Below are 140,370 nucleotides of genomic sequence, written 5' to 3'. Positions count from 1 at the left end.
GGCAACCACAGTCGCAAAACGTGAGGGCACCATTCCATGCTGTTTGAAGCCAAAACCCCATCTAAATTAAGTCTAAATCCTAAATTACTCAACATAGATTGGGGGGGGGCAGGGGGAGGTAAACACTGAACAAACAAAGCCTAGGAAAATTCTTGATTCCCAATCATCTGGCGTCATCTTACACCACTTTCCCACCATTGCAGCGCTCTTTCCTTCAAAAAGTGTCAGTGGGATTCCTGGCCGCCAAAAGGATGTTCTACCCGCTCTTGCTCCACGGTGAGAGAAAGTAGTGGGACCTTTGTGGGATTCCACTGAGCACCCACTGATGGTACGGTTTCTGGCCCCAGACTCATCTGACCTCAAAGACCTCCAGCATAGGTGGTCTTTGCAACGTCAGCCTCCTAAACCAAGGCTTGGATCCTCTGTGGTCCTGGGCAGAGCACCCAGGATGCAAACAGCAGGAGGTCCGTTCTAAGAACAGGGAGCACGTTCTTGCTTCCAGAAGAGACTTATGGGTACCGTTGGCATGGAGAACGATGATGGTGTTGAGTGAGTGCTCAGAATACCAGTCCTGGATCGCTGCTGTTATATGGAGTAGACCGTTCTGGGTTAGATGGTCCAATGGTTTGATTTAGGATGAAGTTGGTGAGAGGAGAGGGGTAAAGAAAGACATTGTGGGAAGCATCTGTGACGCAGAGACGTTCCATTTGAGATCGTAGACCAGGTTGTTCACCTGGAGCCCAGGACTTCAAATGACGGGGGTGTGGCCCTTTCAAAGTTTTGACAAGCTCAGACGGGGAAATTCTTATCCGCAAAGGAAGGAATTGGGTTAACTGATGTGTGTGTTTAACAGGTCTGTGTTTTGTTTTATGGATTTCAATTCTGTAAGCCACCCGGAGTCACTGTGTGTATGTTGGGCGGGTGTACACATTTGTTTGATAATAATGGTAATAATATAACTGCCTTTATTTTGCTGTTCCACTTCGATTCAATTAACTCATATTTTTGTCATGGCCCTGCCCCTTTCTTGTCCTGTCCACTTCTTTGCTCTCCTGGTCTACCTGTTTGTGGCAATACTTTGCCTGGCTGGAAATGAGTTCCCAGGTTTGAAAAAAGTTGTACCTTTCCATGTTAGGTGTGTGTGTGTGTGTGTGTGTTGATGTGTCTTCTACAGTCTCCTATAGTGCTTTGTAGAGCTAAACTTCTATCGTAGAACAACCAAGGCTTAGACCCTCTCTTGTCTAAGAGGGCCTAAAATCTTCCTTTTCCAGCATTGCCATCTTACAGTGCTAACATTTGTTGGCTTCTGGTATTAATCCGCCTTCGTGTCCCGGCCTGTAGCAAGGGAAGCATCTTTCCTAACTTTATCCATAAAGTTTTATGCAGGCAAGGCACGGAGAACAGTTCGTACCAAGGGAAAAAGATGCACACGATAAAGACTGTTTTGGGGCCAGTAAAACCAAATGTATTTCTGGGTGGGTTAGTTAGTTAGTTAGTTAGTTAGTTAGTTATATTTCAAATTTCTGTCACCACCCATCTCCCCCAAGGGGGATCAGTGGCCTTCAGACCAGGAGCCACACTTCCTTGGTGGAATTATTACAGACATTCATTTAGAAAACTTGAATGGTTCGTGTTTCAGTTGTCCCTGTGTTGGGATTGTGTTTTGTTTTATTATAGAACCCAGGGTGGTTTGTGCCTTCAGGCCAATGCATTGAAGGATTTACAGCCTGATTAAGCAAAATGTTCAGTGGCGGTCTCTGTGCATCATGGGTTTGATGGTAGTAAAACTGGCTTAATCTTAGACATTTTTGTGGTGGAAGGTTTTACTTTCTATGATTAGGTAAAGTGGTGGTGGTTGGCCTGGCAGGAGACAGTTAAAATACTGTGACCTGGCAGGAAGTTTGATCCCAAAACGCTGCAAAACAAAAAAAAATGAAAACATGAGACTGCCTGTTCCGTCTTGATGTTTGTGCCACACTGCTGAAAAATCTCTTGGCCTGGTCTAATTATGTTGAACAGCTTTGCAAAAATCAGATTTTCCTCTGGTGTAGAGGCAGGAAATTGGTTGTGATCGTCCAAGCGATTGTGGTGGAAATCTTGTCTGCTGTTGCTCGTCTTGGTGAGGATCAGTTTTCGAGACATTTCAAAGCCCTGAAACAGAAGTTTTAAAAAGATTATCCTGAACAGTCCTGGACTGGCCTAAGATACTTGGTTACCCGAGGGAAGGGCGAATGGTACCTTTTCCCCAATTTTGAGTAACAGCAGCTGAACTTTTGTCCCAGACTGGCCGCAGGGCAACAGTTTCCGCCATAGCTGCGGGCCGTGACCTCCAGACCTCACAGCCATTGTCCTTGTGTTTGCTTCCTTTTTTCAAAGTTCGGGTAGAGTGATTTTTTGAAAAACAAAAATTGGCATCCTCCGACAAAGGGATGAATCATTCTCTCCTGCTGGAGTTCGACTGTAACCTGCAGAATGGGTGACCCTCCTCTCTCTTCCTTTTCTTTCATTACTTCTGCAGAGGTTCCTCAGAGGAGACTCCTTTCAGAATCCAGATATCCACCTCCCAAGAATTAAGGTGGAGAGGCCTGAATGGTGAAGACTGCAAGTCCCAGCAAGCAGTGTGTGGTCTTGAGTTCAGAAGGATCTGGTGCCTCCTGAGACTTGTAGTCTTCACCATTTGGAGCCTCCCCGTGAAGGTCATGAGGGTCTTTGGGTAGTTCTGAGCTGAGAAGGTGCTAAAAGACACTTTCTGGGGGTGTTGAAAGCCACTCTGCCAGACGCAGAGGTCCCTCTGGCCCTGCCTGCTTTGCTAAATGGTGGCCTTCTGCACCATTTGCAGGTGAATCACCCCCATGAGATCCACAGGCTCAGAAGATGCTCTCCAAAGATTTGGAGATCTGAGAATGCTCTTGAGAAAGAGTCATGCTCTCCTTCTGTCTCTTCTGAAATTCACATCTCTGCACAGCAAACCGCAATTGGGAAAGGTCCACAGTGAGACTGCGGGAGCAGAGAGGCTTTCTCTCTTTTTTTAATAATTAAAAGGAGGGGAGGGGTTATTGTCCCTTTGAGATGAGCAAAGAACGTCTGAAATCAACGCCATGAAATGGCAATGAAGAAAGACTTCTTTTCCTTCCTCTCCCTCCCCCCCCAGCAAAATTAATTGAATAATTTTTTGTCTTTTATGCCAGACAGCTGGAGGGGCTCAAGGGGCAGGAGAAGAGTGGGCCATCCATTGTTCTCCAGGTGCTGTTCTCCAGAGACAGGAGTGAGCTGCTTTCTCAGGGGTCTTTCAATTAAAGACAAATCCAGGGCTCTGCTCCGATTCGGTTGTAGGGTTAGGGTTAAGCATCAAGCACCTGGAGCAGGGTGGGTGGTAAGGTGGGCTGGCTGCTTGGGATCACAGCCGAACATTTTACCCAACTGGTTTTCTGAGACCCCCTTGAAGTCCAACCCATTCAGAGCATAACCAGGCCGGAGAAGCATGTCATGGATCTGCCACCGTTTTATTGTCTTTGGGTTTCTAGAATGTGCTGAAGGGGGGAGCTAATTTTCAGTACCGAGGGAAAACAGAAGAGTGACTTGCTTCCTCAGCCACAGCAAACGGCTGCCGTGGAAACATCCCCCCAAATCTGGGCGTGGGTGTCCCCTTCTCAACTCCCAGTTCCTTCACGCTGTTCTTGCTGGTGATAGAGTGGTCTGAAAGCTTCTCTGGGGACTTGAGGAGCCTACCCTTGCACCTGTCCTCACTGGTATTTGGAGGTCTTAAGAACTGTAAATGTCAGTGGTTTCTATCCCCTCAACTTGGATGAAAGGAAGGCAATCCAGAGAAACAGTGATGTATTTTAGGGTAGTTGCAAATCAGTAGAAGAGTCTGCCTTGGGTCCAGGTCAACCCCTGATGACTTCATGGACACACGCCAGTCGTTTTCTTGGTCAGAAGTGGTTTTTCTACTGTCGTCTTCTCGGTAGAGTCAACAATCTTTATATGCATCAGAGGCACAGTTTCAATTAGAAGCACATCTCTGTAGCTCAGGGTTGAACTGTGGAGTCCTTGATGTTCTCTGAGCTTGGTGGTTTTCTTGCCGACGTTTTGTTAAACGTCGGCAAGAAAACCACCAAGCTCAGAGAACCCCCAGGACTCTGGAGCTTCAATTGCACCATTGTGGACACCATCTTGGCTTTTTCTGGCGGGCCTCCCTGAGAGGGCTGCAAGCAGGTTGCCCACCTCCAGTCTGGCTGGAGGCCTTTTTCAGTGTGTTCGGTTATTTGAGTTTTTCCAAGCTGAAGACCTCAAGGATTGGACGGACTCCACCTCTGATCCTTCTTCCACAAAGCCACGCGTTCTCTCTGAGCCCTGCAGATCTCTGAGCCCTGCAGTTCCTTCCCAAGCCGTGGAGGAGTGGGAGAAATGCAGGGGGGGGCTTTCTGGAGCGTAGAAAGGGGGTCTGCCTTTACCCCCTGCCTGGGATTCCAGCATCAAGTGTTTCTTTTGACGGTGAACAGCAGATCAGAAGCGAAGAGGGGAGGTATTTAGAGGGTGGGCGGTGCCAGAAGCACTACATCCTCTGAGTAGCTGGTGGGAAGAGGAGGAGGGGAACGAGCCCCCCTGGGCTCAGAGATGGAGATTAAGATCAGGACAGAGAGAAGGAGAGAAGAAGGGGGAAGGAAGGCGGGAGGGAGGGAGGGAGGGAGGGAAAAGTGACAGGGAGGAGGAGTTGGAAGCCACCAACGCACATTTCACATTCCGCGCCTTTGCCATCTCCCCGGCTCCAGAGTCCAAGATCCATAAGCTGTCCACCTCTGGCCAGCTCCAGGCCCTTATCTTGCAGGCACAGAACCAACTGGCCTGCAGTAGGAATCGGAGGGGAGGGGAGGGGGAAGCCATCTCTTTGACTGACAAACAAACAAACAAAATCACCCCTGCCTTTTTCTTTCCCCTGCGTGTGCACAAAATAAATAAATAAATAAATAAATCAGAAGGCGGCAGCTGGCTGGCTGGCACTTTCCCGTTGATGCCTCCCTCCCCTTTGCCGCTGGTGGCGTTTCTGGCGTGCCACGGCTCCTGACGCCAGTGAGAAGTTTGGAGGGCAGAAAATGCTGGTGACAAAGCTGTTTTCTCTGGCTCTGCAGCGAGCCCCAAGTCACCCTTCAAAGCCATCGGACGAGTAACTCTGCATTTTGGATGAGTTTGGTGGGCAAAGACCCTCTTTCTCTCCCTTCTGGTCCTCGTTGGAGCTCTGGATGCGTTCCATCCTCCCCTTCCGATTCAGATGGTTGCACTGTTTTGGCAGATTGGAGGAGGACGCACACCATGGCTGACTGCGCACTGCCGGTTCCCTTGCACAGTCCAAATAAACGTTTGGCCGGCGGGCAGCCCAAGTGGGAAGACGGTCTTTATTTTGCTTCACCCCAAGCTGCTGGATTACAGTCCCCACAAATCGTCCTCCTTCTGAGAAGCCCCAGTTCTTCTTACGGATCAGGAGGAGCCAGCGTCACGCCCTGGCAAAGTGAGCTGAATTTCTTTCCCCATTCCAACCTCACCCTTTTCACGCACTTTCCATTTATCATCCTTCTTTCATTTGGATTGTAGTACGGACCTTCCTCCCCAATTTTGGCAAGCTGTCTGAGATCATAGTTTTAAACTTGCAAATGCAAAAAGTTTTTCAGGCTGTAGAAAGCGGCATATAAACTAGTAACAAATGAGTAATAACGTGATGCCTTAATGCTCAGAAGGGTGGCATGACATCCTACAACAGCTGGATTTTGCCAGCTCAGAACATCTAGTCCTAGCTTGCAGTTTTGGACGCCGGGCGCTATTCTTGGCACCTACCACCTATAGAATCTAGCCTATACAGGTAGTCCTCGACTTATGACCACAGTTGGGACCGGAATTTCCATTGTAAGTAGTTGCAGTCATAAGTCGAGTCACCACGTGACCAGACCCAATCGCATTTTTGCAGCAGTCCTTAAGCGAATCCAGCTTCCCCAATGGGTGTTTTTTGCTGGAAAATGGCAAAAAACCTTGCAAAATGTGATCATGTGACCGCGGGATGCTGCAACTGGTCGTAAATATGGGCCGGCTGCCAACCACCTGAAATGCAATCATGTGATGGGGGTGGCCGGACATTTTGCTATGCTTGGAAGTGCTTTACAGGCTGTAAAGCACCCATTTCGAAGCTGTCTCAACTTCAGACCGTCGTTAAACGAACCATCATAAGTTGGGAACTACCTGTACATACCCCAAGGTATCAGGAAGCAGGGACCATAAGCTAAGCAAATGGCTAGCTTCACAAAACATGCTAATCTACACTCACAAGCCCCCCCAGACACCCGCACACACCTCCCTGCTCAAAGTTTCACGCCTGCCAGGCTTATCATGTTTAACCAGGGCCAGTTAAACAAACTGGGTGAACAGAGCCAATGCATTCTCTCTGAACCAAATAACGAAAAAGGCCAGAAAATAGCCCAGGAGGGTGATTTTAAAAAATGGGGGGAAAGCGGTGGGAAAAGAAGGCTTTGGATGAAAGGCATCGCCTCTGGATCCCCCTCTGATGAGTTGGGGAAGGGCACTTGGAAACCTCCTGGCAAGGGAAACGACAAGGCCCAGATGGCCATGAGTCGCTTGAGGTTCAGCATCCCACGTTTGGAGCTGGCAGGATTTTCCAAGCTGGCATCTTTCCTTTCTCTCCCCAGAGTTTTAATTCCTGGGATCAAAGCCCATGGAGGGGAAGGCTGGAACAGAATCCCTGTGGTTGGCTGACCTTTGGCCATTCTCCCCTCCCTCGGGTGGGCAGGTCGCGTGGTGGGGCTTAGCAAAGCCAACCACCGAGGGCCACGGCTCGGCCCTTCGTCCTCTGTGGGGCACAGTGGTGGGGGTTCCCATCCGGCGGAGAAGCTTGCTGCTGGTGGCATAAGGAGGGCACGTTCAAAGCTACTTTGCCCAGAACGGGCAACCCCTGCCAGTTCGGAACAGCCACGATTCGGTCTCTTGGAGACAGTTGGCCTCGACCGCTCCAAGGCGGTGGCTTCGGATTGAACCGAAGACCCCCACTCCACCCTTCTGGCAGGGTTGGAGCCTCAGAGGAATGCGGTGCCAGCACCTGCTCGGTGGTTTGAAACAGGGCCTTGCTTGAGCAGTTCTCTCCATCTTGGGAGGTTCAGAGGCAAACCAGCTTAAACGAGAACAAGCCACTGCATTTTGTGTTCCTCCAAACAGCTTGGTGTAGGTGGGTCTTCTTTTACGAGAGGAGTGAAACTGAGCTGTTCCTGTTTAAACTGGCCAGAGATCCGAATGCTGGAGATGGTCCTTGGAAGTCCCTCCCTTCTTAAATTTTTTTCAAGCTGGTGCCGATGTGTGAAAAGCCCCGACACTGGGTGCAACCTGGAAATAAGTTTGTCTTTTGTTGTCGTTGTTGTTGTTTACGGACAGTCTACCCAACGGATTTGGTGCTTTTGGCTATTGGATCTGGAACAGGTAAAGGCAGGCCCACAACTGGGCTCTGTGTCACCTGGGGCAAACATGGATTCCGCGCCCATTTTGGCACCCCCCCAGCACTCATTTTGGCGCGCCCCCCCTGTGCGGAGCCCGGGGCACATGCCCCGCTTGCCCCCCACCCCCAGTTGTGGCCCTGGGGAAAGGTGCTGTTAGATTCACAGTCTAAGACTGGTGGAAACTTGGTAATAACTCAAGTCCTAACCAAGGACCTAAGGATTATGAAGGTAGCGTTTAAGAATATAGGCAGTTCCAAGCAGGGTGGTTGTTTGTAAAATTAGGGTGTTCAGGTTCAATAAATTCAGTATTTCCAGATATTAAGATAATCCTTTAGGTATTGCTCCGAGGGCTGCAGTCACAACTGGTAGAACAACGGATTTCTTTTTCCATAAGTGTTCAACTTCGATCTGCAAGTCCTGGTATTTTGTAATTTTTTTCCAAATGTCTTTTCCTCAATCTTAGCATCACCTATCATTGTTATTCATCATCATCGCTTTGATTGACATGGCTTCCCCCTTTGCTCATAGCATACAGGATTTTGGAGGCTGTGAACCCTGGTGGCTTTAAGGGAAATCCGTCACGTTTTCGGGGGGAAGACGTGGCAGAGTTCTGAACTGCAGCAGGCAGAAGAAGTTTTCCTACCCTTGTTGGTGGGAAGCTAACCATCTAGATAACCATTTTTGGAAAAAGGGGTTTGGGCTGGACTGGAGGGTCCCCTTGATCTGACCCGACAAAAGAGGACAAATCCACTCTGTGGTTGTTTGCAGTGCATATATTTAAACAGGCATATGGGTCTTGCCCGGAGTTCATTTTAGGGAGTTTCTCAGAGATGTCACTGAAGAAACAAGATTAAAAAAATTTTTTTCCTGCCAGGCTCCTCCCACTTCTCAAAGCCACCCCCCCCCAGCCTCCCGATCCACAGCTGAGGCTGCAAGTCTTTTATTTTTTCTCCAAAGCCTTCCCTGCCTCCCCCCGCCCCCCCGCCTGCCAGCAGAAGCTCAAAAGCCGGTCCTCAAAATGAGTCACGCATGAGCGTGTAAACAAAGCTTTTCTGTGGCAAGCGAGCGATTGTGCCCAACGTTTCAGCCTCCCATCAACAGCTTGATGCATCTTGTTTGCCCAGTTCCTTCTTGGAGCTGATCTGCTGCCAGCATTCTTGGCTGCGGCTCAGGCACCTCCAGATAGGCCCATGCAGGCAGCTTCTGGGGCCTTGGCACAGACCCTGGCAATCGGGCGGGCTGGGAAAGGAGGGGGCACAGAGGGCAGGGAAGCAGCGGGCATCCTGGCCAAGCCAGCAGGGCATCTGTTGGCTGACCTGCAACATGGGCGGCCAGCCAGGTTTGCACCTGGCCACTGGCGAAACCTGCTTGATCTTTCCCTTCTCTTCCTTTGGCAGTGGGGAGGCTGCAGAGCAGGAAGGTGCATGTGGGCATCCTGGCACCCAGCAGCGTTTCATTTCAACATCTGGCACCTCCTGTTGGGGCAGTGCGCTTTCCTCAGCTCCTGGCTTGCCCTCGTTCATTCCCATTTTCTTGAGAGACCCCCTTCAAAAAGGCCCTCCCTGCCCCGGTTCTGCACCACCCCACCTTCCCCCACTCTATAACATAAACTCAGAGAGGCCCTTTGGCAGCGTCGGAGGCAATGGGCCCCATTAGCATTCCTGCTAAGGTGCCGCACAGGTGTGCATGGTGCCCCCTTCTTCCCTGCCCCCCCACCAAGCAAGCTGACCTCCCTCACCATCGGAAAGGTGTGGCGAGGGTGCCTTAAATGCCGAGCTGCGGCAGGCGGTTAATCATCTCCCTTAACAGGTTTATTTGCTCGTTAAACATTTAAGACTTGTTTCGCTTTATCAATTGCAGGGAGGCCCCGGTGCAAAGATTGATGTGGCGCGCCATCGGAGGGGGTGGGTGTTCTGGCTGCCTTGGTTCTGACTTCCCTGCAAACTGGCCAGCAACGTGGGGGGGGTTGCTTTTCTCTCCCCCGCTCCCCGCCCCTGTTCAGCTCCTCCACGTCAAGGAAGCGGTACGTTCAAAGCCTTCATCTGGCTCATAGGATTGGCAAGCATCTGCCGCCCTCCTGTTTCCAAACAACTCCTCTTCCTGCAGGTGTGAGGAAGCCCCCCCAATGCAGGCTGGGGGTGGGCAGAGGTCTCTGGGCAAGACAAGCTTCTTCGATACTGGTCTGCCAGAGCAAGAAGAACAAGCCGCAGCCTGCAACTGGGATCCAAAAGCCGGCCTCTCTTGTTCAAACCAGCCAGCGGCAGAGTGCCAGCTTGGCACCAGGCGAGCTCCCAACCTGCTCCCTGCGGATGGGTGGCATTTGAGTCCTGCTGAAGCTGCCAAACTGGGCTTCTTGATGGGCCAAGCTTCAGGGTTGGTTCTTCTAACGGCGGGCAAGACAGGAAGAACGTTGGAAGGGCTCTGAAGCTGGATTTGGCCGAGTCGGGGCAGAACATCTCTCCAGACCATTGGGAAAGGCTGGCGGTCCTTGCTGGAAAGAGAGGAGGGGCCAGAAGGAGGGAAAGTGGGCTAGCAGAGAAAAAGGGGGTGTTTCTTCCCCCTTGCTGCTCTGACCCTAACCACAACTTGCTCTCAAGCCTCCCTTCATCATCCCCCAATGTAGTGATCCTGGGGGAATGTGGCCCTTAACAGAAGAAAGTTTGCCCAGCCTGCATTTCATTTCCAATTGTAGCCAACCAGTGCTGACCAGCAGAACAGGGACTGCATCCCTAAAGTGGTAGCAGATTATAGCATCGTCTCTCAGGAACAACAACAGCTTTTCACAGCATGTGAGAATCCCTGATACCCAACTCTCGCATGAAAGAGGATTCCCCTATGGAAGGATTCCTACTTACAAAAGACAGAGAAAGTTTGTTCCCCCTTGTTGGCCTTCTGAGGAGGTAAGGACAACGCGGAGCCACCCCCGGACCTGTGCTTTGGAAGAACCAGGCCTTGGATGACGCTGGCTGACCGGAGTCCCCAGGAGCCTTGTTTTTCATAAATGTGCCCCTGCCGTGGGTGGAAGAATAAAAAGGGCGTGTTCTGCTTTCTGAACTGAATTTGGGGCCTGCAAAGTTCTGAATCCGTTCCAGAAATACAGTGCAATCCAAGGGCTGGGGGGACAACAAAAAACCCCAGCTTCTTTGGTTAAGCCTTGTTTTGTATCCCTAATGCAGGAGAAAGCCCAGGGTGCCACTGGTTTTGCATCACACCGTAGGCCTCTCTTGGCAAGCCAAGGCTGGCATGCCTTGAAGGCCTTTGGAGCACAGATCTGTCCTTCGCTCCACCCAAACGTGTCTGGATCTGGAGGGAGCTGGGCTGCTCTTCCAGAACCCCCCCCCCCCGGTTGAAAGACAGACAGCTACTGACAGGCTGGACAATGGCTCATCCCCAGAGCAGCTCAGCCGCCTTGCCTGAAGGTCCATATTTCCTTCTGAGATCCGCTCCTCCTTTCGGTGTCCTTGATGTTCTCCTGGCTGTGCATTCCATTCCCCGTTGTTTATGCGTCTCCAGGGCCTTGACTCACGGCACTCGAGCGGGACTGAAGCAAGCTGTGATGTGGCGCGCTGGCAACCTCGTGATTGGCCAGGCGCGCTATCGATATTCGGTGGCCGGCCATCTGTTTCTCTCCTGGCCAGCTGCACGCCTTGTGTGGCGGTAGGGCTGCTGCGCGTGCTCTGCGCCGCACCACCAACTTCAGCTGTTTGGCTTGGTCTGAGCCCGTCCTCCAATGGCAAGATTTGCGCTTGCTCGCCCAGTGGTGGCTTGGCATCGCTGGTGAAATGGTCTTTTGGAGACCTCTGCTCTGAGGACGCAGCCCGAGCCTCAGTGGGCCAGCGGTGAGACATCAGCAAAAAATTGAGCACGCCCCCCCCAGATGCCCTCCATTTTCAGGCACAGCGGTACCTGACCCTGCCTTGGATTTCCCCTAGGACAGACCCTGCCAAGGGTTCGTGCCAGTCCTGCAAACGCTGGGCCTTCTCTGGCCCCAGCAAGGTGAATTCAGCCACGGCTCCCTCTCCTCCTTTTCAGCAAAGCGAGTCAGCTGAAAGAGAAAGCGTTCATTTCAGCATGCACCAGGAGAGCTGGCTGCTTCCTCTCCAATCGCAGCCAGAAATGACAAAGAACCCTAGCTGCTGCCAGCAATAGGGGGAGGAAGAGAGCCGAGCCCCCCCCCCCCCCCGCAAGCGCTGTAGCAAAGTCGCTGTTCTGGGGGTAGCGGTGCCACGGAGGAAATGCTGCCTTCCAAGAACCCACGTAATGGCAACAAGGAGTCATTGATTGCCTCCGTAGCCCACTCTCCACCTCTCTTTCTTTCTTTCGCAAGCAATTTCTTTTTCCCAAGGCTGTATCTCATCTGCCCCCCCCCGCCCGCCTTCCTCCCTCTCCTCCGCTGCCCGTCCTTCCCCCTTCGTTTGCCATTGAAACGGCTTACAATAAAACCCGAGTGCCTGAACGTGTGTCGGCAGTACAATAGGCAAAGACCTGCAAAAATGCTACAAGCTGCTCTCCCCGGCCTTTGAAAAAATAAATAATAATGCAAAAAAAAAAAAAAAGGATGGCCAAGAAAAAAAGCCGTCCCTTCCTCCCTGAGCTGCTGCCTTTTTTTTTTTCTTTTTCTGCCCACCCCTGCTGCTGTCCTGGCTAATTAGAATTGCAAAAAAGAAAGAAAGAAATAGCCAAACTGAGAAGGGCAGGCTGGCGCAGGGCATTTGATGGAGGATCGGTGCTTCGCCTCTCATTTTCTGAGCACGCTGGTGAGAAGGGGTTGGCCGGTCTCCTGCGGTGCTGCTGTTTAAAAAAACAAAGGGGGGGGGGGACAGAAAGAAACAATCCTGGTGCTGGAACTGGAAGGAATTGCTCGCCATTTTGTCGACGCCCCCCAAGGACTCCGTGCTCATTTCCAGCACCGTGGCTCCGTTCAGACATTGTCTCTGGGGAAATGAATGCCCTCGGCCTGTGCCTCCTGCTTCACGCGTTGGCTTCCCTGGCTGATACGGATCTTTCGTGTGAACTTCTGCCCAAGTGCGGTTCTCCGTTGCACCCGGAGGGGCTGTTGTTACGGCTGCCTGGGCCGGTTTCCTGAGGTGAAGGAAACGGGAGGGCGAGGGTGAGTCCCGCTGGCCCGGGGCCGGGCTGATCGTGGCGGACGACTGGGGAGAGTCCGCTCTCCGATCCGTCCTCTTCTCTTGACCAGAACAGTGATGGGGGAGGCTTTCCAAAGGAGAACCCTCTGGAAAGATTTACGCCTCAGTTTTTCAGTCAAGGGCCTCTCTCTGTCGGAATGCACCTGTTCTGGACCTGGGACGCCTTTGCCGTGAGATGAGGCCAGCTCAACGGAAAGAACTGGGACCACTGGAATGAAATCAACCTGCGCCTTCCTCTACCACCACCCTTGGTTGATGGGCTGAAGAACCGAATGGCCATCTGGGTCCTCTGCAATGGCCAACGGGGGACTTCGCTTTTGGACCTCCCAAGACTTGGGTGCCTCTTCCCATCCGTGCGTCGCTTTGACTGTCCTTCACTGTCATTGACCCGCGACAGAGCCAGGCCGTTGGAGAGAGTGTTGGCTTGCGGAGGGGGGGGGGAGTTGGGCAGAGGGACACGGCCGCTTCACAAGACGGCCGCCACAGAGAAGATGCTGTGAGCATCAGCCGTTCCCTTTCGTCTCTTGGCTGTCCTAGCTCAGAACATCCTGTGGCGGAATGGGCACAGATGTTGGGCACAACTGATTGGTTAAGCATCCGATCAGTTATCCTAGTTACCTTCACACAGAGTCGTCTAGAAACCCCAGTCCTCGGATCTGGGTAGGGGAAGGCAAAGGTGGCATTGGTCGTTCTGGGGGGTGGGGGGTGTCGCAGGATGGATGCTCAAGACCCGCTGGAAGGGGCGGGGGCAGGGGGGCAGTCGGGCTCTGCGCCTGGTTGCCTTGCCTGCGCCTTTCCCTCTCTCCTACGGGGTTTCCCCTGCATCGAAGTGTCTTCCCAGTTCTTATGCTAATGAGGTGCATTAATGCTTAATGACTGCGAACAGGGCTGTTTAATTGCACCTATCTGTGCAGGAGGCACGTTGACGTGTAAGAGGGAACGACCGCGCGAAACAGCTGCGTGCCCTCCCGGACAGTCTTAATTACACGGAAAACGAATGAGATCTAAACCGCCAGGACAGCGATTAGCTGAAAGAGGCAGGTGGTGCGCCCTGCCGAAAGTGCCGAAAACTCAGGAGCTAACTGGAGGGCGGGGGAGGGGGGGGGCTGGCGGGGCAGCGGGAGGGGGCCAGATTCCCCAGCTCGCCACCGGAAAGGCGAACGTGGCGAGCCCCGCTTACGCGCGGCTTTTGCATCGGGTGGGGACGGGCCCCGCGCAGCAGATTAATTTAATTAATTTATTGCAGTTAGTTTGGCAAAGGCATTATCTGTCGTCTGGAGCGGAATACTGAGCAGGGCCTATTAATGCGCTGCCAGTAAATCTTAAGGCAGGAAGAAGCGAGACGCGAGGAGGCTCCCCCGTTGCTGCGGCGTTATCTCACCGGTGCCCTGGACACCGCTAGCCGTGTCTGAGTTACAAAGGGCTTTTCCTTCCCACCCCCTGTTCCTGCGGGGGGCGGGGGGCTTCGTGCCGACGCAAAAGAGCTTTCCTCCTCTTTGTTACCAGCTTTGCATGTGACCCCCGCCCCCAGAGGCCGAGGGGAATGTGGTTCAGATGCCGTCGCTGTTCCTCTGGTGGAAGCTCCAGAAGGAAGCTGGTTTGTCACAGAGGTAGTGAGCTACCTGTCGCGGTCCACCATCTGCTGCTAATTAATGACGCTCGCTCGCTTGCAATTACGTCTGGGGTCTGGCGGGGCTGGGAAGGGAATATCGCTGCCCGGTCAGAAAGGGAGAGGGCGGGCGATTTTTGTGCGTGGAATTGATCCATCCCGGTACCTAATTGCTACCACATTTGGAATCATGGGGGTGCACGGTAGGGGGAAAAAATGCAGGGGAACGGGAAAGGCATCGCTCTCCCGGATTAAAGCAGGATAAGAGGGCTGCTAAATTCCGATTCCTGCCTTAGTCTTGCACCCAGGCCTTGTGCTCCAGACTTGATTATCCCTCCTGAGAAGCAAGCGTGCAAGGATGAGAGTCGGGAGGGGCAGGATCCAGGGAAGAGAACAGGAGGGGAAATGGGGTTTCCAACTAAGGTGCAAACTCTGATGCTGAGGCTTTATGCCAGTGTTTCTCAACCTTGGCAACTTTAAGGTGTGTGGACTTCAACTCCCAGGACTCCCCACACCTTAAAATCCACACACCTTAAAGTTGCCAAGGTTGAGAAACACTGCCTTATTTATTTTACAGTCAGGAGGGCTGGGATCAGCTGATAGGATGATATCCTGCAGGTCTGGCCTTGAACACCTCAATTCCACCCTTGGAGAGCAGGGAGCCCCATCTATTGGGTTGTAGTTCTCTTGGTGGGAAATGGGGTGCTGAAATTCTGCCCTGAAACACCCCCCACTTGCCCAGCTGGGCAATGCAACTCTGCTCCAGTGCAGAAAGGGACCAAGGACCCCCTGCCCCCGGGGCGCTGATTCTCCAGGGCCACCGAAGCAGTCGAAGGCCGTGTTTGCACAGTTCCTTCATGCCTGTGTGATGGTTCCTCCCTAAGTTTTTAAACAGCACTGAATTGGCGCAAGCAGGGTGGCAGAAGATTGCTTTGTGGGTACCCAGCTGCCAACCGGAAGGATCGGATTTGGCTTGCCACCTGGAGAGGCCACCTGGCTTGTCCTTTGCCCATGGCTACACGGGCTGGCATCTTTCTTCCTCCTGATCTGCCCCTTTTCTGAGCTTCTCTCGCCTGGAGCATCTGCTCCGCTCCAGACGCAGCCAGCTTCTTCTTTTCCCCAGGTGCCTGCCTAAAATGTGATCATGGTAGGAAAGGCTCTACCACTGGGTATTTGCGGTGCCGGCTAATCAAGGTCTGCAGCAGTCAATCTGGATGCCCAAGCTGTGCCGAGACAGCCAATAACAATCAATTACAGATGTATTGATCAGCTGTCAAGGTTAACAGCCAGAGGGCTGAAAACCCGCTTGAAATCTTTTGAGGTGGAGCCAAGGCGAAGCGGCTTGGTTAGAGCTGTGCTTGCCCAGGCTTCGGCGGGGTGACCTTAATGCGTCCCCTCCCCCCCTTGGCGGGCAAGGAGGGGTGCAGCCACAAAAATAGCTCCGCGGTTCTGTAGACCTCCTTGAGGCAGCATCTGGGATGCTTCAAGGAAAGTTTGAGAGGCAGCATCTGTTGCTGCTGGACACAGCGCCGGCCGGCCACCCACGTAGCAGCCCGAACCATTTGTGGCTAGGACTTTGCTTTCAAACAAAAGGTGGGGGGGATTCCCCAGAAGTCCAACCTAGAAAGTACAAGTGACTCTCCAGTCGAGGCTCTTTCTCCACGCTAACCCTCAAGATCCCACCACACCCCAAGGAGCCCAAGAGGCAGAAGTCAGGACTCTGCAGAAGAAAGGGGGATGTGCCAGAGGTCTGGTTATTTCTCCAGAGCTGGGGATCCCAGTGGCCAAACAGGCCCCCAGGCCATTGTAATTTCTTAAAAATATTCCGTCCAAGTGGATATTGCTCATGGGGCAGGCCAATCACAAGGCCAAATCCTGGCGTTGGCTGATGAAAGCTCCAACGTCATGGATCCACTTTTGGCTTATTACTCTGTGTGGTTCCCCAGGTTGCGGCTTGTGAATCATGTTTGCCAGCTGACTGATGCCTGTGAACCAAGCCACCATGCTTTGGTCAATAAATCATAGGTGAACTATGGCTGTTGGGTGGCTTGACACTCCCTGAGCACAATCTTGAGGTCTACAGTGGAGTTGAGCTCCTCAAAGTGTTTGCAACATGTGATGGTAGCCTTTGGGCAACACGACTGACCAAAGTCATCCTTTCCCTGGACAATTGCTCATTTCCAAGTATTACCAAGGCAACAGTCACTCAGCCCAAAGCTAATCCTCTGGGTTTACTGATTCCATCTGGGTTAATGATGGGGCTAATGCACTTGGTTAGGGTGTCCGCACAACATATTGCCCATCTTGACCTAGTGAACTGTGTCATGTCAGAAGTACATAACACCCTGAAACAAAGTTAAGCTTGCCTGTTCTTGGCTTGGTGTGTGGCATGTGAATTCAGCCCCTGAGTTCATTTTTATAAACCAAACCTGATTTGTAACCTAAGGGGATATGTGATCAATCTTAATGCTACACCCAATCTTAATACAATGTGTGAACCAGGTTAGCCTTCTCCCCCCTAATAACAATTGGTATTTTTCTAGTACATATCAAAGCTAATTCTAAATGCTCTGTCACATTTTAGCACAATCAAGAATGAAAATCTTGGTTGGGGCGATGTAGTAAATTGCATTTTTCCTTAGTCCTTTCCATATTTTGTTTGTTCTTTCTTGTTAGCTGCTTCAAGCTGCGTTTTGCTTTGATGGAAACACAGGACGTAAATTGAATAAATCATCATATAGTTATGGAATCCAAAGGGGTGGGGTTGTCCCCTCTTTTGCTAGGGGTACTATAAGGACGATACTGATTTTGACAGACGAGCAAAGGAAATCTTCTGGGGCAAGGGCTTCACTTGAGGCCAGAATGTCCACCGAGAGCAGAAGGCATTGTTTTTATGCTTCTTTTAATCAGAAATGTACGCGCCCCATTCTTGAAACGGCAGGGTTCATATTTCATGGTTGAAAGCTGGGTGTGTGTGTGTGTGTGTGTGTGTGTATCAGCTTGGGTAAGGAAAAAGTCAGTGCCTCCAGTGGTAGCTCTGAAGCAGTGCAGGACACCCAACTGATCCATTCAAGACTTGGCAAATTCCAGATCGAGGTAAGAAAGGGTGCGGTGGGCTTCAGTGGCCCTCCCGAAACTCAATAGAAAGCGTGTCCAAAGAATGCTTTTTCACTCACAGAACACGAGAATTCCCTTTAAAAGGCAGAGCGAGCAAGTGGGAGAAGGAAATCGGTGGACTCATTTCCAGACCAAAGTGAGTGTAGGAGATCGACGGTTGCCACAGTGGCAGGAGATGTTGGCTTGAGAAGCAACCCCCCCAGCCAGATCTTCACAACCGTAACCCCTTAAACCCATGGGGGCACCCCAACTGTCCTTCCCCATGCCAACCCTCCATTTTTACTCTAGTAAAGATTTGCTGGGGCTCATGCCCAGTGGAGCCCAAGGCTCTTCTCTCCCTCTGTCTAACGGTGTTCAGTGTTTTAGCCAAAACACCGGCTAATTCAGCATTCGGAGGATTTGAAGAAGCTTGGAGCCCTTATACAGAATTCCCGTGAAGCTGTCAGTAAATAGGTGGATTGCTTTAAAAGTCGGGAAACTGGGGGAGGGAGGAGGGGAAATATCTGCTCATACATGAAAAGTCTTCCGTCCTTTCCTTGTTTGTTGGCTTCAAGAGAAAACGCCGCTAATAACCTTCATTTTCTTTGCGTGCTGTTCTCTGCAGCTTTGCCAAATCCCCAAACCACACGGAGGGAGAGGCCGGCTCTAAAGACTTTTTAAAATTAAATTAATTTTCTTCCCTTCCCCATCCCTCCCTCATCCATCCATCCACTCTCTTCCCTTCATCTTCATCCTCTCTCTCTCCCCCCGTGTCCCCAGCTAATGACTTCTAAGCACTCTGACATTTCCACACGGGCAGCCTCTAACAGTGCGCATTACATGCTGGTACATAAATTGGCCAGACGGCTCACGGATCCCTATAGAAACCTTCCCTCCCAGGTGAGCCTCCTGTGATTCCTTGAGAGGTGTGCTAATGGGGCGCGCATTCATTAAAGCTCTGCTGAGGTCGTTCCTTTTCTTCTGTGCTGGTTAGGCGGAGATCTTGTTACCTGCTCAGTTGCAGCTCCAATCCACGGTTCTCGGCCAGGAGGTGGTGCAGCACAGAGGCCCACTGGTGCATCCTCCCCTTGCTGCAGCTTTGCTTGGAGGCCTGAGTAATCAATGGCACATGTAGGCAGCGTTCCTGGTAGAAACAGGAACCACCTGGCACGGCAGATCTCGATTCCAGGACTGCTCCCTGCCTGGTCCGGGGTTGAGTCACCTACCTTGAAGCAGCAGGGCCGGGCGCCTTCCACGAAGCTGTGAGGGGGACCTCCAGAAATGTTGGCCAGCTTGCGACATTTCATGGGGCAAAGGGGAGGACCCTCGAGGTATGCCTGGAGAGTAACCATACTTTTTGTCAAATGTAAAGATAATGAAATTAAACTTCTCCTCGGTGCACCCCGCCAAGCCAAGTGTAATTCCTAGCTAGGAAAAGGGGCAGAGCCCCCATTGTTGTACTCATTCTCATGATGGCCCCCCCTTTTACCAACTGTTCAGCCATGAGAACCAGTCAGCTGCCAGAAGCAAAGCCCCCTCCTTATTTGCCCCCCCCAAATCCATGGAACATAAGAGAGGCCTCCTAAATAGGCGGCGTTCCTGTGTAAGACCCCAGATCTGACCCAAATGAAGGGTGCCAGGAACATGAGCAATCGAGAAGGAAGAAACAATTCACTTGGAGTCCTCGGTGTTGCAATTTTACTCCACGTCTCTGGAGAAGGAGCAGTCTAGGCTGAAACATAGTGGGCTCTAGGATAAAGGCCAATTTTGGTCGCAAGTGATTCCCCCCACCCCCTTCAACTCAACCCAACTTATCTCCAGTTGAAAAGTTTAGGGAGTTGGTGAAGAGAAACAGTTTTCTCTGTCGGAAGACTCGACAAGAACAGCTGAGACTCAGAGCAGGCAATCTTGCGCTGGTGGAACTTGGGAGACAGGCTGGCCTGTGTTCGTAGAGATTTCAACACAAGCTCTTATGTTCATTATTTAGGCCTGTAAAATAAAAATAAACTCTGAAAGCTGGTTCTTCATCATAGATACGCATGACTTGGTGGCTTGGAGTTTGGAGAACATGGAAAGGTCTGCTTTCCCAAAGGTGTTGATTGTTATTCGATTTATTGGTGAGATTCCCTTTAGGTCTGTGGGGATGATGTGGTCTTTTATCACCCAGAATTAGAAACCCACCCTATGTTCACTGGTATTAGCGAAGTAAGGAAGCGTCATATCTCTGAATCCCACACGGAGTTGCAAAAAGTAGGTAGGTGGTCACCGATGTAGAACAGTATTTCCATTTTGTCTTCCTTTGAAACTCCATTCTTGCTTGGCTGGCAGCTGTCCTCTAATCCAGCTTGGATTTTCATTGCTGGATGGGCTGGCTTTCTTCCTGCAAGGAGACCTGGTTATGTTGAACAGCTGAAACGTTCACGTAGCCTCACCTGGAACAAAAATATGTGGTGGCATTTTGAGAGAAATCTGATGGGGAAGCAAGTTGAAAGATTTGTCTGAAAGCCAATGATTATGCCCTGCACTGCTTTGAATAAATGTTGAAGTGGTCATATGTAAGGGAACCACTGATGTGCTTCATTCTAAGGACTGGTAGTGTTAGCATTTTCTTAGGCTGAAAGCAGAGGTTGTTTCTAATTAATAAATTAATTAAACTTCAGTTATAAGTTCCCTGGCAGCTTCTGGGCATGTAGTCCTCCTCTTCTCTCATACTTCTAGACCTTCCTTCCTTCCTTCCTTCCTTCCTTCCTTCCTTCCTTCCTTCCTTCCTTCCTTCCTTCCTTCCTTCCTTCCTTCCTTCCTTCCTTCTAGATCAGTAGTTCTTAAACTATCTTTCATGGAATACCAATGTTCTCCAAGCAGTCTGAATGGGTTCACATCTTCTGGGCAAGTCCCCTCTTTCATTCTGGGGCATGATCCTCAGAGAAATGAGAGGGAGACTCTAACGTGAAAACCCTGGGGACCATGAATAGAGAGGAGGTGTTGGGAGGACTCTCTCAGGTATCACGTTGAACAGTTGGAGGAACGAAACCATCACTGGACTTTTGAGATGAATGTTCATGGAAAATAGGAGCTTTTAAATGAAGAGGGCTGGAAACTTTTACTACTCCGTCCTTTAACGTGTCCTTTGTGAAAGTGGATTTTCGGTCTTTGCTCCAACCAAGACCAAGTACTGAAACAGATGAGGGTTACGCCAACTCCTAAGACTTCCTTGAACAAATCTCATTCCAGACTTTGATGCAATATGCCATCTATCAAGCTCACACCTCCGATTCAGATTTATAATCATTGTATTACATGTAAGGGGAAATAAAGAGTATTATTTAAGCACACTTAATTTTAATATTTGTCATATTTTTACTCGTTTCTTTTCAAAAGAAATCATCTGTGTCACTCACTGAAGTCATGGACTTTGTCCAGATTCGGTGTTCCAAGGACAACATGGCTGACGCTTAGTTACATGCAGAGTGTACAAAATGTACGGTATATAATAAAAGATTTAGCAGCAAGCAGTGAAACCTAAGTGGTTTTCTCACCCCAGAACACCTAAGGTGCCAAAGGGGAAATGTTCTTAGCTAGGAGAGCCAAGCAGAGCCACCACTGAATCCTAGAAGCTAAGTGGTGGAAGGGGTCTTGGAGATCTCTTGATCCAGTCACCTCCCCAGTGCATGGATCCACCATTACAACAGTCGGGACAGATGCCACCCAGCCTCTCTTCAAACCAGGGTTTCTCCACCTTGGCAGCTTTAAGGCGGGTGGACTTCAACTCCTTCAGCCTTGCTGGCTGGGGAATTCTGGGAGTTGAAGTCCACCCGCCTTAAAGCTGCCAAGGTGGAGAAACCCTGGTCTAAACAGTTCCAGCAACGCGGAGACCGCCCTCTCCTAAGACAGTCTGTTCCACGGTTGAGCTGCTCTCACTGTATTTTTTTTTCCGGATAGCCCACCCGAATCTCCTGGCTTGTATTATTATCCCCTAGTTCCTGATCCTGTCTTCTGGAACAGAATATCTTCTGGAAAATGTTTAGGAGAAGATGAGTCTTAGGTATCAGACGCAAGAAGCAAAGGAAGGCTGCTTTAGTCATCTTCTTGTCATTTCCTGGAATCAGTTGGCAGCCCACTCCTGGAGACAGGGTGCTGGGCCTCCTGCAGGAATTCAGTCTGACCCAGCTGAACTCCTCTTCCATCCCTCCGTTCCGGAGGCTTTGCCACGCGGTCCCGGAACTATTGCCCAGCTGCACAACTCCACAAGGCTGTTGTCAGGAAATGTCGAGTCAGTCCCTTTGTAGTGCATTAGATGAGGATGGAAACAAATCTATTGTGCTGATAATAAAAGAATGTGGAAATCTTCTCTGCCCCACCTCCTTCCCTCCTCAGCCTTTGTGTGTTTTCTGCAGCTGCTAAGACATTCGGGCGGGCTATTATTCCAAATTTTCTTGCCAGCGTTATTCCTCACTGGGTGGGGAAGCAACCATTAGTAATCAGTAATCACGCGCCAGAGGAAAAGGCTCAGATGGTTTTTTTCCAGAAGGGGAATGTGAGCGGAGAGGGGCAGTGGTTTCTGGAAACAGGGGCCAGGTGGGGGCACTTCCTTGCGGTTCTCTGCCAATGCCACAGAAGGGAGCATATGGCGACTCGCCCAATTGCTAGACGTGGAGATATGCCGCGGCTGTTCCTTCCCTGCTGATTTCGCTTAGCCTGTTGCAAACGTCGCTTTGGCTAGCCCACTGGGCTGCCCATAAACAGAATGGAGAACTTTGGAAGGTGAAGCTGGGAGGAAGGTCCGCCGCAGAATCCAGTCTTGGCCTAGGGACCAGATTTTTGAAGAGGACACATCCCGGCAAAGGGCATCGGCAAAGTCTCATTTTGCTGGGATCGCCCTTCTCCAGTAGATACCCTTCAGGATGGGGTGGACTACCCCTCCCATCATCCCAGGGGCCAGGCCAGTGACAGGGTGCTGTGGTCCAACCCATTCTTGGAAGCATATTTGGGTGCCGAGTCCTTGCGTCAATCAAGGTGCGACTAGGAAGTCCACTCCCTCTCCCAGGAGATGGCAAGGTACTACAATAGAAGGCTTCTGGAAATGGAAATCCACGCAGAGCCAGGCTTGTGCAGGGGAGGCGTGCAGAGAAATGGTGTTTGTGCACCAGAGTCACCTGCAAGACAGAGTCTCACACCCTGAGCAAGACGGAGAGTTGCCGTTTTTCAACTTTGGGCATGGGCAAAGCCGTGGAGCCCCTGGTGCTCTCTGAGCTTGGTGGTTGGCTGGCAGATGTTCCATTGCCTGACTAGGCAACATCTTCAGGGCTAGAAGGGAGTCAGGCAACGAAACCAACAAGCCCAGAGAGCACCGGAGCTCCACAGCTCAGCCCTGAGCTACAGAGATCCTCTTCTCTTGGTACTGGCAAAACTGCCTGGCTGGGGCTCGGCCTCTAACGAAGGGGATCTGTCCTCACTTAGAGCAAAAAACCACGCTGAGACAGGGACTTGGTCTCTAGTGTTTATTATCTGCTCTAGTAGGTAGAAAATCCTGCCAAACTGAAGGAGCGTGGGAAACCCACACAGATAAACCCAAAACTCAAGGCAGGTCTGCTCTGAGTTTCTTCGAAGGACAGTTCAAAGCCTCTAAACTGCGCATGCGTTTTCCCCCCTGGATAGGGGCCCGCTCCTGCTCACCATCAGTACTCACGACAGGATCTTGGAGAAAGGGATGTGGTGTTTTCCCTCTGCAATTTTCTCTGCCCTTCTCTACCTTTGGCAGACGCACAGCCAAAAAGCAGAGCCATGCCCATACGGCCAAGGAGGAATTGCTGCCCGCTGTCAGTAGGCACCATTTCAGAGATTTGGGTGGGGTTATGTGCCTTTTAGAAGACCATCAGCTGGGCAGGCAATTAGACCAGAAGGTCTCCAAGACCCCTTCCTCCTCTTACCTTCTAGGGTTCGATGGAGCCTCTACTTAGCTCCCCCAGCTAAGAACATTTCCCCTTTGGCATCTTAGGTGTTCTGGGGTAAAAGAACCACTCAGGTTTCACCGCTTGCTACTACAAGAATCTTTTATTATTTTCTACAAGGCACAAGTGGAGTGCCACAGCAGGGTGGAATGGAAGGAAAAAAAGTTCAGACTTCTTTCAAGCCACTTTCTTTCCACCTTGTTTGGCTTCCTTCCTATCACTGTCACTTCCAGGCATCCTAGATGATGTAACAGCAGGTTGCATCTTCCCCACATAATAGTGGTAGGGTTAGAGCAGCCTTTCTCAACCTTTTGACCCTGGAGGAGCCCTTGAAATATTTTCCAGGCCTCAGGGAAGCCCTACACATTCAGGCTCAAAGACAGGCCAGAAGGTACCAAATGATTATATAGGTGGTCCTTACTTAACAACCATTCGTTTAGTGACAGTTCGGACTTACGACGGTACTAAAAAAACCAACTGTATTTGTTTCATGGGTAGGCCTGTCGATAATGCATTCACTGTGCTCCTAAACTAAAAATAAAGAATGAAACTTACCTCTCTCATGTGAAGTTGCCTGAAGTTGAAATAATTTTTTAAATAAATTGTGATCACCCAGGGAACCCCTAGTGACCTCTTGTGGAACCTGAGGGCACCATGGAACCCTGGTTGAGAAACCCTGGTTTAGAGCCAATGCTGTCTTGAAGTCAGGGAGGGAGGGCCATCAGGTGTAGCCCCCCCGTCACCCTCCACTTCTTCCTTCCTGCTGTCCCTCTGAACTCTTCCTGATCTGCTTCCCCTGGACCCGATCTATTTACTCACACGATGCCCAGATGAAATGGGTCTTTGCATTTAATATTTAAGTTTTAAAAGAAGATAAATGCGGTAACAGTAGGGGAGGAATAATTGCAACAGCTAGAAAGTGTGGAGTTTAACCTTCGTCTCCCCCGTGGCCTTCGTGAGGAATCTCCTAGGGGTTCTGCAGCAGGAGGAATATTTCGTATTTCTTACACAGCTTTTCAAATCCTCCTTTTTTTTGTTTTTTGTTTTTTGTGCACAGCTGAGAATTTGAGTGGGGGGGACAATGAAATTAGAAAGATGGGGGGGGAGTTTCCCCAACAAGGAATGACTACAGACATTGGGGAGGGGGGGTAGTTGGGAGCAAAGGTGGGTAAAAAGAGAAATAACCGATTACAGACAATGTGACCAGAGAGATTTCCTTCTTCTCTCCCACTGTTTACAACATGGTCATCTGTTGAAACTAAACGCAGAGAGGTTGAAGGCTGATTTAAAAAAAGAAGGTTTTTGGGTTTTTTTAACCCGGGATGTAGTTAAATTGTGAACTGGGCACTGACCTTCTCTTGTTCAGACGGTTTAATAGGGACCGGGCAAGTGCGCGGGGGACGGGGTGATTAACAGCCACCGCTCTTGCATTCCACGGCTTTTGGGTGGAAGAAAGAGGGTCTCCCTTGTGGAAGATGTTTTAGATCTTCCTTGGTGTATGAACACTCAACCACGATGCAGAACACTGGGCTGTGTTGGCCCCTGGCCTGATCCAGGCTGAGGTTCGTGTAGTTCTAAAATGGATGGTTGCCGAAGGAAAAATGCCCCCCCGACCCCCCGCCTGGCACAGGGCTGTCTCTGGCTGTTTCTGGGCTGGCGCAAGGTAAACATGGAGACGATGGGATGTCAGACTTGCTTTTCAGTGGAGCCATTCCACCTTAGCCTGAGAAACGTGTGCAGGTTCTTCTGCTGGTGTTCAAGGAAGCCTGAGTTGTGGGTTCTCCACCCATGCCACAGCGGGCCATGCACAGAATGCTCCGGCTTTGCGCCCCAGAGGTGCCAAGTTGGAATCCTGCCATCTCTAGCACAAGGAGGCTCTGCTGCCTGCCAGAGAAGACTGTGTGGGGCTAAGGGCCCAAGCACTCAAGGGCCAAGTTCACGCATAGCCATAAACCTGGAATCGTGGTTTAATAAACCCAGAAAGGAACAAGTCTTGTGCTATTGTTGCAGCTCGCTTGGTCCCCTCTTTGCATGAACTGGACCACCAAGCCAGGAGGTGGTGGGATGTCTGAACCCAGGTTTATTGGCATCTGGGTTGTACTCCAACAAACCAAGGGCATTAGCCAATTTAGTACGGACTAGAGAAAGGTTGATTCTGGCTCAGGATTTAAATGCAAGGAAGGAAGCTGGAGATGCAGAAGGCAGGGGACAGCAAAATGTTTTTCCAGACACCCAGACCAGGAAATACAAGTTTACCCCAAAGTTTTCTACATTTGCCCCAGAAATTTTGCTCCTCTAGAAAAGTTGATCCTGCATGAGAAGCTGTGAGCAATTTGGTGGATGGAAAATAATATTTGGGGGGAAGTGTCAGAGCTCCAATGAACAGTGACAGAAAATGGGCAGTCATATCTGAGGACTGAGTCTTTCCTTCCTTCCTTCCTTCCTTCCTTCCTTCCTTCCTTCCTTCCTTCCTTCCTTCCTTCCTTCCTTCCTTCCTTCCTTCCTTCCTTCCTTCCAAAATGGGCAAATAGTTTTTTTTTCCTTTTCAAATTGAGCTAAGCCTATCTGAGAATTTAGGCTACCACCTTGGTCCTCTTCCTGCTTTGAAATGTCAGGAAATGGTACCATTAGGTTTTGGCAATCTGCGGTTAAGAGTAGACTTTGAGGAGCCACAAAGGGTTGTGGTGTGCACCCCACCTGAAAGTTTGGCTAGAGGAGAATGAAGATACCCTCCAGCTGAGCTTTTCACCAGCACATCCATGTGGTTTTCTTGGCAGTTTTACAAAACCGGTTGCCACTCTCTTCTTCTGGACTTTTTAAATATTCCCAGTCTACTTTACATCCCGGATCTCCTGGTGGTCTCCCCTCCTCCTACCTCTATTCTGGCCAAATCCGACCCTGCTTAGCTTTTGGGGAACATCCGAGGCTGATTAGGTGCTAAGACATCTCCACAAAGAACGAGGGGAATCAGAGGCAAGGTCCCCCAGGAGAAAAAAGTCTTGCACCCTCTTTTCCTAGCACAAGAGGAACACAATAGACAAACTCTGGCATTGCATGCGCATGAAGACTCATCCCTCCGCAAGGTCACTGCAAATGCAGAAAAGGGTCTGGGGTCAAAGCCAGTCCCCAGAGGAGGGAAGAGGTTCCTGCGGTGGCTCAGCCCAGAAGCTACATTTTGGAAATGGGCTCCCTCCTCACTGAGGTTGGGAACGAGCTGATCCTAGGCTCGGACAGCCGAGGACATTTAGCTTCACTTCCTCGCACTAAACAGAAGGTGGCCTGTGCTGGCAGGCAACTGCTGCCGGAGTCATTTATGGCTGTCATTGCGTCCCATCCCCCCCCTCCAATAGCGTTTCCCCCTCCCTCCAAACTCCCTGATGTGTCTTCCTTCTTCCTTTGATGGATCCAATCCTATCTGCTGTGTGCCTGAATTTTCAGCTCCTTGCTAATTGCTTGGAAGCCGTGCTTGGAATAAAAGAGGTGGTTCTCTGGCACCTCTCCATCTGGGGGAAGGCAGGCCACTCCAGGGGTGGGAGAGGCAGAAACAGATGAGAAAATAGGCATCCCTTCTCGGCAGTGATTGATGCCAAATCTGCCACCAGTTTCTTAAGTCTCTGGAGGTGCCAGAAAAGAGGAAGGATGAAACAAAATGTGACTTTTGTGCTGATGCATGTCTGTACGGGCACACACCTTTATGCACACGGTCGTCTTGCGTGGGTTTCTCTTTTTTTAATGACTGGAGGGAACGCATTGGGGGCTGTTGTGTGTGCGTCTGTGTTATGGGTCAGCCAATCGCATCCTGCTCGTCTACTGCGGCCACCGACCGAGCTGCGTTTCCCCTTTGCATTGCCAGCGCTGCAAAATGTCCTTCTTTCCCCTGCCTTCAAAGTGCAATTGGGGAATGTATTGATTTCCTGCCATTGCTTCTGTCTGTGGGCTTCAGAGCAGCTTGCAGTTAAAATAATAATCACGGCAATTGCTATCGCAAGTATCATTTTGAAAAACGCGCATAAGCGACACCGCGCGGTCTGGATCGAGCGTAAATAGCCGGAAAGCAGCCGCTGTCCTTCATCTGCTTTCCTGAGATAAGCCCAATTGGACTCAGGAGGGCTTACTTCTGAGGAGATCCCTAGAGGATTACACTGTTTAAGACCTCAAGCTTCTTTGTAATTAAAGTCTTCTCCTCTCCTCCCCAAGTCCTCACCTTGTGGAAGGTTGTTGTGAAGGCATCACAAGCACCTATTGGTTGGTTCCCGTGCTGTCATTCTTGCGCGGCAGACATACCTGCATTTTTCAGGACAGCTTAAAAGGAGGATGAATATCTGCTCTGGTAGGTACTAACTAATCTTTTCCGTCTACGTGAGTGCCTTTTTCAGGAGGAGAGCACGTGGTTGGGGACAAAGAGGAATGTGGCCCACTCCCTTAGAATCTACTTGGCCGACATATTAAGACAGCATTTCTCAACCTTAGCAACTTTAAGATGTGTGGACTTCAACTCCCAGAATTCCCCAGCCAGCAAGCTAGCTGGGGAATTCTGGGAGTTGAAGTCCAGGCTTTTTAAAGTTGCCAAGGTTGAGAAACACTGCATTAAGACATATTCTTATGTCATAATCTGTGACTTCAGTAGTGTCTTCTTTGTGTGAACATGCATGCTCAGATCCGACAGAGAGCAGCTGCACTGAGCTCTCAAGAGGATGCAAAAGTGCCCTGCTGAATATTTTGCCCCTTTGTGAGGGGATCAGCCACAGAAACCGATTTGAAGAAAGACATTTTAATATTTTGCCCAGTGGATATCACATCTCTTGTGCCCCAGGTTCAGCAGCAGTAGGGAGCAAACCTCTAGATCTAAGAGTTGATGGAACCAGAGAACGTGGCTTATATGTTGTGGGGCTACAGCTCGAGCACGGATGATAGGTCTTGTAGGTGGGAAAGTATGCAGCGGGAGATCCAGATTGCTTGGGAAGAGGGCACTTTTGATGCGCAGCGCAGACATACTGTGTGCTGTTTAGGAAATGGACTCAATCCCTGGAGCTGCAGCCTGATGAACTGAGGGGAGTCACCCTGTTTTTCGTCAGGATGAATGGGAGGTAGATGTGGGACTGTGCATGCGCATCCATCTAAGGGAGTGAGTGAGGACAGGCTGGCCCTTTCCGTAGGGAGAGGGAGGCAGTTCTCTGGGAAGGCAATGTCAGCCTCACCAGGTAGACCAGACAGGAAACATGACCAGATGAGCTAAGTCTACTTTATTGTAAAGCTACATTAACAGAATCTTGCAAGTCTGAAAGTACAGATCTCCCACCGCTTCCTTTACAGCCCAAGAAATCAGGGAGGGTCCCTTCTGAGCCTCTTTCTTCATCCATTATGCAGCTGTGGGCTATGTCCTCTCTTATCTGACCGTTCCTTTGGCAGCGTCTCTTTACTCCATCTCCCAAGGTCTTTCCCACATACCATTACAAGAATCTTGCAAGTCTGAAAGTACATCTCTCCCACCTGTCTCCTTTACAGCTGAAGAAACTAGGGAGGGTCCCTTCTGAGCCTCTTTCTCTGCCCATTATGCAGCTGCGGGCTAAGCCCTCTCTCCTCTGACCATTCCCTTGGCAGCATCTCTTCCCCCCGTCTCCCAAGGTCTTTCCCACATACCATTACAGGCGAAAAGCTGCCGCCATTGCTGAAAGTCAACTGCTTCCATCTCAGTCGGCTTCTGAGTATGGTGTGAGGGTGGATGGAAGCCACCATGTCCTTTCTTTCAGGCAGCAAAATGCCTCCGGCTGCCCCCACTAAAGATGGAATAGAGCGTGGGGAGAGAGCTCTAACATGACAGTGCTGGCCAGGAAGAGAAGGAGCATGGAAGCTGGGCCAGGACAAAAATGGGAAGCCACCACAGTCATGGACATTGTAATCCTGCGTGTCAGTGACCGGAGGGTCCAGGCCAGGCTGAAGCCCATGCCTTTAGTACCATTCCCGATGCCCAAGCTGGAACAGCTGGCAAAGGAGAGGAGAGGGGAAGGCTCCATTGTTGTGGCAAAAGTCCTGGCAGAACAAAAGGAGAGGATGTAGCTGGAGTGTAGGGATGGGCAACTTTTCCTGAGCCAAATGCCTTCCAAAGCCGGTAAGGATGGTGCCAGGGCCACACTCCAGGAAGGACCGACTCTGAACCTCTTTATGCTCCCACTGGACTTGAACAAAACATCCTCCAAATGATTACCACGACTGAGTGAAACTTCAATTTGGCGAGTCGATTTCCATCTCCCGATCAGAAGAATGACGTGGGTCGAAGTGCTGAACCAAAGTGGATGCCTCCTCAACGGTTGCGTTAAACAATTTGATTCCAGAGAATTGACTGGAATGGGTGCAATCTGAAGCGTTACACTGGATTGCTTCTTCCCATTTGAGGAGGCATGTCAAACTCGACCAGAATGGACTCGCGCATCCTTGTGGATCTTTTTCCATTGCGTATTTAATCTTTCTCCCTTTTGGTCACCCAGAAAAATGGCCGCTTGGTCTGGGGTTGGGGGACCACGCTTGGGGAGAGAAATAACCGAATTACAGAAAATGTCACCAGAGAGATTTTCTTCTTCTCTCCGGCTGTTAGAACGTGGTCATCCATTGAAACTAAACGCAGAGAGGTTGAAGGCTGATTTTAAAAAGGAAGGTTTTTTTAACCCGGGATGTAGTTAAATTGTGAATTGGGCACTGACCTTCCCTTGTTCAGGTGGTTTAACGGGGACTGGGCAAATGCATGGGGGATGGGGCGATTAACAGCCACCGCTCTTGCATTCCAGCCCCGTGGAAGAAAGAGGGTCTCCCTTGTGGAGGTTGCTTGGTGTGGGGTCGGGGGACCATGCGCAAGTTCTTGGCCAGGCCTCAGCTCCAGATCTGGCTCTCTGACACGGGGACAGATCTTTCTGTCCTACCTTCCCTTTCCACTTTCCGTGGCCTTCAGATGAACAGCAGGACTCTCCTCAGCCTGCCAAGAGAATAGATCGCTACGCAGCATCCTCCTCCCAGGAGGCTGGCAAGAATTAGTGGATGACTCCAAAGGCCCCGGGATGGCTGCAGAACGTGACCAAAATGCTATTACCGTTTTGGGGACGGATTCATCGGCAGCAAGCAATTTCGCGCATGAGCCAGTGGAAGCACCTGAGGGCACGGGGGTCTCGGCCCCTCCCCGAAGTCATCAGAAGGAGCGCCATTTCGTTTGCATAAGTTAATTTATTTAAATGGAAGCCTGCTCAGAACGGTTGAGTGCTGAAGCAGTGCTGAAGGCAAACAGGGAGCCATTTACCAAGTGCTAAAATATACCTCCTTGGTTTTGCAGCTGACAGAGGGAAGCTCAAATAAAACAAAGACTGTCATTGGCATCCAGAGGAAATTTAAAAAAACAACAACCCCACATTCTACAATCCAATATTGGACAATGCCTTCATGAGGGCCAAGCAAAAGCTGCAAAAGATTGTGAATGGATTGATTGATTGATTGATTGAGTGAGTGAGTGAGTGACTGCTGTCCAGTTCAGAGGCATTCAGCTCCATGGCATGTATTGTATAATACTTTGGCCCATGAATATGCTTTTGCACCAGTGCAGCGGGGTCCACAGAGAATGGTTAAAAGAGTCAAGATGGTGGCCACAATGGTGTAATCAAAGCTCACCCTGTTTTTTATGTGCTCTATTGCAGCCTCTATCTTGACTTTTTTTTACCAGAAGCTGCAGACACCCCCATGCCACAGCTTAAATACAGCTAGTCCTCGCTTAACAACCATTCATTTAGTGATGGTTCAGATTTATGATGGTGCTGGGAAAACCAACTTACGACCGGTCCTCACACGACTGTTCCAGTGTCCCCACAGTCACATGATCATGATTTGAGTGCTTGGCAACTGCTTTGCATTTACAGCTGTCACAGCATCCCGTGGTCACATGATCAGCATTTTTGACCTTCCCAGCCAGCTTCTGGCAAGCAAAATCAATGGGGAACCATGTGATTTGCTTAAAGACTGCATGGTTCACTTAACACATGCTGTGATTCGCTTAATGACTGCTGCAAAAAAGGTTGTAAAATTGGGTCAGATTCACTTAATGACCACTTTGCTTAGCAACCAAAATTCCAGTCCCAATTGTGGTAATTAAGCGAGGACTGTCTGTATGACCTCCAGTCTTTTGGAGGTTTTGTGAAGGAGGGCAGAAGAAAGGGAAAAAAGGTCCACAAGACTAAAGCAAATGAGCAAAGCGAAGATATGAACCTGGTTTATGTGCTGACGGTCCAGAAAATAGGACATTCTCACAGGTGGAGTAAGAGAATGTGCAACCACTATTAGATGCACAACCGTGAGATGGTGGCAACTGAGCAGGCAGCTTTGCACACTCCCCTCAATGTTTTCCAGTGCGTGGTAGCAGATGAGGGGACCTGGCTTCCCTGCAGACAGAAAATTGTAAAGACCACGTGTCGGTGTTCCAATGGCTGCATCGAGGACCTTCCTGGGGAAATTTTACAAGGCCCCTTTCGGTGCTTTGTAGTTTTGAGACCAGGCAAGTGTCGTAAGACGGATGGTTCCCCACCGGACGCTCACTGGGGGCCGCAGACGGCCGTCCGTCTGTCCTCCAGACAGCAGGTAGCTCTGAGATTCCTCCCAGGGGTCTTCTGGAAGCTAGGCCGGGCCCAAGAAGAGGACGGGGGTGAGTCCTGCCCTTTTCAGGCCGCCTTGAAACGCGTTTCCTCGCCAGTCGCGTCCCTTGCGGGGGAGAAGAGGAATTGGAAGCCGAGGGCGGACACCGTGGGAGACCCGGCGGTGTGAAAGAGCTTCAGCCTTTTGATCCACGCCCCGCCCACTCCCTCCGCTGGCACCACCCACCTCTGTGCGGCCACGCCCCCTCGCTGATGTTCGCAGCATCTTCAGCTCCCCAAGGGTTGCCTGTCCCCAAGACCTCTGCTCCCCCTTGGCAAGGACCGCCGATCATTTGGGTTCTGGTTGCATCTTCCCGGGGCCTGAAATGTCCTGTCCTTTGTGGAAGTGCCCCCATTTTCTTGGCCGGGAACAGGGAGAAACGCCGGAGGCTCGGGTTGCGCCCGGCGGCTTTGCAAATCGCGGCCGGGTCCCTCTGCAGCAACATCTGTTCAGAATAAAGCCTTTCCTCGCCGGTGTGCAGCGGGAGAGGGGCAACCTGCAGGGAAATTGAATCTCGCAACGCCCCCCACCCCCCCGCCCGGCTTGTCTTCTCCTTGAGCGAAGAACTCCCCCGCCCCGCCTTGACCTTCCCCGGCTCTCCTGCGGGCCAGATGAAAGCTTCCTCCTCTGCTCCCGCGCCCTCCCTCGGAATAAAAGGAATTCTAATAGACCGCTGGGAAGGGTTCGCCATTCCCTCTTTCCATGGAAACCGGAGAGGCTGACCCCGAGCAAGGGCTCCGCTTGATCCTGCCTCGGCCGCGGCAGGAAGAAGAGGGAGGCGGGTTGTGGCGGGGGGGGGGGGCGGGGGCGGGGGCGGGGAGGAGAAAGCTTTGGAATCGGCGTGCAAGCAGCACGTCGGCCTTGCTCCTTGGAGGGCGGCCTGGTGCAAAGCGCGAGGCCGGCTTGCATGGGAGGAGAGGGCGAAAAGCAGCCTTCTGGCCAGGAAATCCTGCTCGCCAGCAGCTGCCGGGCGGTGGGTTGCCACCCCATTAGCCTGCTGGCCGCGGAGCTGCGGTGGCTGGGCTCCGCTCCTGGACCTCTGCTGTCCTCCTCTTAGGTGCCCCTGTCTTGTCAGCCGCAAAGGAGGGGGCCGCTTCCTCCGTGTCTGCCTTTTCCTCCCAGCTGATCAAGGGATCTTTCTGGTCCTTCTCTGTCGCTCCTTTGATCCCCATCTTGGGGTGATCTGTCATAGGATGCCTGGCCACCCTCTTCCCCATGGCTGCTAACCATCGCTCTCGTCATGGAGTCATGGAATCATAGGGTTGGAAGGGACCTTTGGAGGTCTTCTTGTCCAACCCCCTGCCCAAGGCAGGAATCCTCATACCATCTCAGGCCAATGGTTGTCCAGTCTTTTCTTGAAAACCTCCAGCGACGGAGCACCCACACTCCGGGAGGGCAGCTGGTCCCCTGCTTAGTAGTTCTCAGCTTCTTAGCTCCCTTCTGGGTTTGGAGAGCCAGGGAAGGCAATCGGCAGCCTGTGGACACCCTTAAGGTGGATGCCACCTGCAGCCTGGGGACAGTGGTTTCCCTAGTCCTCCGCGCCTCTGTGGCAGCGCCCCTGAATTTCAGGGCCTGGCCCTTTCCAGACGAGAAACCCACAGTAATCGTGGCGTGTCCCAAAGAATCCCACGGAACCTTCTTCCCCGCTCCAACCTAAAACACTCTTGGGAATTGTCGATCTTGCAAACATGCCTCTTTGGGGTTGATAGTCCAGCCTTCGGTGGGCTCCCAGAATGCGCGAGGCTTGGCTACATGGGGGTGTGGTACTTTGCTATTCAGTGTGCTGTGGGAAACCAACCGTTGGCGTGGTATGAACAAGGCTATTCCATTAAACAATAAGATGGCTTGTGGTGGTGTGGTGGTGGGGGGATATAGCATGGTGCGGGGACTCAGCAGGTTTGCTTGGTTAATCCTGGTTTCAGGCTTAGTGTGTTGTGGGAACCCCGCCGTTATATATCTTGTTCTTCCTGCAGAAGCATTAAAGGCAGCTTCCAATCTCCAGAAGTGGATCTAGATCAGTGTTTCTCGACCTCAGCAACTTGAAGATGTGGACTTCAACTCCCAGAATTCCCCATGGCTGGGGAATTCTGGGAGTTGGAGTCCACACATCTTCAAGTTGCTGAGGTCGAGAAACACTGATCCGGATGATCCTTCAGGCAGAATCCTGTTCTCTATGGGTCTACTCTTGCGCAGGGAGAAGTGTTTGCCTCAAGCAGCAGATGCTGCAGGACCGTAACCCTGACCCTTCCCATGTGCTGGGGAGAGAGCAGAATTTGTTGCAACACGTCCTGTGAACCTTACACCAGCTTGCTTCCTCCCTGTGGCCTTTATTAGGCTCACAGGAAGGTAATGACCATCCAGTGGATTTCTGTGTGGACCACGAAGGGGACCCTTTATGTAATTACTATTTTTTTCACATTTGGACCCATTGCCCAGGGCAGCCTCCACATTAACTGACACCGCTGTTCTCCTGTGCCAGAAACAGAGATTCTTTGGCTGGGGGGAGACCCCAGACAATCTGCCCCACTGAGCCTCACTCAAGGAGACCCGTCCAGTCATTGCCTTGCTGGAGAATGCATGCGTTTTTCCTGGGTTATATCTGGGATGTTCTGCAGGCAAAACTGGAGTTGGGGAGGGTCTTTTCTTCTTGGTAACAAGGGACAGAGAACGCCTGGGGTAGCCCTGGCCAAGAATGGTAGTCAGAAAGCGGCCACAGGGAGAGGGCTTGGCTCCGCATTCTTCGTTTAGATCTGGTTTTGCCTCCTGGAAAAAAGAGTGATGCTATTTTGTTCCTTTTTGCCTGCTCCAAAAACGCTGAGCGATCCAAGGAAGTTAAGTACAGGTAGTCATTTAGCGACCACTCATTCAGCAACCAAAGTTATGATGGTGCTAAACAAGGAGAGTTCTGGCCAGTCCTTGAAGTGGCGGCTGTCACAGCATCCTGTGGTCACGTGATCACCGTTTGGGACTTTCCCTGCCAGCTTCCGACAAGCAAAGTCAATGGGGAAGTTGGCAGGAAGTCAGAAGTCATGGTCACGTGACATCACGCTTAATGACCATGTGCGATTCACTTAATGACCACAACAGAACTGTCGGAACTGCTGTCGTATGTTGTGTTTTTTCGCTTTACGACTGCATCGCGTAGCAATGAAGTTCCCGGTCCCAATTATGGTCATTAACTGAGGACTACCTATAGTGGACAGACAAAAGGAAAGATTTCTTGAAGCAGCATGTAGATAAGCAGTGGAACTCATGCTACAAGGTTGGGGTGACAGTCTGATTCCCCGGACGGTTTTGGAAGGGTGGGTCCTGAGGTAGCCAGGCTCCAACTTTCTATACCCCTTGCCATGTTTCCTCCGTCCTTCTTGAATACGACTGCCCCAGAGCAAGGTGGACTAGCTGGGTTGGGATGCAGCTCCCTGCTTTCAAAGCAATGTGCCCCGTTGCCAATTTTCAGTCGCCTGCATGGGCTGACCTCTGACCCAGCCCTCCTGATCTGTGCATGGGTTGGCTCCCAAGGCCCAGCATCGCCAGCCAGCTCAGGCGCGGATGGTCAGGATTGTCGTCTGATACATCACAAGGCTTGGACGTCTGCAGCATCTCAATGTCAGTGATCTCTTAATACCTTTCAAATTGAAAAATTGATGCCTTCTGTGCCATATCCTCTTTAATTCCAGCACATCTGGAGGATGCCAGCTTTGGGGCTGGCTAGGATTGTAAATCTCTGTCCATCCCCCCCCCGTCCCCCGCCCCCTGGTCTTTGTTACTCACAAGCGCCATGTGCCTGGCAAGCGAGGCAGCAGAGGGCAGTGGTTAAAACTAGCGGGTTGGGTTTAGATCTGGAGGAACCAGGGCCCCCTTCCTCCTCTGCCTTCCTGGGGCCCCAGGGCCAATTGGGGACCAGTCTACCCATCCAACTGACCTCGCTGGCTTGCTCCAAGGACCTGGGGCGGGGTGGGGTGGGATTCCTTCCTTTCCTGGAGAAAGGACGGGAAGGGTCCTGAGGAACAGGAGAGTGAGGATGGTGCTGAAGAAAAAGATGGGGGGATTTTCCTGCCCTTCGGCCATCTCTCCAGTCACTTTAGTCTGCCACTAAACTAGGGGCCAGCTGCCTCTGCAGGAACTACCTGGGGAGATTGACCCCTGAGACCCCCCCCCGTGGGAGAATCCCCCCTGGGTCAAGAGGTTGATGGTGGGGGGAGCTGGCCTTGCCCAAATTCGTTGGGCTGGAATCTGCTTGGGAGGATGCCCCCTCCCCTTCTCCAGCTTCTGGGCAGGGGAAGGGATCAGCCCGCCCCCCCCCGCTTCCCGCACCCTGTCCCGGTTGTGAAAGGGACGCCCCCCACCCCCGCTTCCTTTGTTGCGTCCCCTTCCAGCCTTCTTTCTGCTGCCACTCCAAAACCCAGCCTCCACACCGGGGAAATCAAATGCCATCGACTCTCATTTGCCAGGACCCTGCGTGCAAAGCTTCCCTCCCCCTCCCGCCCACCCCCCCAGCTCAGAGATCCAAGGAGCTGCGTCAGTCACTGCCTGCTTGATCTGCCCGCAGCTGCCTGAGTAATGCAAAGCTCCAGGTGCGCGGTGCCCCCCTTGGATGGGCCCACCCCCCTTTTCCCCCCCAGCAGCCGGCCTGTCCCCCAGCTACGGGGCCCTGCTGACCCCTGCTGACCGCTCTTTGGCCTCCCCGCAATTCATCCTGTGGGGGGAGCGCATCCCCCCCCCCGCTCCCTCCCTGGGGTTGTGTTTCAGGAAGAGGGAGGGAGGGAGGGAGGGGCGGAGCAGGCCAATAAAAGGCAGCGAAAAATGCTCATCTCTTGGCTCTTTTCTGGCTATTTTATCTTTCGGATTCGCCTTTCCAGGTTCACACGGGGGGGGTGGGCTCACACTTTTCTCACGCGGGAGAATCCGCTTTTCCTTTTTCGTGGGCTCCCACACCACTCTGCTGCTTTTTTTAACGCCCCCCCCCCATACCGCTCCCCCCCATACCGCTCCCCCCCCATGCCCGATGCACCGTGGGCTGCCTTTATTTCTGATTGCTATTCTTGGCACAAACACACACACGGCGCGGGGGGGAGCATGGATCGCACGTCGCACCTCGGCAAGGCTGCCACCCACTCGCAGAAAGAGAGGGGGGGCGCGCGCGGAGCCGTCGCTGCCTCTCCAGTCGCGTTGGAGATCCTGATGTCTCTATAGCCGGAGTGAGAAAAAGCCCCCCCGCCCCGCCAGCTCCGTTCCTTCGCCTCCGGCACTTTGCCTCTCCCCTTCCCCATCAACACTCCTCTCCCCCACCCCTCTTCTGCTTTTAGCCGTCTGCAGCCAACCCATCAAATCCCCCTCCGCACGCGCGCGGGCGCGCGCGCACACATACACCGCCTCGCACGCCGCGCATCCGCCACTTCTACCGCTGGCATTAAATTTCCAAACTGGATGCTACGGGGGCTGTGGGTAATTACCTGGTATCCCCAGCGGTCTGTGCATAATAGCTGCTGGGGGGGGGGGCTCGAGGGGGCTACGGAGCGCGAGAGGAAGGAAGGAAGGAAGGAAGGAAGGACGAGCTGTGTTCCTATTCTTCTACTACTACTCACCCCCTTCTCCCCCCTTCCTAAGGATTTAAACGGTGGCCGCCTGCTTGGACGAAGGGAAGAGAACAGCAGCCAAAGAGCGCAGCCGGAAAAAACGGGAGAGCACCTTGCAGGTACTGTGGAAATGGGGGGGGGGAGAGTTGGGGGAGGGAGACAGCCCTTGTGCATGCTTTGATGTTTCATTGGTGGGCCTGCAGAAATGCTCTCCGTTCATTCATTCATTCACTCACCCGTTCCCTTGTCTTCTTCCCTCCCTGGTTTTATGCGCCGGCTGATGCCATTTGCCACTCGAGTGCACTTAGGGAGGGGAGGCGTCCAGAAGAGAAACTCCGGGGGCGAGGGGAGGGGGGGAGGGCGGCTTCCCGTCACGACCTCCGGCTCTGGGGCCCGAGCGTGGCCGGAGGGCTTGCGGAATTCCAGCAGAGCGCCTGAAACGTCTGGCGTTTGGTCTTTGCCTTTCCGTTTGGCAGAATCGCCCTGTGCAAGGCAGAAGTTTGGGGTCGCCCGCCGGGGGGGCGGGGGGGAATGGCTGGTGCTTGTTTCCGCTCTTTCTGAAAACCTGAAGGGGTGCTCCTGAAGTTTAATGACGGTCGCATCCTTGGGGGCGAAGATTTTGGAAGGAGCCCTTGCAGACCTATGGAAATTTGCAACGGGAGAGCCCGGGTCCTCGTTTCCAGGGCAGGACTCGCTCTGCCGAGATCCTCGCTCTCTCTTTTAGCTACAAAGGCCAGCAATCTTGGTTGGTGTTGGTGAGGGACCCCCCGCCCCGTGTGGCTCCAAGCCCTTCGGGGGTTCTCTGTTCCCTGACAAGTATATTCGACTACCCGCATCCCATCCTCGCCCCGCGCCCCACACTCTTTCTTTTCTTGTCATAAAGAGATGGGCTCTAAAACAGCAAAGCAAAAGCAAAGCAAAACAGGGGGACCTCTGAGATTATTTCTGTTGTTGCGAAAAAGAAGCAAGCAATTGCCGACATCGGCGAGGGGCTGAACGAGCGGACTTTTAAGGGGCCACAGCCCTGATCTGTCAAGGGACCCGCCAGGTTCCCTCCTGTTTTCCGTCCTTCCGAGCCCTTCCCCAGCTGGGGAGGGCAGGTGCGATGGCTGCGGCCCGCCGGAGCATTTCCTCCCGAGCAGTCCCATTAAATCCAACAAAGTGGAACGGATTGTGAATTGCAGCAGCCCGTTGGTTTGGCGTGTTTGTGTCCGGGCGTGGGCGGGCACGTTGATGTGATTTGAATTCCTAATGTAAATCTGGAGTTGGGTGTGTAGATGTGCGTGTGTGTATCTCTATTTAATGTTGCCTTGCTGTGGGTAGGGAGACGGGAAACCCGGAAAGTTTGGGGGTGCGTGCACCTCTGTGGATGGAATTAAACTTCGGGGCACCGCAGCCAACTAGCAAAGACGGTTTGGGTCAAAGACAGGGGAGGCAAGCGGGTTTCCAAATGGAGTGAAAAAAGTCTCAAAGGAAGTGTGCGAGAAGTGATATTTTGTTTGTTTGTTTATTCGATTTCTATAGCCGCCCATCTCAGCAAGTGACTCAGATATTTCCTCCCACCCTGCATATTTCAGATGTTTTTCCAGGAGATATTTAAAAGGCAGCTGCATATGGTTTTATAGCAGGCAGTTTGTTGCCTGTGATTTCGGGGGGGGGGGGGGGCGTGATGGTGGTGGTTTCATGTAATGGTGTGATGGTTCAAGAAGAGGTCTGTGTTTGAAATATAGCATGAGTTTTCTCCTGGCTGGACTCTGAATTAGACAGAGAAAGTCTGGGCTTAAATTTCTGCCGAGGTGGAAACTACAGGATCCCCCCCCAGAAGTCATTATCATTAGGCCTGTCCTACCTCGCAGGACGATTGTACGTAGAACGTAAATGATTCCCTATAGTGATCCCACATGGAGTTACTCAAGTTCTTTGGAGTGGATACGAATGAGAGAGAAAGACCGTTTTACACATTTGGTGCCTCTCACATCCTCACCAATAAAATCTAGGGGGTTTCCCAGGCTCACACAACACCTAAACTCAGGTTAACAAAACCCAGTTACTGGATATGCCGGACCTGGAGAAACGAAGCAAGCAGCAGCTTCCCTGGATGGTTGCTTCATGCAACACAAAGACAACAGTTTCCACCAAAGACACAACTTTTAGGCTCCTTGGCCAGGCGGTGAGAATCCTCCCCGAGTTGTGACACGCCAGGCTTAGCCGTAAAAGGAGCGTTGTCTTCACATGTTGTATCAACCCAGCCACTGCGGTTTCTCGATCGTGATTTATGGTTCAGCTTGTATAAACCCAGGCACCTGTGATTTGTAGTAACGGATGGCTTTTCCAGAGCTTGGAGGAAAAGTGCAGCAAGGTCCTTTTTAAAATATAAGCCAGACCTCATTAATGCTTTTTCCATGAATGCTGGTTGGGGGGCGGGAATGGGTTTAGTAACTAACTTCTCAAGGGTATAAAAATGTAAAACTTTTTCCTTGTTAAAGCAAATGTGAGGAAACACTTTATGGTAATACAACGGGGAGGGGAAAGAGTAATTGTGTAATTGCATGTAACTGGGTATTCCTGAGGATGAATGGCAGCAAATAATAATAACAATAAAAGCAACATGTTGTAAATAAACTCAAAGGTTAGGAGGTAAAGATGGGCTTCCCCCAAGCCGGTTCGACTTCTGTCCCTCCGTGTAGTTTTCCTGCAATATGTGAAAGTGGGTTGTCGTTGCTTTGGGCTGTTGTTCCATCCTTCTTGCCTCTGGCGGAAGATCTCCAGGTGGCCTCCCATCCAAGCCCAGGGAGATCCCGAGGTCAAGGTCAGCCAAGGGCTGCCATACAGATGCGCAAAGGACTCCCAGGTGGGTAAGATGCTCCTTCATCATCATGGCCCCAGCTTTCCAGAGGTTAGGGGAGCTCAGCCTGGTATCTTTGCCATGCAAAGTGTGAGCTCTGCTGAACAGCTATAACCTGACATGGAATTCCTGCACAACATTTACCTGAAAGGGAAATGACCTTGGATTTCAGAGTCCACCCCTCCCCCACAAAGACAGATTAAGTGGAAAACCCTTGTTTGCTTCCTTTACCCTACATGTAGTCCTTGCTTAATGACCACAATTGAGATGGAATTTTGGTTGCTAAGTGAAGTAGTCATTAAGTGCATCCAACCCAATTTTACAACCTTTTTTGCGGCAGTCATTAAGCAAATCACCGCAGTCGTTAAGAGAACCACGTGGTCATTAAGTGAATCACGCAGTTCCCCTTTGATTTTGCTTGTCAGAAGCCAGCTGGGAAGGTCAAAAATGGCGATCACATGACCACAGGATGCTGCGACGGTCGTAAATGTGAACTGGTGCCAAGCACCCAAATCGTGATCACGTGACTGCAGGGATGCTGCGACGGTCGTAAGTGTAAGCACCGGTTATAAATTGTTTTTTCCAGCACCGTCATAAGTCTGAAATGTCCCTAAATGAATGTCATTAAGTGAGGACTACCTGTATTCTCAACAAATGTAGGGTGGCCTTGCCATCTTAAAGATAAAGCGTTTGCAAGGGAAAAAAAACCTATCTTCCTTTCAGGTAAACAGAGAATATGCGTCGGTTGCTCTAGATGTTGAGCCGAAGCCAGAGGCGGACAGGCAGGTTGCCAGGGGCTGTGAAACTCGGGAAAACTCAGGTGTTGTCTTTCCGAATTAAATCAGAGTCACCCCGGCCTTTCTGAGATGTCGCTTCCCACCGTGCAGTGTTCTAGTGGGTCTAGCTGGTCTCCGTGTCGGATGAGTAAATTGCTATTTATGAGGGCAGGCAGTTGTTTTTTATGGCTTCCCTTTTTTAAATGACGTTGTTGGTTGCTGTTTCATAACAAAGTGGAATCCAGGAGGGCAGGAAGATTTGGGGGGGGGAGGGCGGACAGACAATTTAAATTGGGCTTAATAGATTCCCAAGAGGGCCCTTGGAGATGAAAGCAGCCAGAAGCCCCCGTCTCTTGCATTAAAGATGCGAGCGCCCACACCAGACCCCCCCTCCCTCTCTCTTTTCTCCTCTTAAAGGGGGTCTTGTAATGAAGGCTCTAATAGAAGATTTTCAGCCTCATGGGATCTCTCGCCCTCACTGGCGGCTGCATTGCTCAGGGATGCTCTGATCCCTGGCTTTGTGCACGGCTGAGGAGAGAGCGAGGCGGACCTGGGAACGGAGGGACTTCAACCCCCCCCCCCCCCCGCTAAAGACAGCCCTCCCATGCATTTCCTAGAGGGCCCCTGGCAAGGGTCAAAAACGGAGCCAGGAGGGGGCTTCCACAATGCTTCCTAAGATAGACTGCCTCTGAATGTGGGGGTTCCAGCCTTTGCTCTCGAGGCTGAGGAGCCCTGGCGGGGTGAGAAGACAGGTGGGCCAAGCCAGAAAAGATGGTATCCAATCAGCAATTGTGCCATTGTGCCAAATTTGCATTGCTGGTACCGATCGCAGCCTTGGGTTGGCCTTGGAGAATTCGTTTAATTTATTTTTAACTTGTATGCTGCCCGACTCTCAATGACTTTGGGCGGCTATTGAACAACAGCAACAACAAGCAACACCATTTATGCTTTCTTGTTCATTGCAGAGCCCTGTCATGACCTCCTAGGCAGAGACTGTCTCTCGTTCCCCATTCTCCCCACCCTCCCTCCTGGCTGAAATTAAAATTTGATGGGAAGGGAGAGCTTGCCTGCTCTTCCAGACTCTGAGCAGTTATATAAATAAGGTCACAAAGTACACAGATAACAGGGGGTGCAGGAATTGAGGGACCGGCCCAGAATTCTTTGTGGAGGTAACTCCTGCAAGTGAGCCAAGCTGCATGCTGTCTGTTGCTGAAGCAGCAAAAGCACCCTGGAAAGTCAGCCCCAGAGAGAGTTCAGCCAGCAGCCATCCCTTTGCGGGAGAGGAGGGGGACCGCTGGTCCGTGGGGAGATGCGGCCCTGGGCCCCCTTGTATCCGGTCCCCCTCCACCTTTTACCTACGGTGAAGTTGTGAGAACTTCTGCTTTTGCTCCTGGGTCCCGAGTGGAAAAGGGTCAGAGCCAAGCGCTTGTTCTCTTCTGGTTGGGAGGAAGCGAGTTTGCTATCTCCTCTATGAGAGCCAGTCTGGTGTCATGGTGAAGGCTCCAGCCTAGAAATCAGGAGACCCTGAGTTCTAGTCCCACCTGAGGCACGAAGCCGGCTGGGTGACCCTGGGCCAGTCCCTCTCTCTCAGCCCTGGGAAGGAGGCAATGGCAAACCACTTCTGAAAAACCTGGCGAGAAAACCGCAGGGACTAATCCAGGCAGTCTCGGAGAATCAGACACAACCGAACAGCAGGAAAAAAAAAATCTCAACCAGCCCAGGACCCGCTGAAAGGCTGGATCGGACCTTTCTCCCCTTTTATGGCTTTCTGGAGTCTCCCCACAGCCGTGGGAAGAAAAGCCACAGGACCAGCACTGGTTCCCCCCCATTTCCACCCTGAGGAGGAATTTGGGGCAGCAGCTGTGCCAGACAAGGATCCCAAAGCGGAGCTGAAGAGACGCCAAAGATCACTTCCAGAGCGAAAGGAGAGAAGATGGGGAGAAGGGACCCACTGGGAATCCGCTTTCTTCTCCCGGGGTAAATGCTGCTGCTCGTCTTCGGCCTGCAAAATCAAAAGTGTGTGGTGGGAGGGGGAGCGCTATTTTGCAAGAATCCCAGGAAAAAGGGGGATTTGGCATCCTTGGGAAAAGAAATCCACAGCAGAGCCCACAGAGGACCAGCTGGGGGCCTTTGGGAACCCCTCAGCTCCTGCTCTTTGAAGGGAATCCGGATTAAGTCGGAGGTGGCAGCTGGAGAATTGCTGGGTTGGGACTCATCCGAGTGGGGCTTGGCCTTTGGGAGCTCTTCCCAAAGGCCTGGCCGGAAGGACCCCCCACAGCCCCAGGGGTCAAAGCCTTCGGCGGGAGGCACAGCCTGCCGTTGGCAGTCTGTCTCAAGGTGGGAGCTGCAGGCAGGATACATTAGTTAGCAGCCAGTGTTATCAGTGTCAGCTTACACTTAGCATGCAGGGAAAGAGAAAAATGGCTGCTCCCACCGCCCCCCACCCCCCGCCCCCAAGGCAGCAAGGCTATTAGTCTCCAATCTGTCTCCTGCCTGCCCTGGGCGAAGCTCACTCCTGGACTGGCATCCACCTCTCCTGCCGTCAGGATGGGGAGGGCAGCCCTCTCCGGTCCTTCCAGTGGGCAGGAAAGATGGTCAGGCGGCTGCTGGGTGGGCTGGAGGGGTGCAATTCCAGGCTGGGATAGCAAATAGGGAGGGCGGCCGACACACAAGGCTGGCACCCTCTGTGCCTGCTTCTCCCTTTGGGGGCGGTGGCTCCCTTGGTGGCAACGTGGGCATCATCTGGTGTGGACGGGAAGCCAGATTGGAGATGCCCAGGAGGGAAGTCGGAGCGTTGCGCACCCGTCTGCCGTGCCACGTTCTCTGCTCCGGGCTGCCTCCTCTGCCTGTGACTGATGGCCCACTTCGCCTCTCCTCCTGGAGGGAGCACGCAACCCCCTCCCCACCCAGCCTGCCAATTCCCCTATAAATGGTCATCATTAAGATCCCCGGGCCTCCGATTTATTTTGCTTTCTGTCTGGCTCAGCCTCTTACGGAAGGGGGGGGGGGGAACAGACACACTCTGCTGCACACCAGAGGGAAAATGAGCAGGGGGGGAGGGGAGGAAGCAGGGCCTGGGCAAGGCAATTCATCAATCCTGGGTGTCCGGGGAGCAGGGCTCAGGCATCCGCTGCTACAGGCACGCGTTGCCAGCACCTTGGAAAAGGAGGTCAAGGCGGGAGGAGGACTCTGGCTGGCAGATGCCACCTGCTTCGGCACCCTGAAAGCTGCCCAGTGGCCTGGGAGGCATCAGCGCAGGAGAAAGCCACGGGCTGGGTGGGGAGGCATTGCCCAGCCTGTGGGGCCTTGCCGCCTCCTGCCCGCTTCCTCAGAGGCCAGGAACAATGCCTTCCGGCTTCTGGATGTGGATCAGCTCTAGAACGTGGCCCCGACACCACAACGCCCTTCGTATTAGTGCCCAGGCTGACTTCCGCCCTACCTGCGCTCGGCTATTCATCAGTCTGCATTTCCTAGCCATGAGCAACAGCCTCCCTGCAAAGAAGCGATGGAAACATGGATTGGCCCCTAACAAAATTGGTTCCTGAAGCCTGGGATGCCCCAGGAGCAGGGAGCCAGGGCAGTGGGGCTGGACCACGCCATCCATAACTCCTAGCTAGAGCAGGGTTCCTCAAGCTTGGCAACTCTAAGCTGTGCAGACTTCAACTCCCAGAATTCCCCAGCCAGCTTTGAACTGAGCTAGAGAATTTGGAGGATCTGTCCTCCCCCTGGCTGGGGAGTGCCACGCTGAGGGGTGCCCCAGCAAGTGCAGCACAGCAGCAGGCTGCCACCCTGGTTCCCCCCCACAGTGCCAAAAGGTTTCTGGTTGGCCTGTTTTCAACCTTGGTTATGTCGTTCTTCGACGTATCAGAAGGGGTATTCATCCTTCTGTCATTTAAGTCAGACAACGTCGAAGAACAGTGGAAAGGGATAGAGTGGAAGATTTCTCTGGAGAATTGGGGAGATTATTGGTCAACCAATCTTGGTGCTTGAAGCCAGCGAGGGGGGATTTCCCCGATCCACTAAACGTTAATGTCTTCTCGGTCTGTCTCCTTCTCCCCTGAACCTGCTAATTCCTTTTCTGAGGATGTCTCTTGTTCCATCATTCCTTCTTGTTTATTAATTGAAGGACGCTGTGATTGATTCAAGTCCCGTGAAAGAAGAACCAGGACGGGGGCCGTGAAACTCTCCTTGCTAAGATATCAAGGTCCTCGTTGACCCCAATGGAGTGATCATGCCTGTGCAAAGTTTATAACGGCTAAAATAGGAAAGTGTTGCCTGCAGCTGGTTTGGATCATTGTTTTTCCCCAGCTCCTGGCGTTCTGCATCAAACCAAGCAGCCCCTGAATCAGTGGTAAAGCATATTAACAGTGGGGTTCTTGGGGAGGGGGCTGCCATCCCCCTGGCTCTTTACAAGAAGAATTGTCTAATCGACAGTTACCTCAAGGAAGGTATCATATTTTTCTATGAACTTGAGAGCCACCGACAGACACGTCTAACAGATGTTGCTTTTAATAGTGAGTTAATTGGGGTTCTCTCTGACACCAGCATTAGATTAATTAAGGGCTTTTTGCAAATGTAAGACGGTGACGTGGTTTATGGGTCACTTTGTCACTTAAATATATGACGTGGAAGGTAGATAACGTCTGGATGAATTAAATGCATGCATACCTTTTCTTCCTCCTGTCGTTCATCCATGCTTCCCGTTTCACAAACCGTTTTAGCTTGCCTGCAGAGAGACTACAGGCATTCCTGTGAACTTTCAAGAAAATGACAATCAGGCGCAAAGGACGCCTGGGAGAAACTCCGGAGGGGAGCATTTGAGCACCATAATTTGGCCCGTGAGAATGGAGGAGACTCCTGTTGTTCTTTTGGAAGACAATGCAACCCAATTAACCGAGCTCAGTATCTGGAGCTTCTTTTCTCTTGGAGAAAAGGAAAACTGTTTTCAGCACATCAGACTTTGCTAAGGCTGCATGCGCACTTGAGCATGGGCAGAGAGCGTAACAGCCCCACCTTTCAGAATTAAAAACAGGCTTGACGGATTCATATGGAGGAGGGGATCAGCCATCTTCAAAGGAAGCAGATCTTGAGCACCAGTGCTGCCAAGAACAGGCGGTCCTTGCTTAGTGACTGCCTCGTACAGAGACTGTTCGCAGTGATGACAGTGATGAAAAAGTCACTTTGCAACCAATTCTCGCATTTATGACCTTCGCAGGTCTGCAAAGCAAAGGGAGGCTGAAGGAAGATTGTAAGCACAGTCACGGTTTCACTTAGCGACCACTTTGCATAACTACTGAGATGCCAGTCCCAATTGTGCTTGCTAAACGAGGACGACCTGTAATGTGAGAGGAGAACCACCCACTTCATGCCTTGTGTGTGTGTTTTCCAAGCTAGGTGGCTCTCTGTTGTTGGAAGGCCAAGGGACCGAAAGGGTTTTGCTGTTGCTCCATCCATCTCAAGGGTGTCCGCAGGGTGTGGTCAAAAAGGTCAAGATGGCGCCCACAACGGTGCCACAAAGCTTCACCTGGGCATCCCACTGTTGTAGCCCCCATCTTAATCTTTTTTGACTTCGCCCTGCGGACACCCCTGAGACGTTGGGTGGGATTTGCTCGGCTTGCTTTCTCCCAAATGTGGGGTGGTCAGCCCAGTTGTGTTCCACTCACCTGGTGCACTCAAGAGATGTTGGGCTTGTGGAAAAACAATCATCCTGTCTTTCAGGCACCCAACACTGGAAACTGCAGATGGAGCAATGGCTTGGCCCAGTCGAGAGCTTCCTCCGAGCAGGGCCAGGCAACGTTTGATGCTAGGATGAGTCTTCTTGGGAACTTTGGGACCCCGATGAGGCACGTTCACAGATGCCTGTCATCGCGGCCAAGCCCAGGAAGAAGCCCCCAATTTACCTGGCCTGTTTGCGGTGGCTGTTTGTTTCTTGGATGCCTTCGGATTGTCGTTTTCCTGGGCAGGGGGGGGGGCTTTTGAACAGTGCTATGGACCGCCTCTGCCCTCCCTGTTTAGTTTCTAGGAATGCCTGGGGAAGGGGTTCCAAAGGGGCTCATTGAAATAAAAAGAATGCTGCAGATTTTCTTGCTTTGCGCCATGCAGCTTCCCATCTCTTCTATTATTATGATTATTAAAATAATCTAAACCGAAGTGAAAATCAAAGGGAGCAGCAGCTGTGTGGATGTCAAGAGCAAGGTCTCCATAGGTCCACTGGGCCCATAAGCGCCACAGCTCCTGCCCCACCCTTCTAGCTGCCAGCGGCTGAAAGCCTGCATGCCCACTGCCAATCCTCCTAGGATCGAGATGAACCGCGACAATAACCCATACCTTATGGTTAGGATCCTGAGGCCCCTTCATTTTTCTTCTTTGGCAGAGAAACGATGGCTGTGTGGACCTCCAGGGGGGCTGCCCTTGACAGGAGAGAGGGAAGCGAAACAGAAGAAGGCAGGAAGGCGAGGGGAGGGGAGGGAGGGAAGGGGCTGAGAGATTGATTAGCAAAGGAAAGCTCTCAAACAAGGTCTTCCAGGAAGATGGAGCGCAGCAGTTGGCACGGAAGATAAGGCTCCCGGGGCTGCTTGGAACAGCCCAGAGCTTTCGGGGTGGGGGGCAGTGAGGGCGGCTTTGGTGGCGGTTTTCTGGAGGGGTGCAAATCCGCAAGCAGCAAAATGGAGCAGGATGCATGACGGAGAGGCTGGGTCCCCAGGCTGCCTTCTCGCCACGTCCCCCTTCTTCTTTCCAGCAGGCCGAGTGAGACAGCAGAACTCAGAAAAGCTGGATCGTTCGCTGCAGAGGAAGAGACAGGGCTGCTTCTGTGAAAAGACTGCCGGATTCCTCTATCGATCAGCTTGATTTAGGGGGGTCAGAGGGTGATAAATTATTGTTTGGAAGGCGGTCGGCGGGGAAACGAACGAGGCAATGCCCGTGGGCTTCAACTGTATCAGGATAGGAGGAATGAGACGGATTTTGTCTGGGGCAGCCAAGGGAATTTAATGCGGTGGTGCGGCCGATCTTAGCCAGGTGCTGACAGGGTTGAGAAACCCAGTTAAAGAATCAATCCGGGTGACTCAGTTTCTCCTGAAGGAAGTGCTCCTGTTTTCTGGGTAGGCTTTGCAGGAGGAGAGAGCTGTGTTAGTCTCCGGTGACCAAAATTCAGGAGGCATCTGGTAGCATGTTTTCTGACCTACAGATTTTACAGGTAGTCCTTGCTTAATAACCACAACCGGGACTGGAATTTTGGCTGCTAAGTGAAGCAGTCATTAAGTGAATCTGACCTGATTTTGCAACCTTTTCGGCAGTAATTGTTAAGTGAATCACCACAGGCGTTAAGTGAACCACATGGCCATTAAGTGAATCACACAGTTCCCCATTGATTTTGCTTGCCAGAAGCCGTCTGGGAAGCTGGAAAATGGTGATCATGTGACCACGGGATGCTGGGATGGTCATAAATGCGAACTGGTTTCCAAGTGCCCAAATCACGATCACGTGACCGTGGGGATGCTGTGACGGTCGTAAGAGTGAGGACCGGTCATAAGTCAGTTTTTCCAATGCTGTCATAAATCTGAACTGTCACTAAACGAATGGTTGTTCAGCGAGGACTACCTGTATTCAAAGGCTGGAGTTTTAGGGTGCTACAGCTCATTTCAGCAGATGCATCCAAATTTCATTAAAACCCGTAAGCTTTCGTGTGCTACAGCTCTCTTCATTGGAGGCATCCACAGAGCTGTAGCTGGCAAAAAGCTTCTGTGGGTCGGAGAAGGCGCTACCAGACGCCCCCTGATTCTTATGCAGCGCAGGAGGTGCTCCAGCATTGCCCTCTCGGGGCAGGGGCAGAAGCGGCTGGAAGGATCCCATGACTTTGCTTGGAGTCAGACCCATCTGGGGGCACCCCAGAAGAGGTGACAGGGGTCAAGGGTCAGCGCGGGGTCCTTTGTGCACAGAAAACGGTGGCTTTGGTTTCAGGTTGCGAGGAAGAGGTTGCCCAGTATTGCAAGGGGAATTACTGCTGGGTGGACAGATAATCCAACCTGAGGGTAGACTTGGCTCCCCTGGTCTGGTCACTCTCAGCTTCCTCTAGAGGCGGCCTTCAGGAGGCGGACTGTGGGACTTGTCGTCCCCGGAGGGCTGGGGGTGCGGTTCCCAGGAGCTGAAGGGCACCAGGGGGCCAACATCTGGCCGCCAATCCTCGGCAAGCAAGCCCCAGTCCTTGGCAAGCGTCCCATCATCTCTCCCACCCCCAAGCCCCCCACCCCCGGCCTTTGGCTTCTTGATTGGGTGCCAGTGGAGGAGGAAAGCTCCTCTCCCCTCCTTCCCGTCATCAAACCCGGAGCTCTGCCGATAATTACTCCTCTCCCTTAATTGAAAATTTCGGCCTCAGCGATTTGAGAGGAGGGGCGAGGGCTGGACCCCGAGCGAGCGAGTGAGCATGACACAATCGGAGCACTGCGTAATGGGCCAAGAGCGAGACCGTGGATTTATGGATCCTACAGGTTGGCAAATGATCTCATAACTCAAGCGAGGGCACCGCCGCAGTGGGATCCATCAGCAGTGGTCCCCCTTCCCGCCCCTTCCGCGCGGGCCGCCTGCTGCTGTGCAGCTACGGAAAAAAGGATTTTCCTCACCCACCAGTGTTGATGGATTCTCGACTCACAATCCTTTTTATTAGAATTATTACTGTTATTACCAGCACGCCCTCCCCAAACACGACTATCTGTCTGAGCCATAAAGGCTGGGGGACAAGGCCAATTAAATAAAACTGCCATTGGGAGGGGGCAGACTGGCAGCATAACCTTCGAGCGTTGGGGGGCCAGGCTCTGCCGCAAAAGACAGATAAGGTCCAATCAAGGTGGATCAGCCGGGCGCTGGTATTTAAGCCACCAGATCATGCCTCGCTAGCGTGTTTTTTCAAAATGCTGCAGATCCCCGAGATGAAGAAGGGCAGCAGCGATTAAGGGACTGACCGTCCCCGTTGGGGGGAATCAAGTGGTGGGCCTAGCAGAGGCCCCGCTGCGACGCTCTGATTGTCATTAATAACAGCAATTTTGCCAGATTAGTGCCCGTCCTTTAACAACTCGGATGCGCAGATGTGCCAATTGCATTTTTATGTGCTGCTTGTCAGCTCCTCCACCTAGCTAATTTTTCCCCCCAGCATAAATGCACAAAATACATTTGCCTTGATGCGGAGAAGGAGCTAACCTCTGGGTCCTTACAGCTGACCTCTTCGGCCCTTTACAGTCGATCTTTTCGGCACCTTCCCCAGCTCTACTGTATCTTGTTTGGCCAGAACTGTGAAGATTTGGCTCCCAGGGCCAAATGCGTTGGGAGGTTAATTGGATGCATCATTGAGGCATATAGTATTTGTTATGCAAATAGCAGCCTCCGGGAACCTGAGCCAGCTTGAATCATGGGAGAGCAGGTGGGGAGGGGAACGGTTTCTCTGCAGTGGGCCTTGCAGAACAGCACAGTGCCCCCCCCCCCGGAAGTGGCTCCAAGAGAATGCCACCTTAGCGCTTTGGGTCTTGAGAGAGTGGCATCTCCTGCCTGAACTTTGAGAAGCAAGTGCAGAATGATGGTCCTGATGTAATCAGGACCCAAAGAGTTAAACTCCCCAACTTCTCCCCCCACCAAAATCCAAGGCTGTTTCATAATCCTCCTTTGGCTGCTCTTGAGACCCCCACCCCCACCCCCATGGTCTTCACCCCATTCTTCCCTTTACCTAAAAAAGCAGACAAGCTTCCCCCTTGCTCCAGTCTGTCAAAGCCGCCGAGGTGGGCAAAGCGCAGGAGCCGCGCGGAGAGCGTTGTCATGCTGAACACGTCAAGCCGCGTTGGAAAGGGTTGGGGTAGGAAAAGCCAAACCAGCCTGTTTTTGAGCAGACTTCTTGAGCATTTCCTGTCTTACAACAGAGGCCCTGCGTGTGGCGAACGCGGCACTAAAAATAGGCTCGGGTGAACTCATAGCCATGTTGGCAGCAGTGGAAATCAAGTCAGCACTTTGCAGTAGGATGTTTTGAAAAATCATGTTGCTTCAGAAGGCCATCCCCCCTTCTGCCCCCCCCCCCGGTATTATTCGCTTGGACTCGGCACAGGGACTCAGTAGCTGGGGCACAGGATTAGCCGGGCAGATCGGCTGCGGGCAGCTGCCGGTCGTGGCCCAGTTTCAGGGCATCTACCGTGAGAGTTCGCTGCGACCCCTTCGTCTCGTGTTTTGGCAACGGATTTGAGACAGCCGAGATGTGACCGCCTTGTCCTTCCCATCTTGGTTGCGTTCTCACAACCTGCCTAGCCAGTTGGGGGATTAAGTCAGCAACCGTGTGCGAACCCAGCCATTATGTGTGCGGTGCAACACGTCCAGAAGCTGCCAGGTTCTTAGATGATTTTAAAAGAGGATGAGGCCAAAGAGGAAAAGAATCTGACCATGACTGGCCCGGGGTACAGGGCTTGGCGAGATGGTCAGTGACGACACCAGCCCAACTGGGCCATGGCAGATGCCCTGTGAAGTGTCTGTGGCACGGGGAGGGGGGTCCAGTTCTGACCACTGCAGCTTCCCAGCCAACCTGAGAAAGGGTAGAAGGGGACAACCTGAATTGCCAGGAGGTTGGATGGTCACCCCAGCAGAGAAAGATTGCAAATTTGGTTCTTTTTATTTGGGGTGGGGGAGAGGGACAGGTTAACTGTAAAGAGGGACAGGTTAGTGGGGCCATAAATGAAGCAGGTGGGCAAGGGAAGAAGCAGAAAAAAGGTTATTTAACAGCCATGCAATCCTTGAACCCAGCACGCCCATGCACGGCCCTGTAGGAAATTCAACACAACAGGGTGGGTTTTTCACATGGCACATTGTCCAGCCATGGAATTTGTGTCCCTGGCGAAGAACAGAGGGTGCTTTAGGCAGCCAGCTGTTCCTGCTGCCCATTCCTGCTTTTTTCCTGGTTCCCAAATTGAATCTCCCAGTTCAATGCTTTTTCAGCATCTTGCTCTGTCCCGTCCATTGGGTTGGCATGACCTCGCCGAGGAGGCGATGCGGAACTCCTAAACGCCGTCAGACCCACCTTCTCCGGTTATTTTAAGGCAGGGACTCTCTTGGCATCTTTGAGCAACAGCCCGTTTTATGTTTTCAGAGTTGTTGTTATGATTATTATTATTTTACCGAAGAATCCCTGCAGATGGATTGTAGCATGGTTCCTTCCAAGGGTAAAAAACAGCCTCCGTCCCAGTGGGTTGACACGGTGGGTGACTAGGAAGTGTCCATCTGATCTCCATTGCTTTTTCCAGGTAGAGCGTAGGGACTGATTGATTGGGATGCTCCCCCGGCACGGTGCAATTGGGCTCTTTGGTGACAAGCCTTGGGTGGAAGGATAGCGGGGGGGATGCACAGCGACACGCCCGCACCATTGGCAGCGAGGGGAGAGCTTGGGGGCAGCAGACCTCCAGATTGGCAGCTGGAACAAGCCTCTCTCCCCGTCCCCTGCTCTGCGTCCCCATTAAGCAGCAAGGCATTAAGATCAGCGACATGTATGGCGAGGCTCTGTCTAACAGCAGTGTAGGCTGACCCTGATTTGTAGCGAGGCTGAGCAGAGAGGGTGGCAGGCGCTTCCTGTAGTGCAAGTGGGAAGGCGTCACTTCTGCCACGGCTGAGACGGAGCAGAAGTGATGTGGGGAGGCCGGGGAGGGGGCAGGCAGGACCGAACAGGCTTGCCATGGCAGAGGGGGAAGAAACGGGGCTTGGGTATAAATGAACATCCAGCCTCTCCTCTGCACCACGTCGGTGGATCAGGGCTGCAATGGTGCTGCCCTGCACCTGGGGGAGAGGGAGAGTCCAAGGGACATCAAACGGGAAGGGTGCCTTTGCTGCCGGTGCGAGGGCCGGGGGAAGCCTCAAGCTATGGAAGGGGGGCTTGGAGAAGAAGAGGAATTATCCAAGCCGCCCCTCTGTTTTGAATCTGCGAGGATCCGTGCTGTTCGCCCCACTTGCTGGCTCGCATCATGTTCTCTTAGTTATCTTCCAACATATGGACCACTTTCCTGCCGTGAATCCCTTTTAATAAAGAAGCTCTCGTCCTCCATGGACTTGAGTTTACTCCAATAAATAAATAAGTTCAAGGCCGGGCTCTTGAATTAAATCAGGGAGTCCTAGGCCTGGTGGGGGAGGCTCAGCACTCCCCCCAACTGACCACATTTGACCTGAGCTGTGGCCACCAGTAACTCAATGGTTGACAGCCCTCCATCGTGGCTTGGCTTGTCCTGAGAAAAGGCAGGTTGTTTTCAAAGTGGGCAGAAGTCGGTGGTGAAACGGGTTTGGGGTGCCCCAGAGAGAGGAAGGCCGGAGAGGGTTTTGGTGCCCTCTCCCCCCACCCTCCACTCCGGCGGGTTGATATGTGGACTAATTGCTCAACCATTTGGGTTTGTTCTCTAAACAGTTGATTATTTGAAAAAGGAAAACACAAGAAAGGGCGACTCAAGGAGGAAGAACGGCCTCCGTGCACCAAGAGAAAGCGGGGCATCTTCTGAGCATCTTTTGTTGTCCTTTGAGTTAGCGTTATGGCCCAAAATCAACGAATCTGTTTTTAGAAACCTCATACAGCGAATCTACGATGACTTTGCTGATCAGGTGACTTTTCCAATATGTGATACTTCCTATTGACCGCTCCCATCCGTATCCTGGGGAATAAAAAAAGCCTAAAATCCATCCACTGGAGGACCATGGTTCTGATTCGTCCTTGTTCATTTCCATCCTTTGATTGGACACCGTGTTTTTGCCTCCTTTGAGCCGGTGAGATGGCGGTGGTGAAGCACTTTCCTCTCCAACCCTTTCTATCCGTGAACAAAAGTGGTGATTTTTAAGGATTTCTTTCAAAAGCTCCGTTCAGCGGTTTTTGCAGGTGCACCTTTCTGCAACGTTCATCCAAGGGCCCAAAGCCTGTTGATTTAACTGTCATGGCTTCCCCTAAAGAGTCCTGGGAAATGAGGGGGACGATGGGAAATTTCCTTGATTTCCAGCCCTGGCCCTTGCCACCAGTTGACTCTACTGAGATGTTCAGAAAACGTCTTGTATGAGGGATGACGGAGTAAGACACGGTTGACTTCTGGATGGGATGGTTTCAGAAAATCTTGGTGGATCTTCTGTGGATGAATGATACTTCATCCATAACATCGAGGAGTGACCTTCTGGAGATGTGGCAGACCTTTCCCACAACACTGTGGGACATTTATGTGGCGACCCTAGCAGCATGGTGTGGAGTTCCGTGGGTGCCACTCGGTACCTGGACTGGAAGGCCTGTTGAACGGAACCATTTCTTTGGCAACAGTGCAGGCGTGGGCCACATCAGCTGTTTCACAGCCAACCTAGAAATAAGGAAGTTATCTGTGGCTTGGCCATCCTGACAGGAAGGGAATCCATAGAGATCAACTCTCTCGCTGGGAATCCTGTGGGCAGGACCTGAAGATGCATCCGCAAGCACATAATTAGGGGCCTGATCTCCTTGAGATGTTCCATTGCGTTTCAGCATAGGCAGAAACAATTTTTAGTGTCCTATTCGGGGAGGGGGATTTATACATACATACATACATGACTGCATCTGTAGTGAATGGACCCACCCCATCCCTCTCTGGTTCTTCTCTTATCATCCCAGTCTCTCTCACCACTCTCCGCATTCTGTCCAGGAATGGTAGAAGTTTTCTGGGATCTAGAGGGGTCCTTCCAGACCAAAGGACAGAAAGGAAGCTTGAATCTCCGGCTGGGCGGCTCTTTCTCCAGAGTCCCTTCAGCTTCCTTGCTTCCTGCCTTGGTGGAGACCTCCCCCCCCAGGCCCCCCAGGCCTTTGTTCTGGCCCCACCCTGGAAAGGAGGAGAGGCAGGCTGCCAGAGTCGAGGTGAGCATCCAAAGCTCACGGCCATCACCCTGTGCAAGGACCGCATTGCTTTCACTCGCCCCGCCAGCACATGGGAGACTTGAGTGTGGCTTTGTTATGCCTGTGTGCCGTGCAAGGCAGAGAAAAGAACAAGCTTTTGCAATGTGTCTCCCAAACCTGAGAAACCGAGGCTGATGGCTGCCAAGGGAGGGAGGGAGGGAAGATGGATGGATGGATGGATGGATGGATGGATGGAAGGAAGGAAGGAAGGAAGGAAGGAAGGAAGGAAGGAAGGAAGGAAGGAAGGAAGGAAGGAAGGGGATTTGATTCCTGGGTTCCTTTAGTTACCCAATTTCTAATAACTTCAGCTTCAGGGCCCATCATATTGTGCATGTAAAGATTCCCTGGAGATTGCCTGGCTAATAAGAGAGTCCCTTGTTCCCGATTTTCTGCAGAAAAGAGAGGAGGGATCAGCGCTGTCTCAGTGGGAAGAGCTCCCCAGGAGGTTTTTTAATACTCTCTTTTTGTGCTATGACTGGGGGGTAATCTATATCTCTCTGTCAGTAATTGCCTCTCCTTATACCTGTCTTTCTTCCTGTAATTGCCTGTGCGGCGCTTGCAAAGGTTTGGGGAGTGATGCTTTGGAGGTGGGGCTGGCTGCCTTTACCTGGAAACCACTGAGTATTGGGGTCAGGGAGGAAGAGATCATCCTTCAGGGCTGTAAAGCAAACAGGCTTGTGGGGGGTGGGTGGGGGGAAGGAGACTGGATCTTGGTGGTGACTTTCTGCCGCTTCCCTGTGTCTGCATGTGTGAAGTGGCTTAAGTGAACAATGAGATCTGCGCATGCTGATGTGGACTGCTTTGGGTCTGGGACGAAGGGGAGGCAAGCGGAATAGGGCAGGCCTCACTCCTAATGGCCTCCTGGAGGAACATTTCACACTTGGGCACTGTGCTCATTCCTAATTTATCAGGACTGTCCTGGTTCTCTGCTTTATGTTCTCCAGTTAATATCGGTCCCTGCTTCCAGATTTGTTTGTTGTCGTGAGTTACTCTTCTTCAGGTTTAGCCTCCCCCTCCAGGCCTCCAGAGCATAAGGATGTATGTATGCAGGTCTAATTGTAAGACAGCGCCGTAAAAGGGAACGTCCGACTCTTGGTGACTTCACAGACATATTCAGGTAGTTTACTCGGCAGTGATGTGGAAGTGGTTTGCAACAGTCTTCTCCCAGGTTGGTTTTTCAATTTCTCTCTCTGGGCTATCCCCCTGGATCCCCTGGTGGTCCCCCATCCAAGTTCTAGCTAGGTCTGTCCCTGCTTAGCTTCTCAAGATCAGCTAAAGTGGGCTATCGGGTAAAACTCTTTTGCCCGCTTGGTTTCTATAAAGGTTAAGTCTTCCCCAAGGTCTACCTTATATTTTAATTGGAAATGGCCATGATTGAAGCAGCAGCATTCCGTGTGCAAAGCAGGTACGTGATCTTCCAAAAATGTATGTGCATGGATCACGCACACCCTGCCGTTACGCTGCTCGGCACATAGCATAAGGACAGTTGCATGTTTCCAGAATGTCTTTAGAACAAAAGATCCGTTGTTCAGCATTTAATTCAGGGCTGCTTTAGTTATTCCAGCGTATAGCTAGCAAAGGAGTGTAGCAGTGTGTAACTGGTGGGTCTTGGGCAAGGAATTCATTCGTACAACAAACCGTTTTGTATCTGTGAGATGGTCGTGCAAGCCTAGGTCAATGCCGCAACAGAGTTATAGGCACGGGAAATGTAAGGCAGAGGCTGTGTTGAAGCAGGACCCAAAGTCAACATTCCGGAGAAATTAGTTCCTAGGCTGGTAGAACACCCTCGGCCAGGCTCAGCCAAAGAACAGTTTGGAATAAATGTTAACTAATCCAGAAACCCAATTCCTGCAAGAAGGTTAAGGATAAGCAATGCTGCTGGATCTTTGCACCAATCATACTTAATTCTCGACATTTTTCATCTCCGGCTGGAGATTGGTCTCGCTCTCAGCTGCCAACAGCATCCAAGCAGATGCCTTTGAGCATCACAAGCTGCGGTGATGAAATCCCTAAGCCCAGCGCGGTTCTTTGTTCCCAGCATCTCATGTTCAAGGATAGACTGCCTCTGGCCATGAAGGTTCAATTTAGCTGACTTGACTAATAGATCTGGAGAGCAGAGTCTGCTCTGTGGAAATATTAAATGGGGCAGGTGGGGGGATCTGTATTTGCTCTGCATATTTATTTATTTATACAAAGATTTGTGTACTGCCTGGCCGTACTGGTACTGGTGCACATTGGATGACATCAACAATAAAAAAAATATCAAATCATTATAAACCTAATCATCAATTACAAAAGCAACCCATTTGCACCACGCCAAACCAGAGCAGAACTTCTTTCTGTACACTAATGTTTATTTCCTGCCAGCTCATATGCCCGGCACATGTGCCCATTCTGGCGGGAGCTGTGCGCCTCCCGGCATTACCCAGTTGGAGAAGGCTGGCCTACTCTGATCAACAGTGATTTCCCCAGGATTTAGGCAGGGGATCTTCCCAGACCTGCAGGCCCCAATTCTTGCAGGCTTCCAACTAGGAATTCTTGGAGTTGCATCCCCTTCAGACTTGGGAGATAATAGGTTTACTTGGTTTTGGCTTCTCACAACATTTGAACCCAGCCATTGTGGTTTCTGAACCATGGTTTTGGACTTAGCCATGGTAGAGTGTTCCAAAATCCAACTTGGGTTCTCTCCAAGTGGTGTGGACTTAATTCTCAGGCTTCTCCAGAATTCCATTAAAGAGGAAGTCCAGGTTTGAGGCGGCTGCCATAGGCCATGATGAAAAGATCATGGGTAGTGCACTGTATGGATTCAGCCATTGTTCTGTGAGCTTGAACAAGAGAAGATGCATCTCCTTAGGCCCACAACCAGGGTCTGTGTCACTGGGGCAAACATGGATTCCGTGCCCATTTTGGTGCTCCCCCAGCGCTCATTTTGGCACACCCCCCCCAGCGTGGCACCCCAGGGCACATGCCCTGCTTGCCCCCCTCTAGTTGCGGCCCTGCATCTCCTTCCAGAGAATTAGCAGGTTGTGGCCCCTGGTGTTTTCTGCCCAACCTGTTGTGTACAATGGGACCAAGAACACAGACCGTCTTGACCAAGATGCTGCATGACGCAAAGCTGTCAACCAGCCAACGGCTGAAGTACTGCTGAAGATGCATCTGTAGTGACTGGGAATTTCTTCCCAGGATCAGCAGCACCATCAGAGGACAGGGCAGCCCCAGCCCTTCAAAGCCTTGACCCTCCAGGACTCCTGTTTTGGGACCCCTCACCCTTCACCCTCCCCTTGCCAGCAGGATGTTCTATCTGCCTCCTCGCCAAGCCTGTCTGGCCCCAAATGGCAGGCAGCTTTTTATCTTGCAGAGCTAAGAATGTGCATCTGTTCACAGGCGGCGCATAATGTATCATTGGGTTTTCACTGCCGAGCGTAGACCCAAGCCCTGCCAAATGGGATTTCTTGTCCCAGTGGCACTTCTCGGTATTTATAAAACAGCCCAGAAGATTGGGAACCTGCGCAGGGAATTCTCCTGGGCCCCATGTCGTATTTTCCAGGGCCCACTGAACTCCCTTGCTTTAAGGGTCCATCCCCCATCCCCAAATTTTGCGTCGAGAGTGTGCCTGGCTACTGAGCCATTGCCCTTGAAAAGCAGGGCTGTTTTCTGATTTTTTTTCTTCTGTTCCACATCAAGCATCTGCCACGTTCATGCCTTGCAGGCGAAAAAAAAAGGGGGGAACCGTTGGCCATAGTGTCCTTTGTCCATCCCAGCCAAGCATCTGATCATAATGACCTACGGTGGAGCGTTTAATAAGGACGGGTAATCAGTTGTTCAACATCTCCCTCAGGAGCCCAAAACCTGTCTTTCCTAACTAATTAGCAAATAACTCTCCGCCAACCAATGGGTTGGGGGAAATTAGAATCCTGGGGAAGGTGGGGTGGCTAAATGGCGCAGTAATTTATTCCCTGGTGAATAATTTGGCTGGCGTTGCTCGAAAACCCTCTGGCCATCCCCCCCGCCCCATGCCAGTGTAGGCCTGTTTTGAGCAAATGTCTCTTCTCATCCTTCCCACCAGCCTAGGGCTCCTTGAGGACCCCCTCCGGAAAGCAACCAGCCTGAAGCAGAGCCAGTCTTCTGAAGCTGGCGAGATTTGGCTTCATTTCCCCCACCCACCCCACTCCAAAATGGGGCAATTGGACCTCCCCGGCTTTGGCAGACTCTGACAGCGGCTTGCAAGCAAGACAGATGTGGCACATGAGCCTGAACGTCCACCCCGAGGTGGGGACTTTTCCAAGCCATCCCGTAAATCAGGGTTCCTCAACCTTGGCAACTCTAAGCTGTGTGGACTTCAACTCCCAGAATTCCCCAGCCAGCTAATTCTGGGAGTTGAAGTCCACACAGCTTAGAGTTGCCAAGGTTGAGGAACCCTGCCATAAATAATGCACGCCGGGTGGGGAAAGCCCATCTTCTCGCCTGTGACTGACCCAGTTTGGAAACCAGGTCCTGGGTAGTCATGGTTACCTTCCCTCTTTGGGAAGAAGGGCCTGTGTGGCTTGCTGTCTTTTGTGCAGGTACATCTTAAGGTTCACCGACATTTGTACATAGGCTGGAGATGCTGGTAAGCAGGGAATGAGTTGGGTCATACGGGTCAGCCTCACCAGGTAGACCAGACAGGAATCACAACCAGATGAGCTAATTCTACTTTATTGTAAAGCTACATTAACAGAATCTTCAAAGTCTGAAAGTACAAATCTCCCACCATCTCCTTTACAGCCCGAGAAACTAGGGAGGATCCCTTGTGAGCCTCTTGCCCCTCCCGCTATCCAGCTGCGGGCTAAGCCCTCTTTTATCTGATCGTTCCCTTGGCAGCATCTCTTCCCCGTCTCCCAAGGTCTTTCCCACATACCATCACAATACGTCAGGAGGAAGTCTTGGCATTAAGCCATGTTGGAAACAATGGATGTAAAACTGGGCATCAGTTCCATGGAGTAATTCAGAAATAGGCAGTCTTTCTTCCTTAGGACCAGCCTTGGGATGCCCCAAACTTCTATAGCAGCCTTTCTCAACTTTCTGACACTGTTGGTGCCCTTGAAATATTTTTCAGGCCTCGGGGAACCCCTGCACATTCAGGCTCCAACATAGGCCAGAAGTTATAAAATTATTATATTCGTTTCATGGATAGGCCTTTAGATATGCATTCACAGTGTTCATAAACTGAAAATAAAGAATGAAACCTCTTTAAAGTGAAGTTGCTCAAATTTAAAATAATTTTTTACATAAATCGTGATCTCCCAGGAAACCCCTAGTGACCTCTTGCGGAACCCAAGGGTGCCACGGAGCCCTGGTGGAGAAACCCTGCTCTGAGGGTACCTTTTGCCCTTCCCATTAAATAACTCAGAATGGGCAATTGGTCAGAGGTCGTAATTAATGACCCGTCATCCCTTCCCCTGAAGCTTTTAGGAGAGGCACGTTCACTTCACCTTTCCTGTGTGATTTTAAGGATCTGTTTATTGACCAACATGGAGGAGGTACAGGTGTGGAGACATGCCAGGATGCAGGGAGTCAACCTTGGCACGGAACCAAGGGCAGTCCTGCCTCTCCAAATCAGCGCGGTCTACCAGAATTCCCAGTTGTTTTGTCTTGGGCAGTGTTTGCCTGTCAATTGGAGCAGCCTGATCGTTCCTGGCCTCTTCGCCGGCGGGCAGGGCTCCAAGTCGGTCCAAAGCAGCTGGTGACAGATTGGTGCCCCCCACCCCACAATCCAACTAGGCCAGATCCAAGGAGAGGCCCAGGTTGCATCGCAGGCGGCACTGGCTGCTCCGAAGATGACAGACACAGGCTGGAGGCTGCCCTACGCCATCGGCAGCCATCAGCCAATCCCTCTGGCCCCGGGGAGGGCAACCCAGGATTCTGGGCTTTGTTTGCTGTTCTCTCCCACATGCTGCCCTGCGAGCCTTACGGATTCCTTTTCCTTCCAGGAGCAGCCAAGTTACATCAGGTGGCTTTAAGCCTCTTGAAATTAAAAAGAGAGAGAGAGAGACATGGTGTAGGCCTTGCAGTGCACGCGCATGCCTGCACATTTGGACCGTGATTGATGAAAGATCAAAGCCCATTCTCACAGGAATGAGTGTGGGGGGGGAAGGGCTGTGTTTTTTCCTACCTTGCTCGCTCTTCGCCCCACGGCCAGGGCTTTCTTGCAAGAGAACCACGGGGAGAGGGAGTAGGCGGTTTCCACACGGATCCTGCAAATCCGTCAGGCCAGAGACCTGAAGCCTTTGTCATGGAAACAATTTTCCTAATTGGGGCCCTGCGGACAAGTCGGTGTGATTATCAAAGATAAGGGAAGGTTAGAACTTGGGAAAACGGCAGCCTCGGACCAGCAGGTCCACCAGATAATTTGTGGAATTAAGCGGACGGTTGGAAAAAGCAGGGTTCGCTGTAGTTCTGCACGCCTCCTAAACCAGGATCAGATGTTTTCTAACCTGAGGGTTGTCCTTCACAAAGTCTTGGGGCAAACACCGCCTCTGCTTTAATTTCCTTTCCATGGGTGTTTAATTAAAACTAAACGCACTTTATGGGATGATTCCCTAACGATGCGTGGAGTCACTCTCCCTGTCTCTCAGGCTTTCTTTCCCACCTGAAGGAGGAGGTGAGGAAAGGCCCTATAGGTTTATTCTCCCCCAAGCAAGTTACCATTTATGCTCATTTCAGAAATAGGACATGCATGGAGATTCGACCACAAAGGGGGTGGGTGAAGTGCTTTCCCCTTACAGTCCTGGCCAGGCCCATTTCAAAACCATGTGCAGCTGAGACACGACCGACCGTTGCACATCTTGAGCGTTTGCCAATAGCCAGATGTGAGGTCAGCCCACCCCCAAACTAACCCTTGAACTTTGCAATTTCTGCGGTGTCTCGACCTTTGCTGAAGATTTTATCTTCCCCTCTGGCGATTCCCATGTGGCTGAGTTCCCTCTGATGGCTTGCATGTGTTTTAGATCTGCAGGTGAGGAAATTCCCCTGCGGCCTTTGGAGCAAATGGTCCCTAATACTCCACCTCCCCCTTTCTCTGAGTTTTAAAAGCTGTGGCAGCGATTTCAGAGACCCAAATGCCAGGTTCTTCCCTTTCCTCCCCATGCTCCCCTCCAAGTAAGAGCAGGTTCAGGAGCACAGATTTCAATTTGGAAAATGCTGCAGGACCACAGGGCTAAAAAGGGTCTCCCCGGCTCTGCTTGCAACAGCTTTGAAGTCAGGATCAAAACTTGGGGAGATCCACCAGGGACCTCCCCTGGTGCTGTGTTTCCGACCTCCTTAGGCACAAAAGGAGTCAGATCGTACCCCCCGACCCCCCCCCCCCGCAGTTCACATGGTGGGTAGAACTTTGCCTGGACGCCCTTCCAGATGGGGTGACTTCTAGCACCCTCAGTCAACAAAGTCCACGCAGCTCCCAGGCCTTCTTAACAATCCCCTGGATTTTTCAAGGAAGAGAGACGCCAAAGGGAAACAAGGGGCGGGATGGGGAGTTCGAAAAGGAAGGTGTCATCGGCTCGACCTCCCTGTCAGTTTCCCCAGTGGGGCAGAGCGAATGAACGCCAAAAAGCCCCCCCCCCAACAAGCAATGTGGCTTCCTGCTGAGAAATGGGGAGAGAAGCCTTGCTGGGCTTCAGCTTGCGACAGAGGCCTGGGTGGAAAGACCCCTCCACCCGAGTCTTGATGGAGACACCTCCTGGTTCCTTTCGCTGGGCTCGTTCTGCAAGGTAGACCGGACTGAGAAACCAGGAGCCAGTGTGGTCTAGCGCAGTGTTTCTCAACCGTGGCCATTTAGGTCAGCACTACTTTTATTGTAAAGCCATAGTAACCCAGCCTTGCAAATCTGAATGCACTTCCCCCTCCCTCTCTCTGTCTTCCTGTGAGATGGGGAGCAGTTTGTCTGAGCCACTTTCTCATGTTACTTTCTTGGCCCAGGCTCAAGCCCCTCTTATCTGATGGTTGCCTTGGCAGTGGCTCTTCCTCAAGGCCGTTCCCTATCCGCCCCCCGCCCCCGTGAGGCCTCTCAAGGACCCCTTCAGGTCCAGTGGGCAGAGCAGAGGATGCCGAGGGCGCGCTGCCCAATCCTCTTCCTGTGTGGAACACCAGGGAAGCACGCTCTTTGGGGCAGCCCAGGCCATGCACGCATGTGCGCCGGCCTTGGGATGGAGGGCAACTTTCCAAAGCAGCAGGTAAACAGCCACTCAGCGCCTTGCACAGAAGAAGAAAGAGAGCGGGGGAGGGGGCAGAGATGTCAGCTTTGGTGGTTCCTGGCTGCGAGCATCATGGATTCTGACACATTCCACCCACCGAGGCAGAAGCCAGTAACAAGCTCCCCTCTGGGGCTGTGCTCATCCACTTACCTGGCTTCCTGAAGCCTCCCCGGGGTGCCAGCGTGCCTGTCGTTGTCGTTACAGCAAGTGACGAGGGAGGGGTGGGCGGGCTGGCAGAGAAGCCGCCGTGGCAGAAAGCAGCTGCAGCGGGCTGCTGAGTGAGCAGCCTTAAGCAGGCGTGATGGATGCGCCAGCCCCGCCCGCCTGAGAAGATGCTGGAGCGGGGAGGGGTGGGGGCAGGGGAGGGGTCCCCAACCAGATTTCGGCATCTGCCCCCACCACCACTCCCGTGGCCTTCTCGCCGTGGCATTTCTCGGTGATCTCGTCCTTCGGCGGCTGCCCGTCTACTTAAGAGGGGCAATGCAAGCGGTCTTCGAGTGGGGGCATGGAAGAATGTTCTTGGCACGGGCCACTCCCAGGGCATGGTAAAAAAAGTCAAGATGGTGGCCATGGGCATACTGTCAAAACACCACCCACTGTTACCTGTGATGGGGAAATTACACCACCAACATTTAGCCATTTAGCTGATGGGTATAAAGGGTGATCTTGGGGCCCAGGGGGGGCTGCAAAGAAGGTCTTTGGAGTGGGCACAGCTGGTGAAGCAGGTAAGGCTACCTGATGCTGGTGATAATGCCACCTCTCCCCAGTTACACTGTTGGAAGATCTCCCTTGGTTCCATGGGTGGACTCAGCCTGCGAATAGGATGCGGGAATCTGTTACAGCTCTTTGACCATGGAGAACTCTAGCTGTGGTTAGCAGGTGTGAGTAGATTCTTCAGGAATGCATTTAGAATAAAATAAAATTCTGTATTTGCGGGGGGGGGAGATGTTCTGTTCACCCCCCCCCATTAATTTAGTCTTGGTTTTGTTTCTTCCTACAAGGAATAGCTGTGGATGCTTGGACAGGGTAGAGCAGTGTTTCCCAACCTTGGCAAGTTTAAGATGGGTGGACTTCAACTCCCAGAATTCTGGGAGTTGAAGTCCACCCATCTTAAACTTGCCAAGGTTGAGAAACACTGGGGTAGGGGAGAGGCCAAGTGGGAAAAACCCCTATTGGCCCACGTCTGTGTTGTCACCTATGTGTTCTTCCTGGTTCAGCTGTTTTTTGTGACTCCCCCCCCCCACCAAGCTCCACAGTTCTTTTCTGTTTAAAGGCGAGGGGGGAGCATCTGTACGAGAAAAATAAGCAAGGCTCCTTTCGAGAAAGGTCTGAAGTGATGCAGGGCAGATGACGGCCCCAGGGAAGCAGGAGGACTTAGAGCTTGTTCAGGAAACGGAGCAGCCGCCCCCGCCCCCGCCAGCTTTGATCTTGCGCCTCCTTTTCCCTTTCCAATCTCCCCGGCCTTCGTCCATCAATCCAGAGATCTCTTTCCAGCCATCTCGAGACAGAACACGCAGCACAAACGAGATGCCCTCCGAGCTGAGCTCAGCGTTCCTGCGGATGGGACCCTCCCCGCGTTGGGGGATGTGGAGTGCTGGGAGTGGTTCCCTCTGTCTTGCTAGACGCACCGTTGGGTCTTTGGGTGCCCCACGCACCCTTCCGCCTAGGGGCAACTGATGGTGGGAACTTTCCCCCTTCCCATTCGGGCAGCAGGGAGAAAACGGGGTCTGCCACCCCCTCCCGCCCTCCGCCCTGGCATCTCTCGGAGGTCTCCCTTTTGAAAGCAGCCTGGATGGTCTTCATAAACAAAGGCGAAGCGGGTCGGAGGGTGGCTGGCATATTAATGCACCGACTCCCCCTCCCCAGCCCGCCTCCATCCTTCCCTCTTACTCCCTCTGGGAAAGGGCCTTTGCAGATAGAAGCAAACGCTGATTAAAAGTCGACTGATGAGCGACGGCCGCTGCTGAAGCCGCTGCTGGAGACCGAAGGGGTCCCTGATCCTTTCATCGATCACAGCCCGGGAAGAGCAGAGCAAACACGCCTGCCCGGCGAGCGAGCGAGCGAGCGAGCCGGGCGGTCTGGGCGCGCATTCGCCGCTGCCACCGGCCAAGGAGAGGGCAGGGCTGGGGAGGCACCGCCGGGGCTCGGGGGCCTGGCGGCCGGGCTTTCGGGCAGCCGAGCCATTCGAAGGGGGGGCTTCCCCGGGCAGCCTCGCTGGTGCATCTCGAGGTCTCCTCCGGTGCCTGCCTGTTAACGCCACCTTCGGACCGGGCAAAGCCTCCGGGCCTGACCGGCGACGACGCCCCCGCCCGCCTCTCCCGTAAGTTGAGCGCCAGAGTGGGACTGTGGATCCGCAGCAGAGGGATCGCAGACGGCCGGGGAGGCGTTGGGGCGTTTATCCGAAGGGGGCTGGCCGTGTGGGAGCTACGGAGAGAGAGGGTGGGGGGTTTCCTGCAGCTCCCTCCCATTGGGCTGGTCGTTTGCTGCCTCCTCCTCCTCCTCCCCCCCCTCCACGGTTCAGATTCATTCCTCCATTTTACCGTAACACCCTCCCCCCCTCCTGGCACAGCTGAAAAGTTTTGAGCACCGTTTGCACCAACTGCTCCGAGATCAGCTACAGACCCAGTGTTGGGCAATGCGTCCTCCCGGAAGCTTTAAACAGACTGTGGTGCAAATGTGCAAAATTCGATTTTGCAGCATTTTCTCCGGCCTATGGAAACGCGCGTTTGAACCGAGCCCAGGGAGCTGCCCTCACACCGGTCCTCCTCTAAAACGCTTTCTGTTTCTGCCCGCGTCTCTCCCCCCCCCCCCCCCCGCCCCACGTTTGTATCCCGTGTTTCTTCCAGGCGGGCCAAAGCAACGTTTAGATGGCATTTTTGCTCTCTCTCCACATAGGAGAAGGTCGACGCTTGGTAAAAGGGCATTTGCTTTGCCTGCGTGAGAGAATTCCCCAGTGAGGCCTTCCTTCGAGTGGGGCGGGGCGAGACCCGGGCTGCAGACCAGCCTCCTTCACCCAGATGCCCTCCAGATGCTCCCAACTGCAGCTCCTAGAAGATGGGGTGGGTGCCGGATGGGGGCGGCAGGTGGAAGCAGCCCTGGGGCTTTACTCCAGGGCAGGGGGACGGACACCTTTGGGCCCAGCGTCCAACTTTCCGCGGCGGCCCCCCTGCACCGAAGAGGGTCACGTTGGCCTTCTCCTTCACAGTGACATGCAGGAATGCTTGCGGTGGGCAAGGACCCCGTTTCTCCGTCTTCATTCCCCGGAGACGTGCAGCTCTTCTACCAAAGCCGAAACAGCCATTTTTGGAGCAGAGCTGGGAAACCACTTGGCTGAAGCCGGTGAGACCCAGCCGGGCCCCCAGCTGCCACATTCTTCATCCGTCCAACCTCGCAGGATTGTCGCCCGCTGTAAAAGAGGCTGATGCACTCCTTGGCCCGCTGGGCTGCTCCGTCCTTGTGAGCTGCCTCGGGCTCAGAAGGCGCGCCTTATTTAGTAACATTACAAATTCCTGAACGTCTGTGGTCGGATTGCTGCATATTTTTCTTTAAAAAAAAAGGAAGAACAAAAAGCTGCACTTTTATTATTTTGACAAGGTCCTTGGCTTGCCCATCTGGTTTAGCAGCTTGCTTCTTTGAGAAATCCAACCACAGGAGGCTGGATTTGGGGGCAGGCAGTGGAAGGGGGGGTTGCATACAAAACCTGCTGAAATCGGAGGCCCTGAGTCCTTTTGTTCTCCCCACCCCCACTCGGGGGTAGGAGGACCCTCGAGCCGGGGTGGCAGCAGTGGTGGTAGCGTGGGGCTTTCTCTTGAAGGGGTCGGAGGTCACCCTGGCTGTTGAAGGTTGAAAGGACTCGGCCAGGCAAGGTAAGAGGGAGGGAGGGATTTGTGGGGCCCTGCAGCCGGGACCCTTCGGGGTTCCAGGCAGCGATTCTCAGGCCCCTGGGTCAGGAGGGGTCATTTCACTCCCCCTGCCCCCGTCCAGATCCTGGGTTGTGCCAGGGGTCGGTCATGGGCACTTAGCTTTCCAGCATCAGTGGCTCAAGTTGCCCCCATGGAGGGACCCAGATCCTCGCTGGTCGATGCAGCCGGAGTTTGAACTGGGAAGCGAGACACCCCATGAGGCAAAGGGGAGACCCTAAAGGCCAGGCCTTTGCTTCAGATTCTGTTCCTCCTGACATATCTTCAAGGCAGCCTTCTCTACCTGAAGGGTCCCTATTTCAAAAGGGTGCCCAGCGAGACAGCCTTGTGGGGGCTTTTCCAGTAGGCAGAAGGCAAGCATTTTCTGGGTGAACAGAGGGAGGATCCAGACACTTCGGCAGAGTGTTGTGTGGCAACCCTGGATGACAGAATGGAGATGTTAGGAGGATATCCTTATTGGGGTCCCCAGAAGGCAGAAGCATTGCATCTTTGGCCTTGTCTCTCTTCCCCTTCTGTTCTTTCATTCCCACATAGAAATACAGGTTGTCCTCATTTAGTGACCACAATGGGGACCAGCAACTCAGTTGTTAAGTGAAGCGGTCACTAAGTGAAACCCCAACAGTGCTTACAATCTTCCTTCAGCTTTCCTTTGCTTTACAGACCTGCGAAGGTCGTCAGTGTGAGGATTGGTCATCAAGTTACTTTTTCATCCCTGTTGTAACTGCGAACAGTCACCAAATGAGGCAGTCGCTAAACGAGGACTACCTGTAGTACCTTTACAGGCTGGGTCCCCACTCGCTCTATTGTTTGCTTGAGTTTTGTTTGACTGCCGAAGGAGCCAGGAGGCCGCACGGAATAGAATTTTGGCTTTGACTCTTCATTGCATTTTGCTTCATGGGTAACAGAAGGTCTGACGGCAAGATGGGAATCTCCAGTACCAGGGCTGGTGCTTTAGGTCCTGGTTTCTGGAACCTTCTTCTCTGCAGAAGCCAAATGTTGAGCTGGTGGACAGGTTGGGCAGCATGCTAGAAAATACAGGTGCCATTCTGAGTTTCAGATGAATTCGGGCCGCAAAGACCCGAAGCAAAATGGCCAAGTGTGACTCAGCTGTCCCCAGTGCTAGGACCACGCGCAGCCCAAGTTTTTAGACAGGATCAGACCTTTGGAAAGAGGTGTCTGATCTTCTCCTTCACCCTCCAGGCAGGGAGGAAGAGAGAGGCACCGAAAGGCTGGATGGATAGCTTTTCCCACCGTTGGCTCCAGCCCTCCATCTCTTTCACCCAGAAAAGGAAAAAGGGTCCTCCGGCCTGTGCTACAAAGTAGAGGACTCATGTCAGTCTAAAGCTGATGCAGTGTTGTGCATGACGGTTGGGGGTTATGCAGCTTGTGTCGCAGCACCTCTGGAAGGTGCCCGGCTGCCAAAGTCCGGAGCGTTGTCTTGCAGAAAGGGGTGGGCCAAGACTGGAGAGGGTTAGGTTCAGATTTCTGCTGGGATTCACAGTGGGTGATTCTTGGCCCACACGGTCTCTCCGCCAAATCCTGGACTGAGAATGGAAGGAGAGAAACACAGATGGGCCTTGAGTTCCAGGCATGGAGGACCTGGATGTAAGTGTGAGAAAAGCGTTCCATGTGAGAGCAAATGCTCTCTGGGGCTGTTCCTCGGTTTCCCTTCCATTTGGCCCTTTTGCGTTACGTTCTTCTATTCACATTTGCAAGAATATTGAGGATTTTCCTACCGTTCCTTCAGGGCTGTGCCCGAAAAAGTGAAGGCCAAAGCAGAGTGGGCAGAGAGGTGGCACAGTCTGTGACTGAGTTTTCCCCAATATGGTGAAGGGATCTTTGCTAAGAGCGTTCCCTCGAAAGATCCACTTTTGCAATTGCAGGAATCTATCCACTGAGCCAGCATCTGGGATATCATTCTACCTGCCACACTCACACCCCACAATCCTCTGATTAATTGGCTGAGCAGGCGCTTGGCTCCCGCAGAAAGGAAACAAAGGCCGAAGACCAGGGAATTCCCCCCGGCCCCACGGTCAGGGTATCCGCACACTTTTAGAGTAACAGCCTCGGGTTGAGCTGAGTATTGCTGGAATGCTGACAGCCATAAATGTTTCCGTAAGTGTGTCTTGAATGGGGCACCGGTGAAGCTGTAGGCGGTTTCAAACGTGGAACATGGAACGGCAACCTTTTTTTCCAGTGTGTACCCTCTAGGTGTGTACAAATCATAGTTCCCATGCTTCTCTGGCTGGGGGTCATGGGGATTGTCATCCAACTCATCTGGGTGGGTAAGTGGGATATGCCAATGATTTAGGGAGTTGCCCTTCCAATGCGTAGATGTGTGTCAGGCCATTATCACTGGAGAAGACCAAGTTTTGATAAGGGGGCAGCAGGGATATCCACTGGCGGTGGGAGCAGCTGCTGATAGTGTGGGTCTTTGAAAGCAGAGGGGATCAGGGCAGCCAATCCTAGACATATCCCCAAAAAGAGAGAAATGTCAAATTGGATGAGGGACTGGAGTGAGTTTGCAGGTGAGATTGAACTGAATGAGAGAAAAAAGATGAATGGAACAATCAAGTTGGCTTGAAATGATCATCTGCACCAAGCTTCCTCTGTCCTGTAATAAGCTGGTGGCCACAGATCTCAGAACGCCCTTATTGAAAGCGGTGGAATTTTGTAGAGAAGACCTCTGCTTCATGATACCAACAATGCACAGGTGTATCAGGAACGGCGTGGTAGGCTTTCCCTAGCTGAGATGTTGAGTGGTCCATGTTTCAGGTCAAAGCTCCTCGGGAATTTCGAATGGAGCAGTGGACAGAGGTGTTGCCACTGATGATGGGAATTCAACCTCTGGAGTTGTGCTCCTGTACTTCAAGAAAAGTCAGATAACTCTCTCACAATCCTGCAGGGGTAAATTCCTAACAGAAACAAGTGCCGTGCTTGATGGGGGAGGTTTATAAGTGTGCAAATTAGTAGCAATCACAGGAACAGGCAATCCCTTCCTTTAACAACTGAGATGGACTTCCTTGTCTTCCAGCGCATTTCCCCAAAACTCATTTGACTTTTGAAGTGTGCAGGGCCCTTCTTGCAGGCTTCATCCTTAGCTTTGCCTTCAACACAACATTTTCAGCAGACTTGGTATCCCGGTTCTCAAGGATGGAGGAAGTGATGGGTTTGCACATGTACAAGAGACCAGGGAGTCATCTCAGGAGCCCTGTTCCTCAGCTCTGGCTTCTGGGAATGAGGTTTTTACCCCATCCAAAGTTCCAGAAGTAGGAATCAAACTCTGTTCTTCAGCTGTCTTCATGCAGAGACAATCTCCAACCATAAAACTAATGTGAGAAAATTGTCTCAATGATAAAATTGTCCCAAGATCTTAATGATGATTGCCCAATCTGCTCCTCTTTCTCCAGTCCTCACCTCCACTGCACTCCCCGAGCACCATTCCTTTCCAGTCCTGCCTTTTCTGGCAACATTACAAGTCAAACTGCTGATAATGTAGAGCATCAGAAATTTTTAAACCTTCATCCATTATTAAGAGTGACAGTAAACCCTACCTTGAAGTGTTTTGCATGGCAACTGTTTCCAAGACATCCTGATATGAACATCTGACATTCCCAACAACTCGATGCCCCCCTATGCCAGGGGTGAGTGATGGAGGTGCAGAGAGGCCAGGGGATGCCGTCGGCCTGCCAGTTCATTGGACTAGAAAACAGGTCAAGGGACAACCTGCAAACTTAGGTGTGCTCCAGGAAGTCAACTTCTCAAGAACCTCATTGCCATCTAGTTTGGGTTCACACATAAGCCAAAGAGTTGGGGTACCAATCCTGTAGCCTGGCCTGTGTCACTCCGCATCTAGGCTGAAACCTGGTCAACTGTGGCTTATTACTCAAGATAGCCTGGTTGAGCAAACCAGGTTGGTGATCCAGTCAGAATCAAAGGGAGTTCTTTTGGATTCAGACCCAGAGGAGCAAAGGCAGCCGAATTCCAAAGGGATGCTGAAAATCTCCCCAAGGGCTGACAACCACCAGGGTTCTTTGGTGGGGTCACATGGCCTTTTGGATTCTTTCCTGGGGGGCAGCCATGCCAGGTGTTTCCTTTTTTAACCTTAGGCAGAAACTTGGGATGTTTCCCAAACCTTTTAGCTTGCTGCTGTTTCGTATTATGCTGTCCCTGCATCTTCTGTTCTGAGATGTATTTAGGCTGTAGCTGGTTCTGAAAGCTTTGAAGAAGGGGCAGCATCCGGTGGGATAAGTTCAGAAATGCATTTCAGGGGTGTGAGCTGTATAGTTCCTTATGCCTGGGACCTGTCTTTCAGTGGGAGGGCTTCAGCAAAGGGCGAGTAAAGGAGGGGCAGAAGTAGAAAGTGCATCTGGGCATAAACAAAGTGCATGGCCCTGCAAAAATTCAGGGTTAAATTACTAGGGCAATCATCTAAGAAGATAAGAAGATATGGGATATCACCATAGTCATCGTCATCAACTTCATTGGTGTTGGAGAATAGGAAGGGAGGGAGGGAGGGAAGGAGAAAGAGGAGGGAGGGGGGAGGGAGGAGGAAGGAAGGAAGGGAGGGGGGAGAAAGAGGAGGGAGGGAGGGAGTGCTGGCTTGTATTTCCTGCCTCCAGAATTTCCCAGCTGGGATTATAGCTTCCAAGTGGATCCTCAGCCATCTACATCCAGATGTTTCCTTGGAGAAGCCCCAGTTGATAGCTCTGGAGCCCTTTCTTCCAAGTCAGCCTTCCCAACCTGGTACCCGCCAAAAGGGCTGGACACCCACTCCTGCCATCCCTAGCCAGCCTGGGAAAACAGTGGTAGTCCAGCAGGTCCAGAGGGCCACCCGTTACGGAAGGTGGCTTTTTGCCTCGGGGTTGGTGGCTGTACCTTTACCCAGGTGTGAGAACACCAGCTTGCCTGAAGGGGCTGCAGGAAGCTCACTCAGGCAGCAAACGCAGAGCTGATCTGAACGCATGAAATGCACCGCATGCCTGCCGAGCAGCATTCTAATTGCAATTCACTCAATGCCCTGCTAATGCGATCATCTACCATCAGATGCTCCCAGCCTCTGGATGCTCTTGGCAGCTGTTCTCCTTGACCTCTACAGCTAAACCCTTTCTCCTTGGCAAAACTGGTCTCTTCCCCAGTCCCACTGGGGGTGCTGGGTGAGAGGCATGGTTGTGGCAGAGGAAGAGAGAGGGTGGTGGCCCAGGCCATCTTCTCAGACAGGCCTGTCTGCTTGTCTGCCCCCACTCCTCTTCCCCAGAGGCCAAAAGCCCAGTGCCACAAAATAAAGGAGTCTGACCTTGAAGAGGGACCCAGAACCCTTTACTCCATTCTCCATACAATGACTTATGTGCAGCTGATTCACCAAGGACAAGGCGGCCCTTTCCTCACCCAGGATGTGCCTCCTCTTTTGCAGTGCCCTTTTCCTTTCTCCCCCCGGCACCCCATTTTTCCTCCCCGCCACTCTCGGCACCTTTGAAAAGGCTCCTCTGCAGCGGGGCACCTGCACAGGCCCCATCCCGGGGAACCGTCCCCACTGGAAGAAGCAGTCCCACTGAGCATGACTCCGTGGAACCAGAGAAACCAAATTCCTTCCCCAAAGAGGTGGGGGGCTTTGTTTTAATATCTCTTCCTTCCCCTCCCGAGCGCCTCCTCGGAGGAAAAGGAGCCTCGGTGGAGCTGCGGGAGGCTCAGCTGGCATGGCGCTGCGTCGTTCAAGGGAGCGCCGAAGCATTACACTTCATTACTGGGCTGTCTGCTCCTCTCAGGGAGACGAAAGTCCCTTTGGCAGTGCTGTGGCTGGATCCGTCTCTGGCAAGCAGGCTCGTCTGGAAACCGCCTGCCATTAGAGCTCAACCCCTAAACGTGCCAGGGAGACATTTTACAAGGGGTGGAGTTGAAGGCAACCCTGCCAAGCTGCTGAGAAGAGGATCTCCACAGAAGCCTGGGCAGGGGGGAATCCTCGGAAAGGCTGAGGTGCTGATCCACTGGCGTAGTGGTCCCCGCTGGCTGAGGGTGGGACCCTCCTGGTTCCCCAGCTGCCTTGTTTTGCTTTCCCCCCGCTGCTTTTGCAACAGCCGTGCCCCAAAGTCTTAGGCTTGAGTCGCTGGACCTGAGTGTCTTCCTGGTTGACCGTCTCCAGAAGGACCTTTTCTTTGCCACAGGCAGACGTCCTGGGATTATGGAGCGAGAAGGAGGGTCCTTAGGTGGTTGAAGGAAACACTAGAGACATAGAAACTGCTTACAGTCTATTGGCAAGGAGTTCCTCTGGGTGGGCGTGTTTTCCAGGTGCTCCAAAGAAGGATCTTCCCCATGACTCCTGTAGAGATCCCGTTTCTAGAACACCCTTCCTGGTAAGGTGAGATCAGCCCTCAAGAGGAGCTTGACTCCTGGTGTCTTCCCATGGACTATTCTTGGCAGCAGTAAGGACGTGGTTTCACAGTGGCCTCCCACTCAGGACTAACCTTCGTCTTTCCAAAATCAGCCAAGGTTGGGTAGATGCTGCTACCTCCCTGGGCCACCTCCTTAGACCCCAGTCCCAACTCTTGGGCCAGGTGTTCTGGGACTTGCAGTCTTGGTCCATCTGGACCCTTTCCAAGAGAGCCTGCACATGGATCTTGCCTGTGATGTGGGAATACGTGAAACAAGCAATCTGGACATGCAGATTTTTAACCCTGATCTTCTGCCCAAACTGAAGTCCAGGACTTTCTCTAATTTTATTCTAAAGATGGGATTTGGGGAGGGGAAGAAATCCAAAGCTATTTATGCTGAGTTTTTATGTAACAGGCGTTGTCCCAGAAAAACACTGTCCTCCCACATTGGTCCTGTAATGCAGCTTCCTGGGCAGCTTTCCCTTTAAAACCAGACTCCAAGTTTCCAGCTCTCAAGGTGTTCCAATCAGTGGTCCTCATGGCTGGAGGCGGTTTTGAGCACATCCTGGCTGGGCCACTGCGAGCAGAACAAATTATGCAGAGCAAAAGAAACCACACCCATCCGAACAGCTTTGCAAAGTTTGGAATGTTATTTTAACAGATTTCTTTTTATGAAAGGGAAAATCAAACAGACTGTCCTCAAACCCTACATGCAAGGAAAAAATAATAAAACCATGCTTCTTTATGTTGTTCGAAAGGTGGTCTCATCCCCAACAGCTGCTGTTCCATGTGCAGAAGAGGTGGGAACAGCTCCTGATGGTTAGGGGAGGTGAGAAGTGTGCGAGGCAGCTTTGCAAGGGATTAAATTGCCTGGAATGTAGCTGGATCTCCCAGATCTAGCGTGGGCTAGCTTGCCCACAGATGTTTCACAGGGTCGGCCCCCTCTCTCCCCCCTCCCCACCTGAAAGAAGGCACCCACAAAGAGAGATTAAGAAAGGAATGAGGCCACCGGCGAGCCCTTTTGTGGCTTTGAAAAATCTCTGCTATGAGTTTGCACACCCTCTCCGCTCTGCTTCGCATTTATTTGGGCAGAGCTATAAGGCAGCTTTGATTCATTCTGAACGGCTAAGAGCATGCCCATTGATTCCTTCGTAGATTTACAGTCCGCCTGGCTAAGCAAGGGATGGCAGAGGTAAAGTTCTGTGGAGCAGGGGAGGAATTGGGGGGGGGGGTCTCTTTGCTCTTAGAACAACGCTACCTCTTCCTCTTCAAGGGAAAAGAGCAATTGGTTTGCCTCCACCACCAGCAGCAGGGAACACTGGTTGGCTAGCACGTCTGCTGATTGGCTAGTATATCACTGGTTGGCTAGCACGTTTCCACACCCGGTCCCAGAGGGAGTTTTCCAAGTGATTCCCCAACCCTTTTTCCTAGTGGTTTTTGGTGATAAGACAAGCAAAAAGGTTTACTTCTTTGCGGCCTAGGCCCAGTTGGCTCAGCAAGACATCTTCCTGCTTCCCTCCCCAAGTTCAGCCTTTTTTTTTTCTTTTTAATTTGATTTTTTGTTTTAAGCTGATGGTTAAATGCCTGAGAATGTATCAGATTCTTCCTGGAAGGAAGCGCAAGTACTTAAGACTAATGCTGGATTCAGCAGTATATAATAGATCTGCGGCAGAAATTGTGGAATAAAAGGAAAGGGGCAGGAATCCTTGTGGTGAGACTTGTGCTTAAACCATATCTCTTCCCGGCACGCTGAGGGGTCCCACAGGGTGCTCACAGGGTACACCGGTAGAACAGAATCCACTGTCTTTGCAGATGCCGAATAAAATGTATTATACCATTGAAAACTACCATTTCCTCTCTGCAGTGCCTTAATAGCTTTGGAAATGAGACTTCGCTTTTGACTGCATCCAGAATTTGTAGCAGCGGACACATTTGGGGGTGTCTGCTTTCAGAGAGTTTGTGGGTGTGCTGATTGTTTGGCTGATTTACGTTGGCGGAATGCTAAGTGACGCTGAAACCTGCTTCCTGCTGAACGTGATAGGATTTAGCAGTCCTGTTGGGGTTTGAAGGACACCTTCTCTGGAAGGCATTCGTTTGGAAAGTATTTTGGGCTGGGTACCTCGGAAAGACTTTGGGGTGGCCCCTGGAGACCTCCCCAAGCTCTAATGTTTAATGCGGTAAAAGGGGGAATCATTAAAAGCAAAGGGAGCAATCCTATGAACTGCATTACATTAGTCTGATGGATTGGGTGGCCTATTGGTTTTGGGAATTGAACATTGAAAATTAAATCACTAAATGATTTGATTTGAACCAGGGGCATCTGCAGGAAGACTAAAAAAAAGAAAAATTGGTATGGAACACAAATTACAAAAGGCCAGATCTTTGTTGGGTTGCAACCTCCGTCTCGCCGTTTTAACCCCCTGCGTACACCCCTCTGATATTATCATTAAATTGGTCCATTATAAATTTAGTTCTGCCCCACTGACTTCTTTGTCCTGGTCCCCTCTACATTCTGGAGCGTAGTCTGGGAACGTGGTGCTGAGAGAAAGAGAAAATATGCTGGCTTAGAAGAACTAACCATTGGCTCTGATTGAAGGCTGACCCTCTCACCATGTGGCCCCAGACCCCGCTGATGGCAGGGTCAGTTCATACAGTTTTAGGGTCTTCCTTGACAGCAGGACGTGAGGAGGCCTGAGCAGTAAGTTGAATGTGGAGCAAGTGACCAGAATGGGTGCGGGGAAGACCATGCAGAAATGGGCTGGCCTACACAAAAGTAGGGCCTGGTGGCTTCCCCCCAGCTGATGTAGAACCAGGATGTGAGTCTTTTTATTGGTTGGGGAGAAGCATCAACGCTCTTTGGAACTCCACCGGGCGCCCATCCTGAAAGCGTGACCCAACGCATTGGGTGAAATGGATGGAAATAAAGTAAAAACGGTGGCCAAGGGAAACGGCGAGTGTTCAGAGGGGTTGCCGTCTGAGGGCAGAGTTGCAAATGCGCTCCTGGGTGGTCTGCCTGGACAACTGATCCATGGCGGTGGGGCGCAGGGGCAGGAGGGGAGCCGAAGACAAAGTTTATTTGGGTAATATTGAAGAACACTGTTGGGAATGGCAGGCATAAATCACAGCGAGGGGCTGAGGGAGAGGAAGCCCCGGGGTTGGTGTGTGTGGTGGTGCAAAATCCAGCCAGGGTCCAGTGAATGTGAGTGAAAAAGTAATCAAGAGTCTGACAGGCGTGTGGAAGACTTGAAACGGGGGGCCGGGGGGCCGGGGCAGGAACCAGTAGGTGGCAGGCGGAAATTAAGAGAGTGAAACTGCGATAAAGGGCGGCAGGGGGCTCAAACATAAATACAGAGGCTCCCAGGCCTGCCCACCCATCTTCTTTTCTTCTCCCATGATCCTGAAGACCAGGAAAGCTTGTGGGAGGGGCAAGGATACCATCAACAGGGGGGAAATTAACAACAGGGAAGGAAAAAGGGCCTTGCAGTTACGGTCTTTAAGACCTCCCTGATATAGAATAATTCTTTTTCTTCTTTGGAAAGGAGGGAATTAAAAAATACACCCCCCGCTTTGAAAAGGAGAGCAGCGTGGAAATGAGGGGGGATCTGGGGACCTGGAGCAGAACCATCGTGCACAGGCATGTCCACACGCAGCTGGCTTCCTTTTCCATCAAGTGATGGGTGCAAGTGGAGTTGGGGCGGGCGAGGGGGAGGCTGATGAAAAGAAGCCAGAGAGCAGATGGGCCCAGAACTAACCCTCCTCTCTGCCCTGAATCTTTTTTCGGGGGGGGGGGAGTTATGAGAGTTTGGCAGAGTTCTTCAAGCTGGAGCAGATGTCTGTGGGGCTCCTTCAGGCAGGATGCCCTCCACGTCTTTCCCATGTGGATGGTAGGGATAAAAATGGAATGGTTGTCCCTGGCCTGGGGGGCCCCCAGGTGTGTGAACGTCATTCTCAGCGATGGCCATGCCGGTTGGGGAATTCTGGGACTCCCAAGTAGCTGAAGGACAATGGAGTTGAGAAGATGGACTTCTAAGATCTTCCTGCCTTAATTCTCCAAATGGGGCCCTGGTGCAATAGATGTTCAGGCAGTTGCAGTTCCTCTTCCCCAGGGACTGTCCCACATTGCCCACATTCCCACAACCCCCTCTACCAGGTCACATGAAGCCCCAGCCTCTGCATTTCTTCTCTCTCTCCTCTACCCCACCCCCCTTGGATCACAGGCATTTTTCTTTTCTGTCTGCCTTTGAATGCTGAGGGTGCTTCCCAAGAAAGCTGCCGTCGTCTTGTTCGGCATCATATTTCTCCAGAGTTGCCCCCAAGGAGGGAGCAGGACAGGATGTTTTTTACATGATGTGCAGAATGTGGTCTGCAAGCCCCCAGCCTGCCCTCAACGATGGAGCCTTTGCAGAGCTGCTTGCTAGGCAGACAACCCCTGCTCTGCAGCAGCAGGAATCCTTGGGGAACCGAAGACCCACATTGGGGGCTAGAAAATTTTCGGTGCCCCTCTTGTAAAAGGCCTTTGTCCGATCTGCATTTTCAGTCCTCCCTCGGCCATGACTGCAAACGGGGCGGCCGGTTCTTGAAGATGGCCGTGTTGGGACGTCCGTACGCCTCCCCCAAAGAAAACCGCATTTTGTTTGTGCCGTTTGACCAGACGGCTCGCCAGCTATCGCAGCCGTGCCAGTAAAAGGCCATTTCAAACCTCTTTAACGGCCTCAGACGGGGAGAGGGAACCTCTCTGATCATTTGCATAAGAGCAGAGACGCGCTTCCTGCCTCAAATGGTCTCTCTGGCGTTCGTGATATCAGCTTCGAGAACCCCCTTCGTATCTCACCAGCCCGGCTCTGATTGTGCCCGGAGGAGGAGGGAGGCCACGGTATGTCTCCCCCTTGGCCCAGAGACTTTAGAAAGGTTTTAACTACAGATGGCTTCTGAGACTGCCTCTCTTTTCAAGATCAATTACGAAACCTCCGTTTTATAGCCTGGTAAATAAGGTGGAATAAACAGAGCAGGTGAACCGTCAGAGGGTGTGCATGGTATTCCCAAGCTGGGCCCCATCTAGAACACTTGGAATGTGTCATTTCAGAAGGGGAAGTTTTTGCGAAGCCTTGCTAAAAGGGTTCACCCCCAGACCAATGCGACCAGCCAGGTCAGTGGTACAAGTAGTCCTCGCTTAGCAACCACAGTTGGGATTGGCAACTCTGTCAGTAAATGCCCCAGTCGCCAAGCGAAACATTGCGTGACCGTGACGGGCTTCCAAACTCACTTCCACTGAGGTCATTAAGTGAATCACCGTGGTTAAGTGAGACATGTGACCGTGACTTCCAGTTTTACTGCCACTTTCTCCATTGACTCTGCTTCTCACAAGCCAGCTGTGAAGCACACAAATGGCTATCACGTGACCACAGGACGCTAATGTAAATACCCACCAGTTGCGAAGTGCCTGAATGTCGATCATGCGACTGCAGAGACACTGCATGGGTCGTAAATGTGAGGACTGGTCTTAACAGTGCTGTCGTAACTTCAAACAGTTGCTAAACGAGGCGGTCAGTAAGCAAGGTCTACCTGTAGTCCCAAATTGATCATGGGTTGGAGCTTTAATTTGCTAGACCAAAGGGCTGGCCTTTGCAGGCTGCTCTGCTTGAAATATTCAAGGATTATTTTTAAACCTTCCAATTGTTCAAGGGGTTGCATTTCTACCTCACCGCAGGGTAGAATTCCAAGGGGGCTCTCCCTCTTGGATTCACTTCTGATGAGCGATGCCTACCCACAGGGGTAGGTCCCTAAACAGAAGCTGCTTCTTCAGCGGTTTCTTCAAATATTCAGATGAGACTTATTCCCCTTGCTAAGGAGTTGGAGCAAAAAAAGAGCCAGCCACGGTGGTAATCCACGGGCACCTAACCAGGCAGCAGCCCCGGAGGAGGATGGGTCGCAAAGCAAGGTTAGGGCTGTAGAAGTTCGGGAACTGATTAGCAGAGAGGCCACAAACGTGGAATGTGTAGGACTGGCTTCGAACAGGAAGGTCAGATTCGGGGAGGAAGCAGGCCACGTCTGGATGAAAGCTGGAAGGGATAGGAGAGGGCAGAGGGCCAGGGGTGGGAAAGGGCAGGCAAGGCGGCGGGTGGAGGGGACAACTTCCGGAGGAGATCTTCCCTCCCATAATGAGGGGCAGCCCTGCATTCCAGAAATGAGCCGAAGAACAGGCTGTGTTTTATGCTGAGTGAGCAGCGAGCTTGCCTCAGTAGAAAGCAGGGCAGGATTAAAGGCTAGGAAAGAGTTTAGTTTGCACTCTCCTTTTTAAAGGAACAAAATAAGCCAGCTTCTCTACCTCCTTAATTAGGATGCGACGGCAAAAAGAGCCCGAAAAACACATATGGCTACTGTTTTTCCTCAACCAGCTAGAACGGTGTTTTTCGACTTCGTCTTTAAGATGTGTGGACTTCAACTCCAGAATTTCTCAACCTTGGCGACGTTAAGATGGGTGGCTGGGGGATTCTGGGAGTTGAAGTCCACACATCTTAACGTTGTCAAGGTTGAGAAACCCGGAGCTAGAATGCAGGAAGCGGGAGAAGACATTCCCCAAGGAGGTCCATCTTGAAGTCCTGTTGGGTGCCTCTCCCTTCCTTCACCCTTCTGAACCGGGTTATCCAAACACACCCTTGACACGGTGTTTTGGGGGAAGAAAAGCTCTGAATCTTAAATAGTTTGTTCTGATGTTTCAGTGATGTTTTTACTACATGTTACTGTCGTTTTGTGAGGCTGGAGGTGAGGGAAGTGGCCTTCCCAGGCAAGAGAGAAAGGGATTCTTCGTAATGGAAGCCTTTCACTGCTTGGGGGTGGGGGTTGTGGGGTGGGAAGATTGTCCCCCGCCTTTGGAATTGCACCCTCTGCCAACCTGCTGTCCTCCAGATGTGTTTTACACATCTGGGGCTGAATGAAGTTATAATCCAAGAGGCCTGGTGTCTACTGGTTCAGCGAAGAAGGTAGGAGACTTTCTCTTTCAAAGAACCAGGCTCTGAGAGCACCAAGGACTTTATAGACTTTTTGCGGCCAGAACGTGCATCCAATGCCCTTGCTTGTCTGCCTTTATTATTTTGGGAGCCTTTTTCATGTAAAGTCATGTTTCCTGCCAGACCGTCCTCACCACCTCTCTCTCTGAACCCTTCCCTGCCCCAACCCTGGGAACAATTCAAGGAAGAGGGGCAATTGGGTGGCATCAAGGAATTCCTTGAAGAAGATGGTTTATGTTCTGGGCTTAAATATAGACACAGTCCTGCACCCACTGCTGTGATCTGCCACTAAAGGAAGTATCCTATCACTAAGGATGTTCAAAACATGGGCATTCCTGCTCTCTCTGCCTGGTGTGCAGGAAAATGCCAATCTTACTGTCCTTGGGAGATAGGGGTACCGTCAGAGGGGCTGCCCAAAAAACAGGCCCGGTCTCAAGGCAACCTCCATGGGTGCCATACAAGGGCTGTGTAGGAGGCACGTGGGGATGTTAGCTTATCAAAAGCCTAACCTGTTGCTCGAGAGATGCAATAGATTCCGTGCAATGTCTGCTGCAGTTGGAATGGGTATCCAACCGACCCATTCAGGCCGCCACCAGCATGGCAGGGCTGCAGGGGTTGATGTGGTGAGTCTGATGTTCAGCTTACACGTTTTCACGTTGTGAAGCCACAATGCCTTTGTTCCTGTGCTTTTGGTACAGTGTTCTGGTGTTTTTAAGTAATGCTTTACTGCCCAGCAATCCTTTGGAGAAGCAGGAGCTGAGAATCCTGGTCAATTTCACAAGTGGGTGCTGTCTTCCGGTCAATTTCACAAGGGGTCTTGACAGCCCAATCTGGTTGACCTCATAGTCACTCTAGTCAGTTTCACAACACCAGGAGCCAAAGTCTGGGCTAGCTTCGCTGATGCAGAAGAAAAACCAAGTTGAAAGGCATGGCTTTCAGCAATGTGCAATTGCCACGATGGCCCCAAACACCTGCTATAACAGTGCACTGTGTGTGTGTGTGTGAGAGAGAGAGAAATGGGAACATAGGTGGCATGTTCCATGATAGACCCAGTCATCCTGTTCACAGGACACACAATAGTTCCAGCCATGTGTGCAAATGATGGTGGGAAGAGGCTGTCCACACTACGTTAATGCTAAACCATTTTGGGTTGGATGGGTGAGAACCAGCTCCTTGACTTGTGCACGGAAGCCGCCTTGTGAGAGACCAGAGCACTCTCATTTGTTCTTTTGATTGACAGGGCAGCTTCAGGCTTTGTGGAGGAGAAATCCCATTTTCCCTGGGCTAGAAATGCTGGGGGAGGGTGGGGGGTGTTAGCTGAGACCTTTGAATGTAAACCAAGTCCTCCTTCCCAGAGCTGAGGTCCTTTTCCGGCTTCTGCTCCAGGATTTCAACTTTAGGTCCTTCCTGGCTGCCTTTTCCCCTCACCTCTCAAAAAACCCTCCAAGGTTGTCAAGGAGACCCAGTTGTGCAAGGCAATGACTTTACCATCAACCTACATGCGACCCCTCTTTGAGCCCTATGCGTGCCAGCCTCTGCATGGCCCACCAATAGCAGGACCATTTGTGACACCAAGCAAATTGCACCCCTCCAAGTGGCTTGCACTCACACACACACACTCTCACACAGACAGGCCAGCTGGGCTTTTGCTTTTGCTAATGTGTTCCCCACCCTTTTAATCCCCTCCTGGGAGCTATGATAATTACAACTCCTGGGGAGAGGGAAAGGGCTGACCTTTGTCCCCTCTTTGACCTTTAATGAAAAGGTGGTGGTGGGACAGGGGGAGAGAAAGGAGGCACCAAGGGGATCTGGAAGAGCCTCGGAGGGAGACCTGAAATGCCCAGGGCTGTAGTCTGATCCTTCCCCTCCAAAGCGGTTTTCTTCCCACCCAGCCAAGAAAAAGAGATTTTGGCAAGCTGAAGGACGGGGCAGGAACCCTCTGGTGCCCTTCTTCTAAAGAGACCCCGCAAGGCAGCTTCGAAAAGCCCTGCCTGGCCTCGGTGCCCCCCTCTGCCTTTCTAGACAGCTGTTCTCACAGCCCAGCCGCTAAGCAGGAGGGAGGGAGCCGGGAATCGATACTCGGCCGTGGCTAATGGCAGGAGGCGTTCTGTGGGGACTGAGGGGGAGGAGGGGGCACAGGCAGAGGTGGAAGCCTGAGGATGCATGTGGAGGAAAGGGGACCTGGAGATCTAGGAGGAGGTTCCTAGTCAAGGTCTTGATCAGGAGAAAGTCCAGGGCTGCTGCCAACTGCAGCCCTTGTCCCACGTTCATCCCTTTTAATCGTTCTCCCTTTGTTCTTCTGCCTTTCTTCCAAAGCACTTGGGAACCACACCAATCTCTCTCTCTCTCTCTCTTAACCTTATAGGACCCTGTATCACCAGGAGTCAGTTTGTTGCGGTGGTTAAGGCACCAGGCTAGAAATTGGGAGACTACAGGTAGTCCTCATTTAGCGACCACTCGTTCAGCGACTGTTCGAAGTTACAACGGCGCTGAACGAGGGGGACTTATGACTGGTCCTCAAAGTTCTGGCCCTCCCAGCACCCCCATGGTCACATGATCGCGATCTGGGTGCTTAGCAACCAGCTCGCACTTACGATGGGCGCAGCGTCCCGCGGTCACGGGATCACCAGCTTCCCACAAGCAAACTCTGTGGGGAAGCCGGCAGGGAAGGCCGCAAGTTGCACCAGCAAGTCGTTCGCACCCTTCCCTGCCTGGCAGCAGCCACCCCCGGCCCTGCCACACTTGTGCTGCACTTTACCTGCCCGCTGGCCTGCTTGCGAGCCACCTAGGACTTGCTTGGCGACCCGTGATGCTTGCTTAAGGACAGCAATGGGGAGGGCCGGGATTGCCACTGCTAAGCGATGCGGTCACGTGACGTGGCGCTTTACGACCACATCACCTAGGGAGTGCTCCCTGCCACCTCTCCCCAGAACGAGGCAGGTAGGAGTGGGCAGGGCTGCGCTTTCTCCCCGGCCCGCCTCATTCATCTTCCCCGAGCCCCTGCCGCACGCTCCCTTGGAAACCAGCAGACTGCGGCAGCTGCTCCTCGCACACTTCACTTGGCCACAGATGATGATAAATGGTGCTGGAGCTGTGCCAAAATGGTGCGTGGGAAAGGGGGGCAGGGGATCCCTGTTCAGCAGGGCTGAAGGTCCCCTGTGAGCCCCTCCACAGGGCTGGGGAGGGTTCCTAAAAGGACCCCCCCCCGTATTTACACACACAAGGGGAGGAAAGGCCAGACAGGAGGACTCACGGCTATGTGGGAAGCCAGGAATGGTTTCCAAACTGTTGGGCTCAACCATGGCCACCTGCGCACACCTGCCCCCCCAGCAGCCCAAAGGAAGGAACAAGGAAGCTCATGAGCCACTGAAAGGAGCCCAATTTGCCAAGCTGACAGCCTAATCCAGTCGGGTCCTTGTGGCTTTGCTAGTGGACTTTATGATTCAGAGACATTTCATGCTCTGGCTGACCTGTGCGAGTTGGCAACATGGCAAGAGGTTGTGCAAATGGCAAGATGCGGAAACGCTGCAGCTGCCTCAACCCTGATATATAATGGTGGAGTTATTGCCCAGGTCAAAGTTGTACATCAGGCCAATCTCTTATCCTGGGGGTCAACTTTTGGGTGGCCCAAACATAGCATGGTGTCAGGAGTGGGATACAAATGTTACTGGGTGCAGAGCCTGTGAAATCGCACATTTCTGGGAGATTCAGATGCGAGGCCAAACCCAACATGGTTAGATTGATCAGACTGCAGGTGGAGGCAAAGTGTCTTGCAAAGATAGTCTTTCGGCTCCTTTCCAGGATGTGGTCAAAAAAGTCAAGATGGCAACTGCAGTGGCCACGACGCACACAGAGAACAGGCGGAGCTTCAATCACACCATCGAGGCGGTCATCTTGACTCTTTTGACCACCCTGGGCTCCTTCCCATCTCTTCTCCTTTACCAGCTTTTGGGTAACACCTTGTATTGCCGCCATGCTGGGTTACAGAGAAGGTGCCATTTTCACAAGTAGCTATCCATCAACCTCCTGCATCCAGAGGGGGCGGGAGGGGTTGTTGGGTAAAACAGGGTCCCTTGATTGTGCTATAAGTCTATGGCCTGGAACTAATATTTTGCACATCCCCTCCAAGGACTCTCCCCCCACCCCAAGCTACTGCAGTGTTCTGCATTGCTCAGGATTTGTGTTTTTATGCAGGGCTGTGACTCCACAGTACTTTTTCAGTGTGAGTTCTGCCTTTTTAACCATCTTCCTCATTCTCCCCTGGGGAGATAATATCGCCCCCATCTAATTGCAGAGCATTTTGCTGTCCCCCCAGGGAACTGCCAAACGAGGTTTGCGGACGTGGGGATGCTCCTTCAACTGAATCGTGCAAGAGGGGGCAAGTGACAGGGTCTCCCTTTTTCCAAACCGATGTGACCGACTTTGAAAGGGGGGGAGTACAGAAATCACTCTTTTCCATGCTTTGCCCCCTTGCAGCAATGCCCCCGTGTGATTTGAAGCCATTTGGGCCGAGATGGGGGGGTTTCAATACAGTAGCTGGAAAGTGGGAAGGCCGAGTAGTGGCTGATTCGCGCTGCTCCCCCAAGTTATCCAGTCAGAGCATCTGAGACCCCTTCACATGCATTCCCTGCTCTTGAAGAGGCTGCTGGATGCTCAGCATCATTTTTTGCTGTGGGGAGCTTATTTGCACTCAAAAGGGGCAGCTTCATTTCAGCAACGTCAAAAAGGGGTGGCGAGGTTAACCATAACCAACATCAACGTTTCCCAAGTCACTCTGTGCCTTCCGGAGGAATAAAATACATTCAGCAATCTTTGCTTTTTCACGTTGGGTGGGATATTCGGCACCTCCAGGCTGGCCTGGAAGCTGGGTTTTTTTTTTTTTTTAATTTTCTAGCCTTCTCTTCCTGCCCCCCCACCTCCCACTGATCCTTACCATTCCTCCCTCTCCCCCCCCCACCAGCATCCCCTGCCACGCTATGCCTCCTCTTAATAATAAAATTATATGAAGCTGTTTGTGGTGTGGCAGGCGGCCAGAGACGGTTTCTTTAAAACCCCACTAGCTCACAATTAGGCATCGTGGAGGCTGACATGCTGACAGACTCGCATTCTTGGGGATGGGGGCTCCGAGCAGAGCTTCTGCCACACTTTGCATCTTCTCCCCCCTCCCTCCCGGTCTGAGTGTGGCTTGGAATTTAATTTAGGCATGAGTGTGAAATCTGGCGGGGGCACCAGGGGTGGCAACGTCTCCATCCCCTTTTCTCTTCCCTGCCTCTTGCGGTTGCTAGCTCACGTCTGTACATTCTCTTTTTCCCCAGTCCGGCCATGAAATGGGCCACATGCTTCCCATTCTTAGGTGCAGAAGCAAAAGGCGTTTGGGTCTGTTGGGAGTCAGCTTGACGTTCAGCTAGCTGGCATGTTGGCCAAAGCAGATGGGGAGGAACAACAGCCTTCCGAGGGTTATGGAAGGACAGGTCCCACCATCCCTCCTTGTTGGCTGTCCTAGCTGTGGCAGATGGAAGCTGTAATGTCCCAGCCCCTAAGAAGGCTCGCCTTCCGCCCCCAGGCAGCCTGGGAAAATTCCAGATTTTACCCTAGGGCAGTCCCATGGGTCTCCAGGTGAATATATCAAGCCCTATGTGGTCCACTCCTCTTTAGAAACACACACGCACACACCCCGTAGGCGTCCATGCTTTTCCCTAAAGACACTTTCTGAGTATGGAATGGATGAGAAGGGATTGCGTAGATTTCCCCCTCCCCAGATGAACCCATGTGGCAGAGGGGCAGGGCTGAGAAGGAGAGGTAGCTAGGTGGAGGGGTGGATCAATGGGGGAGAGGGAAGAAAAGGATAGGGTAGGAGTGAATCTGTGCCTGAAAGAGGAGTGAATGCATGTAAAGAAGAGGAAAGGGACTGAACAACAACATAAAAGAGAAAAGGGATGTCTGGGTGCATTCGAGAGTGGTATTTGACTCCCCCCCACGATTTTGGCTTCAGCTTGACCCATGGCTAGTGTCTGCTTTCTTGCTTGTCCTTCCCTAGCACAGTGTCCTCTGGTTGTGTCCTACCCCCGCCTCCATAATTCCCAGCCGGCGTGAGCCTTTGTGTAAACAGCCGGAGCTACATGGGAAGTCAGCAACAACCTGGTTGGGGTTGTGGGGAGGGGGCAGAGCCAGGAGGCTTGGCATGGAAGAGATGCCGCGACGAAGGCTTGCAGCTGGCATAGTGAAGCGTCCTGTGGATAGCAGGCGTGTCGCATCCTTCTGGAATAGAGTCCTGGCACCCCAAAGTGGCAGAGAGAGAGAGAGAGAGAGAGAGAAGGGTGGACTGTGATAACAGTCCAATGGCAGGCAGATCTTTGTCAACAATTGCACATATTATTTTTAGTTTGCAAGACCCCGTTAAATTCCCATCTGCAAGAGCAGGAAGCAGCTGGAAAAAGGACAGCAAGATTGCCAATTTGCAGAATGCAGGGATTCTTCTGTGTGTGTGTGTGTGTGTGTGTGTCTGCACACACACACACACACACACACACACATCCATAAAGCAAATCCTGCCCCTGGGCTCCTTCCATCCATTGGCTCAACAAAGGGGCAAGCAAAGCCCCTGGAACACTGAGAGTTAATGGAGTGGCTTGATTCATCCAAAAGGCGGAGGGTCAGGGAAGAGGGGAAAAGTTGAAATCACAACCTAGGCAGAGATGTTGCACTGCCAGTCTGGGTCACCAGGAGCCAAGTTTCAGGAAGTTTAGGATCTGGAATTCAAGATCCCACCCCCACCCCACCCCCCGCAGCCCAAAAAAAAAGCGATGTCAAGATCAGAGTGCAAAAGGCAGTGGAAAATGGGCCAACTGCAGAATGTAGTGAGATGGGTAGGTCATGAGATGGGCAGAGAGACCCAGGCCGGGTGTAGATGCATTTTATAACTTGGCCCGTGTTAAGGGGAAACCGCAGCTAACCTGAAAAAGGACCCAGGCTGGAAAATGTGCAGGGCCGTGCTCTCCAGCTAGAAACAGCAGCTGGGAGAGACACCCACCATTTGCATCTGCTCTGCCTCTTAATTCAGTTTGTGAAATGTGGCTTCTGAGCGGGAGGCGCAGCGAACGGGAAGGCAGCAAGGCATCCCCTGTCCCCAGTGAGGCTTTCTCGCTGCCCTTTTTTCCAGGTGAGGGGGCTTTTGACTCCTGCAGGAAGTGGATGCCATTTTAGCCCCCTTCAGGGCCCAACTCAACACGGGGGGAAGTATTTTGGGTCAAAGGCATTTGGATTTGGACTCCCCTCCCTCTTGACTCCAACCTCATCCTGGATTAATGCAACTCCGTCTTTGATAAGTGAGATATCCCAGTGTACTTGGCAACTGATGGCATCTTGGTCTGAGATTCAGAGACCAGCTCAGGGAGTGGTAGGAGAGACAGCCACGGAATTGTGCAATCCCAGCAGCCAGACTTCTGAAAACCTTGCAATTTTACCAGTGCAAACGATTGTGTTTTTGTTCCAACATCACATCCATATTCATTTACTCTGAGACGGTCCAGTTTCCCCACCATCAGCAGCAGCCCAATGGCTTAGATGCAGCGCCGTGAGGTTTGCTTCATTTTTTGTCATGCCTCAGGAATTTTTTTTAACCATATGTTTTCTGCGTTTCGTTAAAAGTTTTTTTTTTTTGTAAGATTCTGCTTTTGAGCTTTAGTGCCTAAACTAGCAGACAGGAGCTGCTGAAGAGTTAGCTGCTTTCTCTTTCTCTTTTCTGATTTTTTTTTTCCAAGCAACCAAACAGCTGTGGGATTTGGGTTTGACTTCTTCCTGAACAGAAAACATGGCTTTGAATCCTAAAGGGCATCCTGCCAATTACTGGAATCTGCCTCAGGAGTGTCGAGTTTTCAGAAATCCTTCCTCCTTCCTGGAGCCGTAGATATTTGAATGGGTTCTCCAGCCAAGCTGTGGAATGCTTCTCAACCTCTTGTGTGGTGCGGTTGACTCACGGCCATAACTGGCCCACCCAGCCTCCCCGCCCCGGCTATTGACCCGGTCTGTCCGTCTTCAGGCTCCGTCCAAGAGCAGAGATACCCATTTCCACTGTGAATGTAATCAGGAAATAGGCTAGAAGATGTCCGGGTAATTCTGGGAGGGGAGACAAAAGTCCTGGACCTCAGAGCTTGCCCAGAGCAGGGCAGGACGTTCGTCTTCCCTCAGTTTGAGCTGGAAGGAGTCCTACCTCCGCAGGAACTCGGTAGCCAAATACTTTCTGCTGTCAGGGCATTGCCCCTATCTGTGTGCTCATTCTTGCACATGAAATGGAGGTGCAGAATAGGAAGGGGGTGGCATTCAGTCTGGGGGGGGGATGCTGCTTCGCTAGCCTGTTCCTCAGCTCTGCCTTTCACTTCTATGGAGCACTGTTCTCCGTGGCCAGGAAGTGTGGGCCTCAGCTCACTTCTTTCTTGCAGGAGGGGAAAATAACCATATTCCCACACTACCTGTAACCCAGCTACATGAACTTACCTATTTCCTGGGTTCTCACAGTACACTGAACTCTAAACTCGCCACCCGTCCCAAATTACCGTAATTAACCCTAATCATCCCGTCCTCCAAATGGCTCCTCGTGTGACGCCGGCACTTAATGTGCAAATAAGAAGATGTGCTCTGGACTTCACTGCCAAAGGAAGTTCAGAAGCCAAGGCTGATTTCAGAGGAGGAAGAAGGGGCAGGAGGAACCCACAGCCACGCCTCCAGGGAGGAGGAAGAGGAGGAGGAGGAGGAGGAGTGGGGTGTTGACAATTTGTTCCATACCATGAAAGGCTGAATGAAAACCCAGGGGACGGAGGGAGGTGACCTTCCAAAGACAACTGCCCTTTCTCTTCTCCCCAGACAGAAAGGCTCTTCTTCACCTTAGCGGACAAAGCTGGGGAGAAGTTAGTGGAAGTGGGAAGGGCATTGTCCAGATGTACAGACACACACACACACATCCAGAGGCATGCATGCGTGCGTGCCCAGAGGCCATCTCTATGGCAACAGCAGGCGACTGAGGCCGGCTGTTATGGAGGCGCCACCGTGGGGGCTGCGGTTATCTCTGGACAAGTCGCAGGAAGATGGAACGTCTGCTCTGCATTTTGAGCTAGCCCAGACATAGCCAGATCCCACCCCAGAACACCCAGTGCTAAGAAGCAGCAAAACCAGTTGCAGGAAGTTCCTTCGTTGCCCCCAGAGGTTGCAGAGGCCGTGTCCTTGGTAGGCCGGCCACGATCTCCCGGAGCCTTGATTGCTGGCTGAATGCTTGCTCCAGTTCCACGGCGCCTTTGGTGTGCTGTGATGGTGCACCCTTGGATCTGCCCTGGTGGCTTTAATGCCTGACTTACAGAGAATCTAATTTCATGGTTGGGTTCTGGAGTCACACAATACCCTGCCAATACCCTCTTTATGAACCAAGCAAGTGAGCTTAGATTGAGGGGGCTGAGTTCACTGAACATATGCAGCCAAATCCAGCATATGCACAACTTCTTAAACTTGGCTTTAGCGTTGTCTTTTTTTTTTAAGTGAAGCTTGTGAATAGTTTATGATTCTGTGGATTGTGCAACTCCAGAAAAGGGATGAATTCAATCACCAGGTTAAGGGTATGGTGGGAGCACAGCTGCAGGGACCTTAGAAACTACCTCCTTCAGTTCATCGGTGGAAGACCGGTCCACTGAACCATTGGCTGGGGTCCCAGGAGGTACGTCAAGGAGTGTGTTTCCATTCAGCCCCAAGAGAAGGTAGCAGGATGGACCCCTTTTCACCAGGTGGTTTCAGCTAAAGTCTTTCTACGCTCAGCAAGGGGAGCACCAGAACCAAGACCTTGCATCCACTCTATAAAAGAATTGGGTCAAAGCCTTATGCAGAGAAATCAGAAAGAAATTCTCAAGCCCCTGAGAATAGCAGGGGGAAGATTGCGGGGGAAACCAGCCTCTGAGAAATCGCAAAGTAAATCTCAACCCAGCCTTAGTCTTTAATAGCAAAACAGAAGAGACTGGAATCCGTCAATCCAGACGCCGCATTATTGTCATCAGTGCTTGTTCCAGGGGCGGCTGAGCAGCCCTGTGTCTCAGCAGCCTCTGTCTTTGATTTCCTCCTCTTTGTTCCTTAATTTTCTCTTTCCTCCTTCCTGCTTGCTTGCCTGGGACATGATTGGCAGAATTGCAGGAGAGACAGAGAAAGGAAGAACATCTGCAGCGATTCGTGGGCCAGGTTACTAGAGCTGAAGGCCTGGCTGTGTTGCAATGTCTTACCTGCTGGGGTTTTTCACGAAATTTCCCCATTAATGCAGGGAAGAGATGTAAAACTACGGAAGCTAATCTTTGGAGGAAACAGACACTCCAGGGAAAAGGGCTGCTGTTACTGTACCATTCTGACTCAGGTTCTGGGCAGGGGTGTTGGCAAAGGATGTGTGTGCCTGAAAAAAGTCAAGTTGCCATGCAATCCTTGCGGCCATCTTGACTTTTTTACCACCAACAGTTTCTGATTCTGTGAACGTTTTCCAGAGGGGCAACGGAAAACAACGGAGGACTCCTTGATGCCTCAGAGCATGCTGGATGGAGACTTCCCATCAGTCCCAACCGCAAATAGCAATGAGAGTTGTCTCCCCAGAGCATCTCAGGCATCCCAGATTCCCAGCTTCTGCCTTGAGATGTGTTTGTTCAGAGGCATGCTGTCAGAAAGGTTAGGCCCCAAGGTATGTTTTTTTCGTTATCCCCATTTCCTTCCTTTCTCTGGTGATGAATATAAAAAAAATCAGAGCAAGATATCAAAGTGATCACTGTAGGAAGTTCAGCAGGAGAGGAAAGCAATGTGGACAGATAAGAGGTGACTCTTCCTGATGAGAGTGAAAGGGCAGAACACTAGGGAAGAGTTTTACAGGTGGTCCTCGCTTAACGACCACAATTGAGACCGGAACTTTGGTTGCTAAGCAAAGTGGTCATTAAGCAAATCACCACGGCCATTAAGCAAACCATGTGGTCATTAAGCAAATCACGTGGTTTCCCATTGATTTTGCTTGCTGGAAGCCGGCCAGGAAGGTTGAAAATGGCGATCACAGGATGCTGTGATGGTCATAAGTGTGAGCACCGGTTGTAAGTTGGTTTATTTAGCACTGTTGTAAGTCTGATCCATCACTAAACGAATGGTCATTGAGGACTACCTGTTCGTCCATTCCCTACGATCCCCAAATCATATCACCGGTGTGCCCCCATTTGCTATCAGTGTTCCTGATTTCTATGCACATGTCTTTAGAGCTCCGCTATTTAATGGTTTCTGTACATGCAGCATCTGCTTGTATCTCTTTGCTCGATGGCACACGCATAGCAGCATTCCTGCAGGTGCCTGTGTCTTTTGCAGTAGTCAGACTTTGCTAATATCCAGGCTGCAGTCCTGTGCAAAGCAAGTGAGCAGCTGTTTGGGTTGTGCTGTCAGCTGTACTGTGTATGTGTGCGCATTGTGCTTCCCCCGGAGTACAGAAAAACCCAGGTCGAAAGAAATGACGAAAGGCCGATTTACTTCTTATTATGCCCTAGTCAAATCCTCTGATGTTGTCTGTCCCCCACCACCCACCCCTTGAAGACAGTGGGCATCCTCAGGAATGGGAAACATGTTGGGGAGAAGAATTGTAATGCCTGGTTGCAAAGGGTAACGTTGGCTGAACATGATAAGGACAGAGAGGCTAGTGTAGAAGAAGAAACTGTATTTGCAGTGGCTTAAAGGTGTGCATGGAATCGCCTACAGAAATTATGGTCAACGCACTGCAAGGGTCAAGAGGAAAAGCAGGGTTAAGGTAGCAGGAAATCTGTAGGCAGTAAGAGGTGCGTGAGATTGCTCGTGGTAAGCCCAGGCTGGCTGGGAATTTAGGGAGTTCCAGTTCCAACATTCCTTGAGGATGTCAGGTAGGAACAAACACAGAGTTAACTTACAGTAAGGTTTTTGTGGAGCTACGAGGTAAACCCTTGTAGATTTCCAGAATTCTCCCTCACTATCCCCTGCGCAGCATCATCCATCCCACATGAAAATACAGCAGGTGCTCTGTGGGGTTTCCAATGCAACGAAAACAGCAAAAACCAGGATTTCTTAAAAATATCACTGCTCTCCTCATAGTCTTCTGTGGTAAAGAGCAGACAGGTTCCAGATGTACTGCACCAATTACAAAGCGCGCCAGTTGGGAATAGAGGGCTGGGGGCAAGAATAGCCAAGGTTTGAAAAATATCCGGGGGACAGCCCAAAACAGTGGGAAAACCAGTTGTGGTGGCCAGGCATCTCAGCACAGGAGAAAGATCTTTCTGTTCAAACAACAAAGAAGCCAAGTTTCTCTGGGAGACTAACCCTGTATTCTGGAATTGCTGCATTTGAAATTGGTTTTGTGTTGGGGACCCTTTAAAATGCCTCAAGATCCTTTGTTGTTTTTGCTGCACAGACTGGACACGGAGACTCGTCTGCTGAGTGCTTTTTACAAAGTCAGAGGTGAAGGGCAAAACTCCAGACGTCTAGGCAGCACAATTGCCAGGGTAAAGGTCTGCTGGAGAGACCAGGAAACGACCAGCTGCACCTTCTGTGTTTTTTCAGTGTGCAAGATCTGGAGGTTTCCCCCATATTCTTCCCAGGCAGAAGGGTGCCTTCAGAGCTCAGGGCTGGGAGTGATGGCCAAATTAGGATCCTTCGGAACATTTGCTGAACGTGGGAGAAGAAAGGAAGGTGGAGCGCCAACCCAGTTCAGCCCCTACTTCTTCTAAGGACAGCCACGCCTGCAACATAAGGGGTGAGCTGCTGAGATAGCTAAATAGACGATGCTGTTTTCAGTGGGGGTCACTCTCACCCAGATTCCTCCTCCTCGCATACCTTCATTGCACCCACAGCTTTCGGCCTGATGTGCTGGTTGCCTGCTGTGGTTCAAAGGAGTTTCTAATTCAGTGTACGTGATTTCGTTTAAGCTCACGAGAACATCCCAAAGAAATATTCCTCTTCTCTCACAAAGGGGTAAGTTCTGTTCTACCTCTCCGTAGTGATGCCACTTGGTTTTGCTTGATGGGGAGACACCTTGGCTGGAATCTCATGATGAGCTAAGCCTTCCAAAAGTTTAGCCACCAGGCTCACACCACCACAGTCACTCCCCGCACAAGTGGCTCCTTAACCAGAGTCTTCAGCTCTGCATCCACGAGGGATGCCATGTTTGATTTATGAAATCGGAATCGGAGTTTCCAGCAAGGCTTGGATATGAATTCTGGTTTCTATAGACAAAATGGCAGCTGTTTGGGGTTGGGACCAAACAATAGGTCCTGCTTAAGAGCTGCAGGTGGCCCAGGGGACAAATGGGGCCGTGCTCATTTTCTGGTTAGTGTGCTGTGCGCATGCAGCCCTGATGCCGCCTTCTGCATTTGCTAAAATTCCTCCCTGGTTCTCCTGTGGGCAAGGAAAGCGTGCGTTTGTGTCAGTGCGGGGAGATGGATTTTAACAACTGCACAACCGCCTCGACTCTTTTGTATGTATTTGGGAAAAAAGCAGAGCCAGAGTGGAGGGGGACCCCCCCCCCGCTTTCTTCAGCTCAGGCATTTGTTTATTTGTTTCCAAAGCCGAACCAATGACAAGGCCACAACAATTCAAGGTGAAAAGTTGGGCGGGGCGGAGGAGAGGAGAAAAATGCGTTGACTTTAATCCTCCGGTTTCTCCTTTTCTCTCCGCAGATAACAAGGCCCAGCCATGCAGTCCTTTCGCGAAAGGTGTGGTTTCCATGGTAACCAGCAGAACTACCAGCCGACTCCTTCGCAAGATTCATCACGCCTGGAGAATTACAGGCATCAAAGCCCAGCCTGCGAACGTCAGAGGCTGGTGACAAAAGAGTATTACAGCCCCCAGCAGCCCCCTCCTCCGCTGCCCCCATTGCCGTACCAAGGCTTTGGTGAAAACAGCGCCGTGGAGAAGTACCACCGGGGAAGCAATAAGCCGTTACGTGGCCAGCAGCTGCCCAGCCGGCCAGCGTCCTTCCCCAATTACCCCATCCAAGAGAACAGCCCCTACCCTGCCCGCTACGCCGGTGACGAGAGCCTGCAGGGGTGGGGGTCCCCGCAGCAGCAGCCTCCACAGCCTTTACCTGGAGGGGTGGCAAAGTATGAGGACACCCTAATGAAGAAGACAGCGACCCCTTCCAGTAGCAGGCAGTACCATGAGCCAACCCCGCAGCTCCCCTTCCGAACGCACTCCTTGCACCTCCCACAGCAGCCGCCACCACCGCAGCCCTCTCCCCTGACGTACCCCAAGCTGCCAAGGCAGAAGATGCAGAACGATGTGCCGCCCTCTCTGTCCTTCTCACAGGGTTCCCACTTTCCCCAGCATTCCCAGTCGTTCCCAGCTTCCTCGACATACACATCGGTCCAGAGCGGGAGCCAGGCAGCTCATTCCTACAAAAGTTGCAATGCTCCCTCTGCCCCGCCGACGCATGAACGGGCTCTGGGCAGTGCCGCTAACTTGCCCTCCGCACAACGGGTCCAGGGCTTGCACAGCTATCAGCCGAACCGAATCGGCTACGACCAGCAGCAGCAGCCGCCGCCACCCCCGCAGCAGCAACAATCCTCATCTCTGCAAAGTAGACACCATGCTCAGGAGGCCCTGCACTATCAAAACCTAGCAAAATACCAACATTATAACCAGCCAGGACAGAGTTACTGCCAAGCAGACGCTCCGGTGAGGACCCCGGACCAATATTACCAAACTTTTAGCCCCAGCTCAAGTCATTCTCCAGCGCGTTCAGTTGGTAGATCCCCATCCTATAGTTCGACCCCTTCTCCGTTGATGCCTAACTTAGAGAACTTCCAATACAGCCAGCAGTCACTGACCACAGGGGCATTCCCAGCCAGCCTTGCTGATCATAGCCACTTCATGCCTTTGTTGAACCCTTCGCCAACGGATGGGGCAAGCTCAGACCCCCAGCCACCTGCAAACTGCAAGAACCTGTCGAAGGAGAAAATTCCCGAGAACCTCTTGTCGGATCTGAGTCTTCAAAGCCTCACGGCCCTTACCTCTCAAGTCGAAAACATTTCCAACACTGTCCAGCAGCTGCTCCTTTCCAAGTCCACAGGGATGCCACAGAAGAAAGGAATCAAAAATTCACCGAGGACTCCAGAGCAGCTCAAAGGACAGCACTGTAGCCCTGAGGGTAACAGCTATTCTGCAGAGCAAGCAGGGACGCCACACTCAGACTCCCTCAGCACCCCTCAGTCAGTCCATGCTGAAACCCAAGATGCCGATTACCTGAGTGGCTCTGAAGACCAGCTGGAGAGGGGCTTCCTGTACTGTAGTCAAAGCCGTAGCCCGGCCCGCGTCAACAGCAATTCCAAAGCCAAGCCCGAGTCCGTCTCCACCTGCTCAGTGACTTCTCCGGACGACATGTCGACCAAGTCAGACGATTCCTTCCAAAGCATTCATACCAGCCTGCCCTTAGAGAGCTTTACAAAGTTTGTGGCTGGCGAGAGAGACTGCCCCCGATTGCTCCTCAGTGCCCTTTCTCAAGAGGAGCTGGCATCCGAAATTATTGGTTTGCAAGATGCTATCAGTGAGAAAGCAGACAAAGGCTGGGCCAATTCGCCCGCGCCAAACAAAGACCCAGACAAATCCCCCTTCCACCTAGAAAATCACAGGACTTGCCTTGATTCTGTGGTCAAAAGCCCCTGGTCCAACCAGGGGGACGCCAACGCTCTTGCTGAACCCTTGAAGCTAGACAAAGGACTGGGGCACAATAATGGGAAGAATTTCCCCGAGGAGGTTTATGACAACTCCCAGGTTCCCTTCACAGCAACGGAGACAAAGAATTCCCTAAAAACAACCAGCTCGGTGGGCTATAACGCCAAGCCAAACATCTCAGTGGCCACTTCTGGTTCTGAGACCACGGGCAGTTTCAGCTGCTATTCCAATGCCGCTGCCAATTCGGTGAGCTCTGAAAATGCCATGGAGAACTTCGACTGGCCGGATGAGAACCTCAGCGACACCTGGAAAGAGCTTGGGTCAAGCCTTCAGTCATCAGATCTTCCCAAGAGCCTGTTCTCTGGCAGACTGAGTGAAACATCTGAGGAGAAAAAAAAGGCCTCCTGCTTGAGCCTCTGTGATCCCGCAGGGTCATCTGAAGCAGAGGAAATGGAAGGCTTCAGTCAACAACAGCAGGCCCCAAAAGGGGAGGGTTTAAATTATGATGAAGCTACAAGGAGGGAGAGTGAACGATGGCTGGAGGACACCACCAGGAACCCCTGTTCAGGAGAAGACTTCAGTGAACTCCCAATGATGTCTTCTCCAGACCTGAAAGAATCTGATCTGGAGCCTGAGGAATATTCCTCCTTGTGTGAACTAGCTGGTTCTGAGCAAAAGACTCTGACTTACGATGCATTCACACCTAAGCCTGCAGAGAATGCTCCAGCTCTTTCTCTCCAAGATACTCCAGGATCTGCAGAAGAAACCACCAACACAGTTGAGAAAGAGAACACTGCTCCTCCTTCTCATTTGTCTGATCCATCTGTTATCCTTTTAGGACCAGCAGTTGGCCCAGATACCAAAGTGAAAAGCTGGTTTGAAACTTCTCTGCATCACTTGAAGTCCAAGGAGGAGACAGCAGCTGGTAAAAACGGCCCTCCAGATAAGACAGAGACATCCACTACCTTGCTGTTGAAGAAACAAGTCCTACCAGAGAAGTTGACAATAATATCAGAACCCACCTCCAGAGGCAAAAGTCTTCGGAGTAAAAAGCTCCAGTGCAGGCTGTCAGATGGAGAAGAATCTATTCAATCCATGTCAAATCTATGCACAGGCCTTCAAGCAGCTGGCCTGGTGGCCAATACATGCCCGGCTTCCAACAATCTGATTGAAATGCCAAATAAGAACACCCACGGCCAGACTCCCAGATTTCCCACTGAGGTTTTGCCAGCTAGGATGTGCACCCGTTCCTTTACCGCAATGACAGAACCAAGAATGCCAGACCCTCTGGAAGGTGCCAAAGCTTCAACTCCTCATGAGAAGTTGGGCAAGAAGTCCATGTGTGTTTTGAAAGAGAGAGCTGCCTTCAAAGCTAGGAAGGCCAATGGGAAGGAGTCACCCAAGCCCCCTAATCCATCTCCTCCCCTGATCTCCAACTTGGCACAGAATGAAGATTCTGCTGTTCCAAAGGCCAAAGAAGCCGATGCTGTAGAAACCGAGATGAAAGATCAACAATCGATGATTCTTCGTTCCAGGACCCGGACTCAGGAGGTCTTCTATACCAAGCGAAGGAGAGAGAAAAACGTGGTGGAAGTGGAATTCAAAAATGCCAAACTGCCCAAGAAGGTGTTCCCAAACAACCACTTGCCGGGGTCTTTCAAAATCAGCCCCCCAAATCAGTCTGAGAAGGAGAGCAAGCTGGGCAAACGAATGAAGCTCCCGAAAGCCAGGCCAGATATGGGCAGCAAGATATCTGAGAGGCCGCTCCACACCCTGAAAAGAAAGTCTGTTTTCACGCCCCCAATTCCGGCCAAGAAACGGAACCTGATCCTACGAAGCAACAATCACAGCAGCAACAATGGGAAGGAAGAGAAGCCAGATGTATCTTCTGGCCTGTTTAAGAGGATGCCGTCCTCCCGGAGGACCGCAGTGAAACCGTCTCCCAAGAACGCCTGTGAAGCGATGCTCAAGTCCCCTCAGGCGAAGGAAAACCCTGGTGTCTGCATAAAAATCACCTCCCGGGCTTCCTTCCAGGGAGCTATGAAAACCAAAGTGCTCCCCCCCAGGAAAGGAAGGGGCTTGAAGCTGGAAGCTATTGTGCAGAAGATCACCTCTCCCAACCTGAAGAAGTTTGCCTGCAAAACGGTAGCCACCGCCGTCTCTGCCATGGTCCCCACGGCGGCCGCCCACAGTAATCCCCTTGGCTCTTCCCTGCCAGAGAGGGAACAGGCCTCCAAGAATACCAGCGGAACCCCAGCCGTGGGGGAAGCTAGGCCATTAAACCAGGCTTTGTCACAAAAGGCTCCCGCCGCTCCAGCAGCCGAGCAATTATGCAGAAACCCGAACAACAGATCCTTCAGAGGAAAACTAATGAACAGCAAGAAACTGTCCTCCAACTGCTTCAAGGGTGAGGCCTATTCATCTCCGGAGACGTTGCAGCACAGCGGCGGCGTCATGGCTGCAAGCGGCATCGGCCTGCTGCCCAAGAAGCGGAACAGACAGGGGAAAGCGGCAGCCTTCCACGTGGCCAAAAATAGCTTGGAGAAGCGCCCTCACCTGAGCCCAGCTTTGTTTCTTGCCTCCCGAGAGAAATCGGTGGTGGCGGCGGCGGTGGCTGGGAAAGGCGAAGAGGGACAAAGGGAGGGGAAGACGCCAAAAGGCGAAGACAAAGGCCCAGGGAACACTGAGAGCGCAGAGGGGCGGTCCCCCCAGGCCCAGACCCGGGCCCAGAGGCAGCGTTCCAACCATTCCAGCTACAACGGCTACACCAAGAGGCAAAGGAAGAAGCACCGCAAGCACCGGAAGGCCCCGAGCGTGCCCTCACGGTGCAAGAGCAAGGCCAGGCGGCGGCACCAGCAGCAGGCACCCTTGCTGAGCCCCGCCGAGCCTGAGATCCGGCTCAAGTATGTCTCCTGTAAGCGGCTGAGGGCAGACAGCCGAGCACCGCCGTTCTCGCCGTACGTCCGGATGGAAAAGTGGGACGAGTTCGTCTCCACCTGCACAGTCGTCAACTTCCCAGCCGAAGAGGCTAAACTACACAATGAGCAGCAGCAGCAGCAGCACTCTTCCTCGTCGTTTTCTTCTTCTTCGTTGGTCCAAACCGGGCTGTGGGGGGCTGCCTGCCTGCGGCCTCCGGCGATCCTACCTCTGTCGTCCATGATGCACCTTGGGCCGGTGGTCTCCAAGGCCCTCAATGCCGCCTGCTTGGTCTGCTGCTTGTGCCGTCACCCGGCCAATTACAAGGACCAGGGGGACCTCTGCGGGCCGTACTACCCCGAGGACTGCCTGCCAAAAAAGAAATCGAGGCTGAAAGAGAAGGTCAAGGTGGAGGGGCCGGGGGAAGAGCCCCCCTCGTCTTCTCTGGCAGATAGGCTGCTCAAAGCAACAGATAACAATTGCGCCGCTGGTACACCCGGTGGAAAGTCACCAAGGCTGGACAGCGGCGCTGACTCAGCGAAACAGAGTGCGCTCCGCTCAAGTTCAAGGGGGATGTTTAGGAAACTGCAGAGCTGTTACTGTTGTGATGAGAGGACAGAGGGAGAGGAGGCTACGGCGGGGGCGACAGTAGCCGCTGTGGAGAAGCTCCGGAGGCACGAATGCGGCAAGGCTGAGTCGCCACTGCCAGATCCTGCCGGAGAGACGCAGGAACACTGGGTTCACGAAGCCTGCGCTGTGTGGACAGCTGGGGTTTACCTGGTGGCAGGGAAACTCTATGGGCTGCAGGAGGCAATAAAGATGGCCGCAGATGTGGTAAGAGTCTCTCTTTAGCATAATCTTGGTGTCCCCAGGGACAGAAGCTACGGGCTCACCTAGCACTGGTCAGAGTCAATGAGGCAGCACAGTAAAAGGCTGTAGGCTGCTGTGTGAGGGAAAGGCAGTGGGGCAGCCAAGACAGGAAGATACTCGGATCTGCATCTGCAGCAGGCGGTGGGGGAATCATTCCCTGTCCCCAAGGAATCCAGTCAAGTCTGTCCAATCCTAATGCTACCACCTGGTTGGTTCTCATTGGATCAACTCTAGAAGATGTAAGGTTTCCTTACATACTTTAGTTGTTCTGTTCATGTCCTGTTGGGTTTATTTTCTTGCTTGGGAGAACAGTCGCTCCCTGTAAGAATGTAAGAAGGGCCCTGTTGTGTCCGAGTCCTGAGTCTGCAAACTTCAGATGAACTCAAGACTTGGATACAGCAAGGCTCTTCGTAGGTTCTTACAGAGAGTGTCATCACCCAAGGAGGCATGGATCTTCTTGCTTCTTACACAGCCTATTTGGCCAAAGGGGGAATCCCAGGAAGGAATGCCTGGCAAAGCAACTCCATGAGTATGTGTGGAGGGATGATGGTGCCCTTTGGAAGGAACAATCTCTTCCTGTTTTGTGTTGCTGATAGCTTCCTTGAGGTTTTCTGACTGTGGGTAGAAGGACATTTCTGGTTGCTGCCCCTTGGGAGTTCATCAGTGGGGCATGAAGGCCGTGGGTCTGTGTTATTGGTCCTAAGCATTGTCATGCTGTGGTATATTGGGCCTGTTCATGGAAGTTCCTTTCAGCAAAAATTAGTACGTTCTGTTAATCTGCTTATTGATCCCCAAAAGTGTGGCAATGAAAACAATGCACCTATTATGAGTTCTGTGTCAAAACAGCCACATTTTTCTAGCTGATCCCACTATGTAGGCAAGAGAAGGGATTTGGGGATCTCGGGCTGTAATGAGGTTGTAAGACATTGCTAGGAAATGTAAGGAAACAACAGAGGGCATGTTGTCGCAGCGATATATCTCTGGGAAGTCAACCCAGGATCTTGTAAAGAAAGTGCATGATGTCTGGCCCTCTCAGCTGCTGTCCAAGTTTGCAGGTCTCTTTCTCCCTCGTGGTTTCACTTGTCTGGTGTCTCAGCCAGTGGCATCTTTTTGTAGACATCTCCCCAAAGTAGAGGTATCCATATTGCAGCCCCTTCCTCATCTATGGCACATGTCTTTCTACACCTCCATCTCTGCACACGTTGCCAGACAAAGTGTCAAAGGTTCTGCAGAGTCTCGTAGTTGAGAAGTAGTCTTTACAAGGGATGCTTGTCTTCAGAAAATTAGGGGAGATATGTTAAGAGCATGACAGCATCTGCTTCCCATAGGTGGTCTGGAAATTGGCATGTCATTTGGGCAAGGGAAGCTGAAAAGAAGTCCCACAACTCTGCAAAAGAGGAAGAAAGAGTAGCATCTTGGAATGTTGCTGAAGGCCATCAATGCTGGGACACACCTGGGTTTCAGGGCCCAAATTAAGGGATCTAATTCCCTGGTCCTTCTTGTGGGCAAGCTAGCAGAGGGCTCATTTCATCAGGCACCTCTGAGGCAGGTTTGAGGGCATCCTATGGAGGAAGCTCTGCCTACTTGCCAAGGCCACCATTCCTGCTGACACGGGAGAAAAGGAAGTATTTATAGGAGTCAACGCAGCCCAGTATCGGAGCACCTCCAAAGGTCCATGTTGAGTGCCTGGCTGAAACCTTGGCAAGCTGCAACTGGGAGTCCTCACAAACTCATACAGTGCCTGTGACCTTGTCCCCCCAAAGCCCAAATGTCACTGTTTCAAAGGGTCTGCAGTGCAGAAGAGCAGATTCTGGCTGTGTGTTGGAAATAAGTTACTGACAGTGAGAGCAGCTGAATAGCGGAACCCAGGGCCGGCGGTGCTGGGCTCCACGTCATTGGGAGAGCTCAAGCGGAATCTGGACAGCCATCGATTTGGGATGCTTTCCTTCGGTTCCCTGCACTGAGCAGGGTTTTATGGCAAGGAGGTCTCGTAGGAAATTCAGGGTACTGGCCCTCCGTAGGACACATTCACCAACAAGGCCTAAAACAGCTCGTTTGCCATGCGGGTGTACAGTGTAACTGTAAGAAAAACCACACTGCTCCCACGGAACGCTGAAGGTTCTCTGCTGTATCCATAACAGGCAAGCGTTTGCATCGCTAATGCCAGACAGAGACACCAGGTTACACGAGTTCCCGAGTCAGAAGGCTTTCTCAGATGTGTAAAAAGAGAGCTGTATGTGCCCACGAGTGACTGTGCGGGCTGTGTTTTACTTAAGTGGGCCGTGCTAAAACTCCTCTGCAAGTCTGTCAATACCAACCACCGCTAGACCTAGCGTGGTTCGGCCAGCAACATGGAACCCAGGAAGGCGGAGGTGGGGATTCAACTACCTTGGGCGGATTCAGAAACCTCTGTTTCCTGGCACAAGAGAAGGACAACAGTAATGAATCATAGCTAGTTCAGGTAGATGTCACAACTCTGAGCCCCCAGAAAGTCACCTTCCCCCAAGCAGAGAAGGGTGTGTCTGGCTGGAGTAGCAGTTCTTCTCAGAAATCAACCTTTGGGAGAGCTGCTATCCACGTCGCTAGGTCTTACGGAGGCTCTGTTTTTTTCCCCTCCCTGCTGATTGCAGAGGTGTTCCGGCTGTCAGCGAGTCGGGGCAACCGTTGGCTGCTGTCACAAGGGGTGCACCCAAATCTTCCACTACACGTGTGCCATCGACACAGGTAAGCACCGTACTGGTTGGAGCACCTTTTCAGCCAGGATATTAGGAGACCAAAACGTTTCGGAATGTGTCTGGAACTGTCAGCCTTTTGGGCAGGGGCATCCTCAAGGTGTGGCCAACGAAGCCAAGATGGTGGCTGTGACAGTGCCTTCGAAGCTCCACCGGTCTTTTATAGGCATCGTGTGTGCCATGCACATGAAAAACAAGTCAGTTTTGATTCCACTATGGCAGCTAACATCTTGACTTTTTTGACCATCCCTGCCTTCAAGGATGACCAGCAAACAGACACCACAGGGGTTCCAGGAATGTTCCTTTATTGTTACAGATAATCCTTGCTTAACAACCACAGTGGGGACCAGAATTTCGGTTACTAAGCGATGCAGTCATTAAGCGAATCCGACCTGACTTTACAACCTTTTTTGTGGCAGTTGTTAAGTGAATCACAGTCATTAAGTGAACCACGTGGTCATTAAGCAAATTGCACAGTTCTCCATTGTTTTGCTTGCTGGAAGCTGGCTGGAAAGGTCGAAAATGGCGATTATGTAGGACACTGCGACGGTTGTAAATGTGAACTAGTTGCCAAGCACCTGAATTGCAATCCTGTGACCACAGGGATGTGGTGATGGTCTTAAGTGTGAGGACCAGTCATAAGTCACTTTTTTCAGTGCTGTTGTAAGTCCAAACCATCGCTAAACGAATGGTCATTAAGCGAGGACTGCCTATATAGCGTATTGTAACAGAATCCTGAAAGCCTGTCAGATTTTGTTTTTGATCCCTCTGAGACCAAACAGAATCAAGGTGGAGTTATTCTGAGTTTCTTTCTCATGCTCCCTCCCTCCTCCCAGGACTGAGCTGTTTATTTCCCCTTAACGGCTCCCGCAGACCGTTCGTCAAGGTTATCTCTCCATTCCTCTACAGGAACTGAGAACACCTCATTTTGAAGCCAGTTATTTGAAATCCAGGGAGGGGGGGAACCCATGCATTCTCCATTTCAGGCCAAAGGGAAAGGAAATTGGAAAAATGCAAGCAAACTGTGCCTCCCCCTCCCCCCTCCTTTTCTGGTGGCTGCTTTTAAGATTTCTTTTGTTTTGTAAAATGCAGGAGCAATCCAGACCCTCCACACCATCATTCTGCCACAAGCTTTTCCTGGAGCAGTCGAGCACATTTTTCATTTGCAATTATTTATTTGCATAGCTGTGGTATTCCTGCAGGAGAGGGGCCCAGCCTGGAGTCTCAGGGCTTTGGGAGACCTTGGGAAGTCTCAAATGCAGCCCTGGGGACCTCCAAAGATGGCTGTCAAACTGTAATTTTCAAGGTGGCCCAAAGGGGAAATTATTCAATCGATGGTGTGTTGAAATGGTAGATGACTCGCCTACTGCTGGAGACAAGCAAAGAGTTAACAGCCCACTGCCTTGTTAGGAAGGCAGCCAGAGAACGTGGGGATGTGGGGGAGATAAAAGAGGAGAAATTTGGCAGAGATTCAGGTGAAAAGAGAAAGGAAAGGAAAAGGACATACCCTGTATGTAGGAAAGAAAAAAGAACTAGTTACCGCTGACAAATCATGCTGCAGCTAAGCCCACGGAGGAATTCTGCTGATAACCCCCCAGACAGAACCAACTATCCGATCTGTCCATACAGTGTTATTGTTAAAGCAAAGTTTTACTTCTCTGTAATTATAAGCAACACCAAATCCATGAGAGGTCATGCAGTGCCTTCACCTCCACCATGCCTAAAGTTCTGGGCTACTAGGAATGAAGTGGCAAGTGAAGGAATAACCGGAGCCTTACAGCTCTTACATTTGTCATTTTGGGGTGGTGGCAAAATAAACCTATAGGAAGTTATGCCGCTTTTGTCTAAATCCACCTGGTTTCACTACGTGCAGCTGGAGAGCTAAGTATCTTAACTATCTTGAAAGGTAACTAAATTGAAAGAGAAATGTGAATGAAATCAAATTTAGAGCCACCACTTCTTTGGGGAATGAAGCCCCTGGCCTGCCATTCAAGGACCAGGTGTGGTCCTTGGCCACGTCCACTGCAAACCAAGTTTTCATCAAATATCAACATGGACATACCTTTCTCCTGACATCTGATGGAGCTATGTGCCATTTTTTTCCCAGCCCAGAAAAAGTTGCATTCAACCCTTAAGACATGTTCGGCCAAGAAGATTTTGTGCAAAGGGTCTAAAAAGCCCCCAGGGGTTGAAAAAGCTGGGCAAAAACCATAATGCATGCCTACTTGGGATGGGCACATTTTACAGCAGGAGGTACCTATTCTGAAAAAGACATCTGCTTATTGAGCACCTTTTTTCAGGCTGGGGGAAAACATGTATTTCCACTTCATTTCCTACTCTCTTTAGTCCTTCCCTCAAAAGAAAGACAGTCCCCTTATTGACTTTTCCAAATGGCTCACGAAGAACTCTTCACACACAGGAACCTGTCCATTTGTCGAGACTGTAGTGACCCAGCCAGTGTTCTCAACCTTGGCAACTTTAAGATGGGTGGACTTCAACTCCCAGAATTCTGTAAGTTGAAGTCCACCCATCTTCTGTAAGTTGAAGTCCACCCATCAGTTGAAGTCCACCCATCTTCCAATTCTGGAAGTTGAAGTCCACCCTGCCAAGGTTGAGAAACACTGGACCCAGCCATGAGCTTTGACCATAGCCAGAGAGAACATCTGGGCCGCTTTGGGTTTGCCCTTCATCTCATCCTGGGACAGGAAATCTAGGGTTTCCAGCTGTGCTTCCTTACAGTTCCCGTAATCTCTACCCTTGTGCCACTAGGAGCTGTAATCAAACACATCTGGAGGAGGCCCACTTGCCAGTGTGGGCAGCCACACTTGGGTGAAGGATGCGGCCCTTGGGGACCTAGGGAGAGCATGTGGCCTAACCTTGAGGACTGGGGGAAGAAAAGAGGAATGCGTGGCAGATCAGGGCCGGAGAGCTGGAAGCCCCTCTGCTCGTGAGCTGTGCATATCCGAGGACGGTGATTTGTTGGGGAACGAAATAGGACCCTCACTGCCGTTTCTCTGCTCTGTCCTGTAGGTTGTTCGTTAACTGAAGAAACCTTCTTGCTCAACTGTCCTAAACACAAGGTAGGTGAGCCGATGTTCAGAAGCCAAGGAGGAGACCTGGCCCCACCTCCTTTGCTCTCTCTTGAGCCAAGCCGCTGCCCTTCCATCCCGCCTGCCGCCAGGGTGTGGTCAGAAAAGTGAAGATGGTGGCCGTGATGGTGCCACCGATGTCCCAGGGTTCAGTGGGCTTTCTTCCAGATGGTTGAAAGGAGTGGATGGCGGCCTTAAGTGAGCAGCAGAATTCAGCTCTACTTTTGCAGAACTGAAGGGTACCTGGGCAAAGGATGGGCACAGTCTTACAGGCAGGCTTATTTCAGTAGAGCAGTGTTTCTCAACCTTGGCCAGCTGGCTGGGGAATTCTGGGAGTTGAAGTCCACCCGTCTGAAAGTGGCCAAAGTTGAGAAACACTGCAGTAGGGGGTTGTACGCCTGCAACCAAGAGCTGAAGGTGGCTGTCTTTGCCACCAGGGTGCCAATGGCGCATCATCCATCCTGTTGCTGTATACTCTGTATCCCTGTTCCTGGAGTCTGGGTAATAAGGGGAAAAAAGGGAGGGGGAATAAGAACCGCCATGTTCAAAAGCACAGGGTGAGGCTTATTGTGTTTTTTAGAAAGCCAAAGGAAACACGGGCATCTCCCAACTCAGACGCCCCTCTTCGGCACAAGGCTACTGCGGGCCGCCGAGGCTCACTCTTGGCCATGGTCAAACCAAGCAGGAGGCTTTAGGGAGCACCCCAGCGCCCCACACAACCCTGCCAAAGGAGCCAGCCCTGGCAGAAGAGAGGCAGGAGGGGGCATTCCTTCTGCTGTGCCCCCTCCTTTCCCCCACCCCCCCACCGTGAAAGAAACAGGAGACAGTTGTCAAAAAACCTCCTCTTGTCTTGCTGAAGATTGGCTGCCCAGGCCCTGTGTTATAATTGAATCACCCCAGCGAGCCTTTCCTGCTGGCCTCCTCCTTCCCATCACTGCACCTGGTGGTTGGTGATTTAAAGCAGACACCGAGGAGCTGGGGGAGAGAAAGATGGATCTGGGGACAGATGGAGAGATGTTTTGAAGAATTATAGAGACATTTGAAGGTAGAGGAAGTGTCTTTGCTGGGCAGACAGGCCAACAGCAGCAGCTACAGCCAGCCAGCTTCACAGGGACGTCTTGCCCCTCATTGCCCCCCACCCAGCAGCTATTATAAGCTTGACTTGTAGGTTTTTCTCTCCTCTCTCTCTACCTTCCACCCACCCGCCTGCCAAAGATGGGGAAAAGCCTCTGAATCTGGGCTGCAAAAATCTGGAGGACCACTGGACAGCAGCAGCAAGACAGAATAATTAATGTTTTTGCAGCCTGGATCTGGTAGCCAAAAGCTGCTGTCTACTTGGAATTCTGGGAGGCTTTCCCTGGACTTTAACCCATGAAAATCCTCATTGTAACATGCATTCAAGATGGTACCCATGTTCCACTCTGGGTAGACCTGCCAAGTTTAGTTTAAAAACAAGTGCTGGGATGAGGAAAGGAAGGAAAGGAAAGGAATCAATCAAATCTTTAAAGCAGGGTTTCTCAGCCTCAGCAACATTAAGATGTGTGGCTGGCTGGGGAATTCTGGGAGTTGAAGTCCACACATCTTAATGCTGCCAAGGTTGAGAAACCCTGCTTTAAAAGCTTTCTAGGCAAATGTCCCTGAAGCTGCAGAGGTAGGACCTCTGGGTGGGTGTCTCTGTGGAATACATGAAAGTCCTCCCCCTGAGGTTGGACCGGGGGCTCTAACCCCAACAGGGGAACCCTGCTCCTGTTTTCTGTGATTCTTGCACTCCTCATATCCTGGCATTAATAAGAGTTCTTCCTATTTTTAGAGCCCTTTTTCTCATGGCCCAAAGGCCTTCATCTCTCTCATCTTAACGTCAGTCTTTTTAGAACTATAGAAGTCAAAGGAGGATTTCCACTGACATGCAAAACAGCCTGTGGAATGGGAGGCTGATGAGCAGCAAAGTAGCTTTCCTCCAGAACATCCTACCTCCACTGGGCTTCGGTTTCATTGACAGTTGTGAGCCAATCCACAGGACCTTCTGTTTTTTACATGTGCATCTCAAATGCCTGGAGCCAGAACGGGCAGGCCTTTTGGAGAACCTGCCGCTCTTGCCCAAACGCCACACCGCCCTTAACCCGGTTCTAAAACTCCTCTGCAAGGGATCGGTTCAGATTCTGGGTAGAGAGAGTCGTCTTTTCCTCCTCAAGCTGCGGGGAAGATCAAGGGTCTTGGGGAGAGAAGGGATGTCCCCAGTCCTTCTCTCCTGGCCTACTTACAAGGGAGACCCGAATAGGTTCGTCTCTGGGGGCCTTTGACCCACAAAGGGTTGCCCAGCCCTGGTTTTTAAGTATGCGCTTGAAAACATGACTTAAGGATTAATGAAAGCCAGTTTGGTCTAGTGGTTAAGGCAACAGGCTAGAAACCAGGAGACTATGAGTTCCAGTCCCGCCTGAGGCATGAAAGCCGGCTGGGTGACCTTGGGCCAGTCCCTCTCTCTTAGCCCAACCCACCTCACAGGGCTGTTGTTGTGGAGAAAACAGGAGGAGAAAGGAGTATTAGGTACGTTTGCTGCCTTGAGCTATTTATAAAAATAATAAAGGTGGGATAAAAATAAAATAAATAAATAAAAATGTGTATTTGCAAACCCTGGCATGTTTAGAAGCCTAGCCTCTTCTCAAATGAACTCCAGGTTTCCCAGTAGGATTTGGGTGTTCCAGGCCTTTCAGGCCCCAGACAGCATCTGGACAGGGCATCTATTTTTATTTTTCTGCCCCAGAAAAGAGCAGCAAGAAGAAGCCCTTCCTGCTCTGTTTCCCACTTCTGTCTTGCACCCTGGCATCTCGGAGGCTGCACACGCAGGCAGCACGTGGGAGGGCGGAAAGTCCTTCGGGTGTCGGGGGCGAGAAGGCGTGGGCATGGGGGAGACCCATGGGGCTTCCTGGTGCCAATTAATTGAGGCCACAGGGAAGGCAGGGGGGGCGAGGAGATACCCAGGGAGCCTGTGGAAAGCTTGGAACCATGTTGCTCTTTTGAACTTGGTTCCACGCAAGCTGGTCGGCCAGCCCAGAAATGGGTTTTTCTGCTGCCCCCTTGCGTTGTACGAACTACCAGCCCAGATTCCTTTAAAAAAAGAAGAAAAGGGAACAGGCAGAAAGAAAGGAGGAGGGAAGGAGGCCATAAACGCTTCGCTGCAGCTTGTGAAAAGCATGTTTTTATTTTTTTTATCTGGGACTGCCTCAGGGACGCAGCAACAGCATCAGCAACGTGAATTGATCCCCAGGAATGAATCCAACAGCAGCCACCAACCCAGCCTGGGTCAAGCCCAGCCCTCCTTCCCTGCAGTCAGCTGGAAGTGGCCAATGGGGGGGGGCGTTCCCGGAGGGGGGAGGCTGTTCAGCACCTGGGTTTTCCTTGGGGAGGGCACCCTACTGTGCCTGCAGGGTTCTGGAGGAGCAACGCAGAGGGGCAGTGGAAGCAAAGATACCCAACGGGCACCTTGGGGTCCCGCTCTTGATTCTTCCTGTCTTGGTCCCCTTTTCCTGCAGACGCAGCTGCTATAATGGACCGACGGAGAAGGGAAGCACGTGCTGCCGGAGCCTTGACCCAGGGAGGAGGGGGCTCTGCCTCTGCACGCCCCTTTGCGGCGGCTGCCACCGAGAGGAACTCTGGACGGAAGGGCAAAGGGGAGGGGGCCCTTTCCTCCCCCCACCCCCCTTCCTTTGCAATAGTACTTCTACTGTGAATGGTCCTGGCCTTGTCCAGCCTCGCCTCCTCTTTGCTCAGGCCTTGGCAATTTCCTTGCAAGCTGACCCCAAAGGGCACAAGACCCCCGTCCCCATCCCCGTCCCCTGCTGCCCGGCTCCCGGGAACCCTCCTCTCCCATCTGGCAGGCGGACCTGGGGCGGGGCAGCATCCCTCTTCCTTCCGACAGCCATTCCAGGTTGGCGCAGGAACCACAGCAGAAATCCCGTGCCCACTTTTTTCCTTGTCACTCCATCCCTCTTCGGAAGGGTTTCCCGAGCCGGTTCAGGAGAGAAGAGGAACTCCAGTTTGGGACTGGCATTCATCCTCCCCACACCTCCCCTTCGCCCAGGAGCTGTGGCCAATACTGATCAAGCAAGCTGGCATCGACCTGGGGCTTGGCACCTGGCAAAACCTGCCCACCGCCGTCCTTCTCAAAGAGAGTCTCCAGGACTCGTCCCCTGGCTTTGCAATGTGCGTCGGGTGGCCAGATTTCATCGGAAGGCACCTGGCCAGCCCGTCCCGGGGACTAGTCTCAGTGAGGTTGCTCAAGTCTCTTCCTCTTCAGCAGAGAGGCCAGGCTTGGATCCCGGCAGGTCGTAGCAAGGAGAAAGGCGTGCCGAAATCCTCAACTGCCTCGTCTCTCTCTTCTCCCAAAATGCTGGACTCCAGGAGGTCTCGAGGTCCACCCTTATCTTTTTCTGATCTGATCAAGTTTTGCCTTCAGCAAACCTCATGGTGTGTGTGTGTGTGCGTGTGCGTGTGCGTGTATGTGTGTTTCTGTATATAGATGTGATCAGCGTGTAAAAAGAAGCGCCCCAAACTTTTTGGGAAACCAGGCCGCATTGCTTGAGTTCGTTTGCGCGTTCGTTTCGCTTTCGTCCTCGTTCCTTCCGGCTCCCAGCCTGGCCCTGTCATATCATTTGCCCTCTTCCTTCTCACCCCTCTGTGTCTGACTCGCACCCGACCCCCCCAAGTTCAAGCCACGAATGCTAGCCACCCCCTAGACCAGTGTCTCTCAACCTCAGCCACTTGAAGAGGGTGGATTTCAACTCCCAGAATTCCCCAGCCAATCATGTCAGCTTTGAAGTCCACACATCTGAAAGCTGCCAGGGTTGAGAAACACCGTCCTAGACCATTGAGAAGAGACAAATAGCAGAAAGGTCTTTATTGGGGCCTTGAGGAGAGTAATAATGTGATTTCATCCAGATTATTCATCCTCACTTTTTTCACGTGGGGGGAATGGTGGAACGAAGCGCTTGCCTCCCATCTGGGTGAAGTTTCAAGGAACAGACAGCGGGTTGTTTAAAACTAGCAGAATGTATTGGGGTGGAGTGCTGTTCCATCCATCTTCATGGCCTCTGAAGCCAGCTCCCCTGTTTGGAGAGCATCTGCGCATTATGCCCAGAAGGCAGCTCTGGCTGGAAATGACAAGACACCACCCACCCCCTTGACCCCCCCGTTAGGCTGCTCCTGCATCAGCTGATCTCAGGCCACAGGCTGGCTTTCGACGCACTGTAGCCTGGGTCAAGCCAGTCCCTGCCCCCTGCCTACTGAATGTTCTGGGCATCCCCCTTGCGCTGCCCTGTTCCCCGTTCCATCTTCTTTGCCAGCAGACCTTGATTAGGCAGGCAGTCAGCGCAGACAGCTCGCCTTCCTTTGCCAGTTGTAACAGAACTTCTCCAAGTAGGTGCCTCCCAGCCATAACCTCACCCACCCCGAAAGGTCCCCAACCCACAGGCCAGCCCTTTCTTTCCAGCAGGAAAACCTGACTGACCACATGCATTTTGGAGGCCGAGGGTGGGAGAACTGAGACATCGTGGTTTCCTAAGTTCTGACATGCCTGTGGCCAACAAGAATCCTAGCGGGATACTAGCCCTCTTGTCCTCGGCCATTTGCTCCCCCTCACTGCCTTCATGAGTTGTAGGATCACACCATAGCTTTCCTACAATGGATCTCTCCTAATCAGTTAGTTAGCTAGTTGATCTCCTAACTCCCAGAACCCCAGACAGCCTGGCCAAACAGCCCAGACATCTCTTTCTGGATTTGCTTCAAGCTGCTGTGATTGCGCAACGTGTGAAGCTCTGTTGACACTCATCTGCTTCCATCTTGCCTCCTGACGCGGACTGTACTTTAACCACCTTTTGTGGCTTATTGTGCAGACTGAACCTGGAGGGGCAGCCATCTGGAGCAGTGGAAACCAGGATTGGCAACTTACGTCCGACTTCAGTTATGGGGCAGATTTGGCCTCTCTTTTGGGTTCAAACCACACAGGAAGCCATAAAATGCATCCCTGTCAGTTGTTGGCACTTGTGCAGTTAAAAGCAAGTTTTTTAGCTATGGGTATTACGCAAACCCAGCCAGAGCCAACAAAAATGTAGCTTCTCTAGACAGCTAGTATTGCCCCATCTTACCAGGAGCAGGGTAGGACACATCCCACGTGCATCTGGCCTGCCTTTGGGGCTGACTCAGCACCAGGCACTGAAGGGCAACAGGGACAGGAGGAAAACCCCCACAGGACAACGCACACCTTTGTTTTACGCACTCCCTGCCTTCACAAGGCTTGTGCCAACCCAGCAACGCCCTCCATTTGCTGCGAGTCTTGGGGGCCTCATCCGGAAATCCTGGCTTTGAGTTCCAACGTCATCCAGTGCCCCACAAAGGTAGGGACCCTGACTTTGAGGAGTCACTGAAGCAGAAGAGTTTGATGGGAAGATTTTTACGGATTGGCTATTCAGTCAACCCATTAGGCCATCCCAGGCTGTATGCTGGATCAGGGTGGGAAGGGGTTTGGGGTGGGAAGGGCCCCAGATTTGCTCCTGGTGGCTTGTGGGACACTTTGAGGGAGAAGGTCCAGACCACCGGCCTTGTCCTGACGGTAACACGGGAAGGTAGCAAGCAAACGACTCCCGAGTTGTATAGCATGTATATATCTTCCCTAACTCCCATTGCAGTGTCGTACGATCCAATGAGAGGGGAGCCCCTCACTGTAGTAAGAGGGGAGCCCCTCACTCTACCCTCTTAGGCATTAGTGCGACAGGGCCATTCCCCCGCCTTTCCTCATCCGTTTGGTTCTGTTGTCCCCGTAAAACAACTATCGTGCCGCCTTCTGCTTGTAACCTTTCCATACACGGTACTCTGTGCGCTTCGCCGCTGTCACCACCGCTACGCCGTGCTCAGTTTGCCCCTCAAGGTTTGCTGGCAGGGGAACACCCGTTTCAGAAGCACACCTTCAGACGGCAGGCGGAAGACCCCGTCCTCGTCCCCACAATCCTGGCTCTCTTTGAATGGAACCTTGTACATAACGACTGTAAAATGGCAAACTTGTGTGTATTATATATATTGCCTCATTCTATAGTGTATATATATGTATACATATACATATATATAATATATATGAAAGATGTAAATGTTAAAACTAGTGTTCTTATTTAGTATATTGCTTCACACTGAAGATTGTGTGTAACAAGCTGTTTCTAAAAGAAGTTTATTTTCCTTAAGAGTTAAAAAAAAACAAAGAAAAAAAATCAGGTCATCGCATTCAGAACATCAATAAAGATTCAACAATTGTTTTGGACATTTGTAGAGTTCCCTAATAAACTATTTTTCTGCCATCTCTTTTGGGGTCGGGGGAAATGAGGTTAAAGCAGAGGAAATAGGTTGCACCACCTGTTGTAGATTCCCAGAAGCTAAGATCAGCCACCTACTCAACTCTTTCTCCAAGTGCAACCACACCCCAGGATTCCTTAATTCTTTGCCAGTAAAACCTGGGTAGAAACCCATTCAATGTCAAAATATGTGTACGTGTGTGGGGGAGATCCTGGTGACCATTTTCAACAGGGTTGGGCTTGTGATGATGGCCTGGGTCACATAACTTGCTAACTGCTGAGTTTCCACATCACACTGAGCCACAGAATGCTCCACCCCATCTCTGTCGTGCCAAGGGGCATGTTGGGTGAACCCTGCCAACATCTCCTGTGGATGCCGCTTCTGCAGTGCAGGGAAAAGGTCATCTGTGTGGACAAATGTGGATGCATTTTGGAAAGCACCACAGAAGGTGGTATGGTTAGCAACACATTTCCACCAGCTTCTTGTTGCTCGAAGGCTGCAGCTCTAACATTTGTGCCCTGTGTAAAGAGCATGATCAGTCTGAAGGCATTTTTACGGATGGCCATTGCTGAATAGCAAGGTCTACTTGGACATCTTGATGGACTTTTGTGATGCCAATCCCACTGTTGAAATAGGGTGACTTGTGTTTTTCCAGTGGGAGGTCAGTCAATGTATTTGCTGGCCAATAGCAAGTCCTAGCCCTCTCAGGCTGTTTTTACACAATCTACTAACCCCAAGTTAACAAAATGCAATTGCTGTCTTCACAGAACATGCTACACTCAAATCATATGATTTAATGAGGTGGCCTGCTTCACACAACACGTTAAGACAAGGAGCTCTGACAACATGCCACGTGCTATCTGATTCACCTTTTCATCTAGTCTCATATTCAATTCTTTTGAACATCCAAAAGAAGCATCTGCACCACCAGCCCAGTTCACACATGAGTTGTGTCACCCTTCTGGATTGCCAAAGGCTTGAGTCCTCCTAGATAAAGCCCAACCCAAATGTCATGTGTCTCAGGAAGAGGCCTCCAGGAAGCTTTCAACTGGGGTAGGAAGGAAGCTGCTCCTCCCCACACCTTCACTGCCCCATGTGTGCCTACCTGTGACTCAGAACACAGAGGTTCCTCTACCTTCAGATAAAAGAAGAACTTGGCCAGTTCAAACAGGCTGGGACATCTGGGAGGCCCCAAGTCTGGTGAGACAAACCAGAGGTCCCCCATGGTCTTCCAACGCCCTTGAAAACCTCACCAACCTCAAGGAGAGGACAGCTCTTGTAGCGGTGCTGAGAATCCATCAACCTAGAGGCCAGCTGAGCCCATTTCCACCATGTCTGCCCTTCTTCTCCTGCTCCAAATAACGTCCAGACAAGGAGATATAAATAAGTAGCTTTTTTATTTTATCTTCTGTACAAAAACCCCTCCCCTCATACTATGAAAATAAATTTGAAAGGAAGAACCGTGGCTGAGCAGCGGTGCAAGTTGGGAAGAGCTAAGGCAGATGCGTTACCTCCTGAAAATTATGGGCAGTGGCAGAAATAATAATTCGACCCCACCCCTCCATCAACCTAACCCCGACCCACCAATGGTCTTCCTATCAACCAATATGATGGGGCCCCAAACTGCAATTCAGGGTGGGAGGGGAGAGAAGGTTAGCTTACAAGAAAAGCAGCTGTAGCTTTCAACAGATATCTCAATGGGTGGAACAGAAGAGGTATCTAAAATCAGTCTGACCCCCTTCTGCTTCCCTTCTAGAACTTCCATAAAAAAAAAAATTAAATCCTATTAAGCAGGCCTTTTCACAATTTCATGTCCTTTGCCATTTTTTTCTTTTCAACAAGAAAGGTGAACTTCTTTTCCACCTGAGTCCATCACTAAGACAAGGGAAAATATTGTCCCCCGCCTGGCCAACAGCTTTCCAACCCTAGCAACAGGGACAGCTGAGAGTTTTACTCAGTCACAAGGACTGTGTCCACCATAACTTGAAGGGTCATCCGAGGTGGTGACAAGGCAACCAGAAGACACAGGTGAATTAATTCCATGCCTTCAAGGGATGGGGAGAAATGAAATCCATGAGCCCCAGCCTCCTTCTCTCACACTCAAATTCTGCTAAGGGAGCCATCTCACTCTGTCACACTCTTACAGCCCTCTAAGAGCCCCCCCTTCTCTTCTGTGGGTCAACCTTGTCGCCAGTTCCACCTGCTGCCAAGGAAAAGCAATCAGATGAGCCAAAGGACAAGTCCTTTCAAGGAAACTGCGCCCCCTCCCACATTAATGCACAGAGGCCAGCCAACCGCCAACTGAGCAACTCAAAGTAATTCGCAACTGGCCAGATGGACTCCCTGCCATGGTGGGCCCCCGCCAATAAGGTTCACAAGTGATTGATGACGGACTGCCAGCGAAGAGGGGGAGGAAGTCAAGCAGCTTGGGGAGGAACGGAGTTGGCCGTGAGAGAGCTGAGGGCAAAGTCATCAGCTGCTGGACAGATGATGCAAGAAGCTGAGGGCCGGCTAGTCTCCAGAATGGTGAGGGCAAAAGGAAGCCACCCTGCCTGCCAAAGGCACCCTGCTCGTTGGGACTCTAACATCCAAGAGGCTCACAAGACACCCTTCCCTGGGAAGAGCAGGCGCCAGCCAGTTCCACCCAATTCTGCCACACTGGATTGTCCCTTCTCGGCTAAGTGCCATCTAGGTCCAGACACAGAAGAAGGCGAGAGATAACACAGCATCGTTGGGGATCCAGACCCGCCTCAGCAGAGAGCATGAAAGAGAGAATCAAGGCTGCAAGGCTCTCCCGGGCCTCCCTTCCGACAATTCACAAGCAGTGCCACAAGCCACCCCTGGGGGTCCACTCCTGGCCTCTGCTCTCCTTCCCAGAAATCTTCAGGACCACCTCTCTAGCTGGAGGTGACGGTGGAGCCGCTGCTGAGCCGGACAATCATTTGCTGGCACTCGTGGAGTGTCCATTTGTCTCCCAGCTTCTCCAGGGAGCGGGCGGCCTCAGCCAACATGCCCCCCCTTTGGCCTGGCCCCAAAAGCAGCACAGGGGGGAGGTAGGAGCAGGCCAGTAGCAAGGCCTCCGCTTGCTCCCGGGCGGTGGGGTGGCTCTCTTGTTCACCAGCTGGGAGGGAAGAAAGAGACAGAGATCAGGTGGAGCAGGAGGAGAGGAGACCATGGGGTGAGTTTAGACCACCCTGGTGTGTCTCTGGCACCCATAAATTGGTAGTGCCCCTTAGCTGCAGCAATACAAGTACCCCACTCCCCCCCTCAGTTTCCATCAGCCTCACTGAAGACTTTGAAGGCCCAGCCGCATTTTCAAAACCCCACATCCACCATCAAGCCCCCACTGTCCATCCTTAGACTCTGTGATACCCCCGTTTGGCTCCAAGGTAGAAGGAAAATCCAAGCCGAGGGGATAAATTAAATTTGAGAAGCTTTTATCATGGGGAACTAAGTGTAAAACCAAGTAACGATGTCCCCTGGTTTTTGAGGGCTTGGCTTTGGTTTTGAGATGTTCTCCTGGGATAAAATGATGCCATCAAGCATGCTGGACGCCATTGCTCTAATCACTGTCTTGAAGGGGGAAGCCCCCAAGGTTTCCATTCCACCCCCTGACGCTGAGCACAGAATGGTAACGCTTCCTTTTCCATTTCACACGCCCTTCCAGCCCTCCTGTTCTTGAGCAACTCCAGAGTGTTTGAACTGCGGCTCCCAAGAGATCAACCGTGGAAGCCCAATGCTGGGGAGAGGTAGGAGGTATGACACTGAAGAACAGACCGGGCACAAACAGGCAGTTGTTCCTCCCCTCAATTCCCAGCACCCCAAAATATGGTCTGATTGGGTGCAGGAAAAGGTCCAGAGAGAAGAGTCCAGTTCTGCTCGCTCACCTCCTTTGGTACTAGAAGGACCTCTCCGGCGGAGGCTTCGGTCAAGCAACTGGTGGGTCCGAGTGGGGCTGGCTCGGGTCATCAGTCGGGCAGTCGCCTCATGGAGGAAGACCTGGAGGAGGGCGGTGATAGTTAGCTCTCAGGATAGCATTTCCACCTCCCCCAGAACTCTTTTTCCTCCACCCTTGGGACAGTCCTGGCATCAGAAGCCAACTCAACCCAAGGGTTGAACTTGGGTCATAGTTTGGGGTTGCGGGAGGCAGACACCGGAGCAACCCTCTGGAAAGGCCCCATCAGGTGGGTCTTTCCATACGTCCTCTAGCCAACCCAGAGCTCTGACCCATCTTGCTAGCACATGAGCACCAGAAGGCTTCCACCACCACCCCTGATCGCCCTGGAGCTCTTTCCCGGCCCACAGAGGTCAAGCTGCCTCTCCCCAGCTTCGCAGAAGGACACGCCGCGATTCACCCTGTGCATTGCAGGCTGGTCTGCTTGCGCCAGGCGGCGGAGAGTGCTGAGGTCCTGCTGAAAGCCACGCAGCTGAAGGGCAGAGGCTTGGTAGCGGGCTCTGTGGGGGGTGCTCCCTTGCATCTGCTGCTGCCAGAACCTGGTGCGGGTGATCAGGAGCAGGTCGCACAAGAGGAACTGCACTGCCTGGCGTGGGGGGGGAGAGACAAAAAGGATGGCTGTGGCTGGAAGGGTGCAGAGACATGGCTCCTGAAATCAGGTGGCCTGCGGGGGAAAGGTCTCTCTTTGTACCCTTTCTTCAGAACTGGGGAACCCCCGCCTCTGTCATCCTCCAACAGGCCCTTCCGCTGCTTGGGTGCCGCCCCAGGGCTGCACTGGAGGGGCATTGCACACTTCACCTGCACATGCAATGCAACTACAATGCACCACTGACACAGCCACAGTATCTCCCACATCCCCATCTCCTGACTGATGTGGGGCTCGCCGTCATGCACCCCACTTTCCACTTTTTATCCCACCCTCCCTACAGCCCTGTGCTTCCCTGATTCTAAGCCACAGCCTCTGAGGGCCCTTGCAAGGAGTGAGAGGCAGGAACCTGCAGTTCTCACGCTCGAGAGAATCGTCGTATCAACCCAGATCCGGTACTGGGGGTGGCCCAGGATCCGGTGACTTGGCACAGTGGGAGGAAAAAACAGGATTTAACCCCAGAGCAGAGTCCTCCATGAAGGCACTGACATTTGAGTATTGCAGTCAGCAAATCTTCTCTGGGTATGTTTTTTTTCTGGTCTGTAGTAAAGAGAGTGACCTGATTGGGCCCCTTCCTAAACACAGGTAGTCCTTGACTTACGACCATTCATTTAGCGACTGTTCGAAATCATGGAGGCGGGGAAAAAAGTGACTTATGACTGGTCCTCACACTTATGATTGTTGCAGCGTCGCATGATCAAAATTCAGGCACTTGGCAACCGGCTCACACTTAGGACGGTTGCAGCATCCTGGGGTCACGTGATTGCCATTGGTAACCTTCCTAGCCGGCTTCCAACAAGCAAAGTCAATGGGGGAAGCCGGATTCGCTTAATGACTGTGGCAAAGAGGTCATAAAATCAGGTGTGGCTCACAACATCCGCCTTGCTTAGCAACAGAAGTTCCAGTCCCAGTTGTGGTCGTAAGTCGAGGACTACCTGTAAGAGGTTCTGTGTCTGGAGAGCTGAGGTTTACAGCTCTGCCTGTGGGAAACCTGCTATTCATTATGACCACACAGCTCGTGGCAGAGATGAGCCAGAGGTTGGGGAGCAGGTGGATCAGGAGCACCCATCGCTTTCTGGTACTTCACCGACAGGGAAGACAGTTATGGACCAAGAGGAAGGTCATGGACCAGCCCAGAAGTCAGCCTGTTTGCTGTGACCACGTTGCACCCCCTCCCTGCGTTTGTCCAACAGCTGCCTCCACTTCTGCAGCTCCAAGAGACCTCTGCCTTCAGAGCTTGAGGGCCCAGAGTTCCACCAACACCCAGGACATCCCACTTGCGACGTACTCGGTCAATGGCACTTGGAGCTGCGTTGCCACCCAAACTGTCACGCAGATATTTGCCAGCTTTATCACACTGGCCCAGGCTGGTGTCCTCTTTGCCCAACATCCGGGCTGCCTTGGAAGTGTGCAGCGCTGCGTGGGGAAGGGGGTTCCTGCAGGGGGGAAGGAGAGCGGGTGGATACGGCAAACCGACCCAGGTGTGAAGCCATCCCACCCCGAGGGGCGCACCGCAATGGTCTGGAAACCCACAAAGGCGCAGGGTGCCCTTTTGACTTTCCGGCCAAGTTTCAAGCCCTCGAGACGGCACGGGTACTTGAAATGGGCCACTCTGCAGAAGCCAGCTGAAGGAAAGTCGAACGATACGCTCCCCCTTTTGCCACCCCGAAGAATAACTCTGCAAAGTATGAGAAATTAAGCACGGGTGCGTGGATTCACGCAGAGAAGCAGGATCCAACTGGGATGTGGGCAGAAACGCTCGGCTTTGTTTTATTAGCACAAGGGTACTGCAGTCACGGTTCTCGTTCACCCATTTTTCAAATTTATATAGCCGCCCATCCCACAAGCAAGCGACTTTTCCTTCCCCGCTTCAGCTTTCCCGGGCAGCTTGCCCCTGGCAGGGCTTTCCCAGTTGGCGCCCACGTAGTGCACTTACTCAGAGCCCTGGAGTGCGCGTGGCATGAATTCCACCAGAGGGTACAAGCGCTCCATGGCCTCCTCATCCGCCTGCAGCCCGTGGATTGCCATGGCGACCACAGAGGCCCACCAGTGAGAAACAGGATCGGTGCCTGGAGACGGGAGAGGGGAACAGAGTCAGGCTTCTGAAGGGATGGGTCCAAGCACGCGAGGGCCACTTCCTGGCCCCTGACGAGCTTCTCCATCTGCCTCTGGCCTCAGCTCAAGGGCACCCCCCTCCTCCCCTTGTCCTATGGTTGCTACGCCGCCATTGCCCTCCTGAGACCCTGCTCCTTTCCACACCTCCAGGGAGAACTGAAAAGGCGTTCGGTTGGATCAGTCCAGCCGGGCCCCTGAACACTTGCTCTGCAGGGGAAAGGCCCAGGGTTCCACCCACGGCATTCCCAAGCAGAGTGGGGATGGTTGGCTGAAACTGTGGCAAACCCCTGCTAGCTAGGGGTTGGGTTCAGACCTTGCCTAAGCCATCATGCCATTGTCTTACCCGGGTTTAGTAACCATAAACCCAGCAACTGCTGCCTGGTACATTGGGGCTTGTGCTTAGCACGTTGGGAGATTCCGCCAACCACGGCTTTGTGCAACATGTGAATCCACTAGGGCGTAATTCTCCTCAGTTGCTGTTTCATGTGTCTCCTGGCTGATGACCCACCATTCTTCTCAGCCACAAGCTTTCCCAGGTACACTGCCTTTGTACATGGAGGTACCATCAGCGCCATCAATAGGACTCTGCTCCTCAGATCTCACCATCCAAGCTAAAGCTGTCCGACCCCCCATCGCCTCTGGCCGCAAACACCTTCACGCTCGCGATGCCCAAGGCAACCAAGTTCTTCCTCTTGCCAATTCCATTTCTTTCAACTCGGTTCCTTCAAGCCGGCCAGAAGCCTCTCCTTTCCTTCCTCCGCCCGCCCCTGCATTCATTCCCCACCCCGGTTCTGTCCAGAAAAGTCCCAGGTTTGGTGGGAATCACCTGTGGCCGAGTCCATGTTGGTGCTGATGGCGGGAGACGGGTTGGGAACAGCGTCTGCACAGCTGTTGAGGAAATGCAGGTACTCCAAAGCATCCGAAAATTCCCTTTAGCGGGGCAAGGGGAAAGCGGGTGAGTTCTGCTACCAGCTCAGAAATGCTAGAAGTCATTTGAACCTTCTGGGGACCGAGAGGCTTCTGCTGCCAGTAATAATCCCTCGCACATTCCTGCCCTGGTCAACCGCTCTGGAGGTTCTTTCCCCAACAGAAAATGAAATGTGAGTTCCTTGCCATGAGTCTCTTTCTTTCCTTCTCTAAAAATGGCAGAGGATTGAGGTGGGATATGGAAAGAGTTGGAAGAGCTGGCGAAGTGGGCTGCAAGCTCATGTCTCTTCCCGCCAGTTGAGCTGAACTAATGGCACATGCCAGTATAAATGCCAGCCCAATAAATCTCTCTCCGTAACTGCCAATCTGGGGAAAACACTCGAGAGGGAGCTAGTGAAGAGCAGGAAGGCCAACCTTCCCTTGGGAAGGATTCCCCAGCTGGAGTCCATGGAGCTGCGGAGGAATGCGGTCCTTACCCCTCGCTGTGGCTGGCAGGAGCTGGGCTGTCCAGCCTGGACACGCAAGAAAGAGCTTTCTCGAGCAGATGTTCTCGGAAAAGCTGAGTCACCTGAGCCAGCGGGTTTGCTGGTGAGAGAAAGAGTCTGGTCAGCTCAGCCCAGGCACCCGGGACTCCCCCAATCTGGTCAGCAACTTGTGAGCTCCATGAGCACAACACGACAACCCCAGCGATCACCTTGGCTCCACCACTTCTCTCTTCTCCAGCGATTACAGTGGCGATAGATGGACCGTTCGGAGGCCAGAAGGGCCAGAGCAAGGACAAAGGGCTGGAGAGAAACTATCTATGTGGCCCAAGTCAGCACTGACTTGATGGCCCTCAATCAATCAATCAATCAATCAAGAAGTTTGCACAACAGGGGACTGAGAGTTAGCTCAACACCAAATAGGACGGGAAAAAAACTAACTCTCCTTTGGCTGGGTGAGTTATCTGGGTTCTGGGATTCACAGAGGATGCTAACCCCCATCCCACCGTTAAGCATCTTGCCAAGTGTGACGGGTAGTTAAGAGCGTCCTCACATCCAGCCGTTGTTGAAGAAAGAACAGACAATTGCATTTTTGGCCAAAGCCTCTCCCACTGAGCTTTGGCGGCCTACTGGTATTGGTCACTGTTACTGTATTGCTAGCCCACTCTTCCTCCTAGAAGACTTTGCTAATGCACCCCCCCCCCGCATGCTCAAAAGAATTTTAAAAAACCCTTTTATAAAACCACGAAGCCGCTAAGACACCAGATAGCATATTTGAAAGCCACGGGAGCGCAGACGGCTGCCTGCAAGCGTCAGCCTTCCCGGGTAGACCAGACAGGAAACACGACCAGACGAGCAACTTCTACTTTACTGTGAGGCTACATTCACAGAACCTCGTAAGTCTGAAAGCACAGATCTCCTGCTGTCCCTTTTTACTGCCTGCCACGTTAAGTTTCTTTCCCTGCCCGTTACTCAGTTGCGGGCTCCTTCCCCTTTTATCCCTAGGCAGCATCTCTCCTCCCTGCCTTCCGAGGTCATCCTCCCATTCCATTCCAGCCAGGCGGGCCAGGCTGCCCAGTTTATCCCTCTTCCTACCCCTTATGCACCGCTCTACCTGGGTGGCTGGTGGAACTGTAGATGCTCTCCCGCGGAGAGCTTTTCACGGCCCAGTCGCCATCCACGAAGAACCGGTGGCCCACGGGGTGGCAGAGCCATTGCAGTGCGGGAGGAACCGTCCCGCTGTGGGATAGCAGCACTTGTCGGGCGCTGCTGAGGAAGAAGCGCTGTGGGGCAGGCAAGAAAGGCGGAGTTAGTCTGGGGCTCGGGGGATCGGCATCCTGGTCAACCCGGCCGGTGGCTATTTACAAACCTTTCTTGCAGCAAGGAAGGGTCGGCTTGGGGACGGAAGACGAAATGGGAGGAACGGGATGGAATTCCATCCTAGCACATCTCTTACGATGCCCTAGCTTTTTGTCTGACTGATTTTACACCATCATTTTAGAGTCAGTCATTTCATCCTCCGGCAAGGAATACCCCAGGGATCAGTGGGGAAAAGGGGGGTATTTCCCATCCTTTTTTATGGTAGCCATCATGACCCATTTTTTCCCCCAAGATCAAGATGATGTCTGGGCCATTCCAGGAATGGGGAGGATAGGGTGTCGGATTTATTTATTTGTTTATTTAATTTGTCCCTGCCCATCTCCTCCCATCGGGGGACTCTAACAGGAAGAAAACAAGGAGGAGGGCATGTTGACGGCACCTGTTGAGTTCCACCTCTTTCCCAGCCCCTTTTTGCTACCTGCAACTGGTAACGCAACTGGTAAATATGGGGAGCATTTGGGCGGCTGCTTTAGGACGACTCAGCTGCAAGAGACGCAGACAGCCGAGAAGATGCAGCCCCTTTTCGCCCCTCTCCAAATTCACTCCTGCGTGCACAGACGCACTAACCGCTAAGAAGTGGCAACACCGGTGGAGGCTGGTCTTCACCCGCAGCGCAGCAGCCACGTAGACTTCGGCCAGCGTGGCCACCGAGATGGCGTCCCCAGCGCACTCGGCCAAGTTGACTGCGCTCAGTGCCATGTTGATGGCGGAGAGGTGGCCTGCAAGGTGCTTTCCTGGGGAGGAGGAGAGGCGTGCTCAGGTGACGCAAAGCTGCTGTGGGCCATGGTCTGGAGGGCAGGGAAAGTGAGCGGCTCCTGTCCCCGCCCCCCGCTTTCAACCCTACCTGTCATGTGAAGCTGGTGCAGCCGGTGGTAGACCAGGGCTGCGTCACAGGCGCTCTTGCGCACGTCAGCCTTGAGCTCCCGATCTCGGAAAAAGCCGCCAGCCCGGCTGGCCAGCCAACGCCCTACCCAGAGTCGCTGGAGGATGTGCCGGATCAAGTTCCACAAGAGGCTGCAGGCGAGGTCCAGGTTGGAAGTCGGAAGGGGCCGTCCAAGGGCTTTGAGTGCTGTCCACAAGTTCTGGGACGCTTGTGCGAAATCCCCCTAACGTGGGAGAGGGGGCTTCACAAAGCAGCCTCGGGCAGGCGCTAGGGGCCTGTGGTGGGTCAGACTCAGTGCAGACCCTCCAGGGGCAGGGATGGGGGAAAGGCGGCTTCCCACCTCAGCCTTGATGCGAAACAACTGTTCTTCCCAGCCATTTCCCCCCACTGCTGCCCCCCAAGCTCCTGCACCACGATGCCCATCCTTTTAGCCACGATAGCTGACAGACGACAGGGCTCGGAGTCCAGCGCGCCCCTAGGGCAACAGCCGAGCCCCGCTGATCCTTTTCCAATTGCATGACCCTTGTGTAAAGACCCTCTGCAGTTAGTGAAGGCTGGTGTTGAGTAAAAAGGAGTAACGGCAGATCATTTCAAGATCCACCCAGGCCTGCAAAGATCAACCTTCGCCCGTGTTGGTTCATTGTCCCGGGCTTCCTACTCGTTCCTGGCTAGATTGAAAGTGACGGCCGTTCTTGCGTGAGAAACCCTGCCTGGTTTGGAACCCTGATTCTGTATTTTCCTTCCGCAAGGAAGGAAAGGGCAATCCAGCCAAGTTATTTACCCGAGCCAAGTCGAGGTCTGCCTGCTTGCGGTGCCTCCAGAAGAGGATTGAGGACTCCGAGTGCGGTCGTGTGACGGGCTCGCCGTAAATGAAAAGCCGGACGAAGGCGGCAAAGACGATCAGCAGGTTGATCATCCAGAAGATCAAGGTGGGGAAAAGCCACTGGTACTGAGGAATGGGAGGGTCTGGACACAAAAGCCCCAAATTTATTATTTATTTATAAATTTATTCACCACCCATCTCCACCTCATGGGGGACTCACCAAATGAGTGAGTAGGTATCTATCACACCTTTGGAAACACAAGGCTGCTACACCCCCTCCAGTGTGGAGGGTTTTTAAAAATGCATGAAAATCTACATGCATTTTTGTACAAGTAGTCCTTGACTTGAGACCATCCAATTAGCAACCATTTGAAGTTACAACGGCACTGAAAAAAGTTATAACCATCACAGCATCCCTGTGGTCACATGATCAAAATTCAGCTGCTTGGCAATTGACATGTATTTACGACGGTGCAGTGTCCCAGGATCAGGTGATCACTGTTTGCCACCTTCCCAGCCAGCTTCCAACAAGCAAAGTCAATGGGGAAGCCAGATTCGCTTAACAACCACATGATTCACTTAACGACCGTGGCAAAAGGTCGTAAAATCAGGCTTGACTCTCTTAACGACCACCTCGCTTAGCAATGGAGGTTCCGGTCCCAATTTTGGTCATAAGTCGAGGACTACCTGTATACTCTTCTAATACTTTACACTGTTGCAGGCAATTCCCTTTGATTTATATGCTTTTGAGGTTTTCCCTAGCTTGCTATTATTTTTTTTTACATTTTTCCTGCTGGTGAATTTTGGTGCATGACTTTCTCCAATCTTGCCATTTGGGGCATGCCATTTTTGATTGGAGAGCACAGGGCAAAATACAGAAAAGTGCAAAAAGCAGAGGGTTATTACGTGTGTCCCAGGGTGCACGTAAATTCAGGAAATAAAAATTCTGATGAAAATGTAAGCCGGATTCAATTCTCCCTCCTCCTACCCTAGTAAGAAGGCTGCATAATCAGGACTAAAATGCACTTCTGCACCAAGGTGATTCAGATTCTACACATTTTGAGCAGATTAAGCCTTCCCAGTGGGCTCCCTTCCCTAGAGGCTCAACCCCCATGGTGTTTTCCACTCACTTGCTGCCTCGTTCATGGCCAGGATGCTGCGTTCGGGACCACTCTGACTGGAAACCTCTGAAGTACTTCTGGGGCCCAATCCTCCAAGCAGGGAAGAAAGCGGGTTGAAAGAGAGGCAGAGGAAGACAAACGCACAGAGGGCCATGCGGGATCTGTCCAGCATTCCCAGGCTGCCGGGCGGAGCTGCTTGGCATTCGGGTTTCACCTACAAAAATCAGCCCCTGGTTAAGTTGGAGAAAAAGACTCAGGGCTTCTCAGATGAGAGAGAGGAGAGATCCAGGTACCAATCCATGAAAAATTCTGGTTAAAATCTGTTAGGGCAGCCTGGTCATTTGGAGGAAAAAGATGAAGCATGCCCTCTTGAATGTGTTTAGGGGTTGATGGCAGCTCAGAGATCTGCAGGAATTTCTCCTGCAGGATGAGACTCCTTCAGGCCAACCCAATGCCCCAGGTTCTCCCGGACCCTTTGCTCTGGTTCCCACCCAGGAGCAGACCTTGGCCTCCTCGCACGAAGGGCTGTCTGGCTCTGAATCGGTCCCACTGGTGCCGCTGAATGAGAGCAGACTGCTGTGTGAAGGGGAACCGGCATCTGAGGGTGGAGGCGTCAGGACATCTGACCCCATCATCTTCATTCCTTCTGTCGGATCCTCCATGTTTCCACCACACGTGGCCACCAAGTCTTTCAGGGACTCTGCAGAAGGAGAGAGCAGGCCAATGATGGAACAAAGATGGGATTCCCACATCACAGTAGACCCAGATGTGTTTTAGCTATGTCTTCTTGAGGAAGGCACCACAGATTTGGTTTCTACAAGGCCACCAACCATCAGTTAGAACCACACCCGGGTTCGCCCAACTGTTAATCCAAGATCAGATAAAACACATTCGGTCTCAGCAGAAACCAGGTCAAAGTCTGTGCTCGCTGCAGCTGATAGGAAAAGGGAGCTGGGAGAAGAGGAATTAGGCCACTGGCCAAGAACATCAGCTTTCCCAACAGGATCCAGCTGTGTCTGCTGATCTCACTGGGCAATGGTGACACTGGCTTCTTGGCAGAGGGGCTTGGCAAGGATCCACCCAAGTAAATGATCTCTACTCTCTACCAAGGTCTCCTGGGGGACCCTGGGTCCAGGAAACCTATAGCTTAATCGGCCAGCCTGGTTCTGACGGCCCTCATCAATGATCTCCTCGGTCACAACCCCACAAGAAGAAAAGGGCCCCTGTGGGCGTGTGTGTAGGTGCATGAAACTCACGGTTCTTCTGGGCTGCCATTTTAAGGGCCATGTTCTCCCCTTTCAGCTTCTGATTGGTCTGCTTCAGGAAGCGGATGTAGTCAATGGCTTTGCGCAAGATGGCCGACTTGTTCAGCTGGCAACAGAGACCAAGAGACAAGCTAAACAAGCTTCTTGTGTGACCTGAATTTGCACAAAATGGGCAAAGCGGCTTGGGACATCCCCAGCCCCGCCCCATCGCTAGTAAAAAAATAATAGCTGTGTTCCCTCTGCTCAAGTCACCATCAAGGGTCCTAGGAGAGGAAATCATGCGCTTCCTGCTGTTCCTACAGCGATGACCAAGAGCAAAGCAAGGTAAGAAGCCAACAGAAGGGCCCAAATCACGACCAAGGCCAAACCAGGAGGTCTTCTAAGCCAGAAGCACCCAGACATCTTCCATGGCTTCCCTCCCACATCTGAGAGGAGGCATCAAGGTTGGCCTTCCACAGGGGAAGACTCCTTGACAGCCACGGCAGGAGAGAGCTCCCCAATGCTCTGCCCTCCCAGGACACCCACCCAACAGAATCAGGTGTGGCTACCTTGGCTTCTGTCCCCACCACCAGGACCTTCAGCTCAGCAATCTTGTCATTGATGGAGGAACGATAGCGTTTCTCAATAGCATTGTGGGCAGTGCGCTTCTCGCCCTTGTGCTGGCTAACCACTGGCTTCCCGGCAGTCAGGCGGTTGATGGGCAGCTTGTCGGTGTCCACCATCAGCGGCACTGTTGCCAGGATGGTACCCCCGCCCACCAGGGTCTGCAAGAGAGGGGAAGAGAGGAGCTGTGGAGAACTTGCACTGAAGACTCTATAAATTATTTTTGGGTTACCCGTGAATCACGTGTTATAAAGCTTCCAGAAAAATAATTAAGCCTTATTAGGCTGTGTTTTCCCAGTAAGAAGAATTCTTATTAGTGGGGGAAGTGGAGGAAAAGTTAACAATGTGGGAGCATCTGGGCAGCGTTCTGCCTTTCCCCATCACCCCCAGCTCCCACTCAGTATCACCTTCTATTGCTGGACCGGAAAATAAGCCACTATGAAAGAATCAGGCAAAGACTTTGGCAGATGCCTGGGATGCGAGGAGGGAAGAGAACTCTCAACCCAAAGTTTGAGAAAGTTTTTTTTTTAATTTAGAAATGGATCAAGAGGGAGGGGAACCAAGACTCAGAGAAGTAGGATTTACCGGCATCTGCAGGGGTGTCGAGGAGACCACCGAGCTGGTGCAGGGTGTTTTGGCTCCGGAGACCGTGGTCAGGAGGAGGGAGTCGGCCTTGATGAAGTGAGGCTGCAGAAGGACCTGTGGGGAGACGGGGTGAAGTCAGGACCAAGCATGAATGCGGACCAGGGAAGGGCATGGCTCCAGCCCAAGCACCACTCACCGGCACTTGCTGGACCACCTGGGGGCTGCTGGCGGCCAGAAGCTGCTGGGGGGTGATGTTCTGGAATGGCGTTTGCTTTGGTGCCAGCTGCATCTGCTGGGGCTTGGTGGGGACGAGTGGGGGCGGCTGGGGGGGCCCTCCTGGCTGGGGAGCTGGGAAAGAAACACAAGAAGACTGGAGCCACCTTCCACGGCAATGGGGCAGACCCATGGGCCAAGCCCACCCGCCAACAGAAGCCTCCTGACACCACCACAACTGGCACTCATAGGTAGAGCTGAAGTTGGAGAGGCCTTCAAGGCATCTAGGATGCCAAAAGAACCCTGCTGGATCACCAGAAGTAAATGGGATGATGGGAGCTGTGGTCCAACAGCTCAGGAGGGCCCCCCAGATCTCAAGGCCAAGCCCTCAGACCTATCCTTCCAGTCCTGAGACCTTTGGAAGCACCACCCCACATGCCCATGAGCCTATAGGCTTTCCTTGAAGATGGACAACCCGTCACGGTCTGAAAGCACTGAGTGCCATAAGGTGATTTTTCAGACCCACTTCCACCAACTGATCCCCCCTGGGGTTGCCAACTTTTTCAGCCAGCCCTCGTAGTTAGGCCTTCAGGAACAACTGTGTGTCATATTAATAGGCCGTGAAAAGTCTCACTCTACTCTACTGCATGTGATGAAGGGTTGAGGACCAAGCCAGATGACCTCATGGAGGTCCGTTGGGAAGCCCAAGCAAGGCTCATATTAGAAAATGAAGCACCGTTCCCATCCTTACCAGGAATACCATTTGGGCTTGGGAAATCCATCAATGGCTGGGTGGAGTAAGGTGTCTGGGCAGCTGGAACAAAATTTGGAGAGGGCATCCTGGCTGCCGGCAGCTGGCTTTGAGGTGAGCTGAGCGTGGAGGCCAGGGGTTCCTCTTTGACATCCGTCGGAGTTGGCTGCATGTTCAGGCAAGCTGTCGGAAGTGTCTGGAAGCTGGGTGGAGATGTGGCTGGAAGCTGGAACAAGCTCATGGAAGAGGGGGCGTTTGCCCCCAAGTAGTTACTGAAGAGGCTGGGCCCATGGGGGTTCGGATCAGGAGGAGCTTGAGAGCCAAAGGAGGCATCCAGAAGATCAGGGAAGTCATTGCCTTCAGTGGTGATCAACTGGAGCATATCTAGAAAGCCCAGAGAACAATGAGAACCATGGCTGGGAACTGGTGAGGACTACTTCAGAGGGATGAAGCAACTAACTGAGGAAGACTTGTAGGGCTGAGGAACATGTGGGATTTAGAGGGAGAAGAGAGAGAGAAGACTAAAGGGGGGAAACAGCACTGCTACCCAGTTTTATGAATGGATCAGCCGAGATTCATGGAATTCCCACCCTCTAACCCTGATTGTTAATGAGTTCCTAGAAAATGCATGGGGATTGCAACCGGCACCTAGACCTAGTGTTAAACGACTTCATTCATTAATTGGGAGGAAAACAGAGAAAGAAGTCAACTCTGGCATCCAAAATGGGGAGAATCTGGGTCACAAGGTGGTGGCTTCCAAGGGTGCGCTCTCTCGGAGTATTAACACAGGTCCTTCTAGGCTGTGGCTTCTCCAGGCCTGGGCTGTCATCAGCATCCTTCTTTTCAGTCAGGGAGGTGAAAGTGGGTCTCTCTTCCTGAGAATCTCCACTTGTTGGTCAATTTCACACAGGAGAAAATAGGAAGCCCCCACCCTGCTCCCCACCACCTCTGCCAGAAGGTAAGGTAGCTCTACTAAAGTTGATCAGTTGAGCAAACCCTACAGATGAGGTCAGATCTTTGGAAACATACGTAACTCACGCAAGATTCAGTCACATTGCAAATTGTGGCTTTGGATCTGGAAAACGTTGGGCAGAAACAGAGAGGTGGAAGGCACCTGGCAGGGAAAAACACCTGCTTTGAACGCACAGGTCTGCAGGTTCAACTGCAAGTCCTTCAGACGGCAATTCAGACTGCAAAGCTTTTGGATAATAATTCTGGCCAAAGCTGGAGCTGCAAACAGCCACACCAGACAGAGTAGACCAGTGTTTCTCAGCCTCGGCCACTTTAAGATGTGTGGACTTCAACTCCCAGAATTCCCCAGCCAGACGCTTGTGCAAAACTCACACCTACCTACCTTGCTGGCTGGGGAATTTGGGAGTTGAAGTCCACACATCTTAAAGTGGCTGAGGCTGAGAAACACTGGCGTAGACAATGCCAGGGTTCGTGAACAAGAAACTTGACTTAGCATTTGACATTTGTCTATATTAAAGTCTCCTTCAGGCTATTTTTTTTCCTTCCAGGATGTTTTTATTTACTTATTTAATTTTCAGTTTCCCAACCCATCACACAATCTGGTGGTCTTCCATCTCAGGACTAACAAGGTCAAACTCTCCCTGGCTTTTTGAAATCACGCCAGGCTGACCAGACGTTGCCCACAAGGTTCTGGCTGAAAGAAAGCGGCAGGATTGGACAGTCCAACTCAGGGGTGTTTGCAGGCTGCAGTCAATAAAGGTATGAGTTGCTTCAAAAGGAACATAAGTTTCAAAAATAACTTTGATTTTCTTGACCGGAACCCCCCCCCACAACTGCCTTCTCCAGCCTGGATTTCTGGAAGCTGCAGCTTCAGCCCAAAGAATTGGGTTGGAGGGAAGGCTGATCCACTCACACTCCAGGGATGTGCCCAGAAACCAGTCTGGAACCCTAACCCTGGTGCTGCCAAGTCTGGACACCCATTCCAGGAGCCCAGCCGGACATGCCACAATGTCCAGTTTCACCAGCTTCTGGGCATTCCCGTCGCCCGAGAATCATAACGCAAAACGCGAGCCCCGCACCGCTTTCAGTCAACAGATTTCCTATTTTGGCCACATCCGATGATCTGACCTTAAATTAACCGAATCCAGCTGTTCTGGTCTCATTTCCAGGCCCGAGTGGGGGCAGGGTTTCCTGCGTGATTTCGTCATTCCAAAAGGAAAGTTGAGTTTTGTCTAAAGTGCTCGGGGCTTTGAACATCTGTTGGGCCTGGCTGAAAAACCTTTGCCCGGTGATTTATAAAGAGCTAGCTAGCTAAAATGAAACATTGCACCTTCACTGCTTTTCAGCAAAAGGGGAGCCAGTTTCCAAAAGAGTTGACAAATCACCATTTCAAACGACAATGATTAGGGACTTGGGAATCCTGCAGGCAGGGAAATGGATTGCACTGGGCCATGGCTGCTTGTGCAAAACTCACACCTACCACAGCTCCAAGGTGCCCATTGAAACCAACCTCCTTCGCCCTCGCAGGGCTGTCCTGACCACTAGCCAAAAGGGTCCGATGGACTTCCTTTTCCCCGCCCGCCAACACCTGCTGATCCACCAGGGTTATGGGTTGCGCATCTGGAGAGCCAAAAACGGGGGGCTGTGCTGGCAGCCGGAAGAAAAAAATGCCCCGTTGCAGGAAGGCAAAAGAGGTACCTTTGAGGGAGCCACCCATTGGGGCAGGTGCAAGACCAGCCTTTGGCCTTGGGGAGAGGCGATGCTTGTAAACCCTGGGAGGACCCTGGTGGGAAATGCGGGATCTGGATTTGTTTGGCTGTTTTTTTTCCCTTCCTCTCTGGGCCCTCCTCCTCCTCCCCCACACCAGCCTGTTGGAATGAGGGTGGCATTGTGAATCACAGATTTAGCATGAGGTGATCGGGCTGGGCCAATCAGGGCAGGGCGCAGAGCTGCTGCAGCCGCCAGAGCGTGTGGCACCCGGGTTACTGCCGTGCATCTGGCAGTAACTCTTTCCCCGCCTTTGGAGCAGCCAGGGTTACTCCAGGTCGGCTGCACAGTTAACCCGTTCTGGGCTGGGGCATTGCAGCTGCAGGGCGCCCGCTTCCTATCCGTTCACTTTTCTGCATTTGCAAAATGCCCTCGAGGAGCTTTGCTAGATGGATGCCCTTAGCTCTGGGAGGTGACATCCCACGCTCCATGCTCCAAGCACCCTCCCCTGATTTTGCACTCGTTGAATGTTCTGGTGTGAGAGCCAGTTGGGTGTTGTGGTGAAGGCACCAGGCTAGAAACCAGGGGATGGCGAGTTCTAGTCCTGCCTTAGGCATGAAGCCAGCTGGGGGACCTTGGGCCAGTCCCTCTCTCCCAGCCCTAGGAAGGAAGCAATGGCAAACCACTTCTGAAAAACCTTGCCAAGAAAACTGCAGGGACTAGTCCAGGACACAACTGAACTGGACACGACTGAACAGAGAAAAAAAACATTCTAGTAGCCGATGGGGATGTCAAGGCTCTGAAAAAGCCTCGTTTCCATTTGGCATGCGGTGGTGATGGTAAAAAAACAACAGTGGAGCCCTTTTCTTGAGTTCTTAACAGCATCACCAACAAGCCGAAACTTATCTCTCCCTGCTTGGTCCCGATTTCCATCCAGCCGTATTAGACAATGATTTCCATACTCCGCAGCCAGCATAACCAATGGCTGGGGATTATGGGAATGAAAGTCTGATGGGCGAACCCAGGTTGGGAAAGGAAACCCTTTTCCAAAGGTTTCCAAAAGCGATTCATCTGAGTTTGCTTCACTTGCAGGGAAGCTGAATCAAACATGCTTGGAGGTAAAAGTGGTCTCTGGAGAACAAGCCGCTGTTAGGTGAGGGGGGTGGGCAGCGAAAAAGCTGGCAACCCCTCTAACAAAGGGCCAATGACCACTGGCTGGCTTGGAGCATGAGAGAGGCTAAAGCAGGTTAAACGGTTGCATGCCGGCCCTGCACCGTCCTTCCACAGCCTGAAAACCCGTGGAAGGGTTTGACCCCATCTTGCCAAAACTCCGGGGGGAATCTGGTAGTGCTTTTTCCGATGAACAAATGTTCTTCAAAGGCACAAGGGTTTGGGAGCCACAGCTAAAGCCACTCCATGTGTCTGATAAAGCATAACACGACGAACGCTTGTGCCTGAGAAGAGCATCTGTAAGTCAGAAAAAGTGCTACCCGATTCCACCCGAGTTTTGGATACTGGAGACCAAGACTGCTTTCCTCCCACCACCTCGTAACTGGCAAGTTGGTCCCTCTGATTTGGGGAATGATGGGACTGCCAACCCATCTGAAAGGCCACAGCCTTGGGGAGGGGTGACAGGCATGTCTGGAAAGAGGAAGGAAGGAGGTGCCAAATTTGGGACAATATCTGGCATTGAGGAGATGGGCAAAAGGTGTCTCATAGGAACAGATAGGCTTTACTTGGAAAGGAAAAAGAGGGATCTAAAATGTGCATAAACACCCCTGACATCACCTACCTTCCAGAAAAAGTTGAAAACTTTTCCGGAAGGCTTGAGGTCGGGGGTGGGGGCACAATGGTGCCGTGTATTACATTGTTGGGTTTCTAATGTATTTCCGAATCTAATCTATTGGAATTTTTAAGTTTTTGTTCTCGTGAGCTCCAGAGAGTCTGTTAATGATTGCGGGGGGGATATATATACACCAAAAAAGCAGCAAACAAATGATGAAGCATCCCCCAAGATGGGCCTGGACAGCCTGATTCTTGGGAAGTCTGCGTTTTGTCTTTCTGGTGTTTTGGAGAAGCTGTGATTTTTCATGGGTTTTTTTTTTTTTTTTTTTTGTAGCTGGGTCCCATTTAAAGCAGACTGGCATCCTATGATTGGCCATACTGGCGCTTTGCTCACATTGGGATTTTTCTCGGGATTATTTAAAGAGGTTTTGGAAACTGCCTGAAGTCCTGGGAGCTGGGAAGAAGAGGAAGATGCGTAATAATCAACCAAAAAGGAAAGAAGCAAATCCAGCCTCCGCACAGCCAAGCCCATCACACCCAAATAGAAAGTTTTGCCACCATTAGGCAGGGGGCGAGACTCGGACACGGCTGACACACCTCCGCCTGGTCTCCAGAAATGGGACCCGCTCTTTGCCGCGTGGCACAACCCGGGCTCAAACAGCAGGCCAATCCCCCACGATCTGCACCAACTGCCTGCGGATGGCAGACACGGTCAGATTTTTAAAAATCCAAAGTGATGCCTTTTTTTTTTTTAGGGAAAACATTTAAATCTGTCCCTTTACTAGTTTATTTAGAACACTAGCCATTTGATATTTAAAATACAGAGCCCAGGTTAGACATTAAAATAGAAGAGCAGGGCATTCAATCTAGAGGATAAAAGTTAAATACAAACTTTTATCTCCAAGATTTCTGTACACCTTTGTACAAAACTTTGTCCATCTGTTGCTTGAGTGTACAAAGGGGGACACTAGGAACGTTGAACCTTTCAGAGTGGCACAGAAAAGGAAATTTGGGAGAGGCGACTGGCCACTGACGCTGAGAAAAATCCTCTGAAATTTCTTCTTCTGATGCGTTTCATCTTGGCACCCCGTGGCAATGAGGAGAGCTTGATTTTGTAACACACGGATGTGCAATGTCCCTAAACCCCATCACAGCCCTTCTCAGTCTTGATGGCTCTGGCCATACCCATCATATCCAGCCATTGGCCATTGACTATTGCTGGGGACCATGGACATTCTGATCCAACACAATGGAAAAAGCTTCTACGCTGCCAGCAAGCCCAAACACATGTATTTACTCATTTCTACATTAGATGCACTTCCCCCTTCTCTCCCTGATATTTCTCCCCGGTCTTTTTCTCCAGAACAACAACGCTGCAAGGTAGGCTGGGCTGGGAAATTCTGCCTGGCCCAAAGCCATCCAGACAGCCTCCCCAACTGAGGGTGGACTTGAACTCGGGTTCCTTACCCTCAACGTTTAGCTAAATTCCTTATTTTCTTGCTGCCCAGTTTTAGACTGTAAGCCCCCTGGGGCCGAGATCTGTCTGCTTGTAAAGCGAAACACCTTGTTGATGGTTTGGTAAGCAGAGCCATGAGAGGGAAGACAGAAATTACTTGTAGATGCCTGACTGTAATGCCTCTTTGATTTTTTTTTTCAATCCGTTCGATCATGTCTGCCTGGACAAGTCCCTACAGTTTTCTTGGGAAGCTTTTGGAAGTGGTTTGCCATTGCCTCCTTCCTAGGGCTGAGAGAGAGTGGCTGGCCCAAGCTCCCCCAGCTGGCTTCGTGACCAAGGTGGGACTGGAACTCAAGGCCACCTGGTTCCCAGCCCGGTGCCTTCACCACAACACCAAGCTGGCTCTTGTAAAGCGAAACACCTTGTTGATGGTTTGGTAAGCAGTGCCATGGGAAGGAAGACAAGAGTTACTCATAGATGCCCAGCTACAATGCCTCTTCGATGCCACGCGCCAGCGATGGCTGGTTGCAGTGTTGTCTGGCCAGGATTTCACAGTCAGTTCAGGCTTGGGAAGCCCCCTTGCCCATCGCCCAGCCGGCTGCCCCTCCCTCTGCGGAAGACCCTAAACTTTCTTCTCCCAGAGCGATGACCGACAGTAACCTGCCCCGTGACGTCAGGCCCCTCCACAGACGCCCGGGAGGAAGAGGTGGGCAGGGCCTGGGGGGAAAGCAGCCAGCCGCTGGCACGTGCCCAAGCTTGGGGGAACTGGCGGGCGGCTTTCGCGCCGCTCCATCCCAAAGGCTCCTCTCCCCGTCGGGGGCTCCTCTTCCTCTCCCCACCGCCTTCCTTGCAACGCCCAGAAGGGCCTTTTCTGTCACTGGGCGAAGCACATGGTTCCTGCGACGCTCCCTGCGGCGCCTCTTGGACCTCAGCCCCCATCGTTCCCAGCCCGCCTGGCCAACGAGGGGACCCGGAGCCCACCGCAGGAATGCCACCAGCCGCCCACCCAAGGGGGAAACTGATCCCCCCTTCCTGGGCGTCCCTTTCCATCTTCTCGCCTCCAGATCCGCCGCCCAGCCCCGCTTCTCCAAACACACCCATCCTTTCCCACGGATGGGGAGCCCCTTCTTTCCCTCCAGACAGAGCGCTTTCCCGCACCCGGGAATTACGCCCCACTCAAGTGGATCGCGGACCGGAGTGGGGGCGGACCGGGGTGGTGCAAGCCCGCCGTGCAAGGCTCGGGCAAGGCTGAGTAGGCACTTTAGCCACACGCGCGCGCGCGCGCACGAACGGCTGCGTCCGGCGCTCCTCGCAAAGAGCCAGAAGGGAAGCCCCGCCCGGGGAAAGGGGACCCCTCGAGGTCAGCAGCCCCAGGAAGGGGTCCGGCGCGCCCCGCCGCCCCCTTCCCCGCTCTCTACCGTCAATGTCGCTCAGGAGGGCCGTGTCGATCTCCGCGGACTCGTGCAGCGCCAGCGGGAGGTCCAAGCCGTCCAGGGAGGACGCCTCTTCGAAGGGGTTCATCGCGGCCGGTCCCGGCGCCGGCGCCCCTCGCCCCGGGCCAAGGGAGCCCCACCTTGCGGGGCAGACGACGCGGGGCTGGGGGCGACCGAGGAAGGCGGGCGCTCGGCGGCGCCCCTCTCACACCGCGCGGTGCCCGCCCGTCCACGGGGAAGGCCGGCCGGGCCGGGCCGTCAGCCGCCCGCGGGGGTCGCTGCGCTGGGGGCTTCCCGGCTGCGCGGATCTCCTCCCGCGGCTGGAAGCGGACGCGCTCCGTTGTGAAATGTAGCTCAAACCTGTGACCGGGGGCGGAGCCTGGCGCGGGGCTCCACCCCCCCGCTTCTTTCCATTGGCGGCGGGGGGGAGGACGGGAGCCGGCGGGCGCTTGCCCGGGGGCGCGCGGCATCTTTGCCCACCGAGCGGGCGGCGCATCTCCGCGCTCAGCCTCTGGTCTGGCTGGTGGAGGGGCGAACTGCGCGCGGCGTCGATTTGGGTCGGGGGCGGGGGCTGGGGGGAGAGGAGAGGAGGGGAGCAAAAGCAACGGTATTTTCCTTGCGGGGAAAACTGCACCTGTTGGATTCCTGCATACAACTGGAGGAAGCACAGCTGGTGGTGCGGGATACCGGGATCTGCCTGTTCAGGGAGACCCCAGCAGGGTTAGGAAAAAGGGGGCCGGGAGGGGGGGATGTGGCTCGCTTTAGCACGGTGTTTCTCAACCTTGGCTATTTTAAGATGGGTGGCTGGGGAATTCTGGGAGTTGAAGTCCACCTGCTAGAGTCTGCCTGAACAGGCTTTCCCGGTATCCTTCCCACACCACCGCTGTGCTTCTTCCAGTTGTGCGCAGGAATCCAACAGGTGCTTTTTTTCCCCCTGCAAGGAAAATACCGTTTCTTTTGCTTCTCTCTCCTCCCCCCCACCCCCGCCCCAGATCAACCCTGCTGGCTGGGGAATTCTGGGCGTTGAAGTTCACCCCTCTTAAAATGGCCAAGGTTGAGAAACACTGCTTTAGCAAATTATTTCTGCAAACTGAAGCAATTGCTTTCTCTATCAGGGAATGTGGGAATTCAGTGTGGGAAAGCAGGCAGCTGTAATTCTGCACACGTGGGCAAGTACAATTAGCCTGTTGGCACTCCACCCTCGCTAAAACTCTTCTCTCTGTTAATTCCAGTGGAGTTTTAAAACAGCTTTAAGAACTACCGCAAGGATGAAGTTACATAGCCAACAGCCAAACACCAAGGGCCAAGCTGATAACAATTGTGAAAAAGATCCCTTCGTGTGATGCAAGTTTTCTTTGCTTCGAACCCACTTCGTGGGTCCAAAGACAACTGATTATAGCAGTTTTCCTCAACCATGGCAACTTTAAGAGGAGTGGACTTCAACTCCCAGAATTCCCCAGCCAGTATGCCCCATACTGGCTGGGGAATTCTGGGAGTTGAAGTCCACTCCTCTTAAAGTTGCCATGGTTGAGAAACAGTGGATTATAGCTTCTATAGCAGCTTAGAAAGAGGGAAAGGAATCTACATTTATGATCTGAATCACTGGCCATCATAGCCAGAGGGAACCCCGCAACAGTTCCTGGATTGCAATAAAAGCATGCGGGGAGGGGGGAGGAAAAAAGTGGGGACAGAAAACGCACCACCCCATCGCAAAAGTTCAAGTGAATCCGGCGACGTAGTTGGTGAAAAAGGCCTGCTCTGCCCTCACATCATTCCAAGGAAGGCACACAAAAGCCACTCGCTGGGCTGCTCCCTCTGTCCCTGACAGAGAGACCATTGACCAGGGCCTCGGTTTCCCCACGTCACACCTGTCTAATTGAAATAATCGTCTCTTAGACCCTGTTGTTCCACCAAGCGGCTTGATCGTTTCGTCTCAGGGCCCATAAATGAAATTACAAAATTTCATTTGTGGCAAAGGAGGTTTGGGAAAATAATTCTCCTGCAAGTTATACAATAAACTGAAGATTAACTTGTAGAACTCCCTGCCACCAGATGTGTGGACCGCTTCGATCGCTTTTGAGTCCAGGCTGTTTCCCCCAGCGAGGATGCTCCATCCTCACTGGACCTCTTTTTTTTTTCTTTCAGATTCCTTCTCACCTGTTCGGATTTCCCCCATTTTTAAAAATTATTGTTGTTTCTGCAAAACTCCCCCCATCCTCTTCATTTTCACAGAGTCCCCTGTGAGGGAGAGATGGGTGGTGAATAAATTTATCAAATACATAAATAAATAAATAAAATGTTCATCTCGTATGTCATTTGCTTTTATTCTTTTATTTAATGTTACATAAGGCAGCCTCCCTCAATCTGACACTGGTTGGATATGCTATAATTCCCCCACCTAACACAGCCTACTTCTTGCAATGGCTAGCAGAACCTACATGTACAGGGACAGTCTATCTCTGAAAAGCAGCTGTTAGGGAAAAACATCTGTTTTTATCTCCTGAATCTGGCCTAAATTGCCAACTTGTGTGACTGAAGTTCTTACTCCTACTGTTTCTAGACTACTCATAATAGCAATAATCATCATCAGCTTTGCATAGAACCCATTGCCATCTCGGAAGAAAGGATTTTCAATTTCTCCCTGCTACTTTCCTATGTATATGCAGAAACAGGGAGATCGGCTGCCCTAGTTTAGTAGTTTTGCGTCTGTGGCAGGTGCTGCACCAGTTTCAGATCGTTTTCCCAGAGAATTCAGAGCACTGTATAGCGCTGTTTCTCAGCCTTGGCCACATGAAGATGTGTGGACTTCAACTCCCAGAATTCCCCAGCCAGCCAGCCATGGCCAAGGTCGAGAAACACTGGCATAGCTCAACAGGTACTGATCATCCTGTCCTGTCCAAGATGTTCTGCCCAAGAAGGTTGTTCCAGGCACCTGCAGTCCGGGAGGTGGAAGGCACAGGAGTCAAGAAGTCTGTGTCTTGCCATCTCGTTGGCATCTGCTAATCTTTGCATTGCCTTTAAGGAGCATTATGATGCGGTTCCTTCCCTCAAATCCTGCCACGCCATCTCGTTGTTGATGGAGTGTATCTGTGTGCTTCTGGGAGGGATGAGCGAAGATCTCCAAGACTCCTAGCAGAGTCCCCCGAGGTGTGGAGGTCACCCCGGCTACCCAACTAAAGCCAGCTGGCGCTTAGAGAGGGCAGCAGACATCGGGAAGATGCTGGAAGCCAAGGACCACTTTCCTGACAATGGCAAAGGCATCGTTTTGTACTGCGTGGGAGAAGGCATCATCAGTGACAACAGGTCCAGCAAACAGCCTTCCAATTGGCCATGAAGGCGCTGAAGTGGGGGAGAGCTTCTGCCTTGTAGGATCAACCATCAGCAGTAAAGGCACCAGCAGTCAAGAAATACATCGCAGATTAGCACTCTGTAGAGCAGGCCTTGGGATAGATATTCAAATGCCATGATGTGTCTATACCTACTGAAATCAGAATTGTGCAAACCGTGGTGTTCCCTGTGACCCGCTATGGAAGCGAAAGTTGGACTTTGAAGAAGCAAGATAGGAAGAGTATTGACACCTTTGAACTTTGGTGTTGGAGAAGATTCTTGAGAAGACCATGGACAGCCAAGAAAACAACCGATGGACCATTGAACAAATCAACCAGAGTTTTCCCACAAGGCACCAATGACCAGGCTCAAATGATCCTACTTCAGACACATTGTGTGAAGACGCAGCTCTCTGGAGAAGTCCATAATGCTGGGAAAGGTGGAAGGAAGGAGAATGAGAGGACAACCAGCGGCCAGGGGGAGGGACTCAGTTACAGTGGCGATGAGTCCACTGTTGGAAGACCTGAAGGCTGGGGACAAGCAACCCTGGAGAAGGTCTATCTGGGTGGTTGCTAAGAGCTGACACTGATCTGATGGCACATATTCAATCCAATTTTCCAATTTTAGGGCTTAAGTTTGCAGATTGCCGGGAGGTGCGCAGTGGTGGCAGCGTCCAAGGACTGGGACATAACTGATCAATGAATAAAATGCCTTTGCTGAGCCCAGTTCCCCAGCGTTTTC

General features: G+C 52.1%; 2 protein-coding genes and 1 long non-coding RNA gene across 3 annotated transcripts; 2 read left to right on the top strand and 1 right to left on the bottom strand.

Moving 5' to 3' along the window:
- The first annotated feature begins 14,135 nt into the window (after nt 1–14,135).
- LOC134505240 (uncharacterized) lies at nt 14,136–20,674 on the top strand. The gene is made up of 2 exons (XR_010068711.1): nt 14,136–14,247; nt 20,154–20,674. It is a non-coding gene; the product is annotated as an uncharacterized LOC134505240 (long non-coding RNA).
- A 16,902-nt stretch (nt 20,675–37,576) lies between these two features.
- On the top strand, nt 37,577–110,436 carry RAI1 (retinoic acid induced 1). The gene is made up of 5 exons (XM_063314726.1): nt 37,577–37,649; nt 94,266–100,008; nt 102,675–102,768; nt 105,807–105,856; nt 109,396–110,436. The coding sequence occupies exons 2-5, from the start codon at nt 94,282–94,284 to the stop codon at nt 109,408–109,410; spliced, it is 5,886 nt and encodes a 1,961-aa protein (XP_063170796.1). The 5' UTR covers nt 37,577–37,649; nt 94,266–94,281; the 3' UTR covers nt 109,411–110,436.
- A 4,144-nt stretch (nt 110,437–114,580) lies between these two features.
- On the bottom strand, nt 114,581–136,465 carry SREBF1 (sterol regulatory element binding transcription factor 1). The gene is made up of 19 exons (XM_063315195.1): nt 136,288–136,465; nt 128,950–129,333; nt 128,182–128,333; nt 127,986–128,099; nt 127,346–127,561; nt 126,789–126,903; nt 126,036–126,232; nt 125,542–125,746; nt 124,370–124,554; nt 123,550–123,811; nt 123,273–123,439; nt 122,440–122,608; nt 121,320–121,428; nt 120,743–120,846; nt 119,738–119,870; nt 119,090–119,237; nt 117,556–117,741; nt 117,088–117,199; nt 114,581–116,321 (listed from the first exon to the last, which is right to left on the bottom strand). The coding sequence occupies exons 1-19, from the start codon at nt 136,388–136,390 to the stop codon at nt 116,098–116,100; spliced, it is 3,285 nt and encodes a 1,094-aa protein (XP_063171265.1). The 5' UTR covers nt 136,391–136,465; the 3' UTR covers nt 114,581–116,097.
- Between the last annotated feature and the right edge of the window lie 3,905 nt (nt 136,466–140,370).

Source organism: Candoia aspera, chromosome 14 (assembly GCF_035149785.1).
Source record: "Candoia aspera isolate rCanAsp1 chromosome 14, rCanAsp1.hap2, whole genome shotgun sequence".
Lineage (NCBI taxonomy): Eukaryota > Metazoa > Chordata > Lepidosauria > Squamata > Boidae > Candoia > Candoia aspera.
This window is presented reverse-complemented; position numbering and strand designations above follow the sequence as displayed.

What these genes read in the sequence shown, in the direction of transcription:
- RAI1 (XM_063314726.1), top strand. Translation starts at nt 94,282, where the DNA reads ATGCAGTCCTTTCGCGAAAGGTGTGGTTTCCATGGTAACCAGCAGAAC. An exon ending in TAAAGATGGCCGCAGATGTG is followed by an intron (nt 100,009 to 102,674) that starts GTAAGAGTCTCT and finishes TGCTGATTGCAG; the next exon opens with AGGTGTTCCGGCTGTCAGCG. An exon ending in CACGTGTGCCATCGACACAG is followed by an intron (nt 102,769 to 105,806) that starts GTAAGCACCGTA and finishes TCTGTCCTGTAG; the next exon opens with GTTGTTCGTTAACTGAAGAA.
- SREBF1 (XM_063315195.1), bottom strand. Translation starts at nt 136,390, where the DNA reads ATGAACCCCTTCGAAGAGGCGTCCTCCCTGGACGGCTTGGACCTCCCG. An exon ending in CAACATGGACTCGGCCACAG is followed by an intron (nt 119,871 to 120,742) that starts GTGATTCCCACC and finishes TCCCGTCTCCAG; the next exon opens with GCACCGATCCTGTTTCTCAC. An exon ending in ACCAGCCTGCAATGCACAGG is followed by an intron (nt 117,200 to 117,555) that starts GTGAATCGCGGC and finishes GCCCTCCTCCAG; the next exon opens with GTCTTCCTCCATGAGGCGAC.